The sequence below is a fragment of the Polypterus senegalus genome, chromosome 4, assembly GCF_016835505.1.
Source record: "Polypterus senegalus isolate Bchr_013 chromosome 4, ASM1683550v1, whole genome shotgun sequence".
NCBI lineage: Eukaryota > Metazoa > Chordata > Cladistia > Polypteriformes > Polypteridae > Polypterus > Polypterus senegalus.
In genome coordinates this window covers 232,553,942-232,675,837 of record NC_053157.1, presented here as the reverse complement: position 1 = coordinate 232,675,837, position 121,896 = coordinate 232,553,942, and the positions used below count along the sequence as shown (strand labels likewise).

The window sequence follows — 121,896 nt, the reverse complement described above, 5'->3', positions numbered from 1 at the left end:
AGTGCACAGGTGAGGGACTGCCCACATCCGTGATTGTTCCTGAGGCTGCTAATGTGCTGCAGCTGCTATGCCTCAATATATAGACCCGCGAGTTGGTTAGAAGGGGAGAGAACAAACAAGAAAAGAGAAGGAAACGGAGGTTGCAGGAGGAAGAAGTGAGCGAGAGCAGGCTCACGGCAGCTTAGTAGGCAGCCTGGGTGTTTGGCCAACACCCGGGTGGGAGTCGCAGTAGTTTTCACTCCTGCTGAGTGAGCGAGTATCGGGAGTGACCAATGAAGGGCGATTCGGGAGATTTGGTGGTGGATTCCCCAGCGTGTGCGTCCTGGCCGTTGGGTGAGAACCAAGTCTCGGGCCTGGGATGAGTGCGTGACCGAAGCCAGGAATCGGGAGGCCTTCAGACCTGTGGTGTTGAGTGAATGAAGGACAGCTGCTGAGAGAGCCCAAACGGGAGAAGCAGGTGAGACGCTAGAGTAAAAGAAGCACTGGGCTTCTTGATTTTAAGGACTGCTTCCTGCATTGCGTTTTAAGCTCATTTTGTTTTTGCATTGTATTTTTAACCTCCACGATTGTCTCTGTTTTAATGGATTATTTATTTAATGAAGACTTTTGAATCCCTGCACTATTTTGAACACTTTGTTTTTGTTGACTATTTTAATAAAGGCACTTTTGCAAATTTATACACCATCCCCTTGCTCCATTGTTGTTGCCTCACTGTGTAGCTCATCTCGGTAACATTATCGACGGTGTTGGGTTCAATGGCTCCCGAACAGCAGATGGGAGCATGGAGCAGAACCCGCATTGTCACAAGGTGCATTGGCGGTGTTAAATTGTCCCTAGTGTGTGCTTGATGTGTGTGGGTGTGCCCAGTGGTGGGCTGGCGCCCTGCCTGGGGTTTGTTTCCTGCCTTGCGCCCTGTGTTGGCTGGCATTGGCTCTGGCAGACCCCCGTGCTCCTGTAGTTAGGATCCAGCGGCTCGGATAATGGATGGATGGATAATAGTTTGAACCCTATTTTGGGTTTGTGTAGGCCAAAGTGTTAGAGAGAGAGTTTGGTGTCAGGCTTCCTGGGATGAGGCCTAGTCAGTGAAGGTCCTGGCCTAGTTTTTGGGTCTTTTTGAAAGTCTTACAGTGCTAGTCAAAAGTTTTAGAACACCTCAGTTTTTCTTCAAATCTAATCAGCTAAAATGGTGACAAAGTAAGCTGCTTACATTCCAGGGGTTTAAATGTAAAGTTTAAGTTAGCAGAAACATAAAAAAAAAAAAAAATGGAAATTTCAGAACATTAAAAATGGGCCCTCTTCAGGTTACACCCTACAGCTGTTCTCCAGCAGTTAAAGTAAATGAAACCTTGCAAGGTGAAGCCAACAATTTGCACAGGTGTCCCAACTTGTGTTGATTACTTAAAAACCCTGTGTCTGTCATAAAGAAGAGTTGGGAGAGACCGTGTTACGACCCCATCTGAAGTGCTCCAACATTATGAGCTGATGCTTGATGTAGCTGAAAAATACACTGACATCTAAAGTGAGACTGTCGTGAAGACCTGAAGCTATTTCTTCTCTATGATCCATTTTAATTGACTTTTTTTAACTGATGTTGTTGCTCGTTCTTGATTATTTAAATATTAATTGGCTGCTACACTCATTTTCAGAATTAAACCTCTTTTCCAGGTTTTTCTTTTCTCTATGTGAAATAAAAGTAAAGGTAATTGGGGTGGGTACACTTGTGACTAGTATTATTGACTGCTTAATATTTTTTTTTTTCTTTTGCCTTATACAATTTCATGTACAGTGATCCCTCGCTATATCGCGCTTCGACTTTCTTGGCTTCACTCCATCGCGGATTTTAAATGTAAGCATATCTAAATATATATCATGGATTTTTTGCTGGTTCGCGCATTTCTGTGGACAATGGGTCTTTTAATTTATGGTACATGCTTCCTCAGTTGCTTTGCCCAGTTGATTTCATACAAGGGACACTCTTGCAAGATGGCTGAGAAGCTACCCAATCAGAGCATGTATTACATATTAAATAAAACTCCTCAATGATATACGATATGCTTCCCATGCGGTGCTTAGCATACTTGAAAGCCCAAACAGCACGTATTGATTTTTGATTGTTTGCTTTTCTCTCTCTCTCTCTCTCTCCCCTGATGGAGGGGGTGTGAGCAGAGGGGCTGTTTGCCTAGAGAATGCGGACGCTCCTCTAAAAATGCTGAAGGACTACCTTCACATTGCTGCCTTCCTTGTAGCTGCTTTTTCCGGCGGTACCTTGCATACTTAAAAGCCCAAACAGCCCTGTTGATTTTTGATTGTTTGCTTTTTTTCTCTCTCTCTGACATTCTCTGCTCCTGACGAGCACTCCTTTTGAAGAGGAAGATATGTTTCTCTTGGTCTCATGGTCTGGAATCCCTACAGATTTTATTTTTTCTCCAGCCGTCTGGAGTTTTTTTGTTTTTTCTGTCCCCCCTGGCCATTGAACCTTACTCTTATTCGATGTTAATGTTGATTTATTTTTTTTATAATTATGTCTTTCATTTTTCTATTCTTTAATATGTAAAGCACTTTGAGCTACTGTTTGTATGAAAATGTGCTATATAAATAAATGTTGTTGTTGTTGTTGTTGTTGTTGTTGTTTGCATTCTTTTAATTGTGAGACGGAACTGTCATCTCTGTCTAAACTGTGCTCCATGACAAAACATTTGACTAAAGGGTGTTATTTCATGTCTAGAGGGCTCTAATAATGTTAAAAAAAGTATTTAGAAGGTTGTAATCAGGTTTTGTATGCTCTCTGCGAAAATATTCAATTTATAAATAAAGAATCCTACTTCGTGGAAATTCATTTATCGCGGTAGAGTCTGGAACGGATTAACCGCGATAAACGAGGGTTGACTGTATTAGGAATTTGTTAGTTATCACATATCCCTTTGGGTCAGAGGGCAGGGTCAGCTATTATACAGCACCCCCGGAGCAAGTGTATTTTAAAGACTTTGCTCAAAGGCCCAACGGAATGGTATCCCTTCTGGCAGTAACATGATTCATACCGGTAACCTTCCAGACACCAGCGTAGATCCTTAGTTCCTGCATAATGATTTGTATACCCCTTTTCATTTGATTCAGAGTATTTTGTAGACTTAAAATCATTTTTGAAATTATAATAGTCTGAACCCAATTTTGGGCTTGTGTAGGCCAAAGCATTTGAGAGAGAGAGTTTGGTGTCAGGCTTCCCGGGTGAGGCCTAGTCAGTGAAGGTCCTGGCCTAGTTTTGGGGTCTTTTTGTAAGCCTTACCCTACAGGTCAAACATTTTAGAACACCTCAGTTTTTCAAATGCAATGAATGACCTAAAATGGTGAAATGGGTAAACAGTAACATGCCAGAGGGTTAAATTTTAAGTTTAGGTTAGCAAAAACATAAAAAATGGAAATTTCAGAACATTAAAAATGGGCCTTCTTCAGATCAACTAACGGATAGGTTACACCCTACAGATGTTCTTCAACAGTTAAAGTAAATGAAACCTTGCGAGGTGAAGCCAACGATTTGCACAGGTGTCCCAACCTCTGTTGATTATTTTAAAACCTTCTGTCTGTCGTAAGGTAGAGTTGGGAGAGACTGTGTTACGACACCATCTGAAGTGCCAAAGACCATGTCCAAACATGATGCCTACTGGTCAAAAGTTTCGGAACACTTCAGTTTTTCTCCAATAACTTTCTTCCTGAGATGGAGAGATCCCCCAGAATTCAACCTGAAGGGTGACATCATTTAGGTCAGTGGTCCCCAACCTTTTTTACACCAAGGACTGCTTCACTAGAAGCAAACTTTTCCAAGGAGTTTGTGGTTTGTGTGATTATGGGCGGGTTCGTAGGGCATTTTTATACACAATTTACATTACCTACATTATCTATTATTATAATTTAGTAATAGAAATTATACATCTTACCATAATGCAGAATCTGTGAAACCCTGAGCTTATTTTCCTGCACCCAGAAGGTCCCATCTGGGGACGATGGAAGACAGTGACATGCGAAGTGTGCTGCTTATGTTCAGTCTACTCCGTAATTTCGTTTTAGTTGCTGTCGCTGCACAAAGTGCTGCCTCACAAAGATAGGATGTTGGAAATGGAAGCAGCTTCAATAGCTTCTTTCACGTTATTTTAATCTCCTCCTGCCTATAAGTTATGCTGACGAAAAATTTTCTCAATACACTTTTAGGGTGCGAATGATGTCCAAAGCCAATGGCTGAAGCACTGCTGTGGAATTGGGTGGGAGGAATTCAACGCGAACATTATCTAAATGCGGAAGCATGTTGTGGGCAGCACAGTTATCAATCAGAATCCAAATCATCCTTTTCCTCTTCATATTGTGAGGTTTCTGAACTCTTTTGGGATCCCCACCCACGGGAACAACACGCTGATGTGCATCTCTAATTGCGATTGCCGCATCTGTGTAGGATTTTTGTCTGTTGCTGGGACAGGGCAATAGCAGGCTCACAGCATGTTGTCCCATTGACGGAGGTCCCAACAGAGTTTAAAAACCTCACATTTTCTTGAATGAGTGCCGCATTAATAGGAATGTTTCTTGAACGAGCATCGCTGAACCACATAAAAACGGCTTTTTCTACGTCTGCAAATGCAGCAGTTCGCATATGTTTGCAACCTGAGGTTTTTCGTCTTTTTTGCATATAACAAAGATATATGCATTGCATTTGTCGTTCCAACAGATTGTACATCACAAACATTAACACTGTTATCATTTTTTTCGTGTCGGGCCATTTCTATAGAAGGGTGACAGTGAGGTAACTTCCAATGGATGTTTTTCAAATGTTGACGAGCGATAAGCAAAAGGTATTATGGAAAACAAAAATAGCAAAAAAAAAAAAAAAGAAAGAGCATTTTTTTTTCCATTGTTTCTGTTTGGGGATCGTTGTGCACAACTGAGCTGCGACCACAAGACTAACTGCTCTGTGGATGATTCATTCAAGCATTGCAAGATCACTTCGTTGTAATGAAAGTATCTGCTGCTGAATGTACTTCATAGTAACAAGATTTCTATAGACTTGTGCCATATGGGGAAACTGTCGGGGCCATAAAAATACTTCATTGTAATTCTCTGTCACCTCGGTCTCTCTCCTCTCTCTGCGCCGCTGCGAAGCCCCGCCCACCTAGCATTCTGAAAAGTGTCCTCAGTGAAGGGGGCAGCCATTTTGTTGTACCCCTTCACTGAGTGAGTCTGAGTTGCCAGCAGTTCTGTTGCGGGCCGGGGGTTGGGGACCCCTGACGTAGGTACCTCCCTCACCCAAAGGAATTGGAAACATCAATGGCAATAGGGAGATGGAATGGAAAAACCATAAAATGATACATGACAAGATAGCAAAATCTAGTAAACGTAACCAGGAGTGGACCATCATCTTTACTGTTCTACTAGGGCCACCCAAAACATGCACTCACATCAAGTTCAAATAATAGGCCGTCTGCTCAGGATACATCAGTACTAATGAGGAGTGCGCTGTCCGTGGCCTCTAAGGAGCTCCTTCTTGGATCTGTCCAGTCGGCGGATGACACTGTCCTTTATATTGACCCCAAAACCTTGAATTGGAGCCCGCCGAATACTTTTGGCTACAGGTTGCTTTGGTACACTTTCTGTCCTTGGAAACTGTTTTTTGTGCAGCAAATCCGTATACTGATATTCTGTCAGGATCATCCGCAAGCAATGTTCTTTGTCTGGAAGGCTGAGGTTTAAATTCAGATCGTATGCCAGGATCCTGGCTTGGCCAGTCTTGCTTTGTCCTCCTTTCCTTACCTGCAAAAGACAGAGGTTCTCTAGTTCCTTTCGCCGGGCCTGAAGGCTGGCAACCTCCTGGTCCATTCTGCTTTTTCCAAAACTCTCCACCTTTTGCCAGAAGGTTTTATTGAAACTTTGGTATAAGTACCAGTCCATAGCATTCCACTGCTTTACTTGATCTTCCTGTGCTTGGGATAGGTGCTTTCGAGCATCAGAACTGCGGGAATTGAGCCTGAACGTGACAATGTCATCCAGAGACCAACAGAGAGCATCCCGGAGGAGGACCATTGACTGATCAAAGTAGTCAGCTAGAAGGATGAGATTAAAAGATTGCTGGATTTCTGCCACCCCAATCTGGGCCTCCTGGAGTGAGAAGTTAGCATTGTGGTCAAAGCCAAAGTCAAACCAAAGCAGGTTTCGAGCCAAATAGCTGTTTTGTATCTTTGGGTGGTAGTACATCCAGGGATGGGCAATAAAGTTTACAAAGCTGGCAGAACGATAGAAGGACGGTACCAAAAACTTAAAGTAGGTGTAGGCGGACTCTGCCATTGTGACTGGGTTGCGCAGAATGGTAAAGTAGAAGGTGTCTGCTGGCATCACTTTCTGAACCTGTAACAGACAAGAGACATGTGGCGGTCACAGAGGTCAGTGGGAGGTAAACCCTTCCATAATCTGGAGGTCTACATACAAAAGGGTGAATCTCATGACATGATTTAGCTTAGCAGTTTTTTGGCACTGGGAGGAAACCCATAAGTTCATGGAAAAGAACTCCACAAAATCATGAGAGCAGGGAACACTGACATCCACTGTGCCACTCGGATACTTTCGGGAAAATACATTTTATGTTTAGCTGTAGCCACACGCACACACATGTCCAAAATCCAAACTGCTTTTAAGGTTGCTTTTGTGTGGGGATGATGGATGACCCCTCTCGATATAAAATTTCCCACTTTGGAGAAGTGCATTTAGGACTGAAGCCCGGAAGCACTCCTGTTTGAAAAGATTTGTGGGCCTCTGGAACAAAATAGCGAGACGTGAAGTTGAAGCAGAAACCTTTATAAAGTGTCTGGATATGATGTTGGGACCACTTAGCCATTAGCTGACAAATGAGCTTGATGGACTTAATGGTCTCTCCTCTTCTTGGTCAGATTTCTTATGTTCTTAATGACAGTATGTAGTGTGCTCACTAAACAGCCTCTAAACTCTTAGTAGGGCATGGAATCGGAAGAATAAAAGACTGGGAATGAAAGGAGGAGGATGAGAATCACGGGTTTACTAGTTAGGCAAAGTCATTTGGGTGATAAAGTACTACAGTGGATTGTTTTTAAGTTAAAAAAAACCTGGACATCAACAGTAAAAAATGTCCTTTTAATAAAGCCAGTGGTGGGGACTACTTCGCTATTAACTGAAAAAATGTTTGTGTGTATATATGTATATGTATATATACAGCGCATCCGGAAAGTATTCACAGCGCATCACTTTTTCCACATTTTGTTATGTTACAGCCTTATTCCAAAATGGATTAAATTCTTTTTTTCCCTCAGAATTCTACACACAACACCCCATAATGACAACGTGAAAAAAGTTTACTTGAGGTTTTTGCAAATTTACTAAAAATAAAAAAATTGAGACATCCCATGTACATAAGTATTCACAGCCTTTGCCATGAAGCTCCAAATTGAGCTCAGGTTCATCCTGTTTCCCCTGATCATCCTTGAGATGTTTCTGCAGCTTCATTGGAGTCCACCTGTGGTAAATTCAGTTGATGTGACATGATTTGGAAAGGCACACACCTGTCTATAGAAGGTCCCACAGTTGACAGTTCATGTCAGAGCACAAACCAAGCATGAAGTCAAAGGAATTGTCTGTAGACCTCTGACAGGATTGTCTCAACGCACAAATCTGGGGAAGGTTACAGAAAAATGTCTGCTGCTTTGAAGGTCCCAATGAGCACAGTGGCCTCCATCATCCGTAAGTGGAAGAAGTTCAAAACCACCAGGACTCTTCTTAGAGCAGGTCGGCCATCTAAACTGAGCGATCGGGGGGAAGGGCCTTAGTCAGGGAGGTGACCAAGAACCCGATGGTCACTCTGTCAGAGCTCCAGAGGTCCTCTGTGGAGAGAGGAGAACCTTCCAGAAGGACAACCATCTCTGCAGCAATCCACCAATCAGGCCTGTATGGTAGAGTGACGGAAGCCACTCCTTAGTAAAAGGCACATGGCAGCCCACCTGGAGTTTGTCAAAAGGCACCTGAAGGACTTTCAGACCATGAGAAACAAAATTCTCTGGTCTGATGAGACAAAGATTGAACTCTTTGGTGTGAATGCCAGGCGCCACGTTTGGAGGAAACCAGGCACCGCTCATCACCAAGCCAATACCATCCCTACAGTGAAGCATGGTGGTGGCAGCATCATGCTGTGGGGGGCAGGAACTGGGAGACTAGTCAGGATAAAGAGAAAGATGACTGCAGCAATGTACAGAGACATCCTGGATGAAAACCTGCTCCAGAGCGCTCTTGACCTCAGACTGGGGCGACGGTTCATCTTTCAGCAGGACAACGACCCTAAGCACACAGCCAAGATATCAAAGGAGTGGCATCAGGACAACTCTGTGAATGTCCTTGAGTGGCCCAGAGTTGAATCTGATTGAACATCTCTGGAGAGATCTTAAAATGGCTGTGCACCGACGCTTCCCATCCAACCTGATGGAGCTTGAGAGGTGCTGCAAAGAGGAATGGGCGACACTGGCCAAGGATAGGTGTGCCAAGCTTGTGCCATCATATTCAAAAAGACTTGAGGCTGGAATTGCTGCCAAATGTGCATCGACAAAGTATTGAGCAAAGGCTGTGAATACTTATGGACATGGGATTTCTCAGTTTTTTTATTTTTAATAAATTTGCAAAAACCTCAAGTAAACTTTTTTCACGTTGTCATTATGGGGTGTTGTGTGTAGAATTCTGAGGAAAAATGAATTTCATCCATTTTGGAATAAGGCTGTAACATAACAAAATGTGGAAAAGCTATGCTCTGTGTGTGTGTGTGTGTGTGTGTGTGTGTGTGTGTGTGTGTGTGTGTGTATATATATATATAAATTACCGCGCTTCGCAGCGTAGAAGTAGTGTGTTAAAGAAGTTATGAAAAAGAAAAGGGAACATTTTAAAAATAACGTAACATGACTGTCAATATACAGTATTTGTTTTGTGAGTGTTACTGAGTGTTGCTGTCATCAAGGATTTGATTATCATTATTTCTTTCAATCAGGTTCGTATTTGGAGGATGTGTTGTGTTCAAGTTACATTCCGTGTTTTTCAACTGTTGTAAAGATAACAGGCTTCATCCATCAATTCCTTTCTTATATTTTTTCCAATCTGATCGCACATTTTATATCGACTTGATGCATGCTACATCGAGCCCCACGTTATTGTGCTGTCGCCTGCCTGCCTCAATAAGTCACCGTTGCTTCGCTCTTACTTTTTTACTCTTCATTTAATCATGGCTAGTTATGAAAAAATTAGAAAACGGAAGGAGGATTACACTGAGGATGGCTTTACCAAGACAATTATTGATGGCGAATCGATTATTCATAAAGCTTCAATTGGTGATCTGTTTTTCTGCGTTAACCTCATATTTTTTCATTCTTCTTCTCAAACCAAGGGGGTGCGAGGGTAAAATGAATAGGGAAGCGCTGATATATATATTGTGAACTGTGACCCGGACACAGGCAGACGGACATTGTAAGTTCACCCACAAACACGATTTATTTACAATATTTACAATCTGTAACTCAGTGCACAAACCCCAGTGCTTCCAGCACCGATCCCCCAAAGTTCAGGCCTCTCAGTCTTTGTGCCTCTCTCCTGGCTGCCTCCCATCCTCTCTCCAGCTCTGTCCTCTTCCACCCGACATCCACTGCTGACTGGAGGGAGACGGCCCCTTATATGGGAACCCGGATGGGCTCCAGCTGCTTCCCGGCAATCTGTCATAGCCACACCCCAGTGTGGTGGAAGTGCCGGCTGCGCACCCATAAGCCATCCGGGTGTCCCCAGTCGTCTTCCCCCCAGCACTTCCTGGTGTGGCGGAAGTGCTGGGCTCCAGGGATATGCAGGCATTGGGGTGCCGCCTGCCGGTGGCCACGTGTCCCTACAGGACTGGGCTTCCAAGCCCTTTACCCGAGGCCCCCTACATAACCAGGACGGACGCCCCCTCACGGTCTGGAGGAGCCACAAGCCCTCCTCCGGTCCTCCTGGGTGTCCCGGCCGGGGACCTATATATATACAGTGGTGTGAAAAACTATTTGCCCCCTTCCTGATTTCTTATTCTTTTGCATGTTTGTCACACAAAATGTTTCTGATCATCAAACACATTTAACCATTAGTCAAATATAACACAAGTAAACACAAAATGCAGTTTTTAAATGATGGTTTTTATTATTTAGGGAGAAAAAAAAATCCAAACCTACATGGCCCTGTGTGAAAAAGTAATTGCCCCCTTGTTAAAAATAACCTAACTGTGGTGTATCACACCTGAGTTCAATTTCCGTAGCCACCCCCAGGCCTGATTACTGCCACACCTGTTTCAATCAAGAAATCACTTAAATAGGAGCTGCCTGACACAGAGAAGTAGACCAAAAGCACCTCAAAAGCTAGACATCATGCCAAGATCCAAAGAAATTCAGGAACAAATGAGAACAGAAGTAATTGAGATCTATCAGTCTGGTAAAGGTTATAAAGCCATTTCTAAAGCTTTGGGACTCCAGCGAACCACAGTGAGAGCCATTATCCACAAATGGCAAAAACATAGAACAGTGGTGAACCTTCCCAGGAGTGGCCGGCCGACCAAAATTACCCCAAGAGCGCAGAGACGACTCATCCGAGAGGTCACAAAAGACCCCAGGACAACGTCTAAAGAACTGCAGGCCTCACTTGCCTCAATTAAGGTCAGTGTTCACGACTCCACCATAAGAAGGAGACTGGGCAAAAACGGCCTGCATGGCAGATTTCCAAGACGCAAACCACTGTTAAGCAAAAGAACATTTGGGCTCGTCTCAATTTTGCTAAGAAACATCTCAATGATTGCCAAGACTTTTGGGAAAATACCTTGTGGACTGATGAGACAAAAGTTGAACTTTTTGGAAGGCAAATGTCCCGTTACATCTGGCGTAAAAGGAACACAGCATTTCAGAAAAGAACATCATACCAACAGTAAAATATGGTGGTGGTAGTGTGATGGTCTGGGGTTGTTTTGCTGCTTCAGGACCTGGAAGGCTTGCTGTGATAGATGGAACCATGAATTCTACTGTCTACCAAAAAATCCTGAAGGAGAATGTCCAGCCATCTGTTTGTCAACTCAAGCTGAAGCGATCTTGGGTGCTGCAACAGGACAATGACCCAAAACACACCAGCAAATCCACCTCTGAATGGCTGAAGAAAAACAAAATGAAGACTTTGGAGTGGCCAAGTCAAAGTCCGGACCTGAATCCAATTGAGATGCTATGGCATGACCTTAAAAAGGCGGTTCATGCTAGAAAACCCTCAAATAAAGCTGAATTACAATTCTGCAAAGATGAGTGGGCCAAAATTCCTCCAGAGCGCTGTAAAAGACTCATTGCAAGTTATCGCAAATGCTTGATTGCAGTTATTGCTGCTAAGGGTGGCCCAACCAGTTATTAGGTTCAGGGGGCAATTACTTTTTCACACAGGGCCATGTAGGTTTGGATTTTTTCGCTCTAAATAATAAAAACCATCATTTAAAAACTGCATTTTGTGTTTACTTGTGTTATATTTGACTAATGGTTAAATGTGTTTGATGATCAGAAACATTTTGTGTGACAAACATGCAAAAGAATAAGAAATCAGGAAGGGGGCAAATAGTTTTTCACACCACTGTATATATATATATATATACACACACACATTAATCCATCCTCGATCGTGGGGGTTGCGTTCCAGAACCCCCCGTGATTGATGAAAATCCGCAAAGTAGAAACCATATGTTTGTATAGTTATTTTTATATATTTTAAGCCCTTATAAACTCTCCCACACTGTTAACATCATTAGAGCCCTCTAGACATGAAGTAACACCCTTTAGTCAAAAGTTTAAACTGTGCTCCATGACAAGACAGAGATGACAGTTCTTTCTCACAATTAAAAGAATGCAAATAGATCTTCTTCTCTTCAGGAGCAGAGAATTTCAGAGAGAGAGAGAGAGAGAGCGCTCGCAAAGAAAAGCAAACAATCAAAAAATCAATACGTGTGCTTTTAAGTTTGCTGTGGCATTTTTAGAGGAGAGTCGTTAGTATCTTCTAAGCAAACAGCCTCTGTGCATACATCACCTCTGCTCACAGCCCCTCCGTCAGGCGCAGAGAATGTCAGAGAGGGTGAGAGAGAGGCAGAGACAAGCAAACAATCGAGCTCCGCACGGGATGTATATCTTATAGCATTGAGGAGTTTTAGTTAATATGTAATACTTGCTCTGATTGGGTTGCTTCTAAGCCATCCACCAATAGGGTCCCTTATATGAAATCAACTGGGCAAACAAACTGAGGAAGCGTGTAGCATAAATTAAAAGACCCATTGTCTGTAGAAATCCGCGAACCAGCGAAAAATCCGTGATATATATTTAGATGTGCTTACATTTAAAATCCACGATAGAGTGAAGCCGCGAAAGTCGAAGCGCGATATAGCGAGGGATCACTGTATATATACATATATATACTCAGCAAAAAAAGAAACGTCCTCTGACTTTCAACTGTTTTTACTTTCAGTAAACTTAATGTGTAAATATTTGTATGAACACTAAAAGAGTCAACACCATAAGACATAAACTACAAATGTTTCACAATGTGTCCCTGAATGAAGGGAGGCTCAAAATCAAAAGTACCAGTCAGTATCTGGTGTGGCCACCAGCTGCTTGAAGTACTGCAGTGCATCTCCTCCTCATGGACTGGACCAGATTTGTCAGTTCTTGCTGTGAGATGTTACCCCACTCTTCCACCAAGGCACCTGCAAGTTCCTGGACATTTCTGGGGGGAATGGCCCTAGCCCTCACCCTGCGATCCAACAGGTCCCAGACGTGCTCAATGGGATTGAGATCCGGGCTCTTCCACTGCGAGGATGATCAGCTGTCCTTCCTGTCTCCCTGTAGTGCTGTCTTAGGCGTCTCACAGTGCGGACATGGCAATTTATTGCCGTAGCCACATCAGCAGTCCTCATGCCTCCCTGCAGCATGCCTAATGCACGTTCACGCAGATGAGCAGGGACCCTGGGCATCTTTCTTTGGGTGTTTTTCACAGTCGGTAGACAAGTCTCTTTAGTGTCCTGCGTTTTAGAACTGTCACCTTAAATGTCTACTTTCTGTAAGCTGTTAAGGTCTTAACGACCATTCCACAGGTGCATGTTAATTAATTGATTAGGGTTAATTGAACATGCATGGAAAACATTGTTTAAACCCTTTACAATGAAGATCTGGAAAGTTATTTGGATTTTTAAAACATTATTGTTGAAATACACAGTCCTGAAAAGGGACGTTTCTTTTTTTGCTGAGTATATATATATATATATATATATATATAAATTGAATATATAGAAATAGTTTTACTGTCAAATAATGCAAAGATTACATGGCACGTATTTCGCCTTCATTCTGGGCTCATCAGGCATACGCACTCACTGCACCCCCTTTTGGGAATCGAACCTCATACGTTCACGCTAGAGGCAAAGCCTCTCGTGTTGCTCCATGGCGTGTGGTTTGTTTATTTGACAGTATGTAGATCTGGATATATATATATATATATATATATATATATATATATATATATATATATATATATATATATATATATATATATATATATATATATTATCCTCTTTAATAAAACCCATGTGTGCGTCCAGTGTCCGTGTGTGTCTTCTGGTGAAGTGCGCATGCGCAGGGCCACACAGCACGTGTTCAGTCTCTTCCTGTGCATTCCCTGTGCAGAGAGATGCACACACACACACACACACACACACACGCACACGAGAGACACACAGACAGACAGACACACACACATACACACACGCACACGAGAGACACACAGACAGACAGACAGACACACACACACACACGAGTCACACACATGCACACGAGAGACACACAGGCACACGAGAGACAGACAGACAGACAGACACACACACAAACACACGAGAGATACACAGGCACACGAGAGACAGACAGACAGACACACGAGAGACACACAGACAGACAGACAGACAGACACACACACACAGGCGAGAGACAGACAGACACAGAGGCGTGCGCTTAAGAGACACACACGCGAGAGACACACACAAAGGCGCGTAAGAGAGAGAGATACACACAGGCACACGCGTGCATTGTTGCAATGTTACTTTTCTTGGTTGTTTATTAAATTACGGATTTTTCAAATGTTCATTTTTTTTCCTGTGCTTAAAACTCTTTAAAAAAGGTGTTTTTAGCGAGCGGGTCGTAAGGCTATAGTGCGAACTCTTGCAGTGTTAGTTTTCTCTGTTGTTCAAGGTTTTCTTAGTGTTATTCAATGTTTTTACATTTAGTTTACTATTACGCTGTGCTTTCTATGGTATTATTAACTATATTTGTGCTTAAAAACTTAAAAAAAATATATATTTACATACAGTACAGTTCATACGGTCTGGAACGGATTAATTGTATTTACATACAATCCTATGGGGGAAATTACTTCGGTTCACAACCAAATCGGGTTACAACCAGAGTTTTGGAACAAATTATGGTCGTGAGCCAAGGTTCCACTGTATTACTGTCAGACAAAATTACAGGCATTTTACGGAAATACAAACCAGTATTACTGAGAGAGAAAATTAAAGGCACACAATCCAGTGACGCATATTACAGCCACATACAATGTCCCTTGCCATTTAATAGACTGTTCATACAAATGTTTATGCACTACTGTTCTGGCGCCCCTTACAGGCTTAATTTCTAGTTATATATATAATTTAAATACAGTGATCCCTCACTATATCGCACTTCGATTTTCGCGGTTTCACTCTATCGCAGATTTTAAATGTAAACATATCTAATTATATATCACGGATTTTTCGCTGTTTCGCGAATTTCTGTGGACAATGGGTCTTTTAATTTGATTTCCTATAAGGGACGCTATTGGTGGATGGCTTAGAAGCTACCCAATCAGAGCATGTATTACATATTAACTAAAACTCCTCAATGATATAAGATATGCTTCTCGCGTGGTGCTTGATTGTTTGCTTTTCTCGGTCTCTCACCCTCCCTGACATTCTCTGCGCCTGACGGAGGGGGTGTGAGCAGATGGGCTGTTTGCACAGAGGCTGTTTGCCTAGAGGATACGGACGCTCCTCTAAAAATGCCACTTTATCGCGGTGCTTCGGCATACTTAAAATCCCAAAAGCACGTATTGATTTTTTGATTATTTGCTCTTCTCTCACTCTCTCTAACATTCTCTGCTCTTGACACGCACTCCTTTGAAGAGAAGATCTATTTGCATTCTTTTAATTGTGAGAAAGAACTGTCATCTCTGTCTTGTCATGGAGCACAGTTTAAACTTTTGACTAAAGGGTGTTATTTCATGTCTAGAGGGCTTTAATAATGTCAAAAAACGTATTTAGAAGGTTGTAAACAGGTTTTCAATGCTCTAACTGCAAAAATATTACATTTATAAATAAAGAATCCTACTAATCCTACTGAACCCGCCCTATGGTATTTCTGGCATAAGTCTGAATTTGCTTTAGGGCTGAAAATGTCCGCTCGACAGAAGCAGTGTACACAGGAATGCTCACCGCCAAATATACCATCTATAACAGCTGCCCCATGCTCTCATTCAGATTTTTCTGATGAAGGAAGTCAAGGAGATCAGTGGGAGATTCTCCTGCAAAATCATCTATGGCATACATTACGGTCAGTTCTGTTTTTAGCCGAGACAGATCAAAAAGTGCTCCGTGGCTCTTGTGTTAAACTGGAGAAGGCTGCATGCGTGAAATTTTTCTTGTATTCCCGAAACTTTTGGTGCTCGAGGAGCGTGACAAACATCAGGTTTTCGTGGTCTTGAAATCTGGTCTGTGTCTGGCAAATAATATTGTCCAGAATCCTGCCATGGAGTTGGCCGTAGTGCGCGCAAGGACGCTCAGAGTGCCTGCGGTGCGTTCAGTGGCCTTGTAGAGTTTCACATATCGACTTCAATCCAATCAATAGGTCTGAATACGGTGACATTGCCGTACACTTGCTAGAGGGCCCTACTGACACCAACTCAAACTCTGATTGGTTGAAGCAACAGGTTAATCGACATTTATTCTGTGTTACAGTGCCTGCAGAACGGATTGTGAAGGCCTCTCTGCCTGGCAACAAATGATGGCTGAAATGTGATTGGTTAAGTGCTTTAATACGAAACTCCGCCTTCCACGGCTATCAAGCTGCAGTCTATTCTCTCTGCCTGGCAACAAATGACGGCTGAAATGTGATTGGTTAAATGCTTTAATACGAAATTCCGCCTCCCACGGCCATCGAGCTGCGGTCTATTACAGTATACGGACGAAAATATGTTTCAGTTAGGACCATTACGCGTAGAATTTCGAAATGAAACCTGCCCAGCTTTTGTAAGTAAGCTGTAAGGAATGAGCCTGCCAAATTTCAGCCTTCTACCTACACGAGAAGTTGGAGAATTAGTGATGAGTCAGTGAGTCAGTCAGTGAGGGCTTTGCCTTTTATTAGTATAGATATATACTCACACACACACACATATACATATATATATATATATATATATATATATATATATATATATATATATATATATATATATATAATATGTGTGTGTGTGTGTGTATATATATATATATATATATATATATATATATATATATATATATATATATATATATATATATATATATATATATATATATATATATATCTTTATCAGAAGACAATGTTGCAAGCAGATGAATGTGTCATTAGTGCATGAACGGGCTAAAAACGCAAGTCCATGCACAAAAATCCCCATGAAAGCATGGGTTAACAGATGTCTTTCCAAAGGCACAGGCGTTAGCTGACCCTGTAGGGTTTCAAACCTGTAAGACCTATGAGATCATCTGATGCCAACATTTGTTGTCTCCTTAAAGACCCACACCGTGTTTCTCTTGTTGAACACTCGTTCAGTTTTTTGGCCGCTAAAGAGGATCACAGGACTCCCAACCCTTCTGCACAGGCAGGTGCACACACGTCATACCTCAGGTCGCTTGAACCTCATATGGTGGCACATGATGTTGTAGACTCGCCCATCCTGCTGCGAGAAGCCCTTGATGCTGCGTGAACTGAAAAATTTGGGATAGCCAAACCGGTACTTAGTAGGCAGGGCAAAGGTCAAGCCATGTTTCTCCCCAAATCGGCAGAGCAGGTTCAGGATGGTGCTGCTGGCGGTTTTGTGGGTTTTCAGGAACATCACGTTCATTTTGGGTTGACAGGATCTGGGCGACTGCTTTTCGTCTGATTTGTTCTTCTGTAGAGGGTGAACTTCTGAACCTTTCCACTGTGAGCTGAAAATAAAGACAAGAAAATTAGAAAAATATTCGGGCATGAGTGGTAGAATCAGAAAGAGAAGTTATCACAAAAGAGTAGAAACTGACTGGGGGAAGGCATCCACCACCTGTAAGTTTGCCAGTTCTTATCAACTGAAATGACACGTGGGTTCCTTACAGATCTAATTACCCCTAAACTACCAACCTGGAATGATAATGGGCCTGATCACAACTCCATACAACTAGTAGTGCGCACTGCGGAGACCATAATGGGACTTCTCTCCCTTTCATCGAGGACATGTTCACAAAGTGCTGGCATCTGTAAGCATTCTGCAGGATCCCTTCCCTCCCATGCCTACCATCTTCCATCTGGTTTGGGAACCAGCACTACCAGACTGAACAACAGCTTCATCACACTGGCAGGCAGGCTCTTGAACACAATGCCCCTGCGTAGGTGCTTATCTCAGTACTGTTCTGTTCTAGTCCATTGTACCTCTCATCATCATTGTCAACCTGTACAGATGTGGTGCTCCTTTTTCTGCATTGCCTTCTGTGAAAATACCCATCACTGCATTGTTATACAGTGGCATGCAAACGTTTGGGCCCCCTTACTTAAAATGTCTGTACCTGTGAATAGTTAAGTGAGCAGAAGATGAACTGATCACCAAAAGGCATTAAAGTTCAAGACAACACATTTCGTTTCAGCCTTTTATTCCTGATTAGTGTATTGTGTTTGTTTAGTACAATTGTACAGTGAAAAAAGGAAAGGAGGACCATGCAAAGGTTTGTGCCCCATAAACATATTTGAGGTCCTAGATAGCTTTTCCCAAGATGGTCTCGGACCTTCATTAGCTTGTCAGGACTATGGCTTGTTCACAGTCATCGTTAGGGGATGGGGATATAAAGTGCATAGCAGGCCCTTCACCTATGGATCTGCATGTGAGTTGATGGCTGCCACTGAATTGTTCGGTTGTCGCTTTCAAGTGTACTGAAATGGTCAAATATTTTACACCTTTAGACAACCGCCAATGTCTCTTAAAGATCTTAGACTCACAGGTGACGATTTCAGTAGTGGACACTTTAATGTTTATGAATGTTTAAACTCTCAAAAGCTGGATGTGATTTAATCGATGAAACTGGTTGTATGCTTACAACGCTTGACAGATGCTGAATGTCACTTCAACACAACAAGTCCTACAAATACTGTCGTAATTGAAACAAACCATGAAACTCAAACCCATTATGACAGCAGCAATCCAAGCTGTGAGATTTGAGACAAGATTACTGTTCACATGGCCAGCTGTACGTTACATGCTCAAGAGTAAGCTCAGCGCACAGCTTGGTCAGATTACAACCGGAGGGCCGAACTCACAATGTGGTATACAAAGAGATCCTTAACAAATAATTATTGGTATATTTTCCCTCAGTTTAAAAAGGTTTAATTTTCTTCTTAATAAAAATTTTAAGGCTGCGAAGCGCGGGTATTTTGCTAGTATAATATAAATGCAATTTTTGCACTTTATATTTTACTAATATTTAACATGTATATACCATTACATAAATATAAATGAATGTATTTTATAATTTAACACTCTATCCAAAGTGCATTTTGTTTTCATATTTAGTTCTACGTTGCTCATGGCATTCTGGCACAGCTAAAGAAGCAGTGGTCTTGTACAACTGTTGTACATTTCAGCTTTTGTCTTTTTGTTGGTTTGTATTGTTTTTACCAAATACTGTAAATCTAGTTTTGATAAACAAATGGATAGTTCGTTTGATTGATTGATTGATTGATTGATTGATTGATTGATTGATTGAGTTTGTATTGTGCAAAGCACAAGGGTCTATGAGCTTGTAGGACTCACAGTGGGCCGCATATATTTTAAAAAACATTGAATAACTTCAATCACTTGCACAGTTCATTCCCAGTTTCAGTGACATGTTTGCACCTCGCCACCTGCAGGCAGCTCCATCCAATTCATGTTGATATTACGTATTCAACTGGCCTATACAGCGTACACGAATTTAGACTTTGGGAGCTCTTTGCCTAAACGGAGGCACAACACGCCTTACAGAGAAGTGCACTTTCCCAAATTGGGCGTCCAAGTTTTGAAGGACGTCGCATGAATATGTTGGATAAGACAATGTTTGTGATAATAATTACATCTCTCACGGAAAGTGAGTGCATATGTGTTTGCGCATGTGTGAGAATAGTGCGCACTTTCGGTTGTTGTGATTTCAAGTGATTTTCTAGCAAGTGAGAAACCCTAGACACAACAGAATAGTGTAAATATACTCCATCATCGTAAATAATTGTTACTTTTGTACTTTGATTTGATGTCAACAGTTTTCAAATTCGAACAAGTAAACGGTAAATCATAGCAATTCTGTTGTTATGATCACCGTTAGTCGGCAAACGCTGAATATTTGAACAATTTGAAGCTTTTTATAGTGTCGCCTACGATGCCATGTCGGTGCAGTAGCCCAGGATCCAGCAAACATTCAAAGTGTGGTGCTGCTAAACGTAAGGCACACCTGCAACAGGAATTGAAAAACGCCAAGCTTACCAAGATTTCGACCTTTCACAAAACTGAGCGAGGGCCAACGGCGGTAAGTGAGAATGCTGATGCTGCGGTGAATCGTCACAACGGGTTATGCAGACTAGCGCAGTGAGTGAAATGGTGGCAATTTCCGAGTCCGGAGTAGCGATTCAACGGCTTCAGATCAGGTGCTGCATGCTAAAACTGTTAAAAATGGAGAAACTACTAAAGACAAGCAAGCAATATATTTGACCAAGCAATTTCCTATACCGACCAGGCAAGTTTTTTGGAACCACTGACACCTCACTTTATGACGTCCATTTTCTCAGAACTTGTGTAAAACAGGTCGATGGTGTAGTAGTATGCTGTTAGCCGGTGTTGTTGTTTTAATTTGTTACAAATTGAAATCGCTTCAAGAACAGCTTACGTTACATTTGAATCATCTTCCTTCACAAAGTTGTCTTGGAAAAGCAAGCGTGTCCACATCTTACGATACTGCTACCACACTTCCCACATTTTTTATTTTTTTTTATTTTTGCTAACTTACAGTTGCCATAATAAAACAATTAAAAATATTATTCCATAGAGAGCCGGTTTGTTTGCCACCAGCGTGTGATCTGATGGTGTAGCGGCCGCGGACACCACTGCCCAGCCGGCCGCTTGTTGCGAATAAATGACTAACCGTTATACAAAACAGGATGGGCCCACCTGAGGGCGCTGCACAGAGGCCTTCAGCAAGCCAGCTACGCCCTTGAGAATAAGGTTATGAAAATTTAATTAGTAAGAAAAGGAGTAGGGCAAGTGTTTGTGGAAAGTAAATAGACGTGCTGATGTGCAGCGAATTTAAAGAAATGTGTGTATGAGATGACCTGTTGAAAGAATTACTTTGTGCGACTGAAAATGTTGTTCTGTGCCTGAGAAATGCATGAATGGGACATTGTCTGCGATGTATTTGTATTTAAGTGAATGTTTAAAGTAAAATATATTGTGCACACAAATTTAGAAATATCTGACAAATTTCCAGAGCTGCTGCCACCCTGCCCAGGGTTTGTTTCCTGCCTTGCGCCCTCCTGGATTAATGGATGAGTTAATTTGAGTTAAAATGTGAGTTTTGTAAATATGTAAACACACTTGACTTATAGTTTTCCTACTCTTGCTCTGTACGTTTAGCTTTTGTTTGCTCAGAGGTTGATTCGCTTGCTGCTTCCTGAGCTGCTCTTCTTTACTCCACCCTAGCGTTCCCGCTTATTCTCTTCTTCTGTTGGAATCTTTTCGCGTTAAAACTGATTAAGTCCGTTTTTGTGTTGCAATTACTTAGTACATTTTTCTTAATGTCTCACTTAAGCTGGCACTTAAGTCTTCAATCTGCCTCAAAAACGATTTAAGATATGGAGAGGGATGTGACGGCGAAGGCGTTAGGCATGAGAACGGCGCCCGTACGCTTGCGCAGCACTGCCGCGCGCTGCCGACAGTTGATTCTACAATAAAATACAATAAAAATAAAAAGAGGAATAAACATCATCTCCCCGAAAGCGGGACGTCGCGTAGTATGAGTGAACCAAATTTCAGGTCAAGAGTCCAAACGGTTTGCGAGCTACAGGTGATTTAAAATCCTGAACAGACAGACAAACGGACAGCCACGATAGCGTATTACATATGAAGAAAATGAAACTTTGCTCATAAAACTGTTTATATGTATAAAATATTTTCCCGTCAGACCGTGATCAAGTCTTAGTGAAAATGGTCTTTGATAATTACAAAAAAATTAAAGGAGACAATTAACTAACAGCTTTGTCTACAGATCAACACTCTGGAAAAGCTGCAAGAAACACCTCAGAATAACATCGACGAAAAAGCGAGCATCAACAACTCGCCTTAACAAGAGGCTATGTGTGTAGAAATCAATATTATTAAGCATATAGCTAAAGTTTATATATCTAAATATTTTCTTTCAAGCACAGTATGCAACGGTGTGAGCATTTTTTAATAAAAATACAATTTTCAGATTATTGTATTATTAAATGCATTTGATACATTATAAAATGTTGATTTCTGTTCCCATCACTCCTTGTTCACAACTAATTTGAATATCTTAAATGTGAAGTAGAATGTTAATGTTGGAGTTACTACATAGCTGATAATAAGGTTTAGCTTCATTTTCTGTAATTTGGTGCCCTAATTAGACATTCTGGACACTTGATAAATTCTGAAGTCACAGGTAGAAATGCATGTGTCAATTTAATTAGTAAAATATTTGTATATAAATATTAGACGTGCGCTTCGCTGCAGTCGATGTAGTTGGAATAATTATGTATCTACATGCGACTTATAGAGCTTCTTTATATACAACATTTTTGGTTTGTCCTCCAGGAGCCAAAATATATACATTTTCTCTATGACTAATTCGTGAGCATGCTACATAAAAACAGAAACGGGAAAAACGGCAACACCGCCGGGAACAACAGTAAATGAGATAAAGTAAAAGTCTACCAAACACTAAATGAGATAAAGTAAAAAGGGCAACAGCTCCGGGAACAACAGTAAAAAACAAAAGTATTTGAGATCAAGTAAAAGTCTACTAAACACCAAAGTACAAAAACGAAATAGAAAGTAACAGTAAACCGCAACACCGCCGGGAACACCGGCACACCGCGTCTACTAAACACTAAGAAACACTAAAGGAAAAAATACTATTCAGTAAGTACTGCGTCTAGTAAACAGTAAATCAGTAAAGGAGAGCGGACTAAACACTAAGGAAAAAGAACAGCAAGACCGCGTCCGCTGCGGAGCTCAGCTCGGAACGAAATGAAGTGAATGAAATGACGTGAATGGGCGGGGAGATGATCACGTGACTCCCCCATCCGCCTTAACTCTCAATCCCTCCACAAATACACAAACACAGTCTCTCGGATCCCAACTCTTCTTTATATGTGTAGACAGAAACTGTTTAGCCTGAAGATTAAAAGCTGAGAGGTAATAAGAGATGTGCTTTAAGATAAAGATAATTGTAACTTTTTGAAAAATAACCCATTAGCCTTAGGTGAAGTGAAATCTGAATTTCTTTTCTAAATAATGTAAATCCCAAGAATACGCAAAATTGAAAACATATTCTGTAATTAGAGCAGTTGGGAATTGGAATGAGCTGTTTTAGTTTATTTTGTTCTTCTTTCTAGAAACCATTAGGAATTTACCAGTCTAAGCTGTGGATTTCTTCTTTGACTTTTGCTTGCTATGCTGGCTGAGAGATGTTATCTGGAGGACACTGGTATGATATAATAATAATAATAATAATAATAATAATAATAATAATAATAGTTTTATTTATGTAGCACCTTTCATACACTCAAGGACACTTTACAATTCAATAAACACATTAACAAGACAGTAGAAATTGCATACAAGAAAATGAATAATACTACTACTAATAATAATAATAAAAGATGTGTTTTTAACAGGAGTTTGAAATTAATAATAGATTTTTTCTCACAAAGCCTGAGTGGGAGAGAATTCCAAATTTTAGGGGTCTATCACACTGAAAGCTCTGCCACCCATAGTTACTAACCTGTATTCACGTACAATACACGTGCAATTTCCGTACGATATTCCATTCATATAAAAAAGGGGGATCGAGAATGACTGTCTAGGCTCCAGTTCAAGACTGGAATAAGAAAGAAAAGTAAATACTTTAAAGTTTTCTACAGGAACCTCCACAGAACACGACTCTTTAACTAATAACCTCCACGCTACTCTGCTTTCTCTTTTCTTTTGTTTGGTTTGCCACTTCTGGACATATTTGTGTTCTCTATACAGCAGTGGACTGGGTCTCAAAACCAGCCCGGGCATCCTTCAACAAGTGAGGTGCCGAGGTCGACACTCTTGGCCTGTTATTCATTATAATTTTCTGTAAATTTGTGATGAGTACACTCGCTACTTGCTATGAGCCTATGATATGAACTCTATCTAAACTGTTGCCAGACTTAATCTGTACAACTTAAATTTTGACGACATGCTTGGAAATAAAATTTAATGAAAAGTAAAAATTTAGTAAGACGGCTTACACGTTATTAGAGTCCACGTCATGTCCAAGTGCCAGTACCCTACTGGTTAGTAGCTTACACAGTTCACTGCTTTAATCAGCCACATCATCAATAACACTTTTAATGTCAAGTTTGGCTCGGATACTTTGCTCCACCGACATCAACATGAACACCTCAAGATGTTCTCTCGTCATTGTGCTTCTCAGGCGGCTTTTGATTCTCTTCAACGTAGACAATGATCTTTCACCCTGCACTTACGACCTGGGCAGCATTAGCAGGAGCTTGTAGGCAAAGCCAATGCCCTTGTAAGCAATCAGTTAAGAAGTTCAGCCACTGGAGTAGCAGCAGGGAGGACAGTCTTTACAAGACTTGCAAGTTGACACCGTTGTCCCATCTTGTTGACGGTCACTGTCATTGTCATCCTCCGCAGTATAAGCGTCTGCCACTGATTGTTTTAAGTGTTGAGCACCGCTGTCCAAAGCTTTGCAGTTCTGTTTGTAGTTGTTCAGCAGTGATGCCCTCATCAGCTCTGAGCAAATGTCTCTGCAGCTCTTCCATGGCTCCCAATGGAACTTCACCAAAGTGAAGAAGCGACAGATCAACACAGAAGGCAGATGTTGCTGATGTGTCAAATCGTCACTTAGTACTGCTCACAATGGTGTCCGCTATCTGGTAGTACACTTGAATTCGATATTTGTTCAGTGGCTCAGAAGCTGATGTACCCTCATCTGTGCATTGTTTGCCCTCCAGGCGTTTTTGTCGTATGAAACAATTCTTTTCAACTTGATAATCAAACTGCTCATTTACAATTGAATAAATTAGAATGAAAACCTCACATGATTGAAATGTTCCATAAACTATAAATGTTCCATCCTAATATGAAAAATTCCTATCCTGTGCTTTATAAATTTATTTCATCATACTAATAATCGCAGCTGAGAACCACTAATTATCACTCACTCCGACGACCAAAGAAGAATAAAATGCACAATATCCATTCCATCCATTTTCCAACTCACTGAATCCAAACACAGGGTCACGGGGGTCTGCTGCAGCCAATCCCAGCCAGCACAGGGCGCAAGGTAGGAACCAATCCCGGGCAGGGTGCCAACCCACCGTAGTGCACAATACATAATCTAAACTAATTATTAGTACCGAAGAATTTAAATGCTAGATATGAGATCAAATAATTTGCAATAATGCATATGCTAACCGAAATGTAGCGGTATCGAAACAGAAATCTGGCAAAAGGCAGTTTTCACTGCAATGCTGTGTACTGAAACCAACTTGATGACATAATACGGTATATTATATCTACACTAATAAAAGGCAAAGCACTCACTGACTGACTCACTCACTCACTCATCACTAATTCTCCAACTTTCCGTGTAGGTAGAAGGCTGAAATTTGTCAGGCTTACTCCTTACAGCTCACTTACAAAAGTTAAGCAGGTTTCATTTCGAAATTCTACACATAACGGTCATAACAGTCAACAATGTCCACCATGATGAACTTTCTTATTTATGGCCCCATCTTCACGAAATTTGGTAGGTGGCTTCCTTGCGCTAACCAAAACCAATGTACATACTTATTTCGGTGGTATGACGCCACTATCAGCCGCCATATTGAACTTTCCAACGTCACTACTTCTCCAACTTCCCGTGTGGGTAGAAGGCTGAAATCTGGTACTTACTTCGGTGGTATGATGCCACTGTTGGCCGCCATATTGAATTTTTCAAAGGTCTTTGTTACTTATGGGCCCATCTTCAAGAGATTTGGTACGCAGGTTCCCAACGCTAACTGAATCCTACTTACGTACATATATACATCCATAGCCTGCAGTTCGGTCACCATGTGAGGCGGCGTTGGGTCCCCCATCCCAACGCCTCCCACGTTGTTGGCTGCCTGCCTATATAAGGCCGTCCGTCGCTCCAGTCTCTACATTCCCTTTCTTGCTTCGCCACGGGATTCACGTCTCCCTGCTGATAACTACAGCCTTTTTAGTTAATCCACGGCTTCTCCGCTGTTTTGTTGTTCATTTCTTACGATTATAGTTATTGTGTAGGTATTTTAGACTTACTCCAACCATACCCCCATTAACATGTCTATCGAGGTGATCACCATCGATCACAGAACTGTCACTTACCGAGTGGTTTCCATGACCAGAGATGGCACCTACCTTTTCCATTCTCTTTGTTACATATTGCACGGCCATATCAGGCTCACTCTTGATATCCGGAGGAACATTGTGTCTTATGTATTGAATGACTGGGACAGGTTCAAGGTGTGGACTGATGACGGTACAGGAGATAATTAGACTACACAGGAGCACTAGAAGAGTGAAATGCTTAAGCCCTTCACCTATGGATCTGCATGTGAGTTGATGGCTGCCACTGAATTGTTCGGTTGTCGCTTTCAAGTGTACCGAAATGGCCAAATATTTTACACTTTTGGACAACCGCCAATGCCTCTTAAACATCTCAGATTGACAGGTGACGATTTCAGTAGTGGACACTTTGATGTTTATGAATGTTTAAACTCTCAAAAGCTGGATGTGAAGTTATCGATATATTTATACTTACAACGCTTGACAGATGCCGAATGTCTCTTCAACACAAGTCCTACAAATACTGTGGTAATTGAAACAAACCATGAAACTCAAACTGATTATGACAGCAGCAATCCAAGCTGTGACATTTGAGACAAGATTACTGTTCACATGGCCGACTGTACGTTACATGCTCAAGAGTAACTCAGCGCACAACTTGGTCATATTACAACCAGAGGGCCGAACTCACAATGTGGTATACAAAGAGATCCTTAACAAATAATTATTGGTATATTTTCACTCAGTTTAAAAAGGTTTAATTTTTTTATTAATAAAACTTTTAAGGCAGTACTTCGCTACTGCGAAGCGTGGGTATTTTTATATATATATATATATATACACTGTATATGTATACTGTAGATATAATGTGTGTATATATATATATATATATATATATATATATATATATATATATATATATATAAACTGCTCAAAAAATTAAAGGAACACTTTGAAAACACATCAGATCTCAATGGGAAAAAGAAATCCTCCTGGATATCTCTACTGATATAGACTGGGTAATGTGTTAGGAACGAAAGGATGCCACATCGTTTGATGGAAATGAAAATGATCAACCTACAGAGCCCTGAATTCAAAGACGCCCCAAAAATCAGAGTGAAGAAATTATGTGGTAGGCTAGTCCATTTTGCCAAAATTGAATTGCATCAACTCCAAATTGTAGGCAGCACTTTGTATGGCCCCTGTGTTCTTGTATACATGCCTGACAACATCGGTGCATGCTTCTAATGAGATGACAGATGGTGTTGTGGGGGATCTCCTCCCAGATCTGGACCAGGGCATCACTGAGCTCCTGGACAGTCTGAGGTGCAACCTGGTGGCATTGGATGGACCAAAACATAATGTCCCAGAGGTGTTCTATTGGATTTAGGTCAGGAAAGTGTGGTGGCCAGTCAATGGTATCAATTCCTTCATCGTCCAGGAACTGCCTGCATACTCTCACCACATGAGACCAGGAATTGTCGTGCACCAGGAGCCACTGTACCAGCATAGGGTCTGACAATGGGTCCAAGGATTTCATACTGATACCTAATGGCAGCCAAGGTACATACACTCAACTAAAGGATTATTAGGAACATATATATATTGTGTGTGTGTATGTATGTAAAGTATGTATGTGTATATATTAGATATATTAGATATACAGTTGAGGCCAAAATTATTAGCCCCCCTGGAATCATGGAACATTTTCCTAAACTTCTTCCCAAAGTTTGCAACATTGATGAAACTTGATATAATCAAACATCCACCAGTGCTATTTACTAACTTTTGATACATTTTGTAATATAAAATATATTTTTAGTCTTGCTTTATATCAAATATAGTAAAAAATGGGGTGGTCAAATATATTAGCCCCATGTTAATGTTTGCTTTCAAAACACACCTACACTAATTAACCAATCAGCTTTGAAACCACACCTGTGCAATCAATTGGCTTCCTAACAACACTCAATCAGCATTAAAAGACTCCCAAGGAACAGGGCTCTTGAACACATGAGAGGGACTACTGTTACTGATCATGCCAAAGACAAAGGAAATCAGTCTGGAGCTCAGAAAGAACATAGTAGAGGCTCATGATAAGGGGCAAGGCTACACTGCAATTTCCAAGTGATTCACAGTGTCTAGAACTGCTGTACATTGCATCATTGCCAAGTACAAGGAGACAAATTCTGTTAGAAACAAACCTGGCCGTGGCCGTAAGAGCAAGATTTCAAGAACTCTGGAGAGAAAAATAGTCAGAGATGTCAGAATGGAACCCTGGACATCTGCCAAGATGATTGTTGCTGACCTGGCCTCTTCTGGAGTTGATGTTTCAAGGAACACAGTTGTGAGGGCTCTTCACCGTGGTGGGCTTCACGGCCATCGTCCCAGAAGAACCCCTTTACTCAGAGAGCGGCACATCACAGCCCGACTGAGGTTTGCCCGTGAACATTTGAAATGTAAAGATGATTTTTGGAAGTCTGTGCTTTGGTCTGATGAGACTAAACTGGAACTGTTTGGGCACATGGATGTTGCTTATGTTTGGCGAAGAAAGGGACAGGCCTTCAACCATAGGAACACAGTTGCCACAGTTAAACATGGTGGTGGGAGCATCATGCTGTGGGGTCTTGTTCGGGTGCATGGCATCATGAAAAAAGAAAATTATGTTGACATTCTGAGGGAGAATATGCAGAAATCTGCTCGTAGTCTAGGCTTAGGTCGTCACTGGGTCTTCCAAAAAGACAATGATCCAAAGCATACATCAAAATTAGTTCAACAGTTTTTCAAGGATACCAAAACCAAGATCTTGGAGTGGCCCGCACAGAGCCCAGACCTCAATCTCATTGAGAATCTGTGGCGAGTGCTCAAAGTGAATGTCCATGCTCGGAAACCACGCAATTTGGACCAGCTAGAACAATTTGCAATGGAGGAATGGACCAAAATCCCTCAGGAGACCTGTGCTAATCTAGTAAAGACCTACTCTAATAGATTGTTGTCAGTTGTGGCTCAAAATGGGTACAGTATTGACTATTAATGGGCATGGGGCTAATAATTTTGGATGTCTCATTTTTGCTGTTTCTTGTTTCAACTCAGTGTGTCAATAAAATATCCAAACTACAATTAGTGGACCTTGTTATTTTGGACACAGATATGCTTTAAAAAACAAACATTTGTTGTTTATATATATATATAAACATATATATATACTGTATATATAATGTGTGTGTGTGTGTGTATGTGGATATATAGACCTTTCCCTTGAGATTTTTTTTCCAAGTCCCGCCCTCCTCTCCAACCTTTTCAAACAAGACCGCGGTCCTCTCACCTCTCATTGTTGTGAATGCTTTTGTCAGACACACTTCCTGCGCTCTCAGCTCTTATAATTTTTTTTCGTTTTTCTCACTTTAAGTTCCCAATTAAAGAAGACTTATTATGTCCAAAGCTTATTGAAGGACGGCCAAATGATGAAGTTACGACTGTCTTATTTTGTTCATATCATGAGAGAGAGAGAGAGAGGGAAAGATCTCTGGAGAAGGACATCATGTTTGGGAAGATCGAAGGAATCCGGCCAAGAGAACCAGATGGCTCCACAAGTTTGACGACAACCATGGGGATAACACTGGAGGACCTCACCAGAGTAGCACAAACCGACTTCTTTATAGGTCTTTCATTCACCAAGTTGTTAGGAACTCAAACTTGAGTCAATGGCACCTAATAATAATCTATCCATTATATTCAAAAATCCTGTGACGAGATGAAACTTTTTTGAAGAGAGTTGAGATTTTTGCCGTGAGATTTTTTCCAAGTCCCACCCTTCTCTCCACCATTTCCGGTTCACGGCCCACGTCCGCGGTCCTCTCACCTCTCATTCGTGTGAATGCTTTTGTTAGACTCAGTTCCTGTGCTCTCAGCTCTTATAAATTTCCACGTTTCCTCACTTCAACTTCCCAATTAAATTAGACGTATTATGTCCAAATCTTATTGAAGAATTTCATCCCGAAGGGTTATCAACAGAAGAAATGAGCACACGGGCAATCCTAATAGTCAAATGAATTAACGCGACAATTGTCAATCAGTTTTACAGGGCAAATTGGTTAAATGCATATCAATAGACTATACTGAAGCAGTTGGTGGTGATGGTGAGGAAGATGAAAATATCAACTTACAATATCATGAAGAATATCTACAACCGTTAACACCGTCCGGTCTTCCACCTCACGAATTACTGTACAAAGAAGGATGTATCCAAGAAAGGTAATGTAGTACATCTTCCGCGGATAACATTACAAAGGAGATCTTGATATGCCATTCGTATTAAAACATTAACAGTTCCCCTTTAGAATAGCATTTGCAAAGACAATTAACAACTCACAGAGCCAAACATTTGAAAAAGTTGTTTTATTTAATAGAGAGAAAGAATTGAAAATCAGTCACGGACAGTTATACGTCGCGTTGATGCATATGTAGCAATTCCCATGAAAATAAAAATCTGGTTAAATTGTACATCCGCATCCCCAGATGCGAGCGGCAGAACCACAAAGAGGCTGGTGCGTAGCGCCCACCCGGGAGTTGGTGAGCAAAACGAGCAGGGGGCAATGGAAATAAAATGTTACCTTTTAAAGCAAGTTAAAAACATATATCTCTTTTTGTACCATATTTCTCTCTTGTAATTATTTTCCGCCATAGGTACAAAAGGGATGATATTGTCTCTAGTTAATTCTGCATTGAGAAACACATCCTAGGGGAGAAAGAGTGCCCCCTGCTCTTATAATATTAAGTTAATGTCACTGTCTCTATGCACACTGGTATGGATTTATTCATAAAGGCAGACCAAGTATGGTACACAGGGGCTCAGCATTTAGAATTGCTAGCCAAGCATAGACTAGATAGCCAAAGACAACTGGAGGATTGTATAGTCAGCCTTAACACAGAAGAGTATTTCTGTCCTCTGTCAGTACAAAAATCTTCTTTCCTTGTTGGGAGAATGAGAACCAGCATGTAAGCATTATGTTATTTCTGTATTTTGTGGAGGACGAGTTCGGTCCCTGCCTGCCCTTGTTTGGAGACAGAGAAGACCAGCAAGTGAAGCAGACAGTATTAAAAGGCTTGGACAACAGCCAGACCCTTTGAAGCAAGTGTCGGACCTCCATCCGAAAATCCTCTCAGCAATGGTAACGAAAAAATGGCAGACTACATAGATCAAGATTCCCACCTGGATAAGTCTGTCATAAAGCTTCCCGTTTGTAACCGCGTCAACCGTCAGTAAAATTTTTCTCATGTGATTCTTATACCGCCGTAATCACGATGGGAGGGGTATCGCCTTTTCTGTCATATATTGTTTAGTTACTTAATATGCCACAATTTCAAAAGAACTCATTTCCGGAGAATAAGGAAACACCTGCTGGATCCATCATCCAAACGCTTTGAAGCGTAAAATGGATCATTTTCAGTCTCTTAAGTGTTTTATGAAACCAAATAATGCGTGATGAATCCACTCAGGTGTAAATGGAAACAACAACTGCAGGCTGCTTTGTCATTTGTATCTTATTGCTAACTAGCAAAATACCCGTAGTGTGTTAAAGAAGTTATGAAAAAGAAAAGGAAACATTTTAAAAATAACGTGACATGATTGTGAATGTAATTGTTTTGTCACTGTTATGAGTGTTGCTGTCATCAAGGATTTGATTATCATTATTTCTTTCAGTCAGGTTCGTATTTGGAGGACGTGTTGTGTTCAAGTTACATTCCGTGTTTGTCAACCGTTGTAAAGACAAGGAATTGTTTTTCATTGATGAAACAGTGAATGCAGCTGTTTAAGACAGAAATTAACAATTAAGGGTGGGGAACCATAACCAGCGAGACCACTAAAACAAAGCATCAAAATGTCACTTGAGCAATAAGTGCTTCATCAGCAATAATTTACCTCTCATTAACAAATTGGGTTGAAACAAAAACGGGCAGCCACTGCAGCCGTCCAGGACCGACATTGCACACCCTTGGCTGAAGGGCTCTGGTGATGGGAGTTACCCGCTGTTTGCGAATGCTCTTTTCCTTTCCTCCTCTTTCTGCAGAACAGAACACTGACAGCTGTTCCACCTCTGATGTCACTTACATTGTCTGAATCCTGGCACCCAAACCCTGGACCCACTCCTTCCTGCTTGGAAGCCATATGGCCAGCAGTTCAGCCATCTTGTAACAGTTCTATTAGGAGCTCCGCTCTGAAAAGACTTCTCTGCATTTATTGCATGTTTTTTTTTTTTTTGCCTCTGATTATCTGGGGTCATCTGGGTGGTGCCCCAGCCTTCTCACACTGTTGTGTCTCCATTTACAGGGCATTCAATAAGAACATTTGACAAATGAGAGGAGTCCATTCAGTCCATTTGTCCCCCATTTGTTTAGCTTATAGCTCAGCTGTCCCGATCTCTCCTTCAGATTCTTCTTGAAGGTTCTCAAGGTTTCTGCTTCAGCTCCATGTTTCGGTAGTTTGTTCCAGAGTCCCACACCTCTTTACTGGCTTCAGATTTAAAATGCTATCATCATAACCCCCGGTTTCCTGTGACTCCAAAGAACTGATGTTGCAAAATGGAAGATGCCATCTCTTTTCATTGATGCACCTCGTTCATAAGCAGGACTTGTGAAATTTTACTGACACAAAAGCGGGCCCCAAACGTTTCAAGCAAAGTCATTTCAAATAAAAGCATAAATGTTTCATATTGAGTTCAATCAAAGCATCTTCTAGATTTTTTAGGTCCAAAGGAACAGTTTCTTGGTTATCTGTCTTACCACATGACCCTTCTGGTCCAATGGCTCTGTTAGGCTGGGTGGCCAGATCTAGGAATAGTTTCAAACTTCTTCCATTTAATAAATATGGAGGCCATTGTGCTCTTGGGCACCTTCAAAGCTGCAGGTTATTTATTTATTTATTTATTTTATTGTAGCCTTTCCCGAGATCTGTGCCTCAACACAATACTTTCTTCTAAGTTCTCCCAGCAGTTCTTTTGACCTCATGGCCTTGTTTTCGCTCACCTGTGGGACCCTCTATAGACTCTTGTGTATCTGCTCTTAATCAGTCCAACCCATTGAACTGACCACAGGTGGACTCCAAACATGGAGCAGAAACATCTTAACGATGGGATGCATCTGGGCCAAAGATCAAGTGTCACAGTAAAGGATCTGAGTACTTCCATCAATGGCAAATTTCAGTATATATATATATGATATATCAGAATATATATATATATATATATATATATATATATATATATATATATATATATATATATATATATATATATATATATATATAGTGACAAATTAGGGACGCTCTCACTCCCTTGAACCCTCAGACACCACATCAGACACCAGATAAAAAGTCCAATAATTATTTACTACAATAATAAAGTGCACAAAGCACGCTTCTCTCCACAGTTCTCATATAAATCAATCCAAAAACCAAATCCTCCACTCCCAGACGCTTAGCCACCCTGCCTCCCAACTCAGCTCATCAGTCTGGGATCTCCCACAGTCCTTTATAGTCCTCGACCTGGAAGTGTTTTTCCCTCAGTCCATGTGACTTTCTATCACTTCTGGGTCAAGTAAAAACTCCTTTTCTTCATCCCGGAAGCACGTGATTTCTTCTGTCCATGTGACTGGGACGTACTTCTGGGGTGTAGAGAAAATAGTCCCTGGGCCTCCCTGCAGCGACTCCTGGCGGCCACCATGGTATCCAGCAGGGCTGTGCATTAAAAGTCCACTGTCCATAATTCCCAGCTGGCATTCGGGCATCTCCATGCTGCAAGGAGGTCTCTATCTGGTGTCCTGGGGGTGTTCGCCGGAATGAATGGCCGGCCATATCTCACTATATAAATATATATATATATATATACTAGCAGAATACCAGCGCTTCGCAGCGGAGAAGTAGTGTGTTAAAAAAGGTACGAAAAAGAAAAGGAAAAATTTTAAAAATAACGTAACGTGATTGTTAATGTAATTGTTTTGTCATTGATATGAGTGTTGTTCTCATATCTATCTATATCTATATCTATATCTATATCTATCTACAGTATATATATATATATATATATATAGCAAAATACCAGCTTGGCAGCGGAGAAGTAGTGTGTTAAAGAAGTTATGAAAAAGAAAAGGAAACATTTTAAAAATAACGTAACATGATTGTCAAAGTAATTGTTTTGTGTATTTGGCGGCAGCGTCACGAAGTTGTTGTCAGTAGCTGCATCAGAAAATGTACCACGACGTCTGACACGCCTCCTTTTTACTGTTTTCTCACAGCTTGGATTGCTGCTGTCATATATACACACACACACACACACACACATACATACATACATACATACATATATATATATACACATACATATACTTGTGTGTATGTTTGTATGTGTCTATATGTGTGTGTATAGCTATGGTCACTGAGTGCAAGTGAAAAAAAATGTAGTCAATAAGTTATTAAACAGTAAAACATTAACGTTTTAAGAAGTACAGGTACATTGAGCACTACTGGAGTGGTTTCAGGTAAACTACATTTTAAAGACTGTGTAACACAACAGGTAAGTAACTAACAGCAGCTAAAATGTATATGGATCATCTCTCGGTAGTAGATCCCTTTTGAAAGGCGCTACACGACGGCTGTGGTATAGAAATTACATTTTCTATGTGAACGTTCAAATTTGTGCCTCTGGTAATGTGCCTTACCGGCAATTAAAGAAAATTAGTTTTGTGTCCTCTGCAGTGTTAAGAGAGAAAGGCTTTGGTTTGGGATAAAAGGAAAAAAGGTGTAAAGAAAGGAAAGTTGCCTTTTCTTTTATATAGTATAGAGATGTGTTTGGTGACATTATGATCGCCTTTTGGGGACAGTCGCGGTGGGTCTTGTGTAGACTGGTGAGACGTCCTCGCCATTAATCGGCTGTGATGGCACTGTCAGTCCTCCACTCATGTGCGTGTGTTCATAATCCGAGCTGACGACCTCATAATCGTATATCGTGCAAAAGAAAGTGTGAATCGCCTTAATATTATTTTGCCGTGGTGTAGAAAAGGGGTCCGTGTTTGCACTTGTCTGGGCTATAGCGCAGGGGGAGGATGAAAAAAATTAAAAGTGCTCACTTTGACTTAAGGCAGAAGCGCAGTCAGCGTCTCAAAGGCCGGCACAGCTATGCACGCGCTGGCTGCTCGACTTTGCTGGGCAGGAGACCCCAGTTTTTGTACACACGTTCATGATATCAAAAGTCTCAGCGCTCTTTGGAGGTCATTCATATATTATATATATAGCAAAATACCCGCCTACATGCGGAGAAGTAGTGTGTTAAAGAAGTAATGAAAAAGAAAAGGAAACATTTTAATAATAACATAACATGATTGACATTGTCATGAGTGTTGCTGTCATATATATGCCTGCCTAAATAAGTCACCCTCGCTTTGCTCTTACTTTATTTACCGTTCATTTAATCATGGCTAGTGGCGGAAAAATTATAAAATGGAAGGAGGATGGCTTTACCAAAACAATTATTGATGGTGAATCGATTATTCATAAAGCTTGAATTGGTGATCTGTTTTTCTGTGTTAACCTCATATTTTTTCATACTTCTTCTCAAACTAAGGTGGTGCGAGGGTAAAATGAATCGGGATGCGCTGATCAATGTAATCGTGTACCAGGAAATCATGCATTGACAAAAGCTCCCTTTGCTTGTAATGCAAAGTGTGATTAAATGCATTATTTTTTAACGCGTTATGGAGCACATGCATCGAAGCTTCTCAGCTGTGCTTGTGCTAAGAAAAGGAAAGATTTTAAAAATAACATAACACGATTGTCAATGTAACCTTTTGTAAGTAGTGCCTGGAGGATTCAGTGTGGAGAAACTCTAGAGACAGCGTGTGTATTAACTTGTGGATTTTTCTGTGAGTATTTGGTGGCAGTCTGATGAAGTTGCTTCGGAAGACGGCATTAGCCGTGGAGCTCAGCTCAGAGCGAAATGAGATGAATGGGAGGGGAGATGATGACGTGACTCCCCCACCCGCCTTAACTGTCAATCCCCCACAAACACAGTCTCTCGGAATTTGCATAAGCACACCCCTTCACCTACAATTTTAACTTAGTTACAAAGTGATCAAAACTCTCGTTTATATCCTGCGTCCTCTCATTACCTGTGGGCATGTGAATCGCCAGCGGTAGCCTGTCTATGAACTTAATTTAAAGTTTAGGTTTACACCTTGCTTTCTTTCCGAGGTAGCAGCAATCATGAATATGGTAGTATATGTCACTCGCTCGCTTCTTATTGTTTCGCTGCCTTCTCAATTATATAATGCATGTTTTCTTAAGCGCTTTTTGGAGCTCTTCCTGGTTTTCTACGTACTGCATTGACAGTCAGTTCACGTGATTACGTTGGAGGGTTTGATGATGTCACATGAAACTCCGCCCCCCACGTCTTTCCAGCTCAACTCCATTACAGTTAATGGAGAAAAATACCTTCCAGTTATGACCATTAGGCGTAGAATTTCGAAATGAAACCTGCCCAACTTTTGTAAGTAAGCTGTAAGGAATGAGCCTGCCAAATTTCAGCCTTCTACCTACACGGGAAGTTGGAGAATTAGTGATGAGTCAGTGAGTGAATGAGTGAGTGAGTGAGGGCTTTGCCTTTTATTAGTATAGATATATATATATATAGGAGTCCACCTGTGGTCAATTGATTGGCCTGAAGTCTGAAACAATCAAGACTCTTCCTAAATCTGCCCACCCAGCCAAAGGTCAACTTAGAGATGGGAGAGGAAGAGGAAACTGAAGCACCTGGAGAAAATCCCACCAGGCACTGGGAGAATATACAAACTCCACACAGATGGGCCTAGACATTCATGCAAGATCATTCAAGTCATCCGATTAGTTCATGACTATCAACAGTTTGGGGTTTAAGATGCTCCTGGACGCGACAAAGGGCATGTGGACATGACCCAGACCATCACACACATTCCACTCTAGTTGTATACCAAGGAAGAGCAGACTGGGAGAGACTGACCAATCAATGGCCACCGTGACAAAAGACACTCCCATGTTTCCACTTGTACATCCAGCCCCATCAAAATGTTGTCTAAAGGAACGGTTTTAGGATGCCACCTGATCAGTTGCAGAAAACAGTAAATCCAGCTTTGGCTGCTCAGGTCCTGAAACATAACACAGCCCCATCAATCTTATGACAACTTTGATCAAAAATGTTCTACTGGTCCTTACCTCTGCGATGTGTGTGGATGAAACTTGATCCTGTGGCTGACCCTGTGGAAAACGTTTATCTGACCCAGGTGCCTCATGTGAAAGCTGACTGAAAGGATTATGAGGGCTACCACCACAGTCCCAGTGAACATGGAGGCGGAGATCTTCTGCACCGGCATCCTGCAGCAGGACCAGACTTCCATCTTTCTTTAGGACAAAAGGAAAGAAAGGAAGGTTTGATTCAATGTCTTACGATGTGGAAAACACCACAACAGAGATCTAATAGAGTCCTTAAAAAGACAAAAAGATGGGAGGCGGCACGGTTGACACAGTAGTTGTTTCCCTTCCAGTCCCTCGGTAAACAACAGATACAGGGACACTGATATGCAGTGATACAGATGATCCTCTTTAAACCCTACTGGGTTATGAGCTGGACCCCAATATACCATACAGCCAATCCAGAGCCTGCTTTTACTAAGAAGTTCATCATGTCTGCACTGCATAATATTCAGACATGCCAAACGATGAAGCAACTCTTGTAGACACTGCCCAGCTGTCCAGAATCCATAAGGGCAACATGCAGGTAAGTTGACGTCTTATTTCTCTTAGCGTAACCTTCTCACACCCACATAATCCAGTTCAAAGGTCATGGGCAGCCAGTGTCCACCATGACACATTAAACTGACAGGAACCGAACTCGAATGAGGTCCACTCGTGCCACCACCAAGCCTCACACAGGGTCAGTTCAACATCTCCAGGCTAATATAGTGAGAAGTCAAGCAAAATGACACCTTTCACTGCTTGCTTGACTTCTCGCTACATTCAAAATGGCTAACACGGTACAACACCCTAGTACTCCAGGCTAATATAGAAAATAAAAAAATGCCTTGAATTAAAATGGGAAAAAAAAAAGTAATGGCCATTATCCACACACATACACGCATCAGGCCATCCTGCACGGCAGAGTGGTGCATTGGGCAAGCATCCTGCCAGATGGTTGCTGTGCATGTGGAGTTTGCCCGTTCTCCCTTGTGTCTGTTGTGGCAAAAAAAAATATATATATATATATATATATCATATCATATCATATATATATATATATATATATATATATATATATCATAACAAGACAAATGAATTAATTGCTGTGAGGTTTGGATTTTATATCTTAAAGTGATTAAGCACATTTAGCAAAGTGCACTGTATAATGTAATATAAAAGCGTTTTCAGGTAGCCATGGGCAGCTGAGACGGGATGCAAGCAGACTACACTGGGCTGTTTATTTGCTGTATAAGGAAGGCATTTGCCGTCAGCTGCTGTGCTAATAAAGAAAGGAGCTGAACATGCCAAAGCAAACACACCATGCTGGGCATTAATGATTGATGTCTTTTTGCTGACCATGTTTACTTATAATTTAGTACGGTTCATTTTGCCCTGTGTCTGCTGTGGACACTAGGGGTCGCTGTTTCCCCTTAAACCCAACAGACAGATGCACAAGACACAGGTTAAAGGCACCCAGAAGATATTTATTCAATATTTCTTCTTCCACAGTGCTCCTAAAGCACCACAGCCTCCAGTACACAATTAACTCTTTCAGGGCTGAATATTTTTTTTTTTCCCCCAAAAATGCAGTTTTCTGAAAAGAGCACATGAAGCAATGGTTTCTCACAGAAATCGACATAAAATGTCTGCTGCTAAATGCATTGGTTGTCAGGAATACATGGCAGGCTGGCTTCCAATGGCAGGGGACAGGGGCAGCAGTGGTGGTCGTAGTGCATCGCTATCTGGTCTATACCTCTTCTTATGGTAGGTGGCGGTCCTCCCAGGTGAATGTTGCCATAGCCACGTCAGCTACACAAACCTGCTCAGCACCAAATCAGCCGATGTTAGTAACTCGCATTCATTTTCAGTCAGTTGTATCAAAATTGGAGTCCGATAAGTCAGAGTCCAATCCAGCGATAAAGTGTAAAACGTCACTTACGGAGTATTTTGCTTTACACATTTGCTTCAATCTCTTGCCAGATGTCAATGAAATTTTTGCCATTGTTTACTCCTTTCTACTTGTGTGAGCGCAGGGAATCTCGGTCAAACCACTGAAGCTAACGTTCCTTCTAGTATTGAGAGTCCAACTAAAACATAATGGTGGGTTTTGCCACCATTTACTGTTGATTACCACCGTCAACCCCGTTTTTTTGCCCTGAAAGAGTCAATAAGTACAATCTTCTTCTTCTTTCAGCTGCTCCCGTTAGGGGTTGCCACAGCGGATCATCTTCTTCCATAACTTTCTGTCTTCTTTATCCTGTTCTGCCACACTCATGATGACTAACAACGGTAAATACACTTGTCACTTGTCTATAACTCCTTCACAACTCTCAGCAAGCGTTGTTCATTTCCTCCCGACTCCGGCTCGCTTGCTGGGTTTCCAACAGTCCTTTAAATCAGGGGTCACTAACTCCGGTCCTGGAGGACCACCGTGGTTGCAGGTTTTCATTCTAACCCTTTTTTTCAATGAGTGCCCTGTTTCTGCTGCTAATTAACTTCTTTTTTTAAGATTTGTTCCCCTGAATTTCTTCATCGTTCCTCTGAATTGCCTAATTTCTTTCCTTAAATGGCACCCAAACAGAAATGAAATGTGAAGTGAGGGAGTCTTCAGAAGACCAACTGCGTCAGGGCCTCAAACTCCAACCAGCTGCTTAAAGAGGTGCTGATTCTTGTTGTTAATTAAACCCGTTCTTTAATTCCATGGCTTGGTTTTCTTTTTCTAAGAGCTCTGTTAAAATGTTTTGAGGACCTGAGCAGATTGACATTCCTGAGACCTTCATCTTTCATCATTTTCAGATCTTGTATGATGGACACCAGTTATTTTGGCTCATTTTGTATCTCGTTATTGTTTGGCTGCTAATTAAGGAAAAAGAAACAATGAAGGGGTCTGAGTCCTCAAGACTCAAATCAATTAAAATGAATGCAAAAGGAGTTAATTAGCAGCCAAAACGGGTCACTCATTAAGAAAAGGGTTAAAATGAAAACCTGCAGCCATGGTGCTCCTTCCAGGACTGGTGTTGGCAACCCCAGGTTTCAGTGCTTCTGCTCTTCCTGACCACGTGACTTGCCAGCACTTCCGGGTCATCTGGAGAACTCAGATTTTTAATCAGGGCTTCCGTTGTCATAATCCATTAGAACTTCTGGGCTAGGTGAGAATTTGTTCTCCCACCAGTTTCCCACAGCGGTATCCACGGTGCCCAGCAGGGCTGTGTTGCTGGACTCCAAGTCCCATAGTGCCCTTCAGGCATCGGGGCACAGATGTAGTCCAGGGAAGCTGCCATCTAGTGTCTTGGGGGAGGCAGTGTCCTTGAAAAGCTGCCTTCCCCCATCCTTCAATCTCGGGGGCGTCCTGGCCGTCTCTTACACCAGCTAGCAACTGGAGGAAGCCAATGATGATGAGAAACTTTGTATGATGTAAGTCATCTAATTCTGTACCTTTTACTTGTGTTTAACAAAGACCTCATCTAGCAGAATGCTGTGTGCGTCTTGTTACAGAATGCTGTGATAGGAGTGCTCCCTTTTCGAAGAGAATGAATGGTTTATGATTTAAACTTCCTCCTGCCTGTTTTCTCTTAGAGGTTTTTGGTCACCTAGGGGGTGACGGTCGTTTCTTCCACACTCTCCATAAGCTTTCTTCTTGGTAACCTCTGTTTCCTCCCTCATTGTCAAAGACACCTGCTTTAGGTTAGCAGATGACGGTCAGTTGTCCGTGTTTGAATGTGCCCTATGATGGACTTGCATTCTCTCTACGGCTGCTTCCTGCCATATGCCTGCTGGACTGTACTGCTGGAAAAGCCTGTGGTGCCCCGAATCCAATTAGGCAGGTTTGGAGTGTTTACTTGATGTGTGGAGTGCAGACCAATGGGACCATCCGAGTCGATGGATAAGAGTTCAAGAAGGTCACTGCATATAAATACCTGCGATCGTTTGTCTGTTTAGATGGTGACACCATCCTGGACTCTGAAGTTGGCTGAAGTCGCATCAGGTTGCTGGCGTCCTCTGTGACTGCAAGATCCTGAAGTATCTCAAGGGGAAGATCAATAAAACGGTCAACTGCCCAGTGGCAACGTATGGGGCCGAATGCTGGCTGTACGTCATGGAGATGCGAATGCTGCGATGGGTACTCAGCCTCCTCTGATTTGACCACGTTATGAGCAAAGATGTCCAGAAGCTCATGTGCGCGGTGCCGACTGATGAACACTAGAACACTCTAGAAGAGAAGAGGCCAATTCAGCCCCACTAAGCTCGTCAGTCCTATCCACTTATTTCATCCAAAAAAAACATCAAGTCAAGTTTTGAAAGTCCCTAAAGTCCTGCTGTCTACCACACTACTTGATAGCTTATTCCAAGTGTCTATTGTTCTTTGTGTAAAGAAAAACTTCCTAATATCTGTGCGAATATTTACCCTTTACAAGTTTTCAACTGTGCCCCCGGGTTCTTGAGGAACTCATTTTAAAGCTGAGCTCACGAGAAGCTGTATAGTGCATGGCGCCGATGGTATGGCCATGGGATCTAAAGTGACGACAGCTTGATGGCCAATACAGCAAGAGACCATGAGGAAGATGGAAAAAATGCTGGCTTGATCGAATCAAAGAGGATATGCGGTAAGTCAACATCACCCCCGTGGCGATTGCCGTGTTTGACAGCTGACACTGCATGAAAGCAGGAAAACAGCTAGGAAGAAAGAAGAAGAAGGAATGTTTACATTGATGTTACTCTTCCTCTTTCTGTGCACCACAGTCTGTGTCTGTGCTAGCAATGATGACACATAACATCGGCTCCTTCTCAAAGTTCTCACCATGTCCAATGCACATCCTGCTCAGACCCATACAGATTTCAAATGATGACTTTAGCATTAAGGGGCAACAACAACTCAGCCATAAAGTGGTAGACCAGACAAAGTCTCAGAGCAGGGCCACCAGGAGCCGAAAAGCTCTAAAATGGCCGATCCTCATCAGTATGTGGACTTTGCAATGAGAGGAGCGAAAACACTGGATCTTGTTTACACAAACATTCCTGACGTATATCAGGCGGACCTTCTCCCCCACCTGGGCTACTCTGATCACCTCTCTGTTGTTCTAATTCCAGCATAGAGACCACTTTGTCAAGCGATTCCAACCGGCTGGAGCTATCTCAGCCCTTCAAGACTGCCTTGAGCACACTTGACTGGGACCTGTTCAAGTAGGCTGTGACCAATGGCGACTGCACTAACTTAGGGGAGTACACACCATTGGTGGCCAGCTACCTCAGCAAGTGCATTGATAACGTCACTGTCTCCACGTTCATCACCAGAAGCTGTAGATTACTGCGGAGGGGCGTGTGCTACTGAGGGCCCGTGAATATGTTTTTAGAGCAGGTGATAAGGTGGCCCTGAGAACAGCGATGGCAAAAATATTCTGGGCCATCAGAGTTGCAAAGCACACCCACGTCCAGAGAATCTGCAGCTACTTCCATGACAGTAGTGACGAAATGAACAGCTGTGGCAGGGCATCCAGGGCTATCACTAACTACAGGATAACACCACGGACTGTGATGGTGATGTCTCCCCTTAAGATGCACTGAACAACTTCAGTGCATGGTTTGAGGTGCAGAATAACATGGCGGCGAGGACGACCACCTCTTCTTCCAAAGATCAAGTACTGCGTCTGACCACGGCTGACATGAGGAAAACCCTATGCAGGGTCAACATAAGGAAAGTTGCTGAGCCAGACAATATCCCTGGCTGGATGCACACAGAATGTGCAGACCAGTTGGCCGTTGATCACATCTTCAACATCTCCCTGAGCAATGCCACTGTTCCAACGTGCCTCAAGACTACTACCATCGTTCTTCAAAGTCCTGCCTCAATGACTATGCCCCGTTGCACTCAAACCCATCATCATGAAGTTTCAAGAGGCTTATCATGAGGCACATCTCTGCTGCCCCTCTCACTGGAAAATAAAGTTTGCATACCACAGAATAAATTCAACAGAGGATGCCATAGCCAACACCCTCCATCTAGCTCTTTCTCACTCAGACAAGAAGGTCACTTACGTGCGAATGCTGTTCATAGACTTTAGTTCAGCATTCATCTCACTCATTCCTCACCACCTGATTGGAAAGCTAAGCCTTCTGGGTCCAAACATCTCCCTCTACAATCGGATCCTAGACTTCCTGACAGAGAGACTTCAGTCGGTCATGACTGGAAACAACATCTCCAGCACCATCACACTGAACATTGGTTCTCCACAGGGCTGTGTTCTTAGTCCACTGCTGTTCACTTTACTGACTCAAGACAGCTCGAACCACATCACCAAGCTCACTGACAACACGACTCTGGTGGGCCTCATCAACAAGAACGACGAGTCAGCATGCTGAGAGGAGGTGCAGAGGTTAACTAGACTAGAGCTGCTGATTAACTGTGCAGACTGCATCTCTCTTGTTAGTCATTAGCACTAAAACATAAGTAATATGATCGTTAGAATTAGATACTAACCCTCACCTATTCTGTTTCTCTTCTTGGTACTCAAATGTGGCACTTGGTGCCACGGCCCACCTGCCAAGTTGTTTTGCCTACCTAAAGTAAAGTCATCCCTGATGGAGGATCGCAGGAGTCGTGGGAAAGAGGAGTCCTTTCATCAGATTAGCGCTATTTCAGCTGTGGAATGGCCTAATGGGGAAGGCAGCTTCATGGATGAGGTCTCCAGGCCTCTAAACAAATCCAAATCAAATTACGTGATATCATCTATTGTTAAATTCTACTCCATACTTCTAATTTTTTTATTTTTATACTGTATTGAGTATTTGTTCTGTCCTGTGTATTGTATTGTATTGTATTTTTGACACCCACTGCATGCCCAGCCCACCTGGAAAAGGGTCTCTTCCATTTTTTCCCTACAAGGGTTTTGGGAGTTTTTCCTTATCTTCTTATAGCGTGAAGGCTGGGGGGCTGTCAAGAGGCAGGGCCTGTTAAAGTCCATTGTGACACTTCTTATGTGATTTTGGGTTATATAAAAATGAATTGTATTGTATTGTATTGTTAACGGACTGGCACAAAGCCAACAACCTGTCTTTGAACGTAGACAAAACATAGGAGATGGTTGTTAACTTCAGAAGATCTAGAAGAGACAGCTCAAATGTGAAGATCTTCAAAAGCATCAAATTCCTTGGTGTTCACCTGGCAGAGAACTTTACTTGGTCCCTCGACACCAACTCCACAGCCAAGAAAGCCCAGCAGCATCTTCACTTCCTGCGAAGGCTGAGGAATGCCCATCTCCCACCAGCCATTCTCATCACCTTCCAAAGAGGGACTACTGAGAGCATCCAGAGCAGCTGCATCACTGTCTGGTTTGGGAATTGCACCATCATGGATTGTGAGACCCTGCGGCAGAAAGTGAGGACAGTGGAGAAGATCATCGGAATCTCTCTTCCCTCCATATGTACACCACATACTGCATCCGAAAAGCCACCAGCATTGTGGGGGACCCGACTCACAACTCTCACATAAACTATTCACTCTCCTGCTGTCTGGACAAAGGTTACCAAAGCATTCAGGCCTTCACTACCAGAATGTGTAATACAGGGTGGTCCAGATTTAATTATGCCATTTTCATTACACTATAACTTATTAAGTTTATTAAATAGAGAATTCATAACTGAAAGGAGGACAAGTGGGACATTACATGGAAAATCAGTGAAATAATTCAATGTAAGTCCATTTTCATTTATTACAAAGTATTTCAAACAATTCATTTGTTTTGCATTGTTTTTCCTGCATTGCATTATTAGATCTGGACCACCCTATTGTTTCGTCTCTGAAGCCGTAAGACTCCTAAACACTCAGGGACTCAACCAGTAGTAATAATAATTCTTTGCATTTATATAGCGCTTTTCTCACTACTCAAAGTGCTCAGCAATTGCAGGTTAAGGGCCTTACTCAAGGGCCCAACATAGCAGAGGACCTTTTGGCATTTACAGGATTCGAACCGGCAACCTTCCGATTGGCAGAGCAGATCCAGAGCCTCAGAGCCACCACTCTGCCTGTTGCTCGACTTGTGTCTGGTGTCTGTCTGTGTTGGGTTTGGGGAGCTGAGCGCCCCACACACACACACAGGCCACACCCCTCATCTCATTAACATACCCCCTACTTCCTGTACTTTCTCTCTCACTTTTGTTGTGCCTCTGATGCTCTCATTTCTTATTCTGTCCTCTTTTTTTGTAACTCCACACATCCATCTCCACATTGCTATTTCAGGACATCTAACTGGTTCTCCTGCGCAATCTTTAGTGCCCGTGTCTCAGCTCCGTACATCATTGCTGGTCTTAAAAACCATGTCGTGGAAAAAAACTTCCCACAGTTTTCAAAGAAGTCATTCATGGAGACCACATGAAAATGCAGAACGATTCTTTGTTTGCTCATAGATATGCAGAAATGACAACACGTTTTAAAGCTTATGTGACTGTAGAAAATTGTCACACATATTGACATGTACATTTATTGAAGTGTTTTAATGACCTCTTGGGCACGGCCATCAGCAGTGTGTCTGACTTTGTGTTGACTGAGCACTTGCTCATGGAGTCCCGAATGAGGCACATTACCTGCATTGTAACGGCCCGAGGTTGGTCCAGCTTGCAGGATCCTCATTGCTAAGGACCAGGGGCCTCATGTATAAACGGTGCGTACGCACAGAAATGTTGCATAAGAACTTTTCCACGTTTAAATCGCGATGTATAAAACCTACACTTGGCGTAAAGCCACGCACTTCTCCACGCTACTCATGCCTTGTCGTACGCAAGTTCTCCGCTCGGTTTTGCAGACTGGCGGCACCCAGCGTCAAAGTAGTGCTACTGTTCCTGTGTGGTTACACCTTATTTTCCTGACGCAGCTTTATAAATACACCGAAACTAACCGCATATTGTTTATTAGTGTAATGCATCTGATTGTAATTAACTTGTAACAATATAATGGTCCAGGGAACAGCCATAGTATTCCAAATACCATAACTGCTTTAGCGTTGTTACTCTCATTGCACCTTCTTCTTCTTCTTCTTCATCTGTCAGCTGCTCCCTTTAAGGGTTGCCACAGCGGATCATCTTTTTCCTTATTACTCTCACTGCATGACTCGGAGTATTTATATCACTGTGTCTGAGTGTGAATCACAGCAGCAGCTGATCGGAAAGAGAATTATCGGTATACAGCATCAAGTACACGCTGTCTCAGCCACTGCAAAACATTTTAAAGCCTTTCCTGTACGGACCTCGCGGTTCAGAAACAGTTTCATCCCAAGAACTTTAAACAGTCAATCATTTGCACCTTGTAGAACTGTCTGTACTTATAAGTACAATCACCTCACTGTAAACTTGCCTTAAAGTTATAATATCGCACAACCTGAGCTACTTTATAAAGCGCGTATTTACATATGATGATCATTTGTAAAATGAAATGCAGCTAAATATGTTGATTATATTATACAGATAAAACTTTAACTTCATTTAAATAATCTAATAATCACTGGGACTGTCGTGAGGGATAGAATAATTAAACATGTACAACGAAGATATTTCAATGTTCCTTAAACATTTTGAAGAATCGGTGCTCTAAGCTTACAGATGGCTTAACTTCTATTACAGAGCTGATTGTATGGCGATCGGTTACTTGGGGAAAGAAAAGCAAGGACTGCAGTGGCTGCTACGCCAATATATATTGAATATAAAACAGAAAGAGAAAATAACAACACAGCTAAAAACGCAGCGGCAAATTCGACAAAAGTTAATTGCTTGTGTCCTGAGCACGAGGCGGCTATGCAGTGTCCACAACGGACGTGGTCATCCACTGTGCATAAACTACCTTACTGACATTGGCGGGCGAAGGAGCCACCGATTCTTCCTCTGCCCAGTGCCACCACAAGCCTAGAGCCGCCCCTGAGTACTGCTGCAATAAATTATTTCATCAAAGTGAAACACATGTTTAATAACGTGCTTTAACTCCTATCATCATGAAAATGACATCACGTATACATCTCAGTATTTTAGTTATTCAGAGAGCTGTAATATCACAAATGTAATGGACTCTGTGTCCAGTTGGAGGAAGAGAGCCGGTTTAAGAAGCAAGTAGTGATTCACACACATAGAGCACATAGAAGATCAAATACAAAACAAAGCATTTAACGTGCTACTTTAATTACGATGTGATTTGAGAAACTGGTTAATTAAACGATTTTAAGATGAAGTTTATGATGTTCTACTTTAATGACAAAATAAACTACGTGATTAAAATGGAAATGTCGAGATTGAAGTTGACATTTCGTGCTTTTTCCCCACCGTGTGCCTTTTTTCTCTGTACCTTAATAAACTTTCATATGACACTCAGACAGTGGGCTTACAACTCTTCTTTCCATGGCGACTTTGATATGTGACTTCTTTTTTATTTCCGGCACTGTGCGACTTTGTGGATGTGAGCTTTCAAGTTTCTCCAACACGCTATGTCTCTCGATCAACTTCCTTTTGTTGATTATCCCACGGTTTATTTGAACAAATAGTATGTTTTTTCCTTTGCCTCCACTTGGTATTCGCTGAAATTCTTATATTTCCCCCCGTGCTTTTCCCATTGTCTTTTCACAGAAGGCTGCGCTTAAGGGCGATTTATGTTGATTTGCATATTCAAAGATGCGTAATTCTGGGAGGATTTGGGGCGTTCCATAATGCGCGTGCACAAGCGTTAGTTTTCACGCTGATCGGGATTTATGTAACGGAAGGACGTGGAAGTTGGAGTACGCATAGATTCCTGCAGCTGGATTTTTCTGTGCGTAAGCACATTTCGGCTTTTGTGCTTACTCCATGTTATAGTGCGAGTTCTACGCACGGCGTTATACATGAGGCCCCAGGCCAGTGGGATGCTTAAGTCAGTGATTCCCAACCACTGTGCCGCGGCACATTAGTGTGCCATGAGAGATCATCAAGTGTACCATGGAAAATTATTCAATTTCACTTAATTAGTATGAAAATGATTATTTATTTACTGCAAATAATTTGTCTTTGTTCGTCTATGGGACAGTGATAGGCAGAACAATTAAATACTCTTAATCTGTGTATCTACCTGTTGCCATTCAAACAGTAGAATTAGTGATGCTTCGGCTGTGACAGCAGTGATAGCAATGGATAAATATCTCAAAAGAAAAAGTACACAATCCAAACTGGGTCCTGGAGAAAATTGTGACCCAGATGAAGGCCCTCATATGAGTAGTGGTCAGAAGAAAGCTCAGCTTTGTGAACAGACTAAGAAACAGGCATCTTTAGCGAGGAAAACCGTGTATGTCTTTCTTCAATTCCTGCGTGTATATCAGCATCGTGTTCAACTAAACAGGCCCAGGTTTCACACCAAGTAAGTAAATTGAAACTAGAAGATAATTATATTTCATTACATATACTTTTTGTGACATTTTTGTTTGATGGTGTGCCGTGGGATTTTTCTAATGTAAAATATGTGCCATGGCTCAAAAAAGGTTGGGAAACACTGGCTTAAGTAACACTTGGCTGTTCCCGATAGATGGTCATTTCTAGAGGGTGGGACTGGACCATGAGTCTGCCCCTTGCCAACTGTGATCCCAAGGTGCTTTGTCATGATGGGTGAGGCAACACACAGTACCAGTGCATGCTCCCTTACCTGACCTGACCTAAATGACAGTGTGATTACCACAAGATTGAAACAAGTATGCAGAGGCTTTAAGTGACCTTGTCATATCGAATGCTTGCAAGCATCAAGGACTTGTAGGCCTACTTCCCCTGCTGTCTGGAGCTGATGGCTGCTGAACAACCAGCTCCTCCAATTTTACTGAAACTCAAAAACTTCTGATGTTTGTCCAGCATAATCTGGAAGAAGCCTCAGAAGCTTCGGGGTGGGGCTTTGTCCACCCATCATTAAGAACTACACTAAGAGAACTCTTAGCATGCTGTGTTTTCTCCTCTTGGAAATAACCCAAGTGGTGACCATTGCACCCTGAAAAAACTAAATCAAAAATGACCTCATAAATGGAATCCATGGCATAATGGAACATGAACCTCCATAAATATGGAGGTATATGAGCCTGAACATGAATATGGACCTCCATACATATAATCTGGTCCTATGTAAATGGAATCCCAATACAACATTTAATGTGAGTTAATGTAGCAATACCCTTGTTGGCTTAAGTGAAGCTACAGTTTCAAATACAGGAACTCCATGAGCAAATTTGAATTTAAATTCAGGCTCAGTCTTGGGCCCAGTCTCACTATTATTTGGGTTTGTTCTTGCTTTGACCTCCCTCTTAACTCATAGCGTTGGACTCATCAAATGAGAACTTGACTACAGTGCTGTTTCTAGGTCAGTAGATGGCAACGGGTCCGTGTTTGAATCAGTCTCGCTGTATTTTGATCAAATGCTCTAGGCACCATTAAGCATTAATGTAGGGGCTGGGACGATGCGGGTCCTGCTTCATGCTCCCTCTTCCAGATTCGGGAAATCTTGAACCCAAAATGATCTATAATGGAACCGGATGAACCAATCTAATGGGGCCAAATCGTACTGAGCAAGGGGATGGTGCCAAAGTCTTTATTAAACAACAAACAAATTAAAAACCGTGTCCATATGCAGTTTTCTAAAGTGTTCCCATAAGTAATCCATAAAATGGTAAAATCCAAATATTTAAAACAAGGCTAAAACGAGAATAAAAACCTGCAGCCGTCATTTGGGCAAATGAGCCAAGCACATTTATTTCCACGTCTCCCTAACTCACCCGTGCCTCTCTCAGCTGACGAGACTTCAGCAACCGTCATCCTCTTACTATACCGACCCCTGTCTGGGCTGCCTCAGTCTGCACCTGCCAGACCGCTCGGGGACGGTTGTCGTTCCTTCTCGGATACCTAGGAAGGATGCCACCTCGATCGAACCCACTCCCCTAATCCAGGGGTCCTCAATCCCAGTCCTGGTTTTTGTTCTGACCTGGGTGCTTAATTAGAAAGCAATTCTTGCCAATAAAGCACTAACAAGCTATGACATTAAATTAACTCTGCTATGTCAGGTCATTCTCATATCCTAGATTGTCTTTCCCTTTCTATCATGCAAATGATTTGAAGGCTAAAATGGACGAGTAATTCTCAGTCGTTCACTTTTTTCTCTTCATTGTTCTTCCAAGTATTTAATTAAACCCAATAGTGCAGATAAATACACACAGGTGTAAATGTAAATAATCTAAATGGAGCAATGCTGCTCTCTCTTGTCATTTGCATGTTATTGATAATAAGGAGCAATTAAAATAGCTGTTTAAGACAAAATTAAGCAATAAGGGCTCAAAATCACTAAAGTGAAGCAGAAGTGTGACTTTAGCAATACGTGCTTTTTATTAAGCAACTGGATTGGAACAAAAACCTGCAGCCACTGCGGCTCTCCAGGACCGTGACTGAGGACCCCTGCCCTAATCAATGGGCGCGATCCGTCCCTCGAGCGCCGATCTCTTGCTCTAACACGGGACCCCTGATCGCGCTGACCTCTCTCTTTCAACCGGCTGTCTCGTCCACTCTCTTTTTCCCCAATGCTGCTCTCGCTCGTCTTTTCCTTCTGATCTCCTATGCCGGCCCGTACTAAAATGACTCTGTGGGCTCAGCGGCTCAATCAAGCACCGCAGGAAGCCGATTAGGCCATTGAGAACGATCGCACCCTCACGTACAGGTGCTTATCGCCCCAATTACCTCATCAACTCCCTGCGGCTGCACGAGCGCGCCCACGGAGACTGACAAGGCCAAATGGATTACTGTATTTTAAAAACCTGGCCATTTGTTTAGGGCCGCGGACCCGCTATACCACAGGGACGTATTCAGTCCTCCAGTCCCTACCCACTACACAGCATTGCTCAGTAACAAGCTCGCCTGTCAGGACATTTTTGATGAACAATGCCTGCTTGAGGCTATGCTCAGTAAGCCAGTAAATACCAATGACATGTAAGACGTGATGTAAAATGGTAATTGGAAAGGCAAAAAAAAAAAACAGTTTTAAGTTTTTACAAAATTCTATGGTGTTGTTGCATGATTTTCCCCATCAAGCAATTCAAGATCCCGGCACCCAGTTGCGTAGCTAGGGGAGGCCGGAGGTGGCGGTCTGCCCCGGGCGGCACATTTTTGGGATCGGCATTATTGGCCAAAAAGTTCAGTACAATTCGTGTGTAAACAGCAGGGTTCGGAAAATATCACTCATGAAAGAAAAAAAGTGAAATTCTCTAATTTTTATCCACAAATGCTTCAAAAATCATTTTCTGACTGTCCTTCTGTGACGGCATCAGACACAGCAGTTGAAATTTATGAGGCAATAACAAAAATAAACAAACACATTACACCGCAATACTTTCTAGAAAGATACACAACTCATTTACCATTTATAATTTCGTTTCGTTATCAATCCGAATGCGTTCTTGCTCTGCGCAGAAAACATCCCCACCTATCACTTGCACTACGCTCCAGTGGTTCTGGTTTTCGCAGCGTAATCATATTAAACTAATAAATAGAACACGGTTGATCAGTGCGTCTATATTCTTGTCTATGGAGGAATATTTCGGACAAAATGAAATAAATAAATAAATAAATGCGTAAATAAATAAAAGTACTGTGAAATGTGAGCATAAATAAATAAATGTGTCATGAAATGAGAGCCTTAATAAATAAATATGTCATGAAATGAGAGCATAAATAAATAAATGTGTCACGAAATATGTTTTTCGTTGCTTATTTATTTATTTCATTTTGTCCGTAACATTCCTGCAAACCGTCATGAAATACGGCTTGAAATAAAACTGTCACTTTCACTCGTCAAAGTTGAACGGGTGGGCTTTAACACGCCTTCTAGTTACTGATTGGTGAATCGATACCACAAGAATTAATTAGAAAAATGCTTACTACTGCCGATGAAATGGATCCTGCCGAAAATATTACGTATTTCAAAGAGAGAATTGAAGATTTATTGGAAGAAATTACAATGTTGGCGGCCCTTTTAGAACTGAGTATTTGACCCTTGTTTTACGAGTATAAAGTCAGGTGCATATTCGCAGCTACTTTTTCAAACAACTGTACAGCTCTGATCAGTGGCAAAGTTGTTCAGTTCAAAATATTAGTTGGCGCTGCTTTGGGCATTCCATGTCAAAGTACCTAAACTAATAGAGCCGTTGCAGTTTACCGTATATCAAACAGGCTCATTCGCCTTGTGATCGTCTTCTCCGATACACCATATAGATCTGCAATCTGTCGTACTTTTAAATCGCATAACAGAAGGTGTTCTATTGACTCAGCTGGAATGTCAAAGGATGGACGTCCAGTGCAGCGAACTGCATCACCTGAACTGGAGTGTAGTAGAGTCCGTTCCGTGTGTTCTTCGATAATTTCAAAAATAGTTTCATCTATATCGGAGTCTAAAAGGGCCGCCAACGCTGTAATTTCTTCCGATAAATCTTCAATTCTCTCTCTGAAATACGTAATATCTTCGGCAGAATCCATTTCATCGGCAGTAGTAAGCATTTTTCTAATTAATTCTAGTGCTATCGATTCACCAATCAGTAACTATAGTAAAATATTGCTGTAAATTTACAGTCAGTTTCCTACAGTATTTTCCTGTATTTTCTTTACACAGTAACATACTGTAATGTTTTAAAGTATTACTGTATATTTACAGCAGATAACTGTTTTCAATGCTTTTCTCCCTAAATACAGTAACATACTGTAACATACTGAAAATACAGTAGCATACTGGACAAGCAAAGCATTCTGGGATTGGTTTGTGAGGAGGAGGTGTACACTCAGCTGAGATTTAAGATCAGTAACATTAGAACTTTTAAGAGTACTCTTACGTACTGCTAATTAGGTTATAGCTTATCATTTATCACCCAGCCTATTCAGTTAATTTATTTTTGATAGTATTTTTTTGCACTTTACATTGTTGAACTGCATTTGGTGTTTGGTGTTTGTGAAGCGGGAGAACGTGTCGGCGACAGAATAGAAAGACCCAGAAACAATTTGTTGCGGTTTTGACTTGGTGAGCCTCTTTCTCTTTTGCTTTATATTTTTTTTCCTTTTTTTTTTCTTTTTTTCTTTTTGTCTTCGTTAGCGAGTTGGTTAGTTATTCGTTTTACAATTGTTTCACGCTGTCGGCCATCTTGTTTGTACATGTGCGGTTAGTTTGTACTTAGCAAGGTATCGTATAGCTTTTAGAGCCCGCACAACCATTTCTCCCTGCTCGTAAAGTGGAAAGCCCTCTTGTCCAGTTAATATTTAAACACTATCTTTATTTTTAACTTGGCACAAAGTGCTGTGTCTATACGTTTTGGGCCAGTAGGTCATGAGACCAAATAAATTTATTTTAAAGTAAAATGGGACATTTAGGCATTGTAAAATAACGTAGATGTTATAATTCAACGTCATTTTACATGTAAGGCATCCAGTACACGAGTTTGAAACTAATTTAACTCAGGAAACTTTAAAGTTTGTCAAAGCAGTAGTGGAAACTTAGCCGTTAGTTGCAAGTTGTCAGGAAAGCAACATAATAAAAGCAGCGAGTGTTTTTTTTTTATCTCGACTTGTTAGATTATATAACTGATCCAAAAATGCTGCAGTGTCAGTTCTGTGATCGTCCTTTTCAATCAATATTGTTATTTTGTCAGCATATGAAAATCCATAGTCATGTTCCTAATACTGCTTTTAAATGTGGCATTCCAGATTGCTGTAGGTCCTTCAAAAAGTTTGCAGCTTTCAAGTCCCATATATACAGAGACCATAACAGGGGGGCTGCAAAGCGGGATGTAACACAGACAGACCTAGGACTTGATGCTTTAAACTTAGTCTGTTACATTTCTTTGTGTCAAGCAAAATTTAGTGATTTAAAAAGCTTCTTTGCTCACTTGAAGTCTCACATTAAAGAAGGAACCGTAGTATCTTGCCCATTTAGATGTAATAAAAGATTTTCTGTGATATCCACATTTTCCTCTCATTTATCCAGAAATCATCGAAATTGTTCAGTGGAAAGGCTCGGTCACAACATTCTGGAGGCAAATGTTCCAGGGCAGATGTGCACATCTTATAGTGATGTGGATGAACACTTGAGTACGCAGTGTGAGGTTGTGATAGACTCTGGTGATGGTGCCAAGGAGTCAGATATAGGCCTAGTACCAGATATTGCAGATGAGTGTCTATTTTTGAAGAATTTGGCATTGTTTTACTTAAAATTGCAGGCAAAGTTGGTTCTACCATCTTCAGTAATTCAAACGGTAATTGAAGGGTTGCAGGACATACATGACATTAGCCAGTCACATGTGTTGCACAAACTAAATGAAAAATTGACTACTCTTGGAATTTCAGAAAATGATAGAAGGAGTGTTCTTGATGTCATGAAAGCTGAGGATCTTTTCCGGATTTGCAATACCCATGCACTAAAAACGGATTTGAGGAGAAAGTCTTTTTATAAAGAGTATTTTAAATATGTGGATCATGTTCCCATCTGCCTTGGAATAAATGAATCAGGCAAGGAAATATTTGCTCAGTACATTCCAATTAAACAAACGTTAGAAGCACTGTTTTGTTGTGAATCAGTCAGGAAACAATATAAGAAAACAAAAGCTGAAATCAGAACAGAATACATTCTCAGTGATGTTTGGGATGGCAGAAACATTTATGAAAACAGCCTGTTTAAAACTGATTCAGAATCTTTAGGTTTAATCTTATATCAGGATGCCTTTGAAGTTGCTAATCCACTTGGATCAGGAAAGAAAAAACACAAGATTCTTGCTGTTTATCTCACACTTGCAAACCTCTTGCCTTTCTGTAGGGCAAGCATTGACCACATGCAGTTAGTTTTATTGTGCAGGGAGCAGGATTTTAAATACTTTGGTCAGGACGTTGTCTTCAGTCCTCTGATTAAAGACCTTAAAGACCTTGAGGAGAATGGTATTACGTTAGCCGATGGAAAATTGCACAAAGGTACATTGTGTGCCATAGCAGGAGACAATCTCGGCTCACATTACATTGGTGGATTTGTCGAAAATCTTAGTAGGAGTAGCCACTTTTGCAGATATTGTGAGATTGACCGACAAACATTCCAGTCAGCACCCCTGACAAAGGCTTTAACAAGAACAGTGAAGTCTTATGAACAGAATGTTAAAGATCTAGATGCTGCCAGAGCTGCCAGTGTTGTTGGTGTCAAATTCAATTCTGTTTTTAATGAGTTGAAGTATTTTCTTGTTTGTCAGCCAGGATTACCTCCCTGTCTTAGACATGATCTTTTTGAGGGTGTTGTGTCCAATGACCTTGCATTGTTCATTGATCATCTTGTGATTCAAGAGAAGCAGTTCACATACCTCGAATTAAATCGGCGCATTAATCAATTCAGGTACCTTGGCAATGATGCACATGATAAGCCATGTGAAGTACACCCAGGTGGTGAGAAATTACGTGGTCATGCAGCACAGAACTGGTGCTTGCTCAGGCTTTTACCTGTTTTGGTGGGGGAAAAGATTGCCAGTTCATCTGAAAATGAGGTTTGGCAATTAATACTACAACTCAGACAAATAGTAGAGCTTATTTGTGCTCCTGCCATTAACACTGGTCAGATAGCATGTTTATCAGTCATGATAGATGAATATATAGACACTCGAGCAAAGACTTTTCCGTGTCACCCTCTTAAACCAAAACATCACTACATGTGTCATTATCCTGAGCTCACTAATTGGTTTGGTCCTCTCATTCGGTTGTGGACGCTCCGTTTTGAGAGTAAGCACTCGTACTTTAAGCAGTGTGCAAGAAAATTGCACAATTTCAAGAACCTGAGTGCTACATTAGCAGAAAGACATCAGCTTCTGCAAGCATACTTAAATGCAGGGAATTTCTATCCTGAAAGTTGTGTAGTGGAGAGAGGGACAGATTTTCATATAAATGACTACAATGATGACATTAGAGGGTCAGTTGCTTACCTAAATTTTCAGCCAGGAGACACGATAGCAACAAATGAAGTGACTATAAAAGGAACACTTTACAAAAGAACATGCATGTTGTTCTGGACAGAAATGATGAGGGTCTTGTATTTGGGAAAATTGAGTTGATTCTCATTCATGGCAATTCCAATGTACATTTTGTCACAAAGAAATATCAGTCTTTTTGCCTTGTGGACCAGGGAATTCACTGTTTGACGTCACAAAATTTGGGTGACTTATGCATTAATCAAAATAACCTACCTGATTACTATCCTTTGCCTGAATACTCCTTGTGTGGTCTGTCTGTAATAGTTCTTCATCATTCTTTTCCATTACTAGAATGATGTCTGAGTTACAAGAAGAAATTAAACAAACTGTATTGTCAGTAATACCAGGCCTTCCTGAGGAGCGACTCAATCCGTTAGTTGAGAAACTTATAGGCCTAGGAGTAGAGAGTTTTGAAGATTTAGTGTATGTGAAAGAAGAGGACATCTTAGAGTTCATACAACCTATCCAGTGCCGAAAACTGCTCAATGCCTGGAAACATCACGGTAAGTGATTAGCCAATAAGCTAATTATGTTGTGCTGCATTGTTTATGGTATCATTCTTGAGTCAATATTTAATTTCTTAATTCATTTTTTAGAACAAAAAAGCAGCATTTTGGCTCAGCAACTTGTTCAAGCAAGCTCTCCTCAACATTCACCACAAACAAGCTCCTCAGGCTCCTCTGTAAGTAGCATGGGATATTCTGCATCTTCTACCAGTGTGTCTCCTGTGTTTGTTACCTGGCCTGAAACCTTCCAAGTACCCTGGGACTCAATGCCAACTGGTATACAAATGGCTATTGCAAATTGCCAGAGACCTTCACCTGCTGACCGAAGACAAATGATAAGGGTCCTTGCTGATGAAATAAGAAAACATGAATCAAATCCCACCAGATCACAATGCCTTATAGTTGTTCGCCAAATAGTCAAGCAGTATCCAAAGAGTTTTGCAGACATGATTGGTGACAAGCAGATTGCAGGTGGATATGCTTCTCTTCTGTCACAGCTCAAAGTGCGCATAGAGCATCTGAACCGGAGCAACACACTAAGTCATCGGATCCAGAGTAATGAGAGTGGAACCATTAAAAAGAGAAGCACCACAGACTCCTATGGTTGCACACGATGGGAGCCTGAACTTCCAGCTGGTGAAAGTTATGACAGCCTTGAAGTGAAGCGTCAAAGAATGGAGGAGATATTTCTTCATGAGGGAAGCACTGGAGCAGACAGAGGAGAAGTTCGTAAGTTGATGGAGGAAACATATTGCTACCAGCGTCGAATGATAAATGCCATCCCGTCTCCTACCATTGCCAATTTGAAAATAAAATGGCCATACCTCTTCATGCAGAGGTATATGAATAGTCATTTTGAACTACTCACTGACAGAAATGTCCTCAGCCATTTGGAAATGTCATTTAAAGAATGTGGGAAACTCATTACTGAGTATTTTAAAGCCAAGCCAACTAATACCATTGTTCAGAATGTCCTAACCAGGGGTGAAGAGGATGTGGCTGCCTGTGTCTTGCAGCTACTCCTTGCACATTTTGAGGAGAAAATGGATGGGCTCATCCTTCAAACAGATGTGAGTTAAATATTTTCAAAAAATTATATTTATGACTGTATGTATGACTTATTTCTAATTGTTTGCATGCTGCGTCTATTTATTTATTTATTTTACTTCAGGCATTTGCCACATCAGCAGACATCCACGGAACACTCAACTTGCCTGGCAGTCCTCGACTGATAATTCTTGGTACGTAAACATAATAGTGTGGAAATCTCATTTTACTAGATAAAAGTTACTCAGGTTTCAGAGGACTCAGTACAGAGTCATGGGTATATTTTTGTAATCTTTATTTTCAGGTCAAAATCTAAGTAACCAGCGGTGGATGGTGAGCATTGAAGGCCACGTTGTATGTGAAGGAACACAACCCAGCTTTGTCTCTGGACTTGCAGCTGTATTTGCTTCATATTACAATTTCAACCTCCAGTATCAAGAAGAGGCTGCATGCACCCTTGAGTTTGTTCAAAGGTAAGGCATTGGCTTATTTTCTATCCATATATTGTTATGAAAACTGACATACAGTTCCATTAGACTTTATTACACACTGCCTGTAAAACGTTTATACACTACTGAGCTTAATCTCTTTCTCTCATGCTCTATCAAACATTTCACCTTTAACCACCCTGACATACACCATGATGTTCTTTCTCTAAATTAAATTAGATAAAATTGGTACAGGCAGTCATGTACATTTGTTTTAAAGAATGCAAATTGCAGTCATGACAAAGTGAGTTATCATTATTTTTTATATAAACAAGTAAATGTGGTTTTTTTTCTTTGTTATTTAGACGATTTCTTGACATCAATCCTGAACGAGGGTCCAAGGCCAAGCAAGGAAAACTTGTATCTAAGAAGACTGGCCGAGTAGTCCAAAAAAAGAAAAGCTCAGTAAACCCTCATGTTTCCTCTCTACTTCGTAAGATAATGGACTTTGAATGGAATTTTGTCTGAGTTCATCCAAGACCACTTTCTCAATGTTAATTTTGACAGTTTCAGTATTTATCCAATATGGTGTTCATAATCTGTTCTAATGTAAAACTCAAGATTGGTTCACTTTTAAATTTACCACTGAACAATACACTTGTTTATTGAGTGAGTTTCCCACTTTTGTTGCAATGATTTGTTTATCTGAAATAATGCAAATTTAAAATAAATGTCCATTGAAATGTTTCAAATGAAAGAAGCATTATTTGTTTTCATTTACATCCATTTTAGTCAGTAAAAATTGCAATATAATGTTAATATCAATGCTGTAGTGACAATCTATGCTACTAGAAAAAACACCATACAAAATGGTAATCACAGTATGACCACTGTAAAATACAAACCTTTTTCTTGTAATTTTACAGTAAAATACTAGCAGAGTTGCCAGCCACTTACTGTAGAAATACAGAGATGCTACTGTAATTGACTTTTACAGTATTACACTGTAATTCATAATACAGTATTGTACAATAATATTACAGTATCATACTGTATTATGAAATTACAGTGTAATACTGTAAATGTTAATTACAGCAGCATCACTGTAAAAGTACAGTAAGTGGCTGGCAACTCTGCTGCCAGTATTTTACTGTAAAATTACACCGAAAAATTACAGTGTAGAGGGCGCGTTAGAGCCCACCCTCTCAACTTTGACGAGTGAAAGTGACAGTTTTATTTCAAGCCGTATTTCATGACGGTTTGCAGGAATGTTACGGACAAAATGAAATAAATAAATAAGCAACGAAAAACATATTTCGTGACACATTTATTTATTTATGCTCTCATTTCATGACATATTTATTTATTAAGGCTCTCATTTCACGACACATTTATTTATTTATGCTCACATTTCACAGTACTTTTATTTATTTACGCATTTATTTATTTATTTCATTTTGTCCGAAATATTCCTCCATACTTGTCTAGTTTATGCTAATAAATAACTAAATGTGAACATTTTTTGCTGTTTCTCTATATATGAAATATATGCAAAATGTATCTTATTTTTTCTCTATACGTCATTTAAATTTTCTTTTTAAATTGGCATATTCAGATACGTTGGAGGGCGGCAAATTGAAGATCTGCCCCTCCCCGAGCGGCAAGAACTCGAGCTACGCCACTGTGTGCTCTCTGATGATGTTCACGAAGGTTGGTTTCAACCCAATAGTAAAAGTTTTGCTTATTTACACAACTATTCAAATGGAAATGTTCCTCGTCGCTGCACATGACGATGGCATCTCGATGAACGGTTTGCAGAATGTTCGCACTCAAGTCTCTACGGCTCCCCCAGTCTTAAAAATGTATCTTAATTGTTCTCTATACGCCATTTGAATTTTTTATTTAAATAGGTTAACATATTCAGATATGTTGGAGGGCGGCAAACTGAAGCCCCGCCCCGCCCTGAGCGGCTCGAACTCTCCAGCTACGCCACTGCCGGCACCCAAAGACTGAACAAGCAGTACCCACTCGCGTGGTGTGGCTTTGGTGTTCTCGAAACGTCTCATCGTCTTACTGTTCACTCGAAAGGATCAAGAAAAGTCACTACAAATATATTCCCTATACGTACGTCCCGGCTTAACCTGTCATTCCAGTTCTTGGAACTTTACGCCGTTTGATCTCGATAAATAAATATTGGACATTGAGCTCTCATATTGGCTTCATTGCCTCAAGAAAGACATTTCAACATCTTTTCTGGAAAGGTTAGCGATAACACCTAAGGCGGATCGGTCAGCTGATATGTCATACCAGCAAAAGACAAAATCATAAGGAGAAAAAGAAACCCATCCTGGATTAAGAAGGACTGCGAAATTACAACCCCAATTGCAAAAGCGTTGGGCAGCAGTGTAAAATGTAAATACAAACAAAATTCAATGATTTGCAAATCTCACCAGCCCATATTTTATTCACAATAAAACATAGAAAACATATGAAATGTTGAAAGTAAGATAATGTACTATCTTAAGAAAAGAATACGTTCGTTTTGATTTTGATGGCAGCAACACGTCTCAGAAGCGTTTGGCCGACACTGTGCGGCGCCCCCTCTTCTGGGCACTGATGTGGACTTTTGGGAGAGGAATGTTGTCCCATTCTTGTCTGATCTCAGATTTGAGCTGCTCAACAGTCCTGAATCATCTTTGTCGCATTTTTCGTTTCGTGTTTTCAGCTGGTGAAATGTGTGGACTGCAGGCCGGCCAGTTCAGCCCCCGGACTCTTCTACTGTGAAGCCATTCTGTTCTAATAGACACAGTCAGCCTTGTCGTGCTGAAATATGCAAGGCCTTCCCTAAACAAGACGTCATCTGGATGGACAGCAGATGTTGCTCTGTATGTAACTTTCAGCACTGATGTTGCCTTTCCAGATGTGCCAGCTTCCAATTCCACACCCCCATACCATCAGAGTGCTAATAACAAGCCGGGTGGTCCCTCTCTTCTTTAGTCTGAAGGACACGATGTCCGTGTTTTCCAAAAACAATTTCAAATTTCGGTTCAGAACAGTTTCCCAGTTTGCCATTTTAAATGAGCTTTGGCCCAGTGAAGACAGCGGTGGTGTTTCTGGATCGTGTCCACATATGGCTTCTTTGTTGTGTTTTTAGAGCTTTAATCTGCATTTGTGGATGGCACGGTGAGCTGTGTGCACAGACTTCTGGAAGTGTTGCTGAGCCTAGTCAGTGACTTCCATGACAGAGTCAGGCCTGTGGTGCCACCTGGGGGTCTGAAGATCACCAGCATCCAATACCGATGTTCTATCTTGTCCCTTGAGCACAGAGATTTCTCCCAATTCCCAGAATCTTTTGATGATATCATCTACTGTAGATTATGAGGAGATACTCAAAGTCTTCACAATTTTATGTTGAGGAATGTTAATCTGAGCTTGTTCCACAGTTTGCAGTTGCCGTTTTGTGCAGATCTCTGTGCAGCTTTACTTCTGTAGAGAATCGGCCTCTCTGAGATGCTCATTTTATACCAAGTCATGTGGACAATTCACTGAGTTAGTTGCAGAAGGCTCCTCCAGCTCCTCCTTTCTAGCACCCCTTACTATTCCAGCCTTTTGTTGGCCCCCGTCTCAACTTTTCAGAGATGTGTTGCTGCCATCAAATTCCCAAAATGAGCTCATATAATTTCATGAAATTGTAAAGTGTCTCAATAGGTTTTCTATGTTCCATTATGAATACAATACAGTTTGATGAGACTTGGAAATCATTGCACTCTGTTTTCAGTTATATTGTACACAGCGGCCCAACTCTTTAGCAAATGGGCTTGTAGAATGGAGCAGGAATGATGAGCAGTTAAACCACCAGAGGTATTTTATTCGACCCACTAGGAATACAAATTAATAGAAGAATCCAGAAAACAAGCCCTTTAGAACATTCAATTTCAATATAACGTAATAGATAGATAGATACTTTATTAATCCCAAGGGGAAATTCACATTAATCATCACAGACTAAATCCGGACATACCTTTTCTTAATCGAATCCTTCAAAAAGCATACGAGCCTCTTAACTTCACTCTTGGTTGAAACACTTCAATTTCTGACGTGCGTAGACAGCTTCGGGGGGTCTTCACAGTTATGAATATCGTTATAATGTCAGTGGATATCTTAGATGATTTCGAACAACAGGTAAGCACAACAAGAATGAGGACTGCCTCTGTGCTTTTGGGTACACTTTATATACTTGGCATCTTTAAATTACAGACAAGCCACAGAATCTGAGCTAAAATATAGCAGCAATTAGAGGGGTGTGTCAGGGCTATACGTACGTGGAATGAAGACAGGAATGTCAAAAATCAACTTTTTTACTGAAAAGAGTCAAACTAGCTTTTGCAGGAGACTACACAGAAATAAACTTACTTTTTTGAGAAGAACATTAGAGTTCATAAAGTTTCATAAAAAAAAAGAAGAAATGCCACTTCTGACACACTTGACTATGCCATCCAGTTACGCCAAGCTTGGGAATTTGGTTGGGCTGTCAAGTTCTGCTCTTAGCTGGCTTCATTCACGCTTATCAAATTGCTTTCAATGTGTGCACTCTGGAGTCAGGTGGGATATTCCTCAGAATTGCCACATCATCAACCCCCCCCCAAACCCTGCTGCCCCTTGTTCACCTTATTTCCCCTGCTTATTTGCTACATATTGTCGTGGGTTCCTATTAGTCTAATAACTTTCCTCTGATGATGATGATTCCTGGGTTGGAATTGAAAGCTTAGGAATTAAAAACTATTTTGAGATACATAACTGATTTGCTCCCTTTCTGGATTTCTAGGTATAAATATGAAAATTGTATCACAAACCTTCACCTCCATATATATATATATATTGTGGAGCCAACCCGAACACAGACAGGCGGACATGTTGTTCATTACCTCCACACGTTTTTATTTACAATATTTACAATAATTTCTCTGGTCACTCAGACCCAAATAATGGTCACTAAGACCCAGTAGTGCACACCTTCACCCCAATACAAAGTCCTGGCCACAAATGCCTTTCTTCGGGCCGCCTCCACACCTCCTCTGTGCTTCGTCCTTCCTCCTCCCGACTCCAGCCCTGAATGAATGGAGACGGCCCCTTTTATATGGTTCCCGGATGAGCACCAGGTGTTCCCGGCATTCCTCCTCTGGCCACGCCCCAGTGTGGCGGAAGTGCCAGCTGTCCTCCCGGCAGCTCTCCGGGCACTGTCCAAAATCTTCCCCCCAGCACTTCCTGGTGTGGTGGAAGTGCTGGGCTAACAGGTCCCAAAGGCATTGGGGCACCTCCTGGCGGTGACCACGGGCCCCTACAAGGTGGAGCTTCCATGCCCTGTACCCGTGGCCCCCAAAGCAACCAGGAAGGCAGCCCCCACGTGGTCCCAGATGGGCGCATGCCCACTTCCAGTCTTCCAAGGCATCCCGGCCAGGTCATCGCCCCTGGATCCACGACAATATATATATATACTGCGGTGGGTTGGCACCCTGCCCAGGATTGGTTCCTGCCTTGTGCCCTGTGTTGGCTGGGACTGGCTCCAGCAGACCCCCGTGACCCTGTATTCGGATTCAGCGGGTTAGGAAATGGATATATATATATATATATATATATATATAATTCTTTGGATTTTTGTTTGTCATTGGCTGAGCTTTCAAAGTAGCAACTTCCTTTTAATATCTGAGATGCCTTATGGAAACATCAGGATTTCAGCGGTGACATTACATTTATTGGATTAACAGAAAATACGCAATATGCATCATAACAAAATTAGACAATGTGGGCACCCCAACAGAGATATGACATCAATACTTAGTTGAGCCTCCTTTTGCCTCTCGACGCTGTCCTCCTATAGCCTGTGATGAGTGTCTGGATTCTGAATGGAGGTATTTCTGACCATTCTTCATACAAAGTCTCTCCAGTTCAGTTCAATGTGATGGCTGCCGAGCATGGACAGCCTGCTTCAAATCATCCCATAGATTTTCAAAGTTTGATATTCAAGTCAGGTGACTGTGACGGCCATTCCAGAACATTGTACTTCTCCCTCTGCATGAAAGCCTTTGTAGATTTTGAACTGTGTTTTGGGTCGTTGTCTTGTTGGAATATCCAACCCCTGCGTAACTTCAGGTTTGTGACTGATGCTTGAACATTATTCTGAAGAATTTGTTGATATCGGGTTGGATTCATCCGACCCTCGACTTTAACAAGGGCCCCAGTCCCTGAACTAGCCACACAGCCACACAGCATGATGGGACCTCCACCAAATTTGACAGGAGGTAGCAGGTGTTTTTCTTGGAATGCGGTGTTCTTCTTCTGCCATGCAAAACGCTTTTTGTTCTGACCACATAACTCCATTTTTGTCTCATCAGTCCAAAGCACTTTGTTCCAAAATTAATCTGGCTTGTCTAAATGAGCATTGGCATACAACAAGCGACTCTGTTTGTGGTGTGAGTGCAGAAAGGGCTTCTTTCTCATCACCCTGCCATACAGATGTTCTTTGTGCAAATTGCACTGAATTGTAGAACGATGTACAGATACACCATCTGCAGCGAGATGTTCTTGCAGGTCTTTGGAGGTGATCTGTGGGTTGTCTGTACTCCTTCTCACAATCCTGCCTGCACATATGCCACTCCTGTATTTTTCTTGGCCTGTCAGACCTGAGGTTTAACAGCAACTGTGCCTGTGGCCTTCCATTTCCTGATTCCATTCCTTACACTTGAAACTGACAGTTTAAACCTCTGAGATGGCTTTTTGTAGCCTTTCCCTAAATCATGAGACTGAATAATCTTTGTGTTCAGATCTTTGAGAGTTGCTTTGAGGATCCCATGCTGTCTGTCACTCTTCAGAGGAGAGTCAAAGGGAAGGAAGCACAACTTGCAACTGACCACCTTAAATACCTTTTACCACTCATGATAGGACACTCCTGTCTGTGAAGTTCAAGGCTTAAAAAGCTCATCCAACCAATTTGTAAGTAATCAGCATTGAGCAGTGACAGGCATTCAAATCAGCAAAGTGACAAGGGGACCCACATTTGTGCACAGCCAGTTTTTCACATTTGATTTCATTTCATACAACTAAATACTGCTTCACTAAAAATCTTTGTTCAGAAAACACCCCAGGATTCAGATGTTCCTAGGAAATGAAAAACATACCACTGTTATCTTTTTTTTTTAAAGCAGAGTCAATTATTATGCAGGCTTAGAGGGGTTCACAAACTTTTTCATATGACTGTATATCTCTCTATATAATCTTCATTTGGACCTTGATCTTTTTTTGACCACTAATGAATTAGAAGAAGAAGCACTAGATGGCAGTAGAGAGACAGCTAAAACATAGGCATTGCATTAAGAATCTCCTCCAGGCTTATTCTACTGAAGACTGAAGTACGCCAGTCACACCTCATAACACAGACATTCAAACTTAACAAATTGTTGCTGCTTTAAATTAACTAAAGAGATCTTCAGTTAGATCTTGATCTTTGTTTGTCCGCGAATTCCACGCACGCGTAGACCACCTTCCAGTTTAGTACGTTGTTGTTACTCACGGATGTCAACGATGTGCAAGAATAACGAGAGGGGTGGTGGACAGTGTTACGCTGGTTAGCTCCTGAGGCCTGGTTAGAGAATGAGATGGCCGAAGATAAAAGGTACGTGCCTACGTAACATGAATGAAAGAAAGACAGTGGAGAAAATGAATGAAAACATAACAGCACGTTCTGGAAATTATTATTGTTACGTTGTAGCCGGCGAGTGCTGCGTGTCTCACAGTTGTACCGTCGCTTGCTCACATGTCAGTGAAGTGATCCCTATTTATGCTTTAAAGAGCCTGGATACCTATGTGCCCCCTTTTATAACCATTGCTCCGTGTATATTGCTTTACTCTTTGGATTGCCACAAAGCAACCTGCGAGATTGGAGAAAGGTTGAGAAGACATCGTGAGAGGAAATGACAGCGTTGTGAAAACGAGACTGACTGTGAACGGACAGAAACAGAAATGCTCCTCCACCACCACATAATTACTATTCGGACAGTGATTCCGAGTGGGCTGTTCCTATCGAATTAATGTCCAAGGGTTTTCTTTTTGTAATTTTTTTTTCCCTTATAAAAAATCAAAATGCTGTGCGACGAAGGGTCCAGTTCACGACTGACAGCCACGCGTTTAAACAGGGAGCCGTTCACAGACAACTTTAACACGCATAGCGTAGTTGGCACATGCTAGTATGTATATATATATATATATATATATATATATATATATATATATATATATATAGTGTGTGGATGGCCAGTTGCTTAACCTGGCCGGGACACCCAAAGAGGAGAAGGATGGGGGAAGACAGCTACTGTGGGACACTGCCTCCCCTAAGATGCTAGATGGCGAGTTCCCTGCAGCATAGCGGTGCCCAGATTTCCGCAGGGCATCATGGAATCTGGAGTTTGGCATCATAGCCCTGCTGGGTACCATGGCTGATTTGTATTTTCTATACAGCCTGGAAGTGTTCCCAAGTCCCATGATCGGAAGTGCTTCAGAGCTGAAGAAAAACATCAAGTCCTTCATCTGACCCGAAGTGCTGGCAAGTCACGGGGTCAGGAGAATGGAAGCACTTCCGGGTCAAGGACTATATAAAGAACTGCTGGAGACCCAGCAAGTGAGCCAGAGTTGGGAGGTAGTTGGACACAGCTTGCTAGGAGGAGTGGAGGACAGATTTGTGTGCGCTATTATTATTATTATTATTGGTATTGATATTGTATTGCCTGTGTATGGGAGCTGAGGTGCTTTAGGGCACTACAAGAAGAAGAAAAACAGTGAAAAATCGTCTTGGTGATTTTACCCTGCGTTCAGTTTGTCTGTCTGTTAGGTTACAAAGGGCATCAGCAAACCCCAGCATCTTACTATATATATATATATAAGATATCTATATATAAATATATATTCCAAGTCTTACCAGGATGTGGCAGAGTGCACTGCCTCTTTTTCTCCCTTTCTTGTAGACCATTCACGGGAGATTCCACCTGGCTCTCTTGATGTCACTTCCAGGACCGAGCCTATAGAAGGACACCTTGCCTGCTCCGGCCCCTGTGATGTCACGTCCGGGCTGAAGACCTTCATGAGCCCAACCCCTTTGATCTCACTTCTTGTCTTCCCCTTTAAAAGCCTCCACCTTTTTCCTATTCCCTCAGTTCTGTTTTGGATTTGGTTTTGTGCACATCATGGCTGTATTTATTTGAATGACTTTGCAGCCAGGAAATGTATTATACGGGTGGCTGCCCCTATCCCTTCTATGACTCTGAGTCGAGTTTGTGACAATATATATATATATATATATACATATATATATATATACATATATGTATATATATATATATATATATATGTCCACAACTGTAACTATACCATAAGATGTCATGCTTTAATGCTGTAATTCATCCATCCTGTCCTCTGAATTTGGTCAGAAGTTGTCATCAACGTCACATCGGATGCTCTCTCCAGCAGTACGTCTAAGGGTTGGCATGCTCAACATTGCTCGGGTGTAATATTTTGGTATCCACTAAGGACATGTGATCATGTGGGCGGCACTCTTTAACCTTCCAGCTCCACGCTGGTAAGAATTCCTCAGTGGGGTCCAGGAAGGGGGAGTACGGTGGCAGAATCAACGATGACATCTTGGGATATGTTGCAGTCCACTCTGTGACTGTAGTGGAGTGGTGGAAGGCCACGTTGTCCCACACTCCGATAAATACTGACGCATCCTCTGGTACCGGTATCCTGTAGCGTTCATCGAGGAACAAAATGAGGGGGCTGTTTGTTGTACCCACCAATGACTGGTTTGTTTGACCCAGCTCCGTCACTGCATATTGCCACACACATTGGGATGTTGGTCCCTCTCTGAAATGGAATTTGTATGGTTGCTCTTTGCCCTCCAATATTTTCTCCTTCTGTGTCATTAGTCTACAGTATTCTGACACAATTTTCATAACTTCCACTCATTTTCTGTATTATCTTTGACACTAATTACTTTGTCTTCCCACCACTGCATTGTCAAGACCCTAATTTCTCACAAACCAATTACAAAAAAATGAAGGTGTTTCCTCTGTGCACAGATTCACAAGCCTTTGTTTCACAAAGAACGGACTTCTTCAGCACATTATTCAAAGGATTTTCAAGCTGCTTTGTCTCCAGCCTGCAGCTAATCTCCACAAGGGGATCATTGCAGAAACAGGTGATGCACACACAAAAGACTTGATCTGAAATCTTAATAGCATGCCCTTTAGGTTTAGTGACACTTTTAAAAATGCTGCTTCCAACACATGAAGCGTAAACTTTGGAATGTTCATCGTGATCACAAGACGCAGGACATCTTACACTTTGAAGGACAGGTCGGTCTGAGGGGTAGAAAGAGCAACTTAAATCTGCAGTCTCTGCACTCAACACGCTCCCTTGTCATACTCTCTCTTGTGCATGAGTTGTATTGTGTATTGTGTAATTGTACAGTGTATTGTAATTGTAATTGTATTGTGTAATTTTTAAGTGTATTGTAATTATATTGTGTAATTGTTAAGTACTGAGGTGGGCTGGCGCCCTGCCTGGGATTTGTTCCTGCCTTGCTCCCTGTGTTGGCTGGGATTGGCTCCAGCAGACACCCATGACTCTATGTTAGGATATAACAGGTTGGATAATGGATAATTGTAAAATATATTGTGATTGTAATTGCATTGTGTAATTCTAAAGTGTATTGTAATTGTAATTGCATTGTGTAATTGTAAAGTGTATTGTGGCCAGACTCCTCTCATCATGGGCGACTTCAGTGCAGCCACTGGCACTGACAGGGCTGGCTATGAGGATTGTCTCGGTCCCCATGGGTCTGGTGACTGTGGTGAAAGTTGCTCCATGTTCATTGACTTTGCAAAAGGTCAAGGGCTCCGAATCTCTGGATTCTGGTTCCAGCACCTTGAACCGTATCGTTGGACTTGGTACTCCAGTACTGGTGGTGTGGTGAAGGAGATTGATCACATCCTCGTGGGCAGACACTGGAGGCTCTTGCAAAACTGCAGGGTCTACAGAAGTGCCCAGTTTGTGAATTCTGACCACAGACTTGTCGTTGCTACTCTTAGGATCCAGCTTAGGTCCAGTAGGTTACCACGTACTAGGAAAATGAGCCTGGACTTGGCCAGACTCCAAGATCAGGCTGTTTCTAATGAGTCTGCATGCAGTTTGTGTGAGGAACCTTCAGATTTGGGTGCGACTGCCGATCCTAATGTGATGTGGGAGACCTTCCGTGACAAGATCCTGAAGGTTGCAGAGGGTTGTGTTGGCTTTACTGGTGTTCCCAGAAGGAGGTGTTTCATCTCGCAGTGCACCCTGGATATCATCGAGAGGAATCGCAGTGCACGGCTGAAAGGAAACTCTGGCCTGTACCAGGATCTGAGAAGGATGACTGCGAGGGCTCTGAGGGCAGATAAAGAGGCGTTTGTTAGAGGAATCTGTGAGCAAGTGACACACCATCTGTGGTCTAGTGACCCACATCCTGCTTACAGAGGAATCACAGCATTACGCACATCTGAATCTGTTCCTCGGAGAGTCGCAATCAGGGCAGCTGATGGAACGGTCCTTACGGATGACACTGCAGTTGTGACCTGCTGGGCTGGCTACTTTGAGCAGCTGAGCCTCTGGCTAGGACATTGGATATCTCTGGGTCCACGGTTCTTGAGGCTGGTCCTCCAATTAGCTGTGAACCAACCAGTCTCACTGAGATTGCACAGGTGGTGAACCAGCTGAGGGGAGGAATGGCTGCAGGGATCTGTGGTATCCGGGGCGAACTTCTCCAGGCTGGTGGTGAGGCTGTCCTACTGGCATTGCAAGCAATCTTTGCTTCCATTTGGGGGACTGGCAACATCCCAACTGACTGGAAAACGGGACTTGTCGTCCCTATCTGGAAAGGGAAGGGTGAGCGCCTAGATTGTGGCAACTATAGGGGGGTAATACTGCTCTCAGTGCCAGGGGGTCGTCCTCAATAGGATCAGTGATCACTTGCTCACCAACCAGCGACCGGAACAGTCTAGTTTTATGCCTAAGAAGTCTGCCATCGACAACTTCCTGGCACTAAGGGTTCTCATACAGTGCAAACATGAATATCGGCAGAGTTTCTTTGCAGCCTTTGCTGATTTTCACAAAGCGCTCGACTCAATTGATCGAGCTGCCCTATGGGACATCCTGAGGGTTTGCGGGATCCCCTCGAGGTTGCTGGATGTCATGGCCGGCCTGTACACCGGCACTGTGAGTGCTGCGCTGAGCGGAGGCAGGACCTCTGCGTTTTTAACAGTTGATTCTGGGGTTCATCAGGGGTGTGTTGTTGCTCCTACTCTGTTCAATGTTTGTATGGACTGGGTTTTGGGCAAGGTGGTGGAGTCCGGCGGCTGTGGGGCATCTGTGGGTGAAGAAAGATTCATGGATCTTGACTTTGCTGACGATGCTGTGATCTTCATGGAGTCAATGGAGGCTCTGATTGGGGCGCTCGAGAGGCTGAGTGAGGAGTCTGAGTGTCCTGATAAAAACCAACATCCAGGCCTTTAATGACCTCTTGGGCACATCAGCGGTGTGTCTGTGTGCAGAGAAAGTGTTGACCTCGTGATTGAGAGGTTTACTTACCTCGGTAGTGACATTCATGACTCTGGTGACTCTTCCTATGAAGTCAGTAGACGGATTTGAAGAGCATGGGGGGTCATGAGGTCACTGGAAAGGGGTGTGTGCCGCTCCTGATATCTATGCAAATGGATGAAGGTCCAAGTCTTTAGAGTCCTGGTGCTTGACATGGTTGCGAGACATGGACGCTATCCAGTGACCTCAGACGAAGACAGGACTCTGGTACTGTGTCTCTCCGGAGAGTCCTTGGGTACCATTTGTTTGACTTTGTGTTGCTCATGGAGTCCCGAATGAGGCACATGACCTGCATTGTGAGAGAGCATCATTTACGGCACTACGGCCATCTGGTGCGTTTCCCCGAGGGTGATGCGGCTTATAAGATCCTCATAGTTGGAGACCCAAGTGACCCACGTAACACCTGGCTGTGGCAGATAGAGGGTCATTTCCGGAGGATGGGACTGGACCGCGTGTCTGCCTAAGGGGGGTTGCCAGCCGGGATCCCGAGTTGTTTCGCTGTGTAGTGGGTGCGGCAACGCACTGTACCAGTGCATGCTCCCCAACTTGACTTGACTTGATTGTGCAATTGTAATAATTATCATAACCAGTTATTACACATCCTCAGCTCCAAAAAGGTTGAGACAGTGTGGAAAATGTTAATTAAAACAGAAAGGAGGAATCTGTAAATTCTCTTCCCCCTGTACAATTTTGAAAACACAGCAACAACACAATAGTTGATGTTTTATTTTGTTACGTCTAAGAGTTTACCAAATTTGTGTCACCACCAGCTAGTCAGGGCACTGTGGGCAGAGCAACCGTGATGTCTCAATGAACAAGCTACTGCGTCAAATCAACCAAGGAGCCTGGAATCAATGAGGAATGGGTCAAATCAAAGGGTTTTTATTGAACAAGAAGCTTGTATACACAAGCACAATAGCACAAGACGTCTCTCCTTCTCACCATGCACCACACTACCAGTCCTCCAGTCAAGTGTTGACTTCCTTCCTCCTAGATAGAAAGAGAAGATAGTTTACTGACTTCAGTCTGTGGCATTTCCCTTTTGCTTAGATGCTCATTGTATTGATAATTGTTCTTGTGCCTCCTTCATTGTGCCACTCTCAGTGCCAATAGTCCTCTGTGCCTTATTGTGCATATCATTGTGGCATCAGAACAGTAGGAGCATTCTTGCTTTGGTGCTCTGACGCCCCCCAAGTCTCTTAATAAAATTGATTGGCTTAGTCGGATATTTTAACAGTGTCTAGGTTACATTACCTATAAGTGTGGTTGGACATCTGTCACAGTCATTCAAATAAAATAAACAGAGAGATACAGTGCATCCGGAAAGTATTCACAGCGCTTCACTTTTTTCACATTTTATGTTACACCCTCATTCCAAAATGGATTCAATTCATTTTTTTTCCTCAGAATTCTACACCACATAATGACAAGGTGAGAAAAGTTTACTTGAGGTTTTTGCAAATTTATTAAAAAATAAAAAAACTGAGAAATCCCATGTCCAAAAGTATTCACAGCCTTTGCTCAATACTTTGTCGATGCACATTTGGCAGCAATTCCAGCCTCAAGTCTTTTTGAATATGATGCCACAAGCTTGGCACACCTATCCTTGGCCAGTTTTGCCCATTCCTCTTTGCAGCACCTCTCAAGCTCCATCAGGTTGGATGGGAAGCGTCGGTGCACAGCCATTTTAAGATCTCTCTGGAGATGTTCAATGGGATTCAAGTCTGGGCCACTCAAGGACATTCACAGAGTTGTCCTGAAGCCACTCCTTTGATATCTTGGCTGTGTGCTGTGGAAACTGAATGTTCTCTTCGTTCCCTTGTACTAATTCATGTCTGAGAAGTAAGCTTTACTAAACCATGTAATAGCATGCTTTGTTTTAGCAAACAGAAAAATGTTTGTGCAAAGGACTCAAGGTCTGAGCAGTCCACACATGAGTCTGCCTTATCACGTTGTCCCTTAGCTTACATCTGAATGCCATAACAAAAGGAGCCAAGAAATCAAGTTTTACAAGGGACAGTAAAGGGGCTCAAAGTTTGTGTATAATAAATGTGTTGATTGTTACATTTTATAAGGATATTAAATCACGCATTCTAGGAGTATAAAACTGGACCCCACCCAACAGGCGGGGTTTAGAAGAGCCCTGACGCTGTCATGTACATTTGATTGTCTGCTTTTCTGAAACTCTTCTCACCGTGACTCTGAAAAATAAAGCTACTTTATAACCACACCTGCTGTCTGGTCTGAGTTTTCATCCACTGTGCTTAGGGTCGTTGTCCTGATGAAAGATGAACCGTCGCCCCAGTCTGAGGTCAAGAGCGCTCTGGAGCAGGTTTTCATCCAGGATGTCTCTGTACATTGCTGCAGTCATCTTTCTCTTTATCCTGACTAGTCTCACAGTTCCTGCCCCCCACAGCATGATGCTGCCACCACCATGCTTCACTGTAGGGATGGTATTGGCCTGATGATGAGCAGTGCCTGGTTTCCTCCAAACGTGGCGCCTGGCATTCACACCAAAGAGTTCAATCTTTGTCTCATCAGACCAGAGAATTTTGTTTCTCATGGTCTGAGAGTCCTTCAGGTGCCTTTTGGCAAACTCCAGGCGGGCTGCCATGTGCCTTTTACTAAGGAGTGGCTTCCGTCTGGCCACTCTACCATACAGGCCTGATTGGTGGATTACTGCAGAGATGGTTGTCCTTCTGGGAGGTTCTCCTGTCTCCACAGAGGACCTCTGGAGCTCTGACAGAGTGACCATCGGGTTCTTGGTCACATCCCTTCTCCCCCGATCGCTCAGTTTAGATGGCCGGCCAGCTCTAGGAAGAGTCCTGGGGGTTTCAAACTTCTTCCACTTACAGATGATGGAGGCCACTGTGCTCATTGGGACCTTCAAAGCAGCAGACATTTTTCTGTAACCTTCCCCAGATTTGTGCCTCGAGACAATCCTGTCTCGGAGGTCTACAGACAATTCCTTTGACTTCATGCTTGGTTTGTGCTCTGACATGAACTGTCAACTGTGGGACCTTCTATAGACAGGTGTGTGCCTTTCCAAATCATGTCCAGTCAACTGAATTTACCAAATGTGGACTCCAATGAAGCTGCAGAAACATCTCAAGGATGATCAGGGGAAACAGGATGGACCTGAGCTCAATTTGGAGCTTCATGTCAAAGGCTGTGAATACTTATGGACATGTGAAAATGGCATTTTCGAACTCAGGGAGTTCTAAAACGTCGAGATTCATCAAAATCTGGACAACAATTTTTTTGAACGATTCCAATGCTTTTCTGTACAGTCTCTCTCTCTCTATATATATATATATATATATATATATATATATATATATATATATATATATATATATATATATATATATATATATATATATATATATATATATAAGGAGAGTTGGGATCCGAGTGACTGTTTGTGTAGGGATTGAAAGTTAAGGCGGATGGGGGAGTCACGTGATCATCTCCCCTCCCATTCACATCATTTCATTCCGTTCCGAGCTTCGCTTCGCAGCTGACGCAGTCTTGCCATTATTTTTCCTTAGTTTTTAGTCCTTTCTCCTTTACTAATTTACTGTTTAGTACACGCGGTATTTACACAGTCACTCATAAAAGGGGAGAAGACTCCGTGCAAGAAATGGGTATTGAAACTACCTTGGAAGGCATGCAATCAACGAGGCCATTAAACGGATCTCAAGAGAGGTCTTCTAGGTTGGAAAAAAAGCGCTTGGCTGCCAAAACCAGGCGATTAAATGAATCTCAACAAGAAACGACTTCTACGTTAGAAAATAAACGATTCGCTGCCAAAATCAGGCGGTTAAACGAATCTAAAGAAGACAGGATTTCTAGATTGGGAAAAGGACGATTGGCTGCCGAAACTAGCCGGTTAAACGTGCAGCGAAGCGCGCCAGGTCTGCTAGTTTCGTATAGTAGAAAGTAACAGAAGTTAAGAAAGAAACAAATCAGTTAATCGCTCAAAGAAAAAGAGCTAAAGAGACAGGAAAAGGAGATCCTCGCTAATCTTACCCTAAAGGGAAGGTCCCCTCGGTGGGTTTCGGAGAGACGGTCACGCGCGAACAGTTAACTTAAGTCGGTTTGGTACCCTTTTTAAAAAAAACACGCATGCGTCTCTGTTTCCACCCGGGGAATAATCATTGCAGTGTGGAAACCAGAGCCAGCTCACTACTACTTGGCCTGGGTGAAAAAGTGCATAGCGTTTAACGGCTGGTCTTTCCGGACAAACAAGAAGAATGTAATATAAAAGGTAAAGTACCACTTCCGGTTAGCGGAAACTACGTTTTGTACCTATAATACTCGTAAGCAAAATGTGCTTGACTTAAGTAAAAGCGTACTCAAGTTATCATGTTTACACACACACAGACACATAATTATAAAAATGGTATTTTCGGACCCAGATTTGAGATCTTGAAAATTAATTGGACTGGTTTTGTGTGCGAATGATGACGCCTTCAATTTATTCAGGGACTGCATATGTAAAATACGAAACATCCCATAGCATACATAAGTGGTGGACGTGCATTTGTGGGGCCTGTGAAGCCTGAACGGCTATGGGGGGCTATAGGGGTCTGGGTATAGCCGTGCACCTTTATCTTCTTTAATGGCGTCGATCACCATAAATTGTTTTCGAATGTAACCACAACATCTCAGATTTTGATTAAAATTTCTATTTGGGATTATCTCACAAGTCAAAATCACTGGTGTGAATAACAATAAAAAATAAAAAAACTTCCTAAGCCTTTATTTTTGCAAGTTATGGGCAGGGACGAAAATCAGTTTTGTGAAAGATTTTTCACGTAAATTAAAAGTTACCAGATTGCTGTGCTTTTGCAAAGACCACAAGCAATAAAGTATGATTTCTTTTTTTTTTTTTTTTTCGATCACGGCTGACCTAAGAAATTATTTTAAAAATGAAATATTCCTAACTTTTTATTATTTTACATCTAGTCTACACGACCTTTAATTTTTATTTTAACTATAATTTTGCATTGAATTACGCTACATTATCTATATAATGTATATAATTCACTAAGGCAAGACACCCATCGAAAGGCAAGACAACCATGGAAAGCACGCCGGAAGGGACCTGGATTCACTAAGCCGCCGACATATGGCGCACGCAGGAAGGAGCCACGCTGGAGGTGAATCGCCATATGCAGCGTGTGAAACGGTTTGCGAGGGGTATCCCATGGGATCCTTTAAACAACCCTTTACAACTGAGGTTAAAACACAATGAAGGAAGCAGTCTTTAAAAACAGAGTTTTCGGTTACCACGCATGCACCTTTGCAAACTGTATTACACGCTATATACAGCAATTCGCATCCGCGACAAACGTGCGTCTTCTTAGATGCTCCTGCAGGTACACGGAAAGTCTACGTGAGCCACAGGTGCATCTGGACTGTGCAAAGACGACAACGGATCAAGTGACGAGTTGGAGGTAGGCACATGAGCGATGGCGGTCCGCCAGTTTTCAGTCACGGACGATTATGTGTTGGTTCGTTCCGTGCATTGTTACAATGTTGCTTTTCTTGCTGATTTATTGCAGTACCGATTTTTAAAATGTAAATTTTCTCCCTGTGCTTAAAAATCATTAAAAAACCGGCCTGATTATGCGGCGTATGGTACGCCGTGGGTTGGCTAGTTCATGTTATAATTCTTTAAAAGAACAAAAACATTTTCATACAGTAGACAGCCACGATAGTTAAGCAATGTGGACTAAAGTCGCTTCTGCAGGAAACCCGGTGTTAGGGTCCCTGAAGCTTAAGCTTCATTAGTTTCATAACAGATCCGCCCCTGCTCAGTATCAACGCTTTGGTCAGTCCTTTTAAATAACAGTCATATTGTCCGAATGAGGGCAAAGTAATCAGCAGGAGTGATATTGGGGTATCTCACCGCTAACACGTGCGGAATGCGCAGTGTACATTCACACACACATATTATATATACTCTCTCTCTCTCTCTCTATATATATATATATATATATATATATATATATATATATATATATATATATATATATATATCTATATCTATATCTATATCTATATATATATATCTATATCTATATATATCTATATCTATATCTATATATATCTATATCTATATATATATCTCATCACAATCTGATTATTTGGGTGGTTACCTACCAAGTAACGCTTGTGGTTGGTCGGCCAGTCGGCAAACATCCACCAAGTCCTCTCATTTGCGATAAGCATATCATAGATAATGTGATACAGTACCTGCCAAATAATACAAAGAGCACACGATATGTGAAAGACGTCTGCTGACTGGCCGACCATCGACAAGTCTTACCTGCTGTGGGTAACCACACAAATAATTAAATTGCGATGAGACCTATGAATGTAATACTGCGATCTTCACCTTGTCAAATAAGCGAACCAGCCGCCGTTGCGCTGGAGCAGAAATCCGCGGTTCGACCCCAGTAAAGCAGGGGTCCTCAATCACGGTCCTGGAGGGCCGCAGTGGCTGCAAATTTTTGCTCCGATCCAGTTGCTTAATAAGAAGCACTTATTGCTCAAGTAAGAATTCTGCTTCATTTTAGTGCCCTCGCTCGTTAAGATTTTAAGCTCTTATTGCCTATTTTAGTCTTAAACAGCTGTATTCTTGGTTTTTAATTGCTTCCAATTAACAATCACATGCAAATGACAACAGAAACCAGCCTTTCGCCATTTAGTTTGTTACCATTTACACCTCTGTGTGTATTTATCATGCACTATTGGGTTTAATTAAATACTTGGAAGGAAAGTGAAAAGAACAAAAAGGGAAGGACTGAGAATTACTCCTCCAATTTAGCCTTCAAATCATTTGGGGAAGAAAATCTAGCATATGAGAATGACCTGACATAGCAGAGTTAAAGCACTGACAAGCCACAAAATTAAATTATTGGCAATAATTGTTTTCTAATTAAGCAACTGGGTTAAAACAAAAACCTGCAGCCACTGTGGCCGTCCGGGACCGTGATTGGGGACCCCTGCAGTAAAGGAATCCAAAAGTGCGAACACCTACTGAGGCGAAACAGTGTCGTGTACTCTTTGTATTATTTGGCAGGTACTCTCTCTCTCTCTATGACATTGTGGGGCGAATTTTCTAGGGCCGCCGCAAAAACTTTTGTAAAATACAAACCGGATTCCAAAACAGTTGGAACACTATACAAATCGTGAATAAAAACTGAATGCAATGATGTGGAGGTGCCAACTTCTAATGTTTTATTCAGAATAGAACATAAATCACAGAAAACAAGTTTAAACTGAGAAAATGTATCATTTTAAGGGAAAAATATGTTGATTCAGAATTTCATGTCAACAAATCCCAAAAAAGTTGGGACAAGGCCATTTTCACCACTGTGTGGCATCTCCCCTTCTTCTTCCAACACTCAACAGACGTCTGGGGACCGAGGAGACCAGTTTCTCAAGTTTAGAAATAGGAATGCTCTCCCATTCTTGTCTAATACAGGCCTCTAACTGTTCAATCGTCTTGGGCCTTCTTTGTCGCACCTTCCTCTTTATGATGCGCCAAATGTTCTCTATAGGTGAAAGATCTGGACTGCAGACTGGCCATTTCAGTACCCGGATCCTTCTCCTACGCAGCCATGATGTTGTGATTGATGCAGAATGTGGTCTGGCATTATCTTGTTGAAAAATGCAGGGTCTTCCCTGAAAGAGATGACGTCTGGATGGGAGCATATGTTGTTCTAGAACCTGAATATATTTTTCTGCATTGATGGTGCCTTTCCAGACATGCAAGCTGCCCATGCCACACGCACTCATGCAACCCCATACCATCAGAGATGCAGGCTTCTGAACTGAGCGTTGATAACAACTTGGGTTGTCCTTGTCCTCTTTGGTCCGGATGACATGGCGTCCCAGATTTCCAAAAGAACTTTGAATCGTGACTCGTCTGACCACAGAACAGTCTTCCATTTTGCCACACTCCATTTTAAATGATCCCTGGCCCAGTGACAACGCCTGAGCTTGTGGATCTTGCTTAGAAATGGCTTCTTCTTTGCACTGTAGAGTTTCAGCTGGCAACGGCGGATGGCACGGTGGATTGTGTTCACTGACAATGGTTTCTGGAAGTATTCCTGAGCCCATTCTGTGATTTCCTTTACAGTAGCATTCCTGTTTGTGGTGCAGTGTCGTTTAAGGGCCCGGAGATCACGGGCATCCAGTATGGTTTTACGGCCTTGACCCTTACGCACAGAGATTGTTCCAGATTCTCTGAATCTTCGGATGATGTTATGCACAGTTGATGATGATAGATGCAAAGTCTTTGCAATTTTTCGCTGGGTAACACCTTTCTGATATTGCTCCACTATCTTTCTGCGCAACATTGTGGGAATTGGTGATCCTCTACCCATCTTGGCTTCTGAGAGACACTGCCACTCTGAGAAGCTCTTTTTATACCCAATCATGTTGCCAATTGACCTAATTAGTGTTTATTGGTCTTCCAGCTCTTCGTTATGCTCAAATTTACTTTTTCCAGCCTCTTATTGCTACTTGTCCCAACTTTTTTGGGATTTGTTGACACCGTGAAATTTTGAATCAACATATTTTTCCTTTAAAATGATACATTTACTCGGATTAAACGTTTGATCTGTCATCTACGTTCTATTACAAATAAAATATTGACATTTGCCATCTCCACATCATTGCATTCAGTTTTTATTCACAATTTGTATAGTGTCCCAACTTTTTTGGAATCCGGTTTGTATTTAAAATTGCTAGTGTTTTTGAACTTTTGGTTGATTAAAAAGATAATGTTTAAAAATATATATTTTATGTTGGAAAAACAGATAACGGTAAATCAGATTGTTTAATAAACGAATGTATTTATTTTGATTGCAAGTTAAAATTTTCGTTGTTCACCATTCATCATAATATCAACACCAGCGGTGTCAAAAACACATCTCGAGAGACTTAAAAAGTCTCGTTTTTAGAATATCTCGCTCACTGTACTGATAGAAGGCGGAGCAAATATAGAACGAGAAAATACGAACGCTACATTTCGGCTCTTGCCGACGAGAGATTATCGTTGTAGCTGCAGCTCTCACCACTTAATCGTCTGAGTATTACTATGGAAAAATTAACCTTATTTTCGCTCTGACACCGCTGATCAGCACAGTAAACTTGTAAACTCGGTGACCTTTTCCAGTTCTTTGTAGTGCAAAACAATTTGTTGTGACGCAAACAGTCGATACTTCCTTGTAATTTAATTCTCAACGATTATCACTCGCTTTTAATTTACGTTGATTTTAATTAAACTTTATCTAGATAAATTCAGGGCGGCACGGTGGCGCAGTGGTAGCGCTGCTGCCTCGCAGTTAGGAGACCCGGGTTCGCTTCCCGGGTCCTCCCTGCGTGGAGTTTGCATGTTCTCCCGTGTCTGTGTGGGTTTCCTCCGGCGCTCCGGTTTCCTCCCACAATCCAAAGACATGCAGGTTAGGTGGATTGGCGATTCTAAATTGGCCCTAGTGTGTGCTTGGTGTGTGGGTGTGTCCTGCGGTGGGTTGGCACCCTGCCCAGGATTGGTTCCTGCCTTGTGCCTTGTGTTGGCTGGGATTGGCTCCGGCAGACCCCCGTGACCCTATTTGGATTCAGCGGGTTAGACAATGGATGGATAGATAAATTCATACATAGTTTATTCTCGTCACGACTTTATTTATGGGCAGTCTCTCAGGTGCGCCGCGAAAGAAAATCGCCGCAGCTCGAAAAAGGTTGCCTTTCACTGCTCTATGGGGTGGGCAAATGTAGGTTAACAGTTGTATATGAAAAAAGACACGCAGGTTATGATTATTGCAATAGCTTTATTAACTCAATAGCTGTATTAACTTTACTAATTCAAAAGAATGTTACAACAGACATAATAACGTTTGGGTTTCGCATACTCATAACTGTAAACCTACTTTTGCCTACCCCTTTATATGAACTCTGAAGTATGTTCTCCGTATGTCGCTTAAATCAGCCGAGATCAGAAGCCTCTTTGGATCAGCTAATGGCGGTTAAACTCATCCGGTTATGCCGGTTCTCCAAACGCACCTGAGGATAAGATTAGCTTGCGTAGCCTGGTTCAATCATGTAAAATGAGTGTGCGCTCCCGCGTTGCTTGAAAAGCCCATTTATATCGAGACTAGAAAATATGATCGACAAGTCGCTTATTGGTGGATAAACGAAAGAGCGCATTCCATCCACCCCTCCCCAAACCACAGGCTGAGCAAGACGTTTTTACCCGATGAGTGTGATGGATTCAAGGAATGAATATGTACAGAATGAAGCACCGCAAAAGCAGCCAAAATTTGAAAAGAGGGCTGGCAAAAAGTGGCGGACAAATTAAACGCGTATTTTGTTTGTATACAACATTAAATTTCCACAGTGTTAGATCATTAATTATTCTTATTCACCATAATGCGGATCAAATAGTCAGGACCTGGAAAAAAGTTAAAGTGAAGTACAAAAATATTCTTCAAACTAGTAAATCGTATACATATCATAGCATAAACAGTTACAACAACATTTGTTTTATTGATTTATTGTTATATTATTTTATTCCTTTAAAAGCTAATAAGAAGGCGGACCAATAAAATAAAAAAAATAAAAAAACTGATGGAGGTCCACCTGGGACAGACCAGAGCTCCCTGTTTCTGATGGCACTGAACATGGAAGCTCTTCCTCAGAAACAGTGTCAGGATTCAGAGCACCGATCATCTGAGAGTGTATCAGCATTTATGTTAGACAAATGTATTTACTATGTTAACAGGCCTGTTGGCGATTTCCATATAGATTACACTGCCCGTGCATTAATACTGTGGAAGCCCTTTCTTTTCACGTAATCCCCTTCATTTGCGCCTGATGGGACCTTGATTGGGATCGGAGTACAGTCCAATGCTCCAATCACGTTAGGGAATTCTGGGAAATGAGAACATTAGTCTGATTTTAAAGTTCTTTAAAGAAAGATGTAGCTTTTGCGTATATGTATTACCTGTAATGGCATAAAAGGCCTCTTTAATTTTCCGCAGACGCAGGTTTCCCATCCACTCCGAGGAAGGGTTTCAAGGCCAAGCGGACTTTGCAAATTGCCCGACAACCAGCGCTGTTTGAATGACAGATTTTCTGTATATAACAAAAAAAAAAAGTGCCGCTTGCAAAAACGCTGTCCGTGTGATCGCGAGAGTTCGATTTCTATACGAGTTTGGCTTCCTAATACAGAGTAGAGGGCTGATGACGTATAAACGTCCCTCTCGGCTGAAGCGAAATCTCTCGCACAGACGATCATCCGGACAGGCTAACGGATCTTGCTGATCGCACAGAACTTTCTCCACCTGAAATTCTATTCTTATTATCTGCGCAACGATTGCAATCGGTTGCTCATCTATGAATGGCGAAGTCACGGATTTGTGTGCATGGGAACTAGTTAAGTGTGCGTTATGTATCAGGGTTAATTTGGTTTTCTGTGTTATATTTCCCCCAAACTGTTACGCCAGGTTAGGTCAGGTTAGGTTGGCATGCGCTCCACACACAACGAAACAGCTCGGGATCTTGTTTGGCAACCCCCCAGGTAGACACGCGGCCCATCATCCATCCTTTGGAAATAACCTTCTGTTTCCTGCAGCCAAGTGTTACCTGGTCCAGCCGTTTGGGTCCTCTGAGCCGGATCACCCTCAGGTAATCACGCCACAAGGCCCTAGTGCCATAAATGATGCTCCTTTACAATGCATGCAGGTAATGTGCCTCATTCGAGACTCTGTGAGCAACCTCTCATTCAACACAAAGTCAAACCAGCGGTTCCCAAGGATTCTCCGGAGAGTCACAGTACCGAAGGAGTCCAGTCTTCATCTCAGGTCACTGGATAGCGTCCATGTCTCACAAACAGGAAGCCCCAGGACTCTAAAGACTTGGACCTTTGTCCTTTTACAGATATATATCAGGAGTGCCACACACCCCTTTCTAGTGACCTCATGACCCTCCCATGCTCTCCCAATCCATCTGACTTCATAGGAAGAGTCACATGAATGTCACTGCCGAGGTAAGTAAACCTTTCAACAAGGATGAAGGCAGAGCCTGACAAGAGATTTTCATATTCTAAGCCATATGAAAGCCAATGAAAAGGACCACATTGACAAAAAGGGACAAAACGTTGTAGGAGCTGGAACATGCATAAACACTTAAAGAAAAATGTGAAGACCACCTGGCTATACAAAAGATGACATTCCTTACATCACATTTCCTACATTGTAATCTGATGTGCATTAGAAATAAAATTCATGAACCAGGTCAGGTTAGGGAGCATGCACTGGTACAGCGTGTTGCTACACCCACCTCAGGATCCATGCAGACATGTGGACCAGTCCCCACCTCTGGAAATGACCATCTATCTGCTTGCAGCCAGGTGTTACATCTTCTTGTCATGGTCCAGCTACTCCGGTCCTCAACAGTGAGGATTCTGTGAGCGGGATCACCTTCAGGGAATCTCGTCACATGGCCATAGTGCCGTAACTGAAGCTCCCTCACAATACAGGTAATGTGCCTCCTTTGGGACACCATGAGAAACTGCTCATTTGTCACGAAGTCAAACCAAAGAGATACAGTACCAAACGAGACCAGTCTTCACCTCAGGTCACTGGATAGTGTCCATGTCTCGCAAACATATAGCAAGACAGGAAGCACCAGGACTCTGAAGACTTGGACCTTCGTCCTTTTGCCTAGATATCGGGAGCGCCACACACCCCTTTCCAGTGACCTCATGACTCCCCATGCTCTCCAAATCAGTCTACTGACTTCACAGGAAGAGACACCAGAGACATGAATGTCACTGCCAAGGTAAGTAAATCTCTCAACAAGGTTGACACTCACTTTTACGGACAGAATTTTTAGGCGCAGCCAGGGTGTTGAAGGGGTCCGGTTTGGTGGACTCAGGATCGGGTCACTGCTTTTTGCAGATGATGTTGTCCTGTTTGCTTCATCAGGCTGTGATCTTCAGCTCTTTTTGGATCGGTTCGCAGCTGAGTGTGAAGCGACTGGGATGAGAATCAGCACCTCCAAATCCGAGACCATGGTCCTCAGCCGGAAAAGGGTGGAGTGCCCTCTCAGGGTTGGGGGAGAGATCCTGCCCCAAGTGGAGGAGTTCACATATCTCGGGGTCTTGTTCACGAGTGAGGGAAGAATGGAGCGTGAGATCGACAGGCGGATCGGTATGGCGTCCGCAGTGATACGGGCTCTGCATCGGTCTGTCGTGGTGAAAAAGGAGCTGAGCCGTAAGGCAAAGCTCTCAATTTACCAGTCGATCTACACTCCTACCCTCACCTATGGTCATGAGCTATGGGTAGTGACTGAAAGAACGAGATCGTGAATACAAGCGGCTGAAATGAGGTTCCTCCGCAGGGCTTTCCCTTAAAGATAGGGTGAGAAGCTCAGTCATCCGGGAGGGGCTCAGAGTAGAGCTGCTGCTCCTCTGCAGCAAAAGGAGTCAGATGAGGTGGCTCGGGTATCTGATCAGGATGCCTCCTGGATGCCTCCCTGGTGAGGTGTTCCGGGCACGTCCAACCGGGAGGAAGACCCGGGGAAGACCCAGGACACACTGGAGGGACTATGTCTCCCGGCTGGCTTGGGAATGCCTTGGGATTCTCCCGGAAGAGCTGAAAGAAGTGGTCGGGGAGAGGGAAGTCAAGTCTGGGCCTCTCTGCTTAAGCTGCTGCCCCCACGACCCGACCTCGGATAAGTGGAAGAGGATGGATGGATGGATGGAGGTTGACACTCTCTCCACAGACAGACACCATGCTGATGGCCGTGCCCAAGAGGTCATTAAAGGCCTGGCTCTTGGTTTTTTATCACAAGCCCAGACACTCAGTCTCCTAGACTCTCGAGCGACCCAATCAGAGCCTCCATTGCTTCCATGAAGATCACAGCATCATCAGCAAAGTCAAGATCCGTGAATCTCTCTTCACCAACAGATGCCCCACAGCCGCTGGACCCCACGACCCTGACCAGCACTCAGTCCATACAAGCATTGAACAAAGCAGGAGCAGAAACACACCGCTGACGATCCACAGAATTAACTGGGAAAAACACAGAGGGTCTGCCTGCAGTCTGCAGCACTCACAGTAACAGTGGACAGTGTATCGATCAATACACATTACTTCAGTAACTCTACAAGCAATGCTTTCCTTGATATAGTGTCTTTCATTGTAAACAAAATTTATAAAGTATTTTAAAAAGGAAATAAAAAGAACAGAAAAAAAAACTAAAGAAACATCTAAAAATGAGAAAATTATTTCATTAAAATGACACTAAGAATGGTAACATCATCTGTAACTTTTTTATTGCTTTGTTTTATTTGAAGAAAATAGCATTGCATACAATCAGGCTAACCTTGTACAACAATAAACTAGGAAAATAAGAATTAAAAGTAAAAAAAAATCAGAAAGTTACAAAAGGAAAGCAATTAAAATTACCAAGTGGGTGCTAATGTTAATTATGCACTGGGGTCACCAGAGGGGTACTTCAGCTCCCCAACACAAAGACTCGAATATAAGTAAAAACTAAACAAGAGTGTTTTTTGTGGGAAACTCTTCCTTTATTAACATTTCCCACCACAGCCACAAAGCGCAAGTAGCACACAGCAACTCTTTGCCTTCTTCTCCGTCTCTCATTCTTTGTCTCAGTCACTGCCTCCACTCCTCCACACAAGCGTTGTTAGCAATTCCTAACCTTGGAGTACTTCCGGTGTCCCATAATCGTTGTCCGGGACCACTATTGGGTTATGCTGGAGCCCGACATGGTAGGGGTCGTTAGTTCCCTACAGCACCTCCTGGCAGTGCCCAGAAAATCCAACAGGGTTGAGTCCAAGAAATCCAGTTCCCTTTATGTCCTGTGGGAGACCGTAGCACCGCTGCAACTCAGAGATGCTGCCATTTAACATTCTGGGGGAATGCATGCGGTCACCCCTTGTCCTTGCATGTTGAGGGCGTCCCAGCCTGGCAAGGGCTCCGGCCATCCCTCACAGTAGTTACCCAAATAATGGGTCATTTGATTGACATCCCATCCAGCGCTGGCTCCTGCTTATCCCACAACCCTGAATTGAATAGTTATTAGAAAATAAAAGGAACTGGTGGACTCCGCAGTGGTCAAACTGCACTTTCGGGTGATGCCTTAAACATTCAAAAGCAAATTAATTGTATCGTGAAACCAGATAGCCATAAAGCAATGAAACAGTCCTGCCCTCCAGGGTCACTGGGGATATACTGGAGCCAATCCCAGCCAACGCAGGGTGCAAGGCAGGAAACAAACGCCGGGCAGGGTGCCAGCCCACTGCAGGGAGCTCACACACACACACCAAGCACACAGGATCGCCAGTGCATCTAACCTGCATGTCTTTGGACTGTGGGAGAAACCCCACGCAGACACAGGGAGAGCATGCAAACTCTATGCTGGGAGGACCCGGGAGGCGTCTCCTAACTGCGAGGCAGCAGCGCTACCCACTGCGCCACCGTGCCGCCCTTCATTCTAATTAATTAGCAGGTAGAGTCGGAATCTCAAACTCCAAGCAGTTTCTTAATTAACAGCCGGTTCTTATTATTTAATCCCCTGCAGCTTTTGTTGCACTCATTTTTTCACAACAGACATTTCCAAAACTGTCGATTTTCTTTCTTTCTTTTTTTTTCTGAGAACACAAGAGAAGATCGGTACCTTTCTTGATCTCCCGCATCAGCGCCTGTCCTTATATTGATCGCAATGCGCTGATTTCCATCTTTATTCCTGTAGAGGGCGCTCTGTATCCTGTAGTGCAGTAGTTCCCAAACTTTTTCGATTCTCGGCGCCCTTGCTGAAGCCAGGTTTTCCCAAGGCGTATCTCCACCCCATCCGGGGGTTAAATTCTAATTTGCGAAATAGCCAATATATTTTTTGAAAGGGTTAAGTGAAATTAAATTAAACACGTAAGATTACCTTGCTTGGTATTGATGCCTGCATATAAAACCTACTTCATTTGGTTTATTTAAGTCTTTTAATTTTCTGGTAAAGTCGTCACGAGATTTTTTAACCATGCTGGGATGATTGGTTTCTAAATGGCGTTTTAACTTGCTTGGTGGCATGCGCCCTGGTGCCATAACTTCCATGCACAGTACACACTGCGGCCTCTCTTCACCATTGACTTCTGCCAACGTGAAACCAAAGTCCAAATAACTATCACCATATTTTCGATAGTTGCGCTTCTTCACACTCGAGTTGACGGTGTGCCCTCTTTTTTCTATTTTCACTCTCGCAACGCTTAAGGGCGGCACGGTGGCGCAGTGGTTGCGCTGCTGCCTCGCAATTAGGATACCCGGCTTCGCCTCTCGGGTCCTCCCTGCATGGAGTTTGCGTGTTCTTCCCGGGTACTCCGGTTTCCTCCCACAGTCCAAAGACATGCACATTAGATGCATTGGCGATCCTAAATTGTCCTTATGTGCTTGGTGTGTGGGTGGGTGTGTGCGCCCTGCGGAGTTTATTTCCTGCCGTGCGCCCTGTGTTTGCTCGGATTGGCTCCAGCAGACCCCCTTGACCCTGTAGTTAGGATATAACGGGTTGGATAATGAATGGATAGATGAATATGCCTCTGATCACTCCGCACACAATGGGAATTGCTGAACCTGTAGATTTTGCAAAACGCAACATTTGTGTTCCTGCCAAAACCTCTATTCATTTTTACAGATTTCATTTAAATGCTTCACTTCACCATCCATTCTTTACGTGGGGTCGTCAATTGTAGGCAACATTAGCAAGCGCTTTACTAAGAGGAATAAGAAGAAAAGATCTACACAGGAGCAACAAAAGAACGATTTAAACACCAGGAAATAGAAACGATTGATTAAAACGAGAGAAGAAATCAGTTTATAAACGAATCTGTCAGTGCTATTGATGGTTCAAGTGAGTGTAGATTACTAGCGAATCCTCACAGTAATGGAGTCCTGCGCTCATATCACACTGTTTACATGATGGACTCATTCTGGGGCTTTACTGCTGGGAACACGAGCGCTTAGTTAATCGGCGAGTCTGAATTGGCTGAATGGGTTGGAATCTGTCTTGCCCACTAACCTGAAATGATGATGATATACTTTACTGATCCCCACGGGGAAATGGAAAGGTGTGCAACACTTTATACAAATAAATAAATAGATAGATAGGAGGGAAAACTTAAAAAACTGAAACCCAAAAACGGAAAAACGACAAATAACCGAACAGTTCTGGAAACTTGAAAAGGCGCGACTGAACGAGTGTAGTGAAGTACAACTGCGTCATCTAGCGGCCACTGTCGACGTTGCGCACCTGAAAAAGCTCGGGTCTAATACTGGATAATAAAGCATTCAGTGTTTTCTGGAACAAACCAGAGGGAAAACACAAATACGGGAAATAAACACCTGGACAGAAAGAGGCACACACATTCGGTTACATTTATTCTAGCGAACTTAAACTAAATGAGAGCGCAGGAAAGTAACCTGACTTATTAACGTGGGAGGCGAGTTGTCGCCACACTGCTCCCTCTTGTGGTTGTATTCCAAACTGCATGCTAAGTATACATTTCTTAGCGCACAGTACTTCGAGAAAGTACGTCAGAAGATGTTAAGGTTAACACTTTTTCGTTCAGGTACTCTCATGTAACAAGACCTTAACACACGCTTCTTTTTCGTCTTCATAACCCTTATGAAACATCAGCAGGTCGGTTATTCCTGTCTGCGCTGTGCTGGTAAAATGACTTGTTAGGATAAATGATTCGCGAGTCTTTTCTACTAAATAAGGAATAGAAAGAAAAACGCGTCTCACACCACTCCAAAGTTAAGCTCTTTTAGCCAGTCAAATGGCAGAGATGAATAAACACTTCAGTGAAGCTTTCTAAATGTTATGAAGACCCAAAGAAGAGTTTGTAAAATTCTTGTTCCATACTAGTGAACGAGTTATACACTCTTAAAAATCCTGGTTCTTCAGTAACATGCACTTTACGGTTCTTTATTGGGCTGTGTGGTTCCTTGTTGAGCTATTGCTTGGCCAAGCACCACTTCATTCTTGGAAGGATTCTCTGCATATGAAGTTAGTTCTTCATGCTTGTGTGAGAGTCTAACAAGCAGTACACTAACGGATTAAAGCAAACCTGACCATAGCATGTGTTACTGGACGTGTGCAATGAAAGTCTAAAATCAGGAGCCACTGGTATTTTACCAGTCTCTAACCATCGATTTATAGTTGTTGACTGCAGGGAGCCTGTTAAGAATCTAAATACATTTCTGGAACCTTCATGTAGATGGGTCTTTTGCGAACTTTGTGGATTATCAAATTTCTTCTTTCACATTTAAACCTTCAAAAGAGTTTGAGGGCAGCTGGAGATGTCAGTCAGGTTATTCTCACGTATGCTGGTTTAGTTTGGACCCATTAGTAAAGTGCTAATGAAGTGCACATCAACGGGCAAACCCAGTTATACACGTGGTCCTGGCTAACATCAGACCCAAACCTGAGCTCACCCTGGATGCAGGCCATTAAATATGAAGAGACACAGTCTCTCCAAAAAAAAGAGTCCATTTGTCCATGAAGCTGACGTTTTGCCTCCAGCTGAAGGCTCTCATCTGAGTGTTAAAAGGCCAACGGTCATCATCTGAGCATGGACAGCAGTCCAGAAATGACCATCTGCACAGTTCAAGGTCTTCTCCTCGGTAACCTGAACCAGCGGGGTGAAGCTCATCTTCAAGAGTCCCAGCCGTCAATACTGAAAATTATTAATCCTGGCATGCAGCGCTAGATCTGTCTTTCTATCTATCTCTCTATATTATTTATATATATATATATATATATATATATATATATAGAGAGAGAGAGAGAGAGAGAGAGAGAGAGAGAGATCTAGCGCTGCATGCCAGGATTAATAATTTTCAGTATTGACGGCTGGGACTCTTGAAGATGAGCTTCACCCCGCTGGTTCAGGTTACCGAGGAGAATTTATATATATATATATATATATATATATATATAATATATATATATATATATATATAATCACATAGTACCTTTCGCATTTATCTGTTGTGACCGTCTCCCGGACACAGACAGGCAGGCATGTTGTTTTTTCACCCACCACACGTTTATTTACAAATATATTTACAAGTTCAAAAGTGCTCACACAACCCCCGACGTCCTGGCCACACACAATGCCTTTTATTATCACCCGGATGTGCTCCAGGAGGGTTCCGGCAATCTCCCACCGACACGCCCCCATGTGGCGGAAGAGCCGGCTGTATCGCCAGAAGCACTCCGGGTGTCCCTGCTCCTCTTCCCCCCCAGCACTTCCTGGTGTGGCGGAAGTGCTGAGGTTCAGGGCTCCAAAGCTCTGTACCCGTGGCCCCCAAAGGAACCAGATTGGTCGCCCCAAGATGGTCTGGGGAAGGCGCAAGCCATCCTCCGGTCCTCCTGGTCGTCCCGGCCGGGTCACCACCCCAGCCACCTCTGACACTGTCTATCTATTATGTAGTGCCTTTCATATTTATCTTTCTGTCTATAATATAGTGCCTTCCTTTCTTTTTCTTTCTTTCTATTATATAGTGCCTTTCACAACTATCAATCATATAATACCTTTCACATTTATCTGTCTATATAGTGCCTTTCTTCATTTCTTTCTTTATTATAGTGCTTTTCACCTATCTATTTATTATCAGCCAGGGAGGCTGCCACCAAGCATCCCGGGGGAGGTATTGGACTGCCATGGAAGCTCCCCCGGGACATAAGCAGCAGGGGCGTCCCAATCGGGCATGGTACCCGGCTGTCCTTCACACCATCTATCTATCTATCTATCTATCTATTATATAGTGCCTTATCAACCTGTTATTATGTTGGACTGTCATTTCAGAGTCATTAACTGGGCTAATATCACAAATAGTGGAGAAGAGGAGTTTTTTGACGTAATCCGTTGCTGTTTCTTGACACCCCAATGAGGTGGGTGGCCTGTCTGGATTTATTTTTCTTGCCATAGTCAGGACAGAACTGGGGAGTAAAGGCGATTGAACCATTAGGATCAGTGACGTTGACTTTCACTTTAATAGGACAAATGTTTGAGCAGATCCATGGAAGCCTCAGATAAAGTGTGGAGACAATGGAGGAGATGCGTTTATGATGAGGTTTAGAAGCTTTTTTAAATATAATGCTAGGCAAGTTCATACAAAAATGTGGAAGCAGTAAGAAATGAAAGAAAACTCTGGTGTGGATAAACAAGGAGCTAACATCTGACGAGCTGACAATACTCGTATTTTAGCACTAGTAACTGATCAGTGCCTGATCTGGACAAGTGACACTCTCCTTGTGTCATCCTGGGGTACCACAGCGCAAGGCTTAGTGCCTTCCATGTTTCCCCCGACAAAAATAATGAAAGTTACTCCATTGTGAACAGTGCTTAGGGAGCTAACGCCTTTTTTATCCTCCTAAAGGACTGCAGTCATTCTGCCATGCACCTTTACAGCCTTCTGATTTACACAGCACTGACAGCTCCGACCCACTCATGAGAATTGATGAGTTACCTTAGTGGAAAAACACACATTTGATTATGTTTTGCCGCATAACTTTACTTCACCCACTAGATGGCAGCAGAATACCGTGCAGAGAGTTATTTGGTCTTAACACTGTAAAGCAGATCCTTAGGGCCGGATTATACTTCACGCGATGCGATTTATGCTTCAGCAGATATTACTGCTACGCAAGCGCTGTATGTTTATACTTGCGTGCGTACTTTATGTAAATCTGGAAGATTCTACCAGGTGACAGTGCGAGATGTTATCACGATGAGAACAGGTTCGGCTTCGCTGTGTTGTGAATTGCCTGAAAACCCCATTCAATTCCGAGGACCACAATATCTCTGAAAAGGATGGTTTAATGATTACATCCATCAATCCAGTGATGTGTCCATTCCAGCAAGCAGCGAGTACGAGGCAGACACGATCCCTGGACGGGGCATCACCTCATCACAAGCACACACACTAGCGTCATTTTCCATCCATCCATTTTCCAGGCCACTATATCCAAACTACTGGGTCATGGGGGTCTGCTGGAGCCAATCTCAACCAACACAGGACACAAGGCAGGAAACAAACGCTGGTCAGGGCGCCAGCACACCGCAGTAGCGTCATTTTAGTGTCACCAAATCTGCATGTCTTTGGAAGGAAACCGGAGCCCACTGTGGAAACCCAGCAAGAAAACATGTAAACTCCAGGCAGGGAATACCAGCGACGTGACTCCCTGTGAGGCAGCAGCGCAACCGCCACGCCACCGTGCCACCCCCATGTGTGTAATTGTTAACTGTATTAACTATTTAAACAAAATTAACGATTTATCTGTAAAATGTAACAAACATACTTTAATGCATTTCATCATGAAAACGATAGCAAGTATAAATCTAAGGATTCTAATTGTGCAGAGAGCTGGAATATCATACATTTAATGTGTTCTGTGTGGTGATCTATTGCTGTTTGTCGCTACTGTCAGGTCAAGAGGAAGCCACAGAAAAAAGACAGCACAAAAGATAAGACTCTTAAAATGTAACGTGTCATGACGATCGGGAATATGCGACGCTTGAATATAAAAGCCCCACGAATGCATTTGTACATCGGCATTTTGCTTCACCAAATCGAACCATTCATCAAACATCGAAGCAGACACATCGATCTCGTAGGATCCCTTTAGCGGCTTTCTGCCACATGTAGATGATAAACTGAGACTCTGACGTCACATTCCAAGTTTTCTCACACTGCGTCGGAGCATGCGTCGCGTGAAGTATAAACCTGGCCTGGCAGGTCAACCTAAGGGCTCGTTTATACTTCACACTCAGAACGCGTCCGCGCACTCATTATGGCTGCCACGCGTTCCCAGCGTTTCTCTCCTGAGAAATTAACGTGCCGCGTGCTCAACTTGCAGTTCCTGCAAAAAGTCGAGGGGCACAGTGTGATAAAAGTGGAATGTGACGTCCGTCTCTAACTATCACCACGTGACAGAAAGCCGCTTTGAGGACACAACAAGTTCGATGTGCGCGCTGCGATGTTTGAACGGTTCGATGGGGTGAAGCAAAATGGCGACATTCAAATGCATTCGTAGTGCTTCTATAATCAAGCGTCGCACATTCCCGATGGTGATGACACGATACAATTTTAAAGTGTCACATACCATCTTTTGTGCCGTCTTTTTTGCAACTTCACAACAGCAACATAATGAACAGCGCTGTATTTGATTCACAGAGGAGAAAAAAAAAATCAAGGACACAATGAAAAGGTGTAGTTTGTGATTAAAGTGGAAATTTCGGCTTTAATCTCGAAATGTCCACTTTAACTCGTAGTTTACTTTATCATTGAAGCAGGCCGTCGTAAACGTCATCTTAAAACCGACCCAATGCTTCTGTTTATTCTCCTGAACTGACAGCAGCAATCGCCAAACACAGAACACATTACATTTATGACAGTCCAGCTCTCTGCACGAGATAGATAGATAGATAGATAGATAGGAAAGGTACTATATAACACATAGACAGAAGATAGATAGATACTTTATTAATCCCAAGGGGAAATTCACATACTCCAAAATATTAAAGAGTGATAACAATGCAGGTTTAACAGACAGACAATAATTTTGTATAATATTAACGTTTACCCCACCGGGTGAAACTGAAGAGTCGCATAGTGTGTCTGTGTTGGGGGTGGCTGGACGGACGATCTCCTCAGTCTGTCAGTGGAGCAGGACGGTGACAGCAGTCTGTCGCTGAAGCTGCTCCTCTGTCTGGAGATGATCCTGTTCAGTGGTCAGATTTATACTTTTATCACTTTCATGATTAAATGCATTAAAAGTATGTGCGTTACACTTTACAAATAAATCGTTAATTGCGTGTCTGCTTCGATGTTTGATGAATGGTTCGATTTGGTGAAGCAAAATGCCGACATACAGATCCATCCGTGGGGCTTTTATATTCAAGCGTTGCATATTCCCGATCGTCATGACACGTTACATTTTAAAAGTCTTATCTTTTATGCTGTCTTTTTTTTCTGTGGCTTCCTTTTGACCGGACAGTAGCGACAAACAGCAATAGATCACCACACAGAACACATGACATGTATGATATTCCAGCTGTCTGCACAATTAGAATCCATAGATTTATACTTTAATCACTTTCATGATGAAATGTATTAAAAGTATGTGTGTTACGCTTTACAAATAAATCGTTAATTGCGTTTAAATAATGAATACTGTTACTAATTAAACACATGGGGGGTGACAGTGGCGGAGCGGTTCCGCTGCTGCCTCACAGGGAGTCACATCGCTGGTATTCTAGTTTACATGTATCCACACTGTGCTCCGGTTTCCTTCCAAAGCCATGCAGATTTGGTGACACTAAAATGACACTACTGCGGTGGGCTAGCGCCCTGCCCGGGGTTTGTTTCCTGCCTTGTGCCCTGTGTTGGCTGAGATTGGTGTTTGCTTGCATTCACCTTGCGATGAGCTGATGTCCCGTTCTGGGATTTTGTTTCCAATATTGCGCCCGATGCTAGCTGGAATGGGCACATCCCCGGATTGATGCGTGTCATCATTAAACATCCTTTTCAGAGATATTGTGGTCCTCGGAATTTAATAGGTGTTCCAAGTAATTCTCAACGCAGAGAAGCCAAACCTGTTCTCAACGTGATATCTTGCACTGCCCCCTGGTGGCTTCTTCCAGATTTACGTAAAGTACGTGTTTATGTGTGAACAGTAAAACACTTCGGTAGCAGGAGCGTCCGCTAGACTTGCAGGGGTTCTCAAACTCGGTCCTGGGGGACCCCCTGTGGCTGCAGGTTTTTGTTCCAACCGGATTCCTAATCAGTGACAACACCTGACAGCACTGATCTCATTTAATTAGCTGGTTTTATTTATCTTTTATTCTACATTCAGAAAAACGCAGCAGCATGATTTTTACATTTTTTATAAATATTTGTTTGTTTTGCTATGGATTTAAATGCTTAACTCTCTTTTTATTATATTTCGCCCTTTCTCTGTGCAGTTTGCTCCCTTCATTGAATCTCAATAATGACAATTAAAAACAAGCAGAACAGAACCCCAAGCAAACAACACTCGATCACAAGGTAGTAAATAACGGATTAATTAAACAATTAGAACATCTTGAAAAGTAGAATGACAAGATGAATAAACTGTTAAAAAGAAAACAAAATACATAAAACTGTTTACTACATTTTACTACTTTTTTTTTTTTTTTACCAAAGTTAGTTTTCTAATTTGTATATTTTTCCCAAAACAGGGAATCTGGGAAACAACAGTTCACTTAATTAGCACAGGAGTCTAATTAAAAGCAGAGGCTGGTTGGAACAAAAACCTGCAGCCACAGGGGTCCCCCAGGACCGAGTTTGAGCACCCCTGCCCTAGAGCACATGTCACGTCGCGTGAAGTATAAACCTGGCCTAAGTCTGACTTGTGAATAACTGCATTTACACAGAATTCTGAGCCGGAGTCACACTCCAGATGAATGACAAGGAGGGTGATACACATAAATGACCTGGAGGAGGACATAATCAATACGTGAAGGTTAAGTTTGAAGGGGATGCCAAACTAGTTGGAAAGGCCGTTCAAGCAGAATCCACTGAACCTTTATACAGTAGAGGGACTTGGACAGACTACGGGCTTGGGCAGGCAAAATTTAATGTGAGTAGATGTAAGGAAATACATGTACAAAAAAAAATGTTAGATCTGAATACACAATGGGAGGTCTAAACAAGAAAGTCCCCATTTTGTAAAGAAACTAGGAGTCTAATGGCGCTTTTCCACTGCATAGTACGGCACGACACGGTTCAGTTCAGCTTAGTTTTGGGGGGTTTTCCACTGGGAACAGTACCTGGTACCTGGTCCTTTTTTTAGTACCACCTCAGCCGAGGTTCCAAGCGCGCCGAACCGTTACCAAAACGTGACGGTAAACTGCTGGTCACTGATTGGCCGGAGAAAATCGTCATTACTGCGTCACTGGCTATTCTTTTCTTTATACACGCGGAAGTTTGTGTCCCGTCTCTCCATCGCTGGACGCAGTTTGTTGCATAAGTGGATGAATGTTTCTTCAGACATTCGAAAGTTCTCCAGCCACTGATTGTTTGTAAAACCGGGAACAATCACATCCCACCACTCTGAAGCACGGTTAAATGTCCAAACAGATGGTCTGTTGCGGCGACTTTTTTGCAAAATGTGGAAGATCTGTAATATACAGAATCAGCAGTTTAATGTTACACTGGCAGTTAAGTTCATTTTATGCTTTGCAACAGTGATAAAAGTTAGCTAGTGATGTGCTTTTTTTAGATGCTTACCCTTGCGTGTCGTCGAGCTAAAGTGTTGTCGTTGTCTGCGTGTTGTTGTAAAAGTTCCACGGTGTCACGGCAGTAGAGGCGCAACTCTAACGACACGTGAATAATCCCGCCCACTCTAAAGCGGTACTAAACTGCAGTCGAAACGCAAACCGAGCCGAACCAAGGTGAGCTGTACTAAACCGTGCTGTGCTGTACTATGCAGTGGAAAAGCGCCTATAGTGGACTCATCACTACGGCCATTCAAATAGTGGCCAGGAGTGATCAAGAGCGCTCATAGGCTGCTCTTTATCACGAAATGTAGAGTACACCTGACAGGAAGTCGTGCTGAAGCTAAATAACACACTGGTGAGGCCTCACCTGCAGTAACTGCTTTCAGTTTTGGTCTCCATATTACAAAAAAAAAATGACATTGCAGCGCTAGAGAAAGTCCACAGGAGAGCAACAAGGCCAATTCCAGGATTAAGAGGTGCGAGCTTTGGGGAAAGATTGAAGAAGGTGAACCTTTTCAGTTCGAGTCATCTGACAACAGGAGGTGACGGGACTGTAGTGTTCAAAATGATGAAGGTAATGAGCGCAGACAGCAGTCGTTCCTTCGGAAATAAATTCTGCACAAGGACACTGGGGCCCCGTTAAAGGCGGATTTCGCACAAATGTACATTTTTTCTTCATGTAAAGAACCGTAGACACATGGAATAAGTTACCAAGTAGTGCAGTGGAGAGCAGAACGCTCGAGACCTTCAGATCTCAACTAGATGTCGGCTTCTCTCCCATGTGAATTCTTACGTGATTCTGGAGGCTCTTCTTAAGTAAAAATCTTTTGTCGCATTCAGAGCAGCCATATGGCTTCCCGCCCGAATGAATCTGCACGTGATGGCGAAGACCATTCCGGTTGGTGAATCGTTTGCCACATTCAGGACAGACAAATGGCTTTTCTCCAGTGTGAACTCGGGTGTGGCTCTGCAGGCGGCTACTGTCAATGAATCTTTTTCCACATTCCGCACAGCTATAGGGCTTTTCTCCCGTGTGGATTTTCGTATGTCTGTGGAGAGTGCTGCTGTCAGAAAATCGCTTGCCACAAACAGGGCAGCAATGAGGCTTCTCTCCAGTATGAATTCTTATGTGATTTTGGAGACTGCTCTTATGTAGAAAATTTTTGCCACATTCAGGACAGGAGTATGGCTTCCCTCCGCTGTGAATTCGTGCGTGCTGCCAAAGACTGCTGCTGCTGGTGAAGCGTTTGCCACATTCGGAACAGCAATATGGTTTTTCTCCCGTATGACTTCTTTTGTGGCTCTGAAGAGCGCTCGTCTCGGTGAATCTTTTGCCACATTCAGTACAGCAAAACGGCTTCTCTCCAGTGTGAATCCTTGTGTGGCTCTGGAGAGCACTACTGTCGGTGAATCTTTTGCCACATTCAGCACAGCCATACGGCTTTTCACCAGTGTGGATTCTTTTATGTCTTTGGAGACAACGACTGTCGGAAAATCGCTTGCCACACTCAGAGCAGCAATGGGGTTTTTCTCCAGTATGAATTCTTATGTGTGCCTGGAGCCTGCAGTTATGGAGGAATCTTTTTCCACATTCAGTACAGGCATATGGCTTTGGTCTTGTATCATTTGACTTGACATCTATACAGTCAGATTTGTTTTTAAACGTTTCTCTGGACTCTTGGCCAGCACACACAGCCACTGGATTGTTCTTAGGCCTTTGCTGTTTTTCAGTGTTGACGGCTTCTCTCGCAGGAAGAGAACTGCACTGGAAAGAGGTTGCAGTCAAATTCTCCGATCCTCGTGCTGACTTCTTCATCTTCTCCTTGTCCTGTTTGTGTTGCAATTTGCGTTGAAGCAAGAGCTGAGTAGATGACGACTGCGAGAAGAAACCATTCCCTCGGAAATCTGCAACTGATAATACAAAGAGTTTCATTAAAAGCCTTAAAACAAATAAAATCTAAACACGAGATAGGTGGCCCACTGGTTGGTTGGTGTTTCTCCCTCATCCCTCAGGTCCATTCCTGGGGTATTCCAAGGAGAGCGCCTATGAAACTGAGACTTAGCTGAAGAAGTCCTGCTTAAATAAGCCTCATTCTCAAATGGAGACTAAAATCGGTTTCATAAATGCATTATGTGCGCACTTGTGATACTGAAGCAGCCCCAACAACGGAATTGTTGAGAAGATCTATGAGGGCTCAAAAACACGCAGATGAGAGAGTGCGAAATTTGCAGGTTGAGTGTATGTGAACTCAAGTGTGAAGCTGATGCTATAAATGGTGCATTATGGGACAGCTTGGAAAAGTTTTAGAGCTTCAATTAACCGTTATAGAATGGAATATCATGTGACAGAGACGGTGGGAGTCTAATCAATCAATCAATAACCCTAACCCAATAATGCATCCACTATTAAGAAAGCAAGAAAGGGATGGCGTGACAATCCATAGCAGAGTGACGCCCGGGGTCTCAAATTGTGCATTGCATAAGCAAACCATAAAGGATTATTCAAACAATAAAAAAAAAAAGGTTTGCTTTGAATTGTCCAGTTAAGGTTGTAAAGGTACTAATTCATAATGTCAGACTACAAACGCACAAAAATACTCGATAGCAATGCGACAAATGAAAAGTGGACAAAAGTACTTCAGCATTACTAGAATATTCATTAATATGCAGACACGTACTGTGCCTTTAGGAAAAAGAGAGATTCCGAAAGACTAGAAAATGGTAAATATCACCCCATTATATAGCGGGCAGATCCAAGCAACTAGAGGCCAGTAAGCTTAACGTGCATCACAGGAAAATTAATGGAAGGAATTATTAAGAATAAGATTGAGCAACACACGGCAAGGACAGGAGTTTACAGAACAGTCAGCGTGGGCTCAGAAGAGGGAGGTCGTGTTTTACTAACAAGCTGGAAGTCCATGAGGAGGACACAAAGGGATACGATCAAAGTGGAGCAGATGAGATTATTGATCTGGACTTTCAGAAAGCATTTGATGAGGTGCCACATGAGATGACGGGCATCAAACTAAAAGAAGTGGCAGTTCAGGGTGTGGTGGGTGCAGAACTGGCTCAGACACAGGAAGCAGAGGGTGATGAGAGTGTGAGGAACCAAATCAGAACTGGCCAATGTTAAGAGTGGTGACTGGTAGGGATGGCCGCTGCCATTTTTAATATATAGAAATGATTTAGATAGAAAAATAAGTAACAAGCTGGTTAAGTTTACAGATGATACCAAGATAGGTGGTTTAGCAGATAATTTGGAATCCGTTATATCATCACAGAAGGACTTGGATAGCATACAGGCTTGTGCAGATTTGTGGAAGATGAAATTTAATGTCAGTAAATGTAAAGAATTACACTTAGGAAGTAAAAATGTGAGGTTACACAATGGGAGGCGGCATTGAGTAAGTACAGCTGGGAAGAAAAAATGTTTTGTGTGTTTTCATTTAAGGCTGTAAAACAAAGAAAATGTGAATATTTCAAAGGGGGGAATTCTTTTCTATTCCCACTATATATCTATATCTATGTACTGTATGTCTATCACTATATCTAATCTGACTTTACTATCAATCTTTTTTTCTATTATTCATGTAATACATACCACGCTGCTTTTACAGGTGCTGGTCATAAAATTAGAATATCATGACAAAGTTGATTTATTTCAGTAATTCCATTCAAAAAGTGAAACTTGTATGTTAGATTCATTCATTACACACAGACTGATGTATTTCAAATGTTTATTTCTTTTAATTCTGATGATTATAACTGACAACTAATGAAAGTCCCAAATTCAGTATCTCGGATAATTAGAATATCAATTAAGACCAATGCAAAAAAAGGATTTTTAGAAATGCTGGCCAACTGAAAGGTCTGAACATGAAAAGTCTGAGCCTGTACAGCACTCAATATTTAGTTGGGGCTCCTTTGGCCTGGATTACTGCAGCAATGCGGCGTGGCATGGAGTCGGTCAGTCTGTGGCACTGCTCAGGTGTTAGGAGAGCCCATGTTGCTCTGATAGTGGCCTTCAGCTCTTCTGAATTGTTGGGTCTGGCGTATTTCATCGTCCTCTTCACAATATCCCATAGATTTTCTATGGGGTTAAGGTCAGGCGTGTTTGCTGGCCAATCAAGAACAGGGATACCATGGTCCTTAAACCAGGTACTGGTAGCTTTGGCACTGTGTGCAGGTGCCAGGTCCTGTTGAAAAATGAAATCTGCATCTCTGTAAAGTTTGTCAGCAGCAGGAAGCATGAAGTGCTCTAAAACTTCCTGGTAGATGGCTGCATTGACCTTGGACCTCAGAAAACACAATGGACCAACACCAGCAGATGACATGGCACCCCAAACCATCACTGACTGTGGAAACTTTACACTGGACCTCAAGCAACGTGGATTCTGTACCTCTCCTCTCTTCCTCCAGACTTTGGGACCCTGATTTCCAAAGGAAATGCAAAATTGACTTTCATCAGAGAACATAACTTTGGAGCACTCAGCAGCAGTCCAGTCGAGACCCTTCTGACGCTGTCTCTTGTTCAAGAGTGGCCTGACACAAGGACTGTGACAGCTGAAGCCCATGTCTTGCATACGTCTGTGTGTGGTGGTCCTTGAAGCTCTGACTCCAGCTGCAGTCCACTCTTTGTGAATCTCCCCCACAGTTTTGTTTCACAATCCTCTCCAGGGTACAAGCGGTTATCCCTATTGCTTGTACACTTTTTTTCTACCACATCTTGTCCTTCCCTTCGCCTCTCTATTAATGTGCTTGGACACAGAGCTCTGTGAACAGCCAGCCTCTTTAGCAATGACCTTTTTTGTCTTGCCCTCCTTGTGCGAGGTGTCAATGGTCGTCTTTTGGACAACTGTCAAGTCAGCAGTCTTCCCCATGATCGTGTAGCCTACAGAACTCGACTGAGCGACCATTGAAAGGCTTTAGCAGGTGTTTTGAGTTAATGAGCTGATTAGAGTAAGTGTGGCACCAGGTGTCTTCAATATTGAACCTTCTCACAATGTTCTAATTTTCCAAGATACTGAATTTGGGACTTTCATTAGTTGTCAGTTATAATCATCAAAATGAAAAGAAATAAACATTTGAAATACATCAGTCTGTGTGTAATGAATGAATCTAATATACAAGTTTCACTTTTTGAATGGAATTACTGAAATAAATCAACTTTGTCATGATATTCTAATTTTATGACCAGCACCTGTGCAGTTCTATACTTTATCTTTATATCTAGAGCACGGGTGTTGAATTCCGGTCCTGGTGGGCCGCAGTGGCTGCAGGTTTTCATTCTAACCATCTTCATTAGTGCCCAGTTTTGCTGCTAATTTAGTTCTTTTTCTTCAGTTTTAATTCTCTTCACCTTTTTGTTGTTATTTTTTTTCCTTAATTAGCAGCCAAACAATAATGAGACACAAAATAAGCCACGACGTAACCAGCTCACCTGTGCCCATCCCACAAAATCTGAAAATAAAGAAAGGTGATGGTCTCAGCAAGGTTGATCTCTCAGGTCACTAAAACATTTTGATGGTGTTCTTAGAAAAAAAACAAAAAAATTAACAGTTTTGGAAATGTCTGCTGTGGCAGGATGAGAGCAGCAACAAGACATGGACTTAAATAACGGGTTTAATGAACAGCAAGAATCGGCTTCTCATTAATAGACTGGTTGGAGTTTGAAGCCCCAATTTAGCTGGTCGTCTGTTGGCTCGTTTCACGTCTCGTTTCTGTTTGACTGCCATTTAATGAAGTAAAGAATCAATTCAGGGGGCTGAATCCTTAAACACAGGGTTATTAAAATGAAGGGAAAAGGAGTTAATTAGCAGTGAAAAACTGGTCACTGATTAGGAAAAGGGTTAGAATGAAAACCTGCAGCCACTGCGGCCCACCAGGCCCGGAGTTCGACACCCGTGATCTAGACTGACTGAAGTATTAAAGTACACATAAACGGCACCCGGAGCAGTCAGAAGTTTGTCAAACACTCCGATCTGCGAGGTTTATTAAGGCGGAGGATGAGAGATCCACCCAATAGTAGGAAGCAGGACGTAAAATAAGGCATTTTGGTTGATAAATGGCTTATAACCAAGGATATCAAGCCTTTGTATGTTTGAATATATTCCTAGACAGCAACGTAATATTTAGGTCCGAGATATCTTTAAAGCATTGTATGCCATTTGTGCCGACAATAAGTAAGTGTCTTGAAGTCCTGGGGAAAGTGGACTGTGCCTGTGTTATTCATATGGTGTTTGTGCAGGTTAAAGTGCTAGGGAATAACGTGCTGGGTATACGTCTTTCATATGGTACTTTTGTGGTTAGGGTCTCTGTGTGTGTTGCTCTTAAGGTGTGACCATAGACCAACCCGGTAACAAACCTGATGAGTACACTTATCCCTGAAGAAAACAGGAAATGGGTAAGTAGAGGAGAATATCACAATAATACATTAATTTCATTAAATATAACATAGGTGATATTAGTTTGTATGGGTAAGCAATGGGCTGGACATGTTCAGTTTTTTTTTTTTGGAATTTGCACAAACCTTTACCGTTTTATAATTCCCCATCATCACCATGAACTTTGAGAGACAGGTTCTGGCCCACCTTAAATCCAGTCTACCTCCCATGCTAGATCCCTACCAGTTTGCTGTCAATGGAGGATGCCGTATCCTCGGCTCTTCACACTACCCTGACACACCTGGATAACAACAACTCCATCAGGATGTTATTTGTTTATTTATTAAAATCAAATAACATTCCATACAAGCAAGTCAAGTTTAACAAAACTAGGTTCGAAACTAACCAACAAATCAATGTTATTTGATGATTTTAGCTCTGCATTGAACATCATCATCCCCTCCAATCTGGTAACTAAACTCCGCAACCTCTGCATCAGCACTTCTCTTTGTAACTGGACACTGGACTTTCTAACCAACAGCCAACATCCAGTCTGTCAGGCTAAACCACCAGACATCTTCTACCCCGATCCTGAATACCGGCGGCTCCACAGGGCTATGTGCTCAGCCCACTCCTCTTCAACCGTGACTGCATCCCTTTATATGGCTCCAACTCCATCATAAAGTTCGCCGACGACACTGCAGTAATAGGACTGATCAGGGACAATGACGAGTCGGCCTACAGAGAGGAGGTTCAGCTCTTAACAACATGGTGTGATGACAACAACCTCAACACCAAGAAAACTAAAGAGCTCATTGTGGATCACCGGGAAACTAAAGGCAGCAGACACAGTCCCATCCATATGAATGGGGACGACGTGGAGTGTGTTTCCAGCTTCAAATTCCTAGGTTTTCACATCTCCGAGGACCTTTCTTGGACAAACACTTCCAGTCTGGTTAAACAAGCACAACAAAGACTTGACTTTCTGAGGAGGCTAAAGAAAGTTTGTTGCCTGTCTCCTCACATTTTGTTGAACTTTTACCTCTGCGCTGTGGGGCGCATATTGACAAACTGCACGGCTAACAGCCGACAGAAAGGTCCTGCATTGGATGGTGAAAACTGCTCAGCAATCACTGGCATCCCGCTGCCAACTACTGCTGACCCACAGCGTACATGGTTGTCTGCCGACGGGCTAGCAGCCTCATCATGGATGCCTGAGACCTCAACCATGGACTGCTTACCCTCCCTTCCACCAGGGAGGTGCTACAGGAGCCTTCAGTCCTGCATCAAGCAGGTGGCTCAGGAACAGTTTCTTTTATAACACCATCACAATTCTGAACTCTCAATACTTGCCATTCAATAGCTGACATGGTGTACATTTTCACCTGCTTACATATATCTAATTCTGTATATAAAAAATATTTCATGTATCTCGTAGCATACGGCCGGGACACTCCTATAATGGAAGGTATGGGGGAAGAGAGCCTATCCAGACCATCACCTCCCCAGGAACACTAGAGGGCATCCCCCCTGGCATGCAGAAGTGCCACGGGTTTGAAGCATGGAAGCTCCACCCCGCTGGGGCCCGTGGTCCCCCACCAGTGGGCGCCTGGAAAACTGCTGAGCCCTTGTTTGCAGCACTTGGGCCACACCTGGAAGTGCTGCCAGAAGCCAGTCAACGAGCACCGTGGAGCTCTTCCGGGTGCCTTAGAAAAAGAGGCAGCAGCCACTACTCCGGGAGCTAGGGTCGGGTGGGAGAACACGTAGCTTGCCAAGAGGAGTGGAGGCGAAGAGAGAAAAAGATGAGAAAGGAAAAGAAAGAAGGGAAGAGTGTTTGGTGCTGTGACTATGCTTTACATGTGGGAAACGGGGGAAAGGCGTTTCCCACAGGGAAAAGAAAAGTGTATCCTGCGTCTGTCTGTGTCGGGTGTGGGCAGCTGGAGCGCCCTCTGCAGGCCACACACTTACATTTACTCATGCAGTGCATCTGTAGTACTGATCAGTGTTCACATCTACAAACTCTTCTTTTTATATTCTAGTAACTGTAAATTCAAATATCGTATAGATGTATACTCTCATATTGCACCTTACTGTTTAGCGCACTTGTACTATTTGCATTTTCTGGTTAGATGCTATACTGCATTTTATTGTACCTGAACAATGACAATAACATTGAATTAAACCTCACACTCATTGGCACCTACCAAAAAACACCAAACCAAAATCACAGGTAGAACTTGCAAACGTTCTCACTTTCACCACACTACTTACCTGTTCCAAAACTATTAGATGGCTGCTGCTCATCTCCTTCCCACCCGCCTCCTCCAATGATCGTCTCTTCAAATTCGCATTTCACTTCCATCGAATTCTGCTGGGTGGCCGGGAGTCTGGTATTCATGATCCGGGCCTGTAAACTGGAATGAGATTCTCCATCAAAATTCCCAGTTTCATCGTTTGGCGGTTCGAGACTAACTGGGTAATCTTCCGAATCTTCAACTTTAACTTGGATAATTTCCCCTCAAACTCTTCCTCCTTAAAGACGGAAAGTCTTCCTTCGCAGAAGTCCCCTGCTGCCTCCCACTCACACTCCTCTTCCTTAATGTGCGCCACTCTTTCGGCCAGGTCATCATCTTTGGCTGAGGCCATGCTCCGGGTAAAACTCTTTTCTCTCTCCCCTCACGTGTCTGCTCTTCTCATCGGAGATCTCACGTGGACAGCCCTGTCCTCGAAGCCGGTAAGATGCCACACTGCAGGAGCACGTGGAACTGGTGGGGAGGCTTTGTTTTATCTGTCAAAATAAAAAAGTGACGTCATTATTTCATAGGGTTACAAAAACAACATTTATTTATATAGCACATTTTCATACAAACAATGTAGCTCAAAGGGCTTTACACAATGAAACATAACTTGACCACATTTGGAGGTTAACTAAATGCCAAAAAAAAAACACCTACCCACTCCTTTTTTAATGACAGATCTGAAATACTATGGACCCTCCATGTTAAACTAATAAGACGTCATGAGATTTGGAGTTAAAACCCACTTGATGAGGGCAAAGTGTGCCTGATGAAGACAAAGTCAAGAAAGGGGAAACAAGTTCAAAACAATCACTTTGAACTGTTTTACAATATATGCTAAAGCAGGCCCAAATGCAACAGTGAAAACATCTAAAGCTGAATCTGACCCGAACCGAGACCTTCATTTTAAAGAGACTCGGCTTGTGACTTATTAACATTCCAGACCCTCAGTTACAGTGAAACCAACAGAAGTACACGTTCAGCACAAACACACAGCGTCACGTTTGACCATCTTTAAAAGTTTGAGCAAACCAACCTACAGCCTCGGTGGGCCTGTTTGAATGGCCCCATCTATTAGGTGAGGCGGCTCTTCCATCTGCCCACTCCTCTCCTCACTCCTCTTGCTTACTTTGTATCTCTCTCACTCCTGCTCCAGCTTACCTCTCCACTCCTCTTTTTTAACATTAAATATTATGAAAATCAAATAACATTCCAAACAAGCAAGACAAGTTTAACAAATCTAGGTTTGAAACAAATCAACCCGCCATGAGAAAGAGAGCCAGGCCAGCAGAGTAAAACTTTAAAAATAGTAAAAATATGTAGGTAAGTAAATGAACAAAAATAAATAGAAAAAAAAAAAAAGAGGAAAGAGAATCTGCTTCCTTAACTTAAATGTTTATTCTGAAATGTTATTGATGAGATAGATCTTGCTATGTTTTGAAAAAGTTCTGCACAGACCCTGTAAAGTGAGAATTTGATTTTTTCCAATTTCAGATAATAACACTGCCTGGCCAAAAAAAAAAAAAGTCGCCACCTGGATTTAACTAAGCAAATAGGTATGAGCCTCCTATTGGATAATTACTGCATGGGCGATCATCTTTCAGCTGGCAACAAGTTATTTAACCCCAACTGGTGCAATGAGTTGCTTCTCGTTTCTTAAACAACCATGTCGAAAGACACATCTCGTGGTCGTGGAAAAGATGTTAAGTCTGTTTGAGAAGGGTCAAATCATTGGCATGCATCAAGCAGAGAAAACATCTAAGGAGAATGCAGAAACTACTAAAATTGGGTTAAGAACTGTCCAACGCATTATTAAAAACTGGAAGGATAGTGGGGACCCACCGTCTTCGAGGAAGAAATGTGGCCGGTAAAAAAATCCTGAATGATCGTGATCAGCGATCACTTGAAAGTTTGGTGGAATCAAATCGAAGAAAAACAACAGTAGAACTCAGGTCTATGTTTAATAGTGAAAGTAAAAGCATTTCCACACGCACGATGCGAAGGGAACGCAAGGGATTGGGACTGAACAGCTGTGTAGCCGTAAGAAAACCACTAATCAGTGAGGCAAACCGGGAAAAAAAAGGCTTCAATTTGCTAGGGAGCATAAAGATTGGACTCTGGAGCAATGGAAGAAGGTCATGTGGTCTGACGAGTCCAGATTTAGCCTGTTCCAGAGTGATTGGCACATCAGGGTAAGAAGAGAGGCAGATGAAGTGATGCACCCATCATGCCTAGTGCCTACTCTACAAGCCCATGGGGGCAGTGCTATGATCTGGGGTTGCTGCAGTTGGTCAGGTCTAGGTTCAGCAACAGCATGTGCTCCAAGAATGAGGTCAGCTCACTACTTGAATATACTGAATGACCAGGTTATTCCATCAATGGATTTTTTTTCTTCCCTGATGGCACGGGCATATTTCAAGATGACAATGCCAGGATTGATATGGGCTCAAATTGTGAAAGAGTGGTTCAGGGAGCATGAGACATCATTTTCACACATGGCTTGGCCACCACAGAGTCCAGACCTTAACCCCATTGAGAATCTTTGGGATGTGTTGAAGGCTTTGCGCAGCAGTAAGACTCTACCATGATCAATGCAAGATCTTGGTGAAAAATTAATGCAACACTGGATGGAACTAAATCTTGTGACATTGCAGAAGCTTATCGAAACAATGCCACAGTGAATGTGTGCCGTAATCAAAGCTAAAGGCGGTCCAACGGAATGTTAGAGTGTGACACCTTTTTTTTTGGCCAGGCAGTGTATATAACATCAGTTACCCACTGACTTAGAATAGGAGAGTTAGGATTCTTGCAGTTGAACAAGACAGGTTTACGTGCCAATAGTGTAGTCGTCCTTGGGGTATGTGATCGGCGGCAGCGGGTTCAAGAGGCTCCAGGGATGCAGCACGGCCCCGCTTCCAGGTTGGTTCCTGCCTTGCATCCTGCATCCACTGTAACCATGAACTGAATTAAATGCTGCTGGTAATGCAGGGATGGCTAGCAATACCAAAACCTGTTTGTAACTCAAATGGTAGTAAATGAGATGAGAATTGCACCACCGGACTTGGCGCATCATTGACATCATGTCTGTTTTAATTTAGCGATCACGCTGTACCCTATTAGCTACTGAACTGTACTCGGGCACACTTCTCCCAAGCGGGCCAGACAACAGGACAGCTGGCCCGGCATGGATCGATCACACTAGTCAAACAAACTAGACACACTTTTGACATGGGAACTTAAATGTGGGCAAACATGCTCAGGCGCAGAACGAATTGCCAGTGTGGGTACACCCATAATGGCACCCAGGTTTCACTTCCAGCCCAGCCTCTAAAGGACTTCTCTGGATTGGAGGCGGCCCTGTTTTTATTCCATAGACAGCTGGACTGAACAACAGTCTGGCTGCACACTAATGGTCCCATATGAGGGAGAATTCCCTTAAAATCCACCCGACATTCCCGCATGTTTATCCCCCTCACACTTTATTTTCCACATATATTCAGATGGCCTGGTCAACTCGTGGTCTCGGATTTTTCTTTTGTTCCTCCACTCACATCATATGTGTATTCAGTTCACTGGCAGCTCGAAACAGACGGGTGATGGCCGAGTTTGTCTAATGATGGACTGGCACCCTGTGGTATAACAGGTTCGCAGGAGCCCATTTTGATGAATAAATAAATCATAGGCCGGCTCGATCTCGGTGCTTGAGCAGCTGCAGGAGGTCGGCGAGCTGAGACACACCTGCACGGTCCATCTCGACTGCTTCATCGCCTTCCTGCGGTGTGCGATTGAGACGCTGAGCCCACGGAGGTGTATATCAGGAACAGCCGGCACGAGAATTGGAAAGGGTGGGGGAAAAGCAAAAGAAAGAGGTTAAAAGATGGCAGAGAAGACAAAGAGAATGGCAATGCATGTGAGCGAGTGGATGGGAGAGACAGGCAGCCGGGAGGAAGACCCTCGAGGGAGATTCCAGCTGCTTGGTTGGCACAACTCTGCATAAGGCCGGGAGAAAGGCAGGGGTAATGGAGGGCTCAGTGAGGCGTCCTGCGGATGGTGCCATGGACTACAGGGACGCCAGCCTGGCAGTGGGAGTCGGAGGCTCGGGGTGATGCCCTGCTGAGAGCCAGAGATGGATACAGGAGGCCAAGCCTAGGAGTAGGGGTGCAGAAGTTTGGCTGTACTGGGAAGGCGTCGCTTCGCAGACAGGATACCTGCCTGCTTTTTAACCTCATTTTAATGGTTTATTTATGGAATTGTTTTTAACCTCCACTATCACTTTTTGGTACTTGTGTACAAAACGGACCGACGGCATGGCAAAGGAAAACAGAAGTGGTTCGACGAATTCATAACATATTTATTGGGATAAAAAAAAAAATAGAGAAATTTACAGAAATTGGTTTATTATACAAAAAATACATATGTACAATTGGAACTTATTATTATGTTTTAATTTTGAGGCTTTCCCCCTATCCATTCTAGTGTTGGGGAGGTTTCACTGCCGTCCTTTTTAGTACACAAGTACCCACTTTTTACATTTTTTTTAATTGGATTATTTATTTATTGAACAGTTTTGCTCTGCACTTTTGGACACTGAATTGTTTCGGATTATTTTAATAAAAGCACTTTTAGGCACCTACTCCTTGCTTTGTGTGAGTGTGCTCATCCTTCGGTAGTGGGCTCAAGAGGGATGCAGATGGTAGCAAGGAGCCGACCCTCACGGTCCAACTTTTTTTTTTTTTAATATATATTTTCTCCCCTTCCAGGTTGGTTCCTGCCTTGCACTCTGCATCCAATGCAACCCTAAACTGAATTAAATGCTGGCGATAATGCAGGGATGGCTAGCGGTTTGTAAGCCGATTGTTTTGTGCCCACAAGACGGTGGCTGACCCGACTGCGCTAATATTAACTAAACCCCCACTCCGTGTCACTTCTGCCTTGCTTTAGATGAACGCCTCACACCACTTCTCTTCTCAAGTCTTCGGACGTTTGTGTGGTTCAAAGGTTCTTTTTGAAAAATTCAAGCTAGTACCACTCAATTTATTAAAGTGGAAGGAGAAGATTTTTTTTTTTTGATTAATAGGAAAAACGGCATATTCACAAGATGATTCGTTTGGACAGTGGAAAGGCGGAATGCTGCTGTCGACTGAATGGAGGGAACATTAATCATAAATGTTTAATGGCTCCATTGTCCTTCATTTGAATAGCACCCCCATTGCTCTCTGTGCCGAGTCTGCACGTCCACCCTCCCCTGCTCAGTACGGATCATTTCAGTCTCAATGCGATATCAGAAAGGCCTGTAAATTAGGGTCAATGGCGACTCGGAATTATCCCCGTTCTGTGCTTGGTTCCTGCCTCGTATCTAATGCCGCCAGGATCGGATATGGAGCTATGGCATTTCCCATTGTCCAGGCTAAATTGCCCACCACAGCTTGGCCTAGTCATCCTGGCCCCTCTAATCATCCCCCATCTCGAATTGGTTCTCTCTCACCACTTTACCAGCCAACAGCTACTATGTGGTGAGCGAACTTGCGCAAAAATGGCTGCCGTCGTATCATCCAGGTGGGTGGTACACATTCAGTGGTGGAGGAAGCGGCTCCCCACTCGCTGAAGCGCTTCGAGTAGTGAGAAAAGCGCAACATAAATGTAAAGAATTATTATGATGATGAAGATGACGACGACCCTCCCTGTGTCTACCTGCGGGTATTCTAATGCGTATTGCAAATGCGATTCGAACGAAGGTTCTTGTAAAATCTCGGATGTTTGCGAATTCCTGACGCACATCCAACTCGGGAGAAATTCAAATAACGGGACGGGTCAAGCGAGCGGCTTACACGGCAGCCTACGTGGGCGTAAAAGGGGGAATGGGAACGAAAGCCGGACGAGCGGAGTGCCGCCACCATCAACACTAAAGCGCCCCGGAAAATCACCGCAACTCGCTTTTCTCACTCATTTTCATATCTCTCTCTTTTTTTTATTAATCCTCCTCTTTCACATTCAGCGAACACACGCCGCCCTTGTTCTTTCTGTCTCCCCGACATTCCTGCCCCACTTTCTTTCTTTCGTCTCCTCTCCTCTCCCACTCCCACTCCCACTCCTTCTCGACGCTCCCGTTGCTCACCAACACTTCTCCCAGTGCGCTCTTTCTTTCATCTTCTGCATACTTTTATCTTTGAAGGTGCAGACACTCAAGTCGTTCGCCCGCCCGCGCAGTCCGCCGGAGGAATCAAACAAAGAGAAACAAAACGAGTCCTCAGCGAAAAAAGACTCGACGGAAAGAAGCGCTATCTGTGTTTAAACACTGCCATCTAATGGACGGAAGGAGAATCGCTTATAAATCTTTCAGGTTTGTCTGCTCTTAAGAGCCGAATGTATGGAAAACCGTAAAACAATTTTAGAATTAGAACCAGCAAAGGAATAGCAATACTGCCCAGCGCTGATTCCAGCCTTGCGTGTGATGCTGCCAGGGCTGGCTTCGGTGTCCTGTGATCCCGTTTGAGTACGAAGATGATGAATATGACAGACTTAATAGTGAACTTCTGCCTGTGCTATGGGATGAGCTCTGGCAAAGCACAGCACTGAATTAGATGAGGTGGGCTTGATGATGTCAGGTTCAAAATATATACAAATACACGTAGAAAATTACAAAAGATTAAATACATTTTATTAATCCCATGGGAATATTCAGATTCATACAGCAGCAGAAACATTAAAAAAACTACAGGATACAGACTCACAAGACAAATAATATGGGCAATCAATCAATAAAAAATAAACTTAATGAGTACATCGATTGAAAACATTGAATTGTCAGATAGCATTGGACAGGAAAAGCTTCTTAGCACACCATGGTGGAATGAGGCTATGGCTAAAAGTGCTCCAAGAGAGCGCCTCCTGGAGGGGATTTTTAATAATGGTATCCATTCTTGACACCATCCCGTTTCTTGCAACAGCTTCCATTGTGTCAAGGGTTCACCCTGTGATGGAGCAGGCTTTCTTTATAAAGTTTGTTCAGGTTTTGTGCTTCCTTTGAGCTCAAGTTGCAGCAGTTTAGAACAACACACTGTCCCCCTTAGCATGTCCAGTCTGCTCTGGTCCTTCTTATCCAGCGCCACTGAGTTGTCAGACTAGTCCAGTTTGTTGTTTATGTGGACCCCCAGGTACTTGTAGCTCTGCACCACTTCCATGTCCTCCTTCTAAATGGTGGCTGGTCTCAGAGGCTCCTTGATATGCCAGAAGTCCACCACAGGCTCCTTTGTCTTGCCAATGTTGAGTTTCAGGATTATTGTCTCTGCACAGCAAGACAAAGTCCTCCATGACTTTCCTGTACTCTGACTCATCTCCATTATTAATGCAGCCAATGATGGATGAGTCAGCTGAACATTTCTGTAGTTTGCATGTGCTGGTATTGTGGTGGAGGTCTGTTCTGTAGAGGCTGAACAGGAAAGGCGACAGGACAGTTCCCTAGGATGCTCCAGCATTACACACCATCATTTCTGACCCACAGTCTCTCAGCTTCACAAACTGCTGTCTGTTGGTCAGGTAGTCCATGATCCGGGAGTTTGTGGGAGCACCAAGATGCAAAACCTTTCCCCCAGTCGATTGTGCAGAATGATGCCAAAAGCACTGGAAAGATCGAAGAACATTACCCTGACAGAGGTGCTGGCTTTGTCTAAGTGTTTGTAGGTTCGGTGGAGCAAGTACATGAGAGCGTCCTGCACACCTGTATGTGTCAGATAGGCAAACTGCAAAGAATCCAGATGTTTTGAACCCAAGGGCCGTATCTGTTTTAGGACCAGCCTCTCAAAGGACTTCATAATGTATAAAGTAAGAGCAACTTGCCTGAAGTCCTTGGGATCACTAGCATGCCCTTTCTTTGGCATATGAATCACATATGATGTTTTCCTCAGCTGGAGTACCATCTGTAAATTCAGGGAAATGGAGAACAAGTGCTGAAGGACCCTGCAGAGCTGGCTGGCACACATTTTCAGCACCCTGGATGTGATTCTATCTGGCCCTGAAGCCTTGTTTATGCACAGTGTTTTCCAGCTCTCGATCAGCAGAGACACAAAGTCCAGGGAGTGGAGGGGGACTGGAGACGACAGTTGTGATGTCTTCGTAGGGAAAAGTTGTGCAGGGTGCAGATGGCAGTTGGGATTCCAGAACCTCCTCAGTTTGCTCCCAGGAACTAATAGCATTAGGTGAGGTCTGGACCAACAAGAATGAGACAAACTTGTTGAAGATGTGCTTGTAGCCAATGATAGTCCTCATTCCATTCCACAGTTCCTTCATGTCTCTTTAGTGGGCTTTCCCACTCATGGAACACTCCCCTCTTCAGTTCTGACTGCACCCACTTGATTTCATCCTTATCTCCAGACCTGATGGCTCTCATCTTCATATTCAGCGGGGCTTTCAAGTCTTTTAGGATCCATGGCTTGTTTTTTGGGAAAACAGCACACTGTTTTTGTGGGAACGAGATTATCTACACAAAACTCGATGTAGTCTGTGACACAGTGGCCGAGTCCTTCATTGTCTTCACTGTGTGGCTCACAAAGCATATCCCAGTCAATGTTCTCAAAGGCATCCTTTACAGCCTCCTGAGCTTACGTTTTCCATTCTTCCTGGCAGTGGCTGGCAACCTTGGGACAATGGTTTTATATGCATGTGTGAGCTGCACAAAAGTTTTAATTTAATGGTTGCTAAGCAACAGAGATGTATGCCTCTTTAACACTGTGTAGATGCCCCAGAGGATGGATGGGCATCCCACCCAGGATGGGAGAGGATAAATTTCCCAGCCAGGATGCCATAACAGAAGAATGGAATAAGTGGGCACAATACCCAGCCAGGACATCTTACTATTCCTGTCCTGATTGAGATGCCCAAAGACTGCAGAAATCAGCATGGGTGCAGTTCATCGCCCACAATTCTAGGTGGCAGTGTCCCTCATGTAGAGTCCCAATCTGGACACCCACAGGGCTGCATGGGAGTTGGGGTGTGGAATATTCCTGGGGGATGATAGAGGGTGCTGCCAGGGCAGGATTTCGCTGGCTTTTGTATGGTTCGTAAGTATTTCCAACTGAATGGGTCACGTCATTGAAGTACTCCCAGGTCGACTTTAAAAGGAGTCCACTGCCGTAACTCTAGGAGTCAGAGTCAGGAGGCAGCGAGTAACAATCATTAGAGGTAAAGAAGGAGAAAGAATTGTTAGTTTATGGGTCATTTATTGTATAATTTTATTGTGTAATTGTGACTTACATCAGGAGAGGATTGTGGAAAGTGCCCTGGGGAAGATTAAAAATTCTTTATTTTATTCTATTAACGTATGGTGCATTGCAGTGTTTTAGGGCTCCCTGGCGCCCTCTTGTGGTCACAACTGGCATATAACAAGTGCAGAGTCCTGTATTCTCTTGTACAGTCCACAAACTGGAAAACGAAGGTGAGGGAGAAGTAGAGTGAGACATGGTTAACCCCCGCAAAAATTGTAATGAAAGTTCAGGGGTTTTAAGAAGCAATTTCAGGGCATTCATTAATGGCACTTTGTCACTTTTTCTTAACTCTTATAGCTAAACACCAAGACACAGAAACCTTCCTAAACTTTTTTTTTTGCTGTTGTTCTTTATTTCACCTTATACTATTTTTTGTATTAGGAATTTGTTAGTTTTCACCTACCCCTTGGGGTCAGAGCACAGGGTCAGTCATTGTTCAGTGCCCCTGGAGCAATTGAAGGTTAAGGGCCCAGCAGAGTAGGATCTCTTTTAGGAGTGATGGGGATTCGAAACGGCAACCTTCAGGATACCAGCACAGATCCTTAGCCTCAGAGCCACCACTCCGCCCCAATTTTTAAAGCTTAAATGCATGTTCATATATATATATTTTTTTAACTTGCAGAACTTTTACACTTTCTATTTAAACTCATTATCAAAAAATTCTGATAAATCTTAAGAAAGCATTAATGGAGAGTTGCCAAGTAGTATGACAAACTGCTTTAACATTAATAGGCTGTTTCAGCATGGAACGAATTAAAGCATCTCTGTTTTAAAGCCCATTATGAAATAATAGAAGAAGCGTTCTGCTCCTTCCTGCATCACATGGAAATGAGTTTTGGAGCTCATTTACTGGCCAACAGTCTTATCTTCATTTCAAAAATGCATTCATGTGGGACTTGCATTTCCTGTTTATGATTTGTGTTGATTTTTTTTTTCCCTCCCAAAAGTATCCATGTACCAATATTTTATCAAAAAATGTGGATATAATCATCAGTAGGCTTTGTGCCCTAGGAATCAACTTACCCAAATTATTCTCTAACATCTTTGTAATTGTTTACCACTCTGATCTTTCTCATCATAAAACAGGTCATAACGATAGCAATTGATGAGAAGAATTCATCATTGATGGCAGAATGCCAGTATTTGAGGGTTCCTCTAGAGCAGGGGTGTCGAACTCCAGGCCTGGTGGGCCGCAGTGGCTGAAGCTTTTCATTCTAACCCTTTTTGTAATAAGTGACCCGTTTTCACTGCTAATTAACTCCTTTTCCCTTTATTTTTTCAGCCCTTTGAATTGATTCTTTTCTTCATTAAATGACAGCCAAACAGACATGAGATGAGAAACGAGCCAAGAGATGACCAGCTAAACTGGGGATTCAAACTCCAGCCAATTTCACTCCAACCAGTTTCTTAATGAGATGCTGATTCTTGCTGTTAATTAAAACCCATTATTTAATTCCATGGCTTGTTGCTGCTTTCATTCTGCCAAAGCAGACATTTCCAAACACCTTTGATTTTTCTGTTTTACTGAGACCTTCACCCTTTTTTATTTTCAGCTATTGTGTGATGGGCAAAGGTTAGCTGGTCAATATGGTGGCTTGTTTTGTGTCTCATTATTGTTTGGCTGCTAAATAAGGAACAAGAAACAACTAAGGGGTCTGAGTCACGTCAATTAAAACTAAGGCAAAAGAAGTGAATTAGCAGCCAAAACTTATCACTAATTAAGGAGATGGTTAGAATGAAAACCTGCAGCCACTGCGGCCCTCCAGGGCAGGAGTTCGACAGCCCCGCTCTAGAGGGCCTCTTTCTCTTGCACGATTTGGCTCAAAAACTAATCAGCACCTCGTCATCTCCTAACAGGCCTAAGTTTCGAGTTTGGGATTTGTCGAGTTTCGAGTTTTAACTCTAAACCATCCTCGATGACACACAGACCCACGAAGACAGACACACACAGCCATCAGCAAGATGTTGATGTTTTTGGTATTGGGGACCCTAAAATACCAAGATCCATCAAAAACCGGAGATTGAAATTTTTGACAAATCTAAAGCTTTCACTCCTCCCCTATAGACCAGGGGTCGCCAACTCCAGTCCTGGAGGACCACCGTGGCTGCAGCTTTTCATTCTGACCCTTTTTTTTTAATGAGTGTCCTGTTTGCACTGCTAATTAACTTCTTGTGAATTCATTTGAATTAACTTTTCTTTTAAGATTTGATCATCTGAATTGCTTCATTCCTTTCCTTTAATGGCACCCAAAGAGAAATGAAATGTGAAGTTAGTGAGCCAAGAGAAGACCCACTAAGTCAGGGCCTCAAACTTCAACCAGTTGCTCAATTAGGTGTTGATTCTTGTCATTAATTAAATCTGTGGCTTGTTGCTGCTCTCATTGTGTAATGGCATACATTTCTGAAATTGTTGATTTTTTTTCTTGTTAAAATGTTTTGGGGACATGAGCAGCTCAACATTCCTGAGACCTTCACCTTTCTTTATTTTCAGATATTGTATGATGGACACCAATTGTTTTGGCGCATTTTGTATCTCATTATTGTTTGGCTGCTAATTAAGGAAAAAGAAACAATAAAGGGGTCTGAGTCTTCAAGAGCAAATCAATGAAAAGGAATGTAAAAGGAGTTAATTAGCAGCAAAAACAGGTCACTCATTAAGAAAAGGGTTAGAATGAAAACCTGCAGCCACAGACCCCTGCTATAGATGACAGGATATGGGGGGTGAGGGGTGCACAGCAATAATGCATACATTTTGTACATTTGGAGTACACAACTGGACAACTGATATGTGGCTTATACAACACGAGCAATGCAGAATTTTCTATTTCTTTTTTTTTTATATATATATACATCATTTACAATTGTACAGCCTTGGTCACCATGGACTTGTATTAAAATTTTCTCATCTCCATTCCTTATGATAAACAGGAGGTTTTTTTTTCTTGGCCGTCATAGTAAACAACATGGGGTAAGTAATACATATAAAAAATACTATTATGTGGAGTGTTACTTTAAGGGCGAATTATTATTATTATTATTATATATTATTTTTATTATTATTATTAAATAGAATCTGGTACCTCACACTGTATGATATTGGTAATTCCATTGTGACAGTGAGGACACCATTGACAATAACAATAAGACTTTTCTGGAGGTTAAATTGTTCAAATGGGTTAGACAGAAGTAGACACCACTCTTCAGTCCTGACATTTGTGTTCTATGGCAGTCATTGTTATTCCCTTAAACCTGCAGTATCTAGATTGTTCATACTAAAGCCTTCTTCAGCAGTTCATAGAGATCCGTGATAATTTGTGGTGGGTCAAGGTGGGCCTAGACGTTTGTCTGGATGAGTCCTGTTACTCCCAGCACCACTGTCCCAAATTCATTGCTTTCACTTCACACCTGGCACATTCTCAGATTGAATACCTTGGCATTTCTACAGTGTGCATGCTTGTGTATTTCTGAAGACACCGCAGAAGCACTGGCTACATTCCTAACAACTATGAGGTTTCTTGTCGATATGGATTCTTACATGATTACGAAGGGCACTTCTGCGTGAAAACCTTTCCCCACATTCAGGACAACAATATGGTTTCTCTCCTGTATGAATTCTGATGTGGCATTGCAGACTGTATGTGTCAGTGAATCTCTTCCCACATTCAGAACAGCAGTGAGGTTTCTCTCTTGTATGGACTCTTGTGTGCTTGTGAAGAGAACCTTTTTGCGAGAATCGCTTGCCACATTCCAAGCAACAATGAGGTTTCTCTCCAGTGTGAATTCGCATGTGTCTCTGAAGTTGGCTCGCATCAAAGAACTGTTTGCTGCATTCACTACAACAATATGTTTTCTCTCCAGTATGAATTCTGAAGTGGCGTTTCAGATACCGTACTTGTAAGAATCTCTTCCCACACTCAGAACAGGCATGAGGCTTTTCTCCAGTGTGATTTTTTGCATGGTCCTGAAGGCTGCTTCGGTGGAAAAACCTTTTGCCACATTCCAAACAACAGTACGGTTTCTCTGCCGCATGAATAATCAAGTGGCGTTTTAGATATTTTATTTGTACAAATCTTTTACCACAATGAGGACAGCAATGAGGCTTCTGTCCAGTGTGAATTTTTGCATGTTCCTGAACATTCCTGCTATGAGAAAACCTCTTGCCACATTCAGAGCAAGAATATGGCTTCTCTCCAGTATGAATCCGTGTGTGCTGCCGAAGACTGCCATTACGAGAGAATCGTTTGCCACATTCAGAACAGCAATATGGTTTTTCCCCAGTGTGGACTCTTATGTGACTCTGAAGATTACTTATTTGTAAGAATCGTTTACCACATTCAGTACAGCAATGAGGTTTCTCTCCAGTGTGAACACTCATGTGTTTCTGAAGACTTCTCCTATGGTAGAACTGTTTCCCACACTCAGAACAGCTATACGGTTTTTCTCCAGTGTGGATTCGAGTGTGGCTCTGAAGGCTGCTTATTTGTGAAAATCGTTTGCCACATTCTAAACAGAAATGGAGTTTTTCACCAGTGTGAATTTGTTCATGTTTATGTAGACAGTATCTACGTGAAAATAGTTTGCCACATTCAGAACAGGAAAATGGCTTCTGTTGAGCATCAACTGAAACATCATCCTTAAGGTCGGATATGTGTTTGAAAGTTTTTCCACACTCTGGGCTGGCATTAAAAGCCTTCTGATCTATTTTACATACTTCTTGTTGCTGAGTGGTGATGGCTTCTGTCTGTGATTGCTGGGTAACAGTTAAAGAATTACACTGGAAATAGGCTGCTGTGGAATTCTTTGATCCAGTTACTGAGTTTTTCATCTCTTCCTTGACTTGTCTGTGTTGCAGTCTGCAATGAGGAGAAATCTGAGAAAATGAAGACGTGGGGAAGCTGGCAGTCTTATGCAAATCTGCAACAATAAAAACAGTTTAGTTAAATGAGTTAAAATTAACAATAAAAGGTACAAGTTTCAGACTGGCTGGTGTAGCTGCCTCACTCCTCGAGTCTATCCCCAGTCTGCCCTCTTTGTGTTTGGACTTTGATGCTCTCCTGGGGCCTTATGCATAACGTTGTGTGTAGAACTCACACTATAACATCACACTATAACATGGCGTAAGCACAAAAGCCAGGAATGTAGTTACACACAAAAAAATCCAGATGCATAAATCTGTGCATTCACCAACTTCCACATTCTTCTGCTACATAAATCCTATCTTCTGTCCCGCCCCGTCTCCTCCCAGAATTACACCTCTTTGAATATGCAAATCAATATAAATAGCCCTTAAGCTCAGTGTTCTGTGAAAAGACAATGGCAAAAGCAAGAGGGAAAATAGAAGAATTTCAATGGATACCAAGTGGAGGCAAAGAAAAACGTACTATTTGTTGGTTTGAACAGTGGTATAAATAACAAAAGGAAGTTATTCAAGTGACATAGCGTGTCGGAGAAACTCAAAAGCTCACGTTCACAAAGTTGCTCAGTGCCCGAAATGAAAAAGAAGTTGACAGATATGAAAGTTGCCGTGAAAAGGCGAGTCGTAGCCCACTGTCGGAGTGTCATATGAAACCTTATTAGGGTACAGAGAAAAACAACTAGGCACACAGTGGGGAAAAAGCACAAAATGTCAACTTTAATCTCAAAATTTCCACTTTAGTCACGTAGTTTATTTTGTCATTAAAGTAGAACATCATAAACGTCATCTTAAAATTGTTTAATTTACTAGTTTCTGAATCCCATTGTAGCTAAAGTAGCACTTTAAATGCTTTGTTTTATATTTGATCTTCTATATGTGTGAATCACTACGTGCTTCCGGGATTTCTCTTCCTCTGACAGGACACAGAATACATGACATTCGTGATATTACAGCTCTCTGAGTAATTAAAATACTGAGATGTATACGTGATATCATTTTCATGATGATAGGAGTTATTAAACATGGGAACACGATGGCGCAGTGATTGTTCATGTCTCACGCAAGATGCTTGCTGCGCCGTACGTGACCTTTGATGAAATGCTTTATTGCAGCAGTCCTGTCTCTTTCAAACGTACTAACCTCCAATTCCTGTCCTTCCTTTTCTTTCTCCAAATACCCGATCACCACACAATCGGCTCTGTAATAGACGTTAAGCCATCTGTAAGCTTACAATGACGATTCTTCAAAACTTTTAAGGAAATCGAAATACCTTCGTAGTATGTGTTTACTTATTTATTCCATCTATCCTTCCAGTGTCACGTCAGCCCCAGAAAGAATACAGTGGGAGGCAGGAACAATCCATGAACGGAGCGCCAGCGGCTTGCTAGTGCTGCGGCACCATGTAGTTAAAGTTTTATCTGTATAATAAACATATTTTGCTGCATTTCATCTTTAAAATGATATTGTCATCATATGTAAACACGCACTTTAATAAAGTGGCTCAGATTGTGCAATATTATAACTGTAGTGCAAGTTTACAGTGAGGTGATTGTACTTATAAGTACAAACAGTTCTACATGATGGACTGATTGAGTGTGTTTAGAGTTCTTGGGATGAAACTGTTTGTGAACCACGAGGTCCGTACAAGAAAGGCTCTAAAGCATTTGCCATATAAGAGCAGTTCAATAACAGCATGGCTGAGGCAGCGTGTGCTTGATGCTGTATACCAATAATTCTCTTTCCAATCAGCTCCTGTAGAGCTGTGATTCACACTCAGACACAGTGATATAAATACTCCGAGTGGTGCAGTGAGACTAATATGGAAAAAGATGATCCGCTGTGGGATCCGAGGTGCAGTGAGAGTAACAACGCTAAAGCAGCTATTGTATTTAGAATAGTTTGACCATGAATGGAAATACCTTCTTACTACATTGGAGAAGTTTGGGTTTGGCCCGAACATTTGTGCATGGATTAAATTACTGTATACTAACCCAGAAGCTTCAGTTTGCATCAATAACATTTGCTCAGACTACTTTAAACTAGAACGTGGCACAAGACAAGGATGCCCCTTTGTCACCGCTGCTGTTTGCGATTGCCATTGAACCACTGGCAATACATTGTCGACATACTGATCAGATAAAGGGGATTAGCAGAGAAGGACTGGAACAGAAAATCTCATTATATGCAGATGACATGGTACTGTATATATCGGACCCAGAAAATTCTGTGCCTGCAGTCTTAGCAGCACTCACAGAATTTCAAAAGATCTCTGGTCTCAGAATTAATCTGAATAAAAGTGTACTCTTTCCAGTGAACTCTCAAGCATATAATATTAGATTAGACACCCTACCTTTTATCATTGCAGAACAGTTTAAATACCTAGGGTAAACATCACAAGTAAACATAAAGCTCTTTATCAACAAAATTTCACCGTCTGCATGGAAAAAAATTAAACAAGACTTGCATAGATGGTCAACCCTTCATCTCACACTAGCTGGAAGAATTAACACTGTTAAGATGAATATTCTTCCTAAGCTCCTATTTTTATTTCAAAATATTCCAATATACATTAATAAATCATTTTTTAGGCAATTAGATTCAACAATAACCTCATTTATTTGGAATTCAAAACATCCACGCATCAAAAGAGCGACCCTACAAAGACAAAAGGCAGAAGGCGGCATGGCTCTACCTAACTTCCAGTTTTATTACTGGGCAGCAAATATACAGGCGATAAGAACCTGGACACAAATAGAA

At 42.4% G+C, this 121,896-nt stretch overlaps 4 protein-coding genes across 8 annotated transcripts in view; 1 reads left to right on the top strand and 3 right to left on the bottom strand.

The window, feature by feature from the left end:
* Positions 1 to 5,481: 5,481 nt before the first annotated feature.
* LOC120528892 (galactose-3-O-sulfotransferase 2-like) lies at positions 5,482 to 42,715 on the bottom strand. The gene is made up of 5 exons (XM_039752969.1): positions 42,689 to 42,715; positions 41,179 to 41,471; positions 37,241 to 37,426; positions 17,029 to 17,335; positions 5,482 to 6,381 (listed from the first exon to the last, which is right to left on the bottom strand). The coding sequence occupies exons 1-5, from the start codon at positions 42,713 to 42,715 to the stop codon at positions 5,482 to 5,484; spliced, it is 1,713 nt and encodes a 570-aa protein (XP_039608903.1).
* Positions 42,716 to 56,560: 13,845 nt separating this feature from the next.
* LOC120528891 lies at positions 56,561 to 58,020 on the top strand. The gene is made up of 3 exons (XM_039752968.1): positions 56,561 to 56,768; positions 56,862 to 57,841; positions 57,943 to 58,020. Exons 1-3 carry the CDS (start codon positions 56,561 to 56,563, stop codon positions 58,018 to 58,020), a joined length of 1,266 nt encoding a protein of 421 aa, XP_039608902.1.
* Positions 58,021 to 96,448: 38,428 nt separating this feature from the next.
* On the bottom strand, positions 96,449 to 111,187 carry LOC120528142 (gastrula zinc finger protein XlCGF52.1-like). 2 transcript variants are annotated; one of them, XM_039752203.1, is made up of 3 exons: positions 111,080 to 111,187; positions 104,939 to 105,455; positions 96,449 to 98,195 (listed from the first exon to the last, which is right to left on the bottom strand). In XM_039752203.1, exons 2-3 carry the CDS (start codon positions 105,063 to 105,065, stop codon positions 97,039 to 97,041), a joined length of 1,284 nt encoding a protein of 427 aa, XP_039608137.1. In that variant the 5' UTR covers positions 105,066 to 105,455; positions 111,080 to 111,187; the 3' UTR covers positions 96,449 to 97,038. The 2 variants fall into 2 exon arrangements, with proteins under 2 accessions (XP_039608137.1, XP_039608138.1); XM_039752204.1 differs by lacking the exon at positions 111,080 to 111,187 and adding an exon at positions 105,622 to 105,717.
* Positions 111,188 to 116,940: 5,753 nt separating this feature from the next.
* LOC120528130 (gastrula zinc finger protein XlCGF26.1-like) overlaps positions 116,941 to 121,896 on the bottom strand; it is a 27,125-nt gene continuing 22,169 nt past the window's right edge. For all 4 annotated transcript variants that reach the window (XM_039752181.1, XM_039752184.1, XM_039752182.1 and 1 more), the window contains one exon: positions 116,941 to 119,138. In XM_039752181.1, the coding sequence (XP_039608115.1) occupies positions 117,721 to 119,138 (1,418 nt within the window). In that variant the 3' untranslated portion in view covers positions 116,941 to 117,720. The remainder of the gene's footprint in view (positions 119,139 to 121,896) is intronic.

Coding starts and splice junctions, on each gene's coding strand:
- LOC120528892 (XM_039752969.1), bottom strand. CDS start 42,715: ATGGAAGTAGCTGCAGATTCTCTGGAC. Junction 37,427..41,178: donor AAACAGACAAACGATCGCAG/GTATTTATATGC, acceptor TTTGTCCTAAAG/AAAGATGGAAGTCTGGTCCT. Junction 17,336..37,240: donor CATCCACACACATCGCAGAG/GTAAGGACCAGT, acceptor CTTTATTTTCAG/CTCACAGTGGAAAGGTTCAG.
- LOC120528891 (XM_039752968.1), top strand. CDS start 56,561: ATGTCTGAGTTACAAGAAGAAATTAAACAAACTGTATTGTCAGTAATA. Junction 56,769..56,861: donor CAATGCCTGGAAACATCACG/GTAAGTGATTAG, acceptor TTCATTTTTTAG/AACAAAAAAGCAGCATTTTG. Junction 57,842..57,942: donor GGCTCATCCTTCAAACAGAT/GTGAGTTAAATA, acceptor ATTTTACTTCAG/GCATTTGCCACATCAGCAGA.
- LOC120528142 (XM_039752203.1), bottom strand. CDS start 105,065: ATGAATACCAGACTCCCGGCCACCCAGCAGAATTCGATGGAAGTGAAA. Junction 98,196..104,938: donor ATCTAATAGTTTTGGAACAG/GTAAGTAGTGTG, acceptor TTGTATTATCAG/TTGCAGATTTCCGAGGGAAT.